Here is a 128,570-nt window from a genome sequence, read left to right on the forward strand (position 1 = left end):
ACTTCCAGGCCCTGAAGTTTGAGCAGCTTACTAAGTGACTTCATATTTAAAGTTTCCTCCTCTAGAAATCAAAGATAATAAAAGTATCTATCTCATGGGTTGTTGTGAGGATTAAATGAGATACTACAGGCTCTGGTGAGCATAGCATAGAGGCTGAGGCGCAGGGGATAGCAAGCACATACATACCAGACACTGTCGTAGGCAGCGGAAATCACCAGTGAACAACACATACAATGTCTTCGCTCTTATGGTGTTCACATTCCAGAGGGAGGAGGGATAGACAATAAATAATTAGAAAAATATCAAAAAGTCCTCAGGACTTTGCAGAGCACCAAAATAAAGAGAACGATACAGTAATTAAATGTCCACTTTAACAAGGTTGACGAGAGAGGCCTGCTCTGAGGACATGCCTTCATTAGCAGTTATTACTGCTGTTGACTATTATTCGTGAGGGTCCCCTCCAATACAATCCTCAGTGAGAAACGAACCAAACCAACCAACCAACCACAGTACCCCCTCTCCAAAAGCCTGATCTCACCCAGGAGAGCTCCTGTGGTTCCGTCTTTACTCTGAAAACCTCCATCGAATTGGCAGGAGTAGCTGAAACCTCACCTTTCCCTGGGAGAGAAAGGACTGGGCCAAACTGAGGCTCCCAGGAAGACTAGAGCAAAGGGATGCTTCACCTATAGGGTGGGGTGGGGGAGGGAACACAGAGAGAACAGAGAGTGAGGGAAAGAGAAGACACCAAAATCTTTGGCTTAGGTTTAATTTCAAATTAATCCCGGTTGGCGCTCTTAAAGCAGCACGAGCATTTTCCTGTTTGTGTCTGTGGATCTTCTGGGTTTACCAACCTTGTTCTTCACAGAAGAGAGCTCAAGGTAATTATTCCACAATTACTTAGTCTAACAGGTATCTGGTTTCTCCTGCGTTCCCAATGCCTAACGCAGCACTGATTAGAGTCTGTGAGGTGACCAGCTAGCTAAGGCTTTGGAGGTGGCTGATTTCAATTTTTCCATCCCCCCTCTGCTCACCAGAGGTATGTGGTTTGCTCACATGTCATTCAGATCTGTATCACACCAAATAAAAGGTTGCCTCCCACCCCAGTGCCCCACCCCCGCCACACACACACACACACACACACACCCCAAGTTGTAAATTCCCCTACAGCAGTGGCCCTTTTTGGTCTCTGTTTCCCTCAAAACGCAGAGTAGGACTTGGCACACTGTAGATGCTTGCTGAATGTCCACTGAATTGAAGCCACTGACTTCAGGTGGAGAGACAGTCAGATTGGAGGTGACTGTAGATTCTATCCCTTTCGGACTCAAACATTCACTGGAGATGACTGTAGATTCCATCCCTTTCGGACTCAAACATTCACTAGCTTATGCCCTTGGACAAGTCACTTTACATCTCCAGCTTCCATTTCCTAACTCGTTAAGTGTGGAAGGGGGGCAGGGAGGGTAATATAATTTACCATAATCCATCCCATAGCTTAATGTGATAATCAAAAGAAATGACATGAACAACTGGAACATCATTCAGAAATAAGGTATTATCTTAAGGGAAATGCTCTGAAAAAAACAGAATTTAGGCAGAGACTCGGGATTTGCTCTTTTCCTTGAACTCCCCCATGGCTCTGAAATGTCTGAAGTTAGGTAAAGGAGGAGGGGGGCAAACGAATTCGGGGGGGGGAGATGTTCCCGGTTATCCGGGACACTAACTAGAAACAGGAATTGAGATTTCCTTTAGCCAAGTATCTGTTTGTCTCTGTACTTTTCCTTTAGCTCTCTTCTTTCCAACATTTTTTTCCTCTTTTCCTCCTCCCTCATCTCCACCCACCACCCCCTCACCAAGATGGAATTGGCCAGCTCCACCCAGCTGGCCCCCCATGGCTCCACCCCCAACTCGGCAGGCCAAGAGTTAACAGCTGCACCTGTTGAGGTATACCTGCTGTCTCCCGCACCTGTACCCACAGCCAATCAGCGCCAGCGCTGCCGGGAACCTACCTGTCAGCAAAATCCCGACACTCAAACCTCAACATAAATCAAACACTTCCCTGGGCAGGGAATGTCTGTGTCAGGCAAGAACTAGAGACGAGCGGTCAGCAGAGCCTCGTGCCGATCCCCGGAGCCTGGGAGCAGGAAGATGTCGAATGAACTTGAGTGAGTAAACACCGGTGGATGCCTGGAGCTCGCTGAGCACCGAGGCTGGATGGGGCTTGCAGAGGGGGAAGAGCAGGGAGGCCGGGGCCAGGATTCACAGAGCAATTTGTTAGGGTAAATGAATGGGCTGACGATCTCACCTTGGCGTGTCGAGGCAAGCCCCGTCTCAAGCTAGAGCTGAGTGTTTCCCTGGGAAAATATTTTTTTTTTCTTTCTCTCCCTGCTAAGCAGTTTCGAGCCAAGTACGGAAACAAGGGACTGAAACTGTGAAGGCTTTCGGCACCACTTTCTGATACTGTGAAGGGGCCTTAGAAATCAGAGACAGCCCCAATCCCATGTAGGCTTTCTATCTTCTTGCCAAAAGGAACTTCTTTGAGGTGGTTCTAACAGCTGTCTTAGGCAGAGAGTTGGGTTTCTCTAAAAGGACTTGTTTGTTGGGTTGGAACAATCCCAAGTAGGAAGGTTATAGTATTGTGGTTAAATAGACACGCTCTGTAGTCAGCGTGACCTAGGTTCAAATCCATCTCTGACTCTCGTGGGCTGTGAGATCTTGGAGAAGTCATTCAAGCTGTCTGAGTTTCATCTTCCTCATCTAGAAAATGGGTACAAAATGCTTTCTGGGATTCTTGAGAGAGTGAAGCATGATGAAGACTATAAAATGCTTAGCATGGAATCAAGGCTAAGGATGCATTCAATAAAACGTGGTTGATTTTATTCAGAGGCAGTTCTAAGGCTGAGGAGGCTGAGATGTGGTTTTTGGTGAGGTCACCTCTACTGCCTGGCAGGATGTAGGTGCCTTCCAGCCCACATCTGGGATTTAGAATTCCCACGGGCTGATGCTGATCTTAACCACAGACTTGCTCAGGGTCCAGACCTCTGAGAAGGTGGGATGAGCATGTGTTCAGGGAGTTGGCAGAAGCCAGACTTCTAAAACACAGACTCTCCTCTTCCAGGTGAGTGGGCAGAGACAAGGGCTGAACAATCTTTTTTTTTTTTTTTCCCCTAGCTACTCCTCAACAGTTTTTTAAGAACTTGAAGTCCTGAGGGCAGAGCAGTTGGTGGGTTCTGACTGTAGAGTTCCACAACACTAGTCAGCTTGTGGGTTCCCCTGGGTTGGCCAACTATGTTCATCATAAAATCACTGAGGTCTACAGGCATCATAGTTCTCGTGAATGAGTTTTTTGGGGTTGACAATGTGTTGACAACTGGAATAAGAGCAGGGGCTCTGGCACCAATCCTGGGTCCCAATTCTACCACTTATTATCTGTGAGACTGTAGGCAAGTCTCTTCATCTGAGTCTCGATGTCCTCACCTGTAAATTGTGGCCACAGTACTACTCATTTTGTGTTGGGGAGTTTTAGAAAAGTGATTGACTTAAAGCCTGGTAAGGGTAAGCTAGTAATACCACTGTTACCGCCTATAGAAATAACCAATCAGTGAACATTACAGAACCTATTGCTTTCTAGTTTTCCATACTTTGAAAACAGAATTCTTGTGTTGTGTCTCCATCCCACTTAGGGCCTGCAGGTTAAAATCGCAGACACTGGTGCTCCTTTGGGGGTAAGTGTCATGAAGCTGGGTTACTGAAACAGAAAGGTCTCCAGATTTCTCCTCAATGATTAGGATTTGAAGTCAGATCCGCTGACAGTTCAAGCTTCTCTCTTTGGGGTGGGGTGAGGGGAACCGGTGCCTGCAGAGTAATTGCCACCATTTGAGATGATAAAGACAGAGCTTGACTGCCTGGGGGCTCAGCTGCCCTTACAGATAAGTGGGGGTGGAGGGAAAGGCATCAAGTGCTTGGCTTGCAAGTTTTGAGCTGCTGCTGAGACACTGAAACATTCCCTAAAATCGTGAAGAGGTAGGAGGACTAGATCCATCTTGAGCCCCACCGGAAGGACCAATTCTTTTTGTTTGTTTGTTTTTAAAGATTTATTTATTTATGCATACAAGAACTGGGGTACAGGCCAGAGATGGGGGAGGGGGGGTGAAAGGATTCACCAGAGACAGAGTGGGGAGCAGAACAGGCAAACAGACTGAAATACACTGCTGAGGGGAGCAGTGGGGGAGACAGGAGAGGTCTGCTGCGCCATGTGGGTTGCTCCTGGCCGGCGGGGGATCCAACTCATACTGCAGAGGCTGGCGACATCTTGACAGCGCTGTCTCTAACCCCTGCGCCGCCAGGGATGCCCCAGAAGGTCCAATTCTTGACAGGCCTTGGGCTTAGTGGGAAAAGCCGGACTTGCACATGGCCTTAAATTCTACCACGTACCAACCGCAGGATCCGGTGTGTTGGTTTCTCCTTCCTGTCCCTCAGGTCCCTCATCTGGCCAATGACCATAAACACCACCTGGCAAAGCAAACGGTGAGCTCCGTCTGTGGGCCTGCGAGGGGCTCCATGAGCAGGGGCTCCACGACAGGCCTCGCTGGAAGGCGGCCCCGCGGAGGCCCAGGCGGAGCCGTCAGAGCCCGGCTCGAGGCGGCTGGCGCGCACCGGCCTTTCATGTGGTCGGGCCCAGCGCCCGGGGAGTGTCAGCCAGCAGCTTCGGGAGCCGGCGCCCTCGACGGCCCCAGGGCCTGGGCTCGCGGGGGCGCCTGGGGTGGGGGGCGCCCGGGGGGGGGGGGGGCGCCGGAAGTCCCTGCCTGCCGCCTCCTCCCGCGGGCCGGCGCCTGGCGCCTGCGCCCCGCTCCCGCCGTCGGGGCTCCCTGGGGGGCGGCGGCCCACGAGCGCCCGGCGCAGCTGCGCCCCACCCCGCCCGAGGGGACGCGAGGGTCGGGGAGGCCGCGGGCGCGTAGTAGGTCTGGAAAGCCCGAGGAGCGCGCGGGGTGAGCGCGGCGCGCAGGACCCCACCCGCGGCCTGGCGCGGGCCTCAGGCCGTCGGGGCGCCCCCCAAACCCCCGCCGTCTGGGTCTTCTCACTCCCGGGGTCTCGGACAGACGCGGCCGGGGCGGGGAGGGCCGGGGCCGGCGCGGGGGCCCTGCCGGCCGCCCCGTCAGCGCCCCGGGAGCGCCGGGCTCCAGACTGCCCGGGGCGCTGAAAGAGTTAACCAGGAACGCCTCCCCGCTGTGGTTTTGTGGTCGAAACCATGATTGCCAGGAGCAAATTTTTGTCGTGCACAAGGTGTGTTATTAAAAGTCGGAGCTACGCTGCTGGTGAATGAAAAGTTAAAAGCCCTCATTAAGCTCGGCTGTAAACCAGGCGGCCGGGCCGAGGGGCCGAGACGGCCCTAACGGCGGCTCCCGGGGTGCGCGACGCTCCCCCGCGGCTCCTGCGGCTCCGCGGGCTGCCCGGCCCGGGGGACCCCGAGCGTGACTTCAGGGTCCGCGCAAAGAGGAGGGAGGAAAGGCCAGGGGTGACGCACAGATAACACCCCCAAGCGCTCCTGCAGTGAAAACAAAGAGACAGCCAAGCATTTATTGAGCGCTCGCTCCACAATAGACTCTGTGTGGTGCTTGATGAATGATTAGCCCCTTGGAGCCTCCCAACAATCCAGTGAGGGATGGGAGTATAAACGCCATTTTGCAGAAGAGGTGACTGTGGCATGTCGAAGATTTCGGGCAGAATTGGAATTTTGACCGGGTGTTTATTGAAGAGTCCAAAGAAGGACCGAGGCCAGGCTGCCACCCTGTCTCCTGTGTGCGCAGATGCTGAAAAAAGACGAGATATACCAGACTAACCGCGGTTCTCTCTGAGTGGAGAACCACCGTCCAGTGCTAGTCTCGGAGTACTGTTCTGTACGTTCAGTATTTTATACATTGCGTTTTACAAAACTGTGTTACTTTTGAAATGGGGAAGAGGAGGAAAGAGAATTATTTTTTTCAAAGAAAATTATTGGTTTCACCTAAAGATGGTGATGTCAAATGTCCCTGGGAACAGCATCATCATCATCATCATCATCATCATCATCATTACCACCTGGGTACTTGATGGAAATGCAAATTTTCTTGCCTCACCCCAGACCTACTGAATCAGAAACTGGGGGTGGAGCTCAGCAATATGTGTTTTAACAGGCTTTCCAGGTGATTCTCCGGGTTTAAGAACCATTGGCCTAAAAGAGCTGGCAGAGATTTGGGAGGCAGGAGGTGCCCAGATCCACCATTGACCTGCAGCGTAGTTGCTGAGTCAGCCAACTGAGAGCTTTGCTACCTGGTCACACCTGTGTTTGAGCCCAGCGCCTGATCAGGAGACTTTTGGCTGAGCTCTTTGACCTAAGTGTCAGTTTCTGCATTTATAAAATGGTGATAATACCACCCACCTTATAGGGCATGTGGGAGTGTGAAAAGGCCTGACAGATAATGTAGTTTCCTTTTCCTTCCCTCGTCTTCCTCCCTTCTTGAAACTCAGCTTTCCCATTTGTAAAATGGAGCAAATAAGATGAGAGCAACTGATCTACTGAAGGTCCTTAAGGGAAATGATCTCACCCACATTTGGTGTTATTTCTCTGGGCCTTTCTTGGAGGTCAGCAAGAACTGGGAACTTGCGGGAAGAGAAGACATGCTTTTTAAATTGTGACCCAGTACCCAGCAGAGAGCCCTGTTCCAGGGTAAGCCTCAAGTGAATGTTTGTTGAATGAATCAGTGAGTGAATGAATGAGAGGATGCAGCCCTCTGGGTTTAGAGGGGAACTTCAAATTCCTGTGAATGATAAGAGAGGAAAAAAAGGAACATTAGTCAGGAAACCAAGAGGATACTATACCGTGAAAGAAAAACTCCCATAGAGAGAAGACTTTTTCAAAGGAGAGATGGGAGTTTCTGGCATAATTAGAAAATGGCACAATTAATTTTCATGCAACTCGAAGCGTTGACTGAAGTCTGACCGCCCTCAACTTGCCCACCTGGATCTAGATGATGAAGCTGGCAGTGCTTGCCCCTCTTATCTGTGAATCTCCAAGTGCCAGGCCTCCTGTTGCTGCTAGGAAAAGATGTCCCATTTACAGGTAGGAGAAAGTGAGGCTGTGAGTTGGCAGGCATGTTGCTGGGGGCTCCCCCACAAAGTATTAGTAATAATAATAATAGTTTACGTTATGTGCTTGCACTCTGCTGATCACTCTACCTGCATTATGTCATTGCACTTTCCAACAGTAATACCAAGTTGTTGTAAAGATTAAATAAGATAATGACTAGATGTTGTGCACCAACATCTGGCACTTGGTAAGCCCTCAGTGAATAGTTTATCCTCATAATTCTGGGAAGTCAGTGCTTTCACCTATCCCCATTTTACAGGTAAGAGAACTGAGGCACAAGGCCAGTAAGTAGCAGAGTTGAAACTGGGAACCCACGTTTGTATAGCTCTGGGCCCCCCTAGAACCCTGAGTTCACACCACCTGGTTCACACTGGGGTGAGTTACTATAGCGCCATGCTTAGGTGCCACCATTTCCCTATGGACACCCTCAAATGAGACCCTCAGCATGTGACAAGGCATGTTTCACAAACCGCGCATCCAGCAAACCAAATGGGTTGCTAGCAAGCACGAGAACCCTGGGGCGCTCATGACAGGCTGAGGGAACACCTCGCATGGGGCTGGCTGAAAATGATTCCTTTGTGAGCAGTTGTGACAGGGCCTCCCTGTGCATAATTAGTGAGCGTGATTGATCACTGCTGATGAGGCTGGGTGGCTCACAACAGGGTTTGGTAAATCTTTGGGTGTATCTGGGTGTCAACACCCAGCTCAAGCAGGCCCTGGAACTCTTCCTCCTCAGGCTGGAGGGCGGTGGGGCCCACTTACTAGATCTGCCCTCTCCCTGGATGGGGCAGAGGCTGCCCCCCTAGTGGTGAGTTTTATTTTCTGCTTAAGTTTTTCTGCTTCAGTTTTTCATCTCTGAATTACTGAAGTGCTTTGAGATGGCACCGATACTGCAAGTTCTGGATAGGAAGCTAGGAGACTTGAGTCCCAACCCTGCTACTTGCTGCACGTCCTTAAGCAAGTCAGACTTCTCTCTGAGACTAGATTTCTGTGTACCCTGCATTGCTAGGATTCAACAGAAGAAAATGAAATCCAACTAATGGCTGAAACACTTTTATCTAGTTTCATTGGGAGTTTTAAGTAACTCAACCAGAAAGCAGGGAGTCTTTACAGCCCGAAAGGATTTGTTTGGATGAACCCCCACTTCACCACGCTACGCTTCCTCCATCCTGATGCCTGGAATGGTGCATGGTGGAGTCAGGAGACTTAGGAGTCTGACTGGGCTTGGAGCCGCTGGTACCACACCCCTCCGTGCTGCGTGCTATGGGCCCGGGGTGAACGCTGGGGAAGCCCCACCCAGGCTGGAGAACCTGCCCAGCAATTTGCACCTCACCACGGGCTAAGGAACAGGACACCTCAGGCAGTGAGACCTCTCACACCCCAGCTCTGCTCTCTTGATCTTTTATCCACCTCTCTCCAAATTGGAGGATAAGCAGACCGAGAGGCAGCCCTTCGAGGTTCTCATGTTGGAAGCCAGAGACCTCTGCTCTCAGCTTGATGCCAGGAGATACCAGCTGTGTGGCCTCTGGCAAGTCTGTGGTCCTCTCTTTGGCTCACTTTTTCCTGCTATCAGATGGAAGAGTCATCCCTTCCCTCCCTACCTTACAGGGGCGTTACAGGAGCAGAGGCGATGACAAATGATGAGAAGCCTGTTGAAAAATATAACACACTATGCAAATATGAGGGATTATCAAATCTCGGACTTGAGTTTCCTCCTCAGTGAGCTGGCCTTCCTTGAAACAAGGCAACGTATGCAAAGAACCTGCCTCACACCTGGCGCACAGTAGGCGGACAGACTCTGGGAGCTATCCCAGGCTCATGACTGTGATGGTACCTTTCGTTTGGAAGGTCCAACATCCTCCCCAACCATCTCCTTGCTTCCACTTCCCTTTCACCCTCTTCCAGCCAACATCCAGTCACTCCCCTGAGTTTAGGAGGATCAGAAATCCTTCTGCAAGTTTTCCTTCACAGTTTTCTTCACCTAGCTGACAGTAGCCATTCCTTTGTTTTTGTAAGGCTCACGTCGGTCTTGCTGCCACTAAAATGCTGTCTCTTTGACAGCAGGGATGGCCTTGTTTACCTGGGACAAGCCCTGGCTCATAGCAGTTACTTGATAGGTTTGTTCAAATGATGGCTCGATGACACTGAGATTTATTGTTTCTTCCCCCTTTCTTCTTCACCCCTTCTTAGAAATGAGTGGTTGGGTGGAAAGATGACTCGTCATGGAGTGAATTCCCAGGCTAGATCCCAGGAGGCCTGGCTTTGTAACCCTCATGGCCAGCACCCTGCAGGAGGGCACCTAACGTCTCTGTTGTCTGTTCCTGTGGAGTTAATAACACATCACGTATGTTGGAAGGCTCCACGAGATAATGAATGTGAAAGTCAAGGCAAGGGGTTATTACACTGTCTTTTGTTTTTGACACAGAATCTGGTTCACAGACGGGAGGCTTGGGGAAGGTGTTAATTTAAGAACCTCAGGCAAAGTCTCCCCTTTACTCTCATTTGGGGGTTCTGGGATGATGATGGCCATGATGATGGTGATGATGGCTGTTATTTACTGAATGATTACTCTCTGGCAGGCTCTAGGCTAAGCACATTTCTTACGTTAATGCACTTAATTCTCCTAACAACCCATGAGATTAACCTCGCACTAAAGTGGACAGCCCTGGTGACTCCATCCACATGACTGTGTTCTCATTTTCTTCATAGCACTTATCACTAGCTAAAATTAACTCATTTACCTACTTGTTTATGATCTGTCTTCCCCAATTAGACTGTAAGTTCCATGGGAGCAGAGCCTTATCTATCTTGTTCTTGGCTGAGGCCCAGTGCCTAGAAGAGTCCCTGACTGGTCTACAGAAGATACTCAATAGACATATTGCAGAGATGAGGAAGTAGTCTCAGAGGAGCCAAGGCCCTCACCCAAGAACAAACAGTTACCTGGGTCTGTAAGCTGTGACCCTGGTCTGTGGATTCTCTACTATGCCCTAATGGAGATCTGATGCTAAGGACCCTTCCCAGGGCCAGGTCTGCACCCTGTCCCCTCTACCCTGTCCCCCTCTCACCTTCTGATGGCCGAGAAGCTCTGTCTTAGACAGAAGCACCGAGAGAATACGTGGAGGCCCTGGGGAAGGTGACCACATTGGATGGGAGCACCTGGCCTTTCTTCTTTGTTCTAGCATTGTCACTCACGAGTAGGACCTCTTTGAACCCACTGGGGACCTTTAATTCCAATCCTGAAGAAAACAGCCAACAGTTCTTAGACATCAGGATTTGGCACATTGGGCCATGCTAGCTTTATCTGCAGTCAAGACTTTCTGGAAGCCAGGCGCTTTATTTTGGGACCTGAAGGTGGTTGTTAGCATGTGCGGGCATGAGGACCTCACACACTCAGGTTCCCAAGTCCTGGCCAGAAACTCTTCCAGTCATCTTGTTTTCTCACTTCGTTCCTCCTGCCTGTGTGAGTAGGAAATCCCTGCTGTCTTGCAGTGGAGGATTGCTTCAGTGTATTCCAGAGGAGGGGAATTTCCAGAATGGGAAAGGTATCTAGCAAGGAGACTAGCACAGGATTAAGAGCTTCATCTGGGAGTCCAAAAGCTGTGGGTTCCAGGTAGCTTCCACCCCTTACTACCTGAGTAAACCAGAGGAGGGAAATTTCACCTGTTTGAGTCTTGATTTCCCTAATAGGTAGGGAAGGTAGAAATTTCTCTAGATTACTATGCAGAGCAGGTGAGATGACACAGAAAAACATTTGTCACAGTGTGATTTAAATGTTTAAGGTCTGGGAGCAGGCCTTAATGTAGTATCAGATGTTGGGATCCCAACAAGGATGGGCTGGAGACCTGCATAGGCAAGAAAAATGGCTCCCAGGTGACCAGCAAACGTTGTCTGTTCTTTTGTTTCTGGTGTGTCTTCATCATTGTCTTCTAAAATTTAATCTTTAAATAGGGTAAAATAACTGAGAGTTCATCCACCTGATAATGGTCATTCCTCCCGAGTCAGCACATTGCGGGGCTCTAGGCCCAGGTCTGCCCCTGCCTTGCATGTCACTGTGTCTTGTGGCACTTTGTAGCTCTTCAGTGTCCACCTCCGAGCTAGATCTGAGGATGGTAATGGCTGCATGCATTAAGCCCTTAGGGGCCAGGACAGTTCTGAGCTTCTCTCTGAGTTCTGAGCGGTGCACTCAATGCTAATCCTGCAATCCTGTGGGGCTTTTGCTGGTGGTGCTAAGCACTGGGGTCCCTGTTGGTCAGAGGGTGGGAGGTGGGTTGTTCACCAGGCCTTTCCTACTTCTCTCATGCCCTGCTGGTCAGGGAGTTCCCCTTTATCTGGGGCTAGAAAGGGGTGGGGGAGCCACCCTGGGCTTGCTCTGTCTGTTCCTCTAACCCCAGGCTCAGGAGGCAGCAGGGAGGGGCTCTTGTCACCTCTCATCTTGAGGCCCTTGATTTATAGCAACAGAAACCTGGGGTGTGCCTGCCTTTCCAAGCCCCTGGTGCAGGAAGGTTTCTGTCATTTCTCTTTCCTGTGTGACAGTTCTCTCTCCCTCCCTCTATGTCCCAATGCCCTGCACCCTGGGGCCCCATGGGATGGGAGACACTGTGCCTGGATGGAGCCCCTAGGAGAGCTGTTGTCCTGGGTGTGTCCTGGTTGCTGCTCCCACTCCACACTTGAAAATGGAGGGCTGAGCTGCCTGGCATCCGGCGGGCACTTCTGGTGGCATGATCTGTGAAGGTCCTTCCCGCCCCCCAGCAGCCTGCCTCAGTACTTGAAATTCTGCCACAAAAGCACTTTTCTGCTGCAGTAAGGATTGCCCTCTTGTATTATATAGCAAAGCAGTGTGGCTTAGTGAGAAGTATGTGGCTTTGTTACTAAACCATCCTGGGTTTAAACTGGTTGTGTCATGGACTATATGGATGATCTTGGGCATTTTCTAATCCTCCATAAGTCTCAGACTTCTTTATCTGTAAAATTAAACTAATGTTTCTTACCTTGTAGTGTTGTAAGGAGCAGTTAATGAATGGAGAGTATTTACACATATCACAATAAATGGTAGCTGGTGTTGTTTCTGTGTCCCTAATACGACTGAGTGTATGAGGCTCGTGGAGAAAAGGGCGTGTTGGGGTCCCAGCAGACCAATCAGTGCCAACTCCATCCCTGGTGTTTTCCCATCCCCCTGCCCGCATCTTCTTACCTACCACTGTTCTCCATATACTCCTTGCTCTAAAATGAATACAACCAGAACTTTCCATCTCTATGCTTTTTCTCAGATCAGAGCTGGATCTGTGTCAATAATTCTCAAAGAGTGGTCCCCAGACTACCAGCACCAGTATTACCATGGAACTTACTAGAAATGCAAATTCTGGTTACCCCAGACCTATGAATCAGAAGCTGTAGGGGAGCTTTTTATCCTTTTATCCTTTGCACAGAACAACACAGATCTGTGTTTTAGTGCCTTTCAGTTTTGAAAATATTGTTCTGTATTAGAGTCTTCCTGCCTGAGCCTAAAACCCCTCTGGGTCTCTCACCAACACAGAGCTTTGGCAGCTCCCTTAATGTCTCTGATTTATAGTTTCCTCATCTATAAAATAGGAACAATAATAATAGTACCTGCCATATAAGGTTGTTTTGAGAATGAAGTGAGAGACTCCATGAAACATGCTTAGCTCAGAGCCTAAAACATGGTCAGTGCTCAATAAAAACTGGGTATGATTTTTATCATCAACATTTTTAATCTGTGCTTACCCCTCCCACTGCTCCGCTCCCCCTCAAGATGTAGTCCTGGGTGCTGAGTGTCACAGACTGAAATGTCTGCCTCCAGTAAGCCTTTCCTGATCTCTTCCCTTTGAGCCGTGTGGCTTGTCTCTCGGGCCACCTTCCTTGTACACGTCCAAGTCCTCCTCACAGTGCCCAGGATCCACCTCTGTGCCTTGCAGCATTCCACTCCAGCTTCTGGCATCTGAGCGTTGCTTGGGTGCGCCACGTAAAAGCTGGTCTGCAGTGCCTTCCCCAAGGCCAGTTTCTGCCTATGGGCTTTCTCGTCCTGGCTTTCTCTGCCCCTCACCACACCCTCTCTGTAACTCAAGATGATCTCCAACCTTCCTTGGCTTTTGTTGGCTTGAAGTGGACTTCTTCAGAAGAACTCATGCTGGCCTATCTAGAAATTGTATCTTTTGCAGCTTGTCATTGCCACTTCCCATCTTGTTAGACTAACTCCCCTTGAGCTCGTATCTACCATGGAAGCATTTTAATGAATCATCTCTGAAGCCTTGCAAGGTTGGGATTTTAGTCCTCAAGTTGTTGACAAGGAAACCGAGGCCCCAGGTCTACAATTTTTGCATTTGGTATCAGCCCAAAGCATCTAGCTTCAGAGTTCAGGTATATGTTCTACACCCCCAAGCTGCTCAATGTTGACAGAAGAAGCAGTTTCAAGTTTTCTAGGCAGGTAACTGAATTCCTGGGCACTGGCCTGAGGCTGTCTGTTCATGGACCTTCATCTGGGACAACCTTCATCTGGGATTTATAGCTTGATACTTTCTCACTTGCCTTCCAGTTTTAGGTCTGTGCGGTTGCTAAAGAACGACCCAGTCAACTTCCAGAAGTTCCCCTACACTAGTGAGGATGAGGCCTGGAAGACCTACCTGGAAAACCCCTTGACAGCTGCCACAAAGGCCATGATGAGGGTCAATGGGGATGATGACAGCGTCGCGGCGCTGAGCTTCCTCTACGATTACTACATGGTGCGTTCACCACCTCTGGGTGGGCCTTCTTTGAATACGGGTCTTCCCTTTTAGGCCTCATGGCCCAGCAGCACACCATGACCACCCCATGTAATTTCTATCTCAGGACTTTTGCACATGCTGTCATCTCTGCCTGGCAACCTCTCCTCTCTCTGGCTAAACTCTGCTCTCAGCTTTGGGTCTCAGCTTCAATGTCATCTCATTCATTCATTGGGTGGGGGATGTGGGAAGTTTTCTTGGGCCTCCCGTTTTGTGCTTCCTCTGGGCCCCATCAGCAACTACCATCATCATCCTTGACTCTATCCTTAGAAACTTGCTGTTTGCCCAGTTATTCTCCATCTGCCCCAAAGACTCAGCTCCTGGAAGGCAGGAACCATATCATGACCATAACTGAGTCCTCAGTGGCCCATACTGCTGACCACACAGTCATCAATACGTGTTGACTGAATGGCTTGGCCAAGTTCATTCCCTCACAGCAACAACCTTAACCTGCCGTGTTCTTTCTGTCCCAGTTCCTTACATCATCTCAGTTACCCTGTTATTCCCACCCACCTATTCTGGACCCCCTCTCAGAAAGATACTTTCTGCTCTTGAACCTATTCTCTTCCTTCAGGGCCATCTGAAGGCCAGCCCTCCTTGCAGCCCTCCTGCCATGTCTCCTCTGCCTCTCCTGAGAGCCTTGCTATCCTTTTTCCAGTTGCTGCCATTTCATGCACTGTGACACCTGACAAAGTATCTTGTATTTTTTCCTAATAATTTCCATGGCCTTGGCCTTGACTCTGGGAGACTCAGTTCTTGTGACAAGGAACTAGGCCCTCCCTATGTGATAGATGGGCTTTAACTGTCAGTGATCACAAATACATGATTTCCACCCACCCCTGCCTGTGCTGTGGTGAATGGATTCTAGCCTACATTCTCACTGAGGGCACGTGAAGCTCTAGGAGTCTAGGCAGCCCCGCCCGCCTGTCTGAATTGCCACATTATAGCAAATTTTCTTGCTATACCTGGACCAGATGATTATTCTAAGAGACTTTCCCATATTTGAGGATGGGGAACATGAATAGCCAACTATTGAGATAACTGGCTCTGAACTTGGAGATTTAAAGCCATCTTCTAAGTTAGCCCTCAAATTTACTGGTCAAGAAGTATTTTATCTACCCTAGTCCATTCCCAGCAGACAGATGGTATCCTGATTGCATTTGACCCCAGCCAGTAGAAAAGAAATTTGAATTGACTGCTGCAGCGTGGGGTCGTGGTGGGAGCCAGAATTCCAGGTCTGGGCTTAAACTCCAGCATGGGATTTATAGCTTGGGTTAGACCATACATTGAAATCCAGCACGATGTCCCCTGGGCTAGAGGCTATCCTCCCCAGGGCCAGAACAGTAGGGACAGGCTCTGAAGGTGACCCCTGCCATGGCTATAGTGAAATCTGTGTCCTGGTGAGATACACCACCTTGCTGTCCCCATCCTGGAACACTCTTGATTCAGGGCAGCTTGTGGGTAGGAATGATACCATGTAATGCTATAGAAGAAGCCCCAAGTTGGGAGAGTGAGCCTTCGCCCTGCCACAAAGTGGCATTGTGGCGCTGGACAAATACATCCTGAAGACAGCTACTTCCTATGTCTTACTGAATCTCTGGCACTGTGCCAGGCACCTTCCCTCTTGTATGATGAAGAGTCCAGGCGTGACTGGGTTGGAGACCTGGTTCTGAATTTATTAGCCTTAGGAGAAATTACTTAGGTGCTCTAAAATATAATATATAATGATAATCATGAAAGGTAACATTTATATAGTGCTGTCCTTGTGCTCAGTGCTGGTCTATGCACTTGCAACAGTCCCTGGGGTTGGTTTTACTCTCCTCATCCTGGCTTTACAGGTGAGGACAATGAGGTACAGAGAAATTAAGGGGCTTGCCCAAGGTCACTCAGCCAGTATATGGCGGATCTGGAAACTGAACTCAAGAAATCTGGATTCAGAATTCATATTCCTAACCACTAAGGCAGCAGAACCTCTGGGCTTCAGATTTCTTATATGTATAACGGGATAGTATTTGTAGCTCAGCAGAGTGGTTGTGAGGGTCCGATTAGAGAACTCGCAGAGGCTGTCAGTCCAGGGCCTAGTGCATAGGGGGTGCCCTGCTAAACAGTGAACACTGTTTTTATAGTTCCCTTGAAATAAGTAGTATAACCTCCACTTGACATAGGAAGGAGCTGAGTCTCAGAAAGGCACAGTCATTTACCCAAAGTCATAGAGCTCTTGTCAGCCGTTAAGCCAGGTCTGCCTGATTTCAAATTCCATGGTTCCTAACTGCTATGCTTGGGGCACTTCATCCTACTCTCTAACTTGGGGCTCAGACTAAATGATGGGTAGAGTTCCTGCCAACTTGAAAGACCGGCAGGCTTTCTCCCAGTGACCAAAGGTGCTCCCCTGTCTGGCCAGCTCTGCAGGAGGGGTTGAGGCTTCTACCAACCAAATCTACCCAGAGCTGTGCACAAATCCTTCCTTCCTCTTCCCAGGGCCCCAAGGAGAAGCGGATACTGTCCTCCAGCACCGGGGGTCGGAATGACCAAGGAAAGAGGTGAGCCCGGCCCACACCACCACCTCTGCTGCTTTGCCCTTCCCCACCTCGCTTTACTCCTCAGCCTCTTACCCCTGGGCACAGAAGGCACAGGACTTTCAGGAGCCTATGGAAGTATTTTAATGTCTTTTAGAAGAAAATGATAATCCAGCCTGTTGGTGGATAATCCAGAGGTTGGTGACATAAGAGACTAGAGACTGTGAAAGTCATGAGACCGAACACACACACACACACACACACACACACACACACACACACCTGCAGGCCATGGGTGCTGGCATTTACTGAAAACAAACTTCAAAGCCTGAGTGGTGGAAAAGCCCCAGAGGCAGCCTTTCTGTCCTGGCTCCAAAACCCTCCTCTTTGCAGCCTCAGGCAGAGGGAGGCCGGGGCTAGGGGAGGCGACACTTGGCTTCCTGGGCATCTTTCTCCTGACTCTCTTGGGTCTCTGACTGGCACTAGGGCGTCAGGGCACTGATGTTCCTTTCCTTGGGGAAAGCAGCACAGGCCATGCTCATGACCAGATGGGCCCTGGGAGGACCCCGCCCTTCTTTCTCCACTTCCTCTTTCCCTGCCGCTGCTGAGAAGCTGCTGGGCTCCTCTCTGCCTTCTGGAAAATCAGACTGCCAAGGCAGGCACTGAGACCCGTGCTGCCAGCTCAGGGCCCCGCCCCCCACGGCCAGGAACAGTGGGTGTCAGTATATGGGACCTTTCCCAAAAACCTAAAAATAAATTATATTAGCTGTACTCTCGGATACCCCTCCCTCCAACCTCCCCTCCCCGCAGACACCCCCAACCTCAGCCCACCATACACATACACACATCCCTGGGATGACTCAGTGCAGTGGGGGCATTTGCCTCTGGCTAAGAAATAAATTAGCAAGCATTCAGGTCTTTAAGTTATCAAATACCGTGAAAAATAAAGCAGCCCCGACCTGTGCCTGGTTCCATTCTGGACATCCCCTCCCCGTCTATCCCGTGACAAACTGGCCACTTCAGGGGCTCGCTTCATGCCCGCCAGAACAGCTAACACTGCACGGACTAAAGGAGCTCCGTGCGTCAGTGGGATGGGCACCCTCCATCCAGCCAGCTGCCCCTCTCCCCTCAGAGAGGAGGGGTGCACACAGACCTAGCCTTCCTCTCGCTCCCCAGGTACTACCATGGCATGGACTATGAGATGGACCTCGCCCCCCTGGAAAGTCCCACGCACCTCATGAAATTCCTGACAGAGAATGTGTCTGGAACCCCGGAGTACCCGGATGTACTCAAGAAGAATAACCTGATGAGCTTGGAGGGAGCAGCGCCTGCCCAGGGCAAGGCCGTCCCCCTCCCCCCGTGCTCCAGCAAGCTGGACGCTGGCTCCGTGGACAGCTACCTGCTGTCCCCCAGTGATGTGTATGATAACGGCTCCCTCAGCTCCTTGTTTGAGAGCATTCATGGGGTGCCACCCACACAGCGCTGGCAGCCAGACAGCACCTTCAAAGATGACCCGCAAGAGGTGAGGCCCTGCCCTCGCCCATCGCCCATCCCTGGCTGGGAGGGGATGCACGCGCAGGAGGAGAGCACAGAGAGGACAGAGGAGGCTGAGCTTGGGCTCGAGGGCGAGAGTCTGGCGCTGCGCAGCCAGGAGCTGTTGTCCCGGCGGGGCACAACCTGCATAGCCGTGCTGGGCAGCTGAGGCCCCAGCCACCTGGACGTGGCCATTTATTCTGTCTGCTTGTGTTTCCTACAGTCACTGCTCTTCCCAGATATCCTGAAAACGTCCCCAGAGCCCCCGTGTCCAGAGGACTATCCCAGCCCCACGAGGTAACTCAGCCCCTGTGGGCCCTGGGCCACCTGGATGGTGGGTGGGAGGTGGCAGACACGCGCTGTCCCCAGAGCAGGCGTCATCAACGAGTGAAAAGCGGGGAGTGAAGGCACACAGGGGCTGGGGCAGGGAGCTCAGAGCTCGGCATCCTGTAAGAAAATAGGTTCTGTCGTCCTTCATCTCCCTGGGACTTTGAGGCGCTGTGGGTCTCTCTGCTGCCCATTATTCGGCAGGACTGTGGCTCAACAAAACCATTAAATAGAAACCCTGAAAATGTGGAAATCGAGGGCCAGGGAAGTGAAGTGATTTGCTGTGTCCCACAGCAAGGCCATAGCAGAGTTTCAGGCGTCCTGCCCTGCTGCCCCCTGGGCTCTGCCTGCTTAGGAGCCCAGCCTCATTGCCCGCTCCCTCCTTCCTGCAGTGACTTTGAGTACACCCTGGGTTCCCCCAAAGCCATCCACATCAAGTCGGGCGAGTCACCCATGGCCTACCTCAACAAGGGCCAGTTCTACCCAGTCACCCTGCGGACCCCAGCAGGTGGCAAAGGCCTTGCCTTGTCCTCCAACAAAGTCAAGGTGAGTTGGTCATGGAACAGCTTGGGGTAGGAGTGGGGGAGAGGAAGGGGGAATGGTTAGGATTGCCCTGCCTGCTAGGGACTTGGGACCTCATGGAGGGGGTACAGCAACTGTCCATTGCTGGAGTGGGGGAAACTGAGGCAAAAGGGCAGGGCTCAGTTCTGGGTAAGGACCTCGGTCTCCCGAGGCTGAGGTCACACTGACTCACTGTGCTTGCAGAGTGTGGTGATGGTTGTCTTCGACAATGAGAAGGTCCCGGTAGAGCAGTTACGGTTCTGGAAGCACTGGCATTCCCGGCAGCCCACTGCCAAGCAGCGAGTCATCGATGTGGGTAAGAACCTGCCCAAGTCTCTCTCTGACTCTCTTTCTCAGTCTTACACACGCACACACACATGCACACACATGCACAAATGCACACACATACACACATCAGCAAGGCCCTTTTGCTGTGCTCCCTTTCTCCCAGCCCCCAGTAATCTCTGCAGGATGTAGTTCTGGCCTAGCCAATGCCTGGCCCCTGTCTCCAGGTCAAACACTGTGGGGTTGCAGGGATTTGCATCTATAGCTGGAAGCAGACCCCTTGTCTGCATTGCTTTGGGATAATCAGTGTCCTGGGAACCCCAGCAGTGCCAGATAAATAGACCCCTGGGATACTGACTTGCTTGTCCTCATCAGGGGGCTTGCAGCACAGTGTAAGGGCAGTTCTGCCCTGAGTGTTGTGGGCAGGTGGGGGTGGGGCAGGCCCTCTGTGCTCCCTTGTCTCAGCCCATCCTTGGGTCTCCAGCTTCTGGCTCCACTACTGTCTTCCTGGCTGAGGGCCCATGGCAGCTCCCCTCCCTGACCCTCAGTTTCTTCAAGTGTCAAATGGAACGAGGCCAGCTGTTCTGCTCTTCTGCCTGCCTAGGGAGCTGTTTCTGACTTGGAGCCGTGTATACTGGAATGATGTTACAACTGAGGACAATTCAGTGATTTATCTAAGTGGCCAGGTAGCGAGTGGTTAGGAGCTTGTGCTAGGAGTCAGATGGAGCTGGCCCCTTGAGCTCTGCCTTTTGTTAGCTGTGTGACCCTGGGCAAGTGCACAAACTTCTCTGAGCTTTATTTCCTCATTTTCCCCCTGTGTTAACTGAATATTCATGCCATTATTGTGAGGGTTAACTGATGTCTGGCCATACACTTAGTCGATGCTGTAATGCTGCCGTTTATTTCATGCTAGTAGTTCAATATTAGTTTAGAAGTTCAATATTAGTAGCAAGCACGGATACCACGATTACTGCCATTATTATTACTGCTGCTGCTTTATCTGGGAGATCTAAATCACTATCCCACTGAAAAGTATAACCTCAACTACAAAATGATGAGGGTGCTGACTAGGCTGGCAAAGTTAAGAATTCCCTCTGGGGGTTGGGCAAATGCTTCCCAGGCCGGATTTCAGTTTCCCAGTTTCCCCTGGGCTGCCCTGCAGCCAGGACACAATAACCAGTTTTCTTCCTGGTTTGAAGTGTGTTTCTTGGGGGAGAGGATGGACGTCCCTGCATAGAGTGAGGCCCAGTTCCTAAATACCCCCTTCCCAGGGTGATCCCCTTCCCAATACCTTCCCTCCTGACTCCCTGGCTGGTCTCCTGTGGTTTCAGCTGACTGCAAAGAAAACTTCAATACCGTGCAGCACATAGAGGAGGTGGCCTACAACGCACTGTCCTTTGTGTGGAATATCAACGAGGAGGCCAAGGTCAGTGCTGGAGGCATGGCTGGATGGGACTGGGCCACCTGGAAGTCCCCATCATGGGGAAAGGGTGCCTGCACCTGAGGCTGTGGCGTCTGCACCACTGAGGGCACCAATGGAGGTGGCAGGATGCTGAGTAGTGGAGAAGCTTGCGCATCATAGCCAGAAAGACTGGACCCACATCCCATCTCTGTGACCTTGGCTGAGTGCCGTGATCCCTCTGAACCTCAATTTTCTTGGCTGTGAAATTGGGGTGTAATCATAGCACCAACTGATTGAAGTGAGGATCAGGTGAGATAAGTAAAAGATAGAGTCCAGCCTGGCACGTAAGTGGTGGCTGTTATTAATCTAACCCCCCCCATCTACCTGAGAGGGAAACTGAGCCTTGTGCCAGGTCCTGCAGAAAGCAGCGAGTGACGCCAGTTTTCCTGATGGGCAGGCCCCTGCAGAGTGTGGCAGGCGAGATGCTTTGAGTCTGGCAAATGAGGGCTCAAATCTCGTTACCTCACCTCTTGAGCCCATAGGAAGGGAACAGTAATCTGCTTTCTCAGGTTGTGGTGAAGATGCCGTGAGATCATGCATATCTAAGGGATGGGCACAGTGCCAGGCCCATCGGAGAGGCCCGAGAATTGGAGCCTCTGGTGGCTTTTTTCATACGGGTGATTAAGCTATTTATAGTCTTCCCAGTCTTAGAGCTTAAGGCCAGCCTTGAACTCACCTGCTTCCGGGCCGCTGTCTCTTGGTTTTTCTGTTGCGTGAACTGGCATCGTGGAAGGGTGCTAGTCTGAGAGTCCGGGGGATCTCGGCCACCCCACCCCCGCCTTGGGCCAGGCTTGCTCCATCAGACCAGTTTGGGTCTAGCTCATCTCAGGGGCATGTCTGGCACGGACAGGCAGGGAGCTAATTCCTGTCTCCCTGCCTGATTCATGGGGTGGTCCAGGCTGGAGAAAATGGAGGTGGGGGCTCTGGAAATAGAAAGGGAGGCACAAAGGTAAGGGATTATTATTATTCAAACAGAGGCCAGAGGCTGGAGGAGGAGCTGGGGCCTCCAGTCCAGGAGGTGGGGAAAGAGTTTCGTGGGAAGGGAGCAGTGGGGGAGCGGTGGGTTTCGGTTGGGATTTTCTCACCGCCTTCTAAGCCCCCAGGCTTGGGTCTTTCTCAGGTATGAGCTGGGTGGGGGCTGCACTGGGGTTGAGCTGGCTGAGGGGGAGGTATGTCTGGCATGCACCCTCGACATCGCTCCCAGCGCAGGGGAAAGAACGGGGTCTGCTCAACCCCATATCCCAGCCCCCCTGTTGAGGCCAGGGTCTTTTCCAGTGGAAATGCCCCAAAGAACAGGGGCCGGCCTGCAGGGAGGTCTAGCCCCGGTGCCCCATGAAGGAGTCACCTGGTGGACAATGACCAGGTGAGCTTGCCAGGAGGTGATGGGCTGAGACCGGCCCCCGCTGCCTTCTGCCAGGCGGAAGCTTCGTGCTGAGACTCCAGCTGTCTTCCTCGCAACAGCCACGCACCCACAGCCCCCTCGTGCCAAGCCCACCCGGTGTTCCCCCCTCCCCCCACCTTCACAACCACACAAGGCAGGCTTTGTCTCCATCTTGCAGATTCAGAAATGGAGGCTCGGGAGGTGAAGGGGCTGATCCAAGCCACACGGCTGGGAGCCCTAGAGCCAGCTTCCCACCCCAGGTCTGGGGGCCCCGTGCAGGCTTACTCCCCCCTGCCACCCTGCCTGACTCCCTGTGGAAATGGCAGCAAGTCACATTCCTGCTCAGTGGTTCTGGGCACAAAGGGCCGGTTTCTCTCTGTGTCCCAAGGCCGGAAGGACAGTAGTCTTCGGAAGCTGAGGGGAGGGGATTTGTTTCTTTTCTACCTGCTCCCTCTGAGCTGCAGAAAAATGAGGGTGCTTTTATGCCCTAATTGACCCTTCCTAGCCTTTCTGGCACCCTTGACCCTTTGGGCTGCCCTTGACTATGCAGAGGGAGCTGCATCGCCCAGGGTGAAGGGTCTGGGCCCAAACCCCGGCTCTCCCTTCTCCCGCTCCTTGTGTTGCCTTGGGGAAGTTGCCTCACCTCTCTGAGCATCAGTCTCCCCATCTGTAAAAGAGAGGTGGGGATGTTTGCTTTCCAGGGGTGCAGTGGGGTGAAGGGCGCTTGCCTGGTATACAGTGGGCTCAGTAAACAGGCTTGTCCTGAGCCAGCAGGGCTGGCGACCTGCGCGCGTTGTTTATCTGGCTCCCATCTGTCCCCAGGTGTTCATTGGTGTCAACTGCCTCAGCACAGACTTCTCCTCCCAGAAGGGGGTGAAGGGTGTCCCCCTGAACCTGCAGATTGACACCTATGACTGTGGCTCTGGAGCCGAACGCCTGGTGCACCGAGCCGTCTGCCAGATCAAGATCTTCTGTGACAAGGTGGCTGGAGGGCCAGGGCGTCTGCTGGACCCCGGGGGAGAGGGCCACCCCCACCTCCTCCTTCCCAGAGTGTCTGTCTCTGTCCCTCGCTCTCCGAATGAGAGCGTGTCGTCTGTCTAGGGCTCTCTTCTTGCATCCCTCTCTGCATTTCTGTCTCCGTTTTGTTGACGATCTCTGTTAAGCTATGTTAAGTCTTTCCATGTCTCTCTTTTGTCACATTTCTCTTTCTTCTCGTCTATTTCTCTTTTCTCTGTCTTTTTTTTCTCTCTCCCCTTCCCCACATCTCTCTGTCTCTGTTTCTTCTTTCTCTCCTGACCCCATCCTGACCCCAGGCAGGGCAGGCAAGGCTGGGTTGGATGGGGCTGGGCCAGGCATGTCTACCCTCCCATTTCCTGGCTGGCCCATATTGATGATGCAAAGCAGCGAGCCCCCCCCACACCCCAAGGCCCTCGGTGACCCCTTTCCCCTATTCCCCCGGCAGGGAGCCGAGAGGAAGATGCGGGATGATGAAAGGAAGCAATTCCGGAGGAAGGTCAAGTGCCCCGACTCCAGCAACAGTGGTCAGTGGACTGGTCAGGACTGGCTGGGTTGGGGTGAAAGGGGGTGACCAGCGGACAGAGACTTAGGGTGTGCCTGGTGGGGCCTCAGATCTCACTGCTTTCCTTTTCCCACCAGGCATCAGGGGCTGCCTGCCTTCCGGCTTCAGGGGCAATGAGACCACCTACCTGCGGCCTGAGGCAGACCTGGAGACCCCGCCAGTGCTGTTCATCCCCAATGTGCACTTCTCCAGCCTGCAGCGCCCTGGAGGGGTGAGGCTTTGGGGCCAAGAGAGGGTCTGGGCTCTGGGTGGGGACTGCCTTAGCACAGACCAGTGGAGAGCCACCCCCTCAAACAACACAGGTCAATTTCACAGGGCCTGGTAGTTTTTTACATCAAAATGAACAAACCTGTATCGAATCCCAGAGGATTATAAGAGTGTATGCTCCAGTGATGTCAGTGGCCTGGTCTACTAAAGAGCATTGTGAGGAAGCAGAATTCATAACCAGCGAAGCGTCCCTGCAGGGAGCACATGGGCTTACACCCCAGAGTAGCTGCAGCCACAGGTCTGGGAGGTGACCACTGGACAGCACCAACACTCTCCGGTGGGCTGCTTTGAGGGTGTACCATACACGACCACCTGGATGCCTCCTCCAGCCCTGGACACTGGAAACTGTTCTCTGGGTTCATGGCGGGGGGAGGCTGACTACAGAGTCTCCCCAAAGTTCACAGTAAGAGGCAGAGCCAGAATTTAGACCAAGGCAGCCAGATTCAGAAACAAGGCCCTCTGCCAAGAGCCAACCGCCCAAGCCCGGCCATCGACTGAGCCCCCAAGACACGCGGGACACTGGGCTGTGCCCTGGGCATGTCCCTCCTTTTCCCTCACAGAACATCCCCAAGATCGAGACTATGGTCATCCCACTTTCCAGCAAGGCCACACAGCAGCAGGATTAGGAGCCCAGGGCCCGTGTGCCAGCTTGCTTCCTTGTTAACTCTGAGAGTTTCCCACCACCATTTAGGCGGAAATGTTTGTAGACACAGAGGTGCTCAGCAGGTTGACTTAGAACCAGCTCGACTGGGGAGCTGCAAGCACAGCTGCTGCTTTTGTCACCCACCCCGGGCACACACTATGTCCACTGGCCTCCTGACACTGCCCGCAAGCAGCGCTCTTGTCCCAGGGCACAGGCGCCTGCATTCACTCACTCTCCCCACATAGGAGACAACCACTGGGGATTAAGGCCCTTCTGGGGCCTTAATCTCTGACAGCTAATCTGGGGTGGGAGGGGAGGGACGGATCATGCCTGTACTTGTGAGCCTGGAGGGGGGATGCCCAGGAAGTAGAAGAGCCGAGAGACTCCACATTGTCCTCTCTGGGCCTCTGTGTGTCTCACGCATGGTCCAGATCACCCAGGGCCAGGATCTTGGGAAGGCTCCAAAATGGTGCCTCTTTCCCTCACCCACTTTGCCTCAGCTCCAACTACCTGGTTACCAGCTGCAGGGCAGCCACCCCAGCCCTCTGGGTGTGCTGGGCTCAGCGGGTCTCTCTGATCCTGCCACCGTTCCTGTAGCACCTCCTGTGTGTTCACTGAACCCCGCTCCCCTAGCCTTTTTCAAAGGATGCTGCCTTTCAACACATGACCTGAGCAGAAGGGGCTGCAAAGGCACTGAAACGGCCTTTCCCTTGCCCTCCCCACCATAGATTGTCCCAGCTGCTGAGGGATCCTCTCTTCTTCCTGCACATGAGAGCAAGTGTCTTTTCTTTGCATTACAGGCGGTGCCCTCGGCAGGACACGGCGGCTCCAACAGGTACGGAGAGAAGCAGTCAAGGGCCTCACCTGCCTGCTGCCCCCCTTTACTGCTTCATGGCCCCCCAGCCAGGGGCTGGGCCCAGAGGAAGCTGTCACGAGACTCTGTCCCCAGCCTCCCAGCCAGATTTGCTTTTTTTTCTCACTGAAACTCCCTAGGTTTTTATGGGTTTGTTTTATGTGAAAAGCTGGCGAATCTCTGGCGAGACATCTGCTTGTAAAAAGAGAAAGAAAAAGTCTCTGAGATGGTGGTGCAGATTCAGAGAGCGAGGAGAGGCAGCTGGTACCGGAGGAGTTGGGGGGATGGAGAGCCGTACCCTCTTCCCCAATACCCTCCTCTGACACCAAGGAAGCTGGGAGGGCCCCTTCAGCCTTGGACGGGCCTCCAGGCCTTCCATCTCTCAGCCTCAGCCTAGAAATCTGTCAAATGGGGAAAATGGCTTCTCCAGGAGGAGGCAGTTGTGGGAGGGTAGTATGTACATGGAATCTTTGTACGGGAGAAAGCACTTCCTGCTGATCCTTTGTTATCATTTTATTCCCTGTAATCAAGAGGAACTTTTCATAGGCGCTTTCACATGAAACTGTGTCATCTATCACCTCACAACAGACCTAGTCAGGTAGGCAGGGGCTATTACTCTATTTTTAGATGAGGGAACTGAGGCTCAGAGAAGCGAAGTGACTTGCCCAAGGTCACACAGCTGTCAGGTAGCAGAAGCAGCTTGGAACCTAAGGCTGCCTGCTCCAAGTCCCCAAGCCCTTTCAATTCCCACTGCCTCCCATCCAACCCCAATTCTTTCAAAAAAGAATGATGTTGATAATGAAGTAGTGTTCCCACTGAGGCCTACTGTGCGCCACATGCTGTTCTAAGAACAGCTTGCGTAATCTCAGGGCTTTATGCAGTATTGTTAGGATTACTTATGCTCACCCCATTGTACAGATGTGGCCACTGAGAGGCTTAGAGACTCGCCCGGCTAGGGAGGGGCAGGCTGGGATCTGAGCCCAGGCAGTCTAGCTCCAGAATCTGCTACTTTAACCATGGTGGGCTGCTTTGTGCCCACCTTCTTGGGGTCTTCTCTACCTCTCGGTTGCAGCCCAGCAGGGTTCCCCAGACTCTGAGAACCCTGGGTTCCTCACAAGCCCCTCCCTGCCATTCACAGGCTGCCCCTGAAGCGTACCTGCTCGCCCTTCACTGAGGAGTTTGAGCCTCTGCCCTCCAAACAGGCCAAGGAAGATGACCTCCAGAGAGGTAACCTCACTCCCACCCCATTTACTGCCTCAGCTCCACTCCACTGTCCCCCAAGCTGCTAGGGCTGCCCCCTCCCCATGAGGCCTTCCCCAAAGCCTCAAACATGGATCCTGGCCAGGCCACCAGGGTCACACCCACCCAGCAGGGAGGGTTCGAGGGCGGTTTACCCCTAGAGCTGGGTTGGGCCAAAAGTTAGGGTGGGGGTAGGAGTGAGGAAGGCACCGGGGTGCTCAGAGAGTCAGCCAGGGTGCTGGAGGGATTTACCTCCTTAACCTTGTTGGACATGGTGCCTTGGGACAGCTGTGAAAGATTGAGCAACTGCCCTACTTTCTCGAATGGGTGGGAAGCAGGTGGGGTTTCCAAACTGGCTTTCTAGCTTTGATAGTCTAAATCCATGACTTCCTGGGAGAGGGTCATACCCTGGTCTCTGGAGGCCATAACTAACCATCAAGCAGACACCAACCAGCAGCTAAGGTCACACGGTTCCAGCCACCTTGATAGCCAGTCCTCCTTGCACTCGCTGTTTCCAAGCGCCATGTCACTCACTCCTGCACAACTCTGTGGATCAGGTAGAGCTGCCTCCATTTTCCATGTGGGTAAAATGAGGCTCAGTGATGTTAAAGTACCTTCCTCAAGGTAACAGAGCATTCAAGCCTGCCAAGGTCAGCACAAGCTGAGCAAGTGTAGGGCCTGCAGAGCTGGCCTCAGCAAGGATTTGCCCTGTTTTGCAGAAATCAATCTATGTAGAACATATTTTTAAGATTTCCCCCACATCTTGTCTCCTTTGGCCCCACACAGTCTCCTTTAGCCTCCTCAAGCCACTAAGACCCTCCCCTTTGCTTCTTAGTTCTGTTGTATGTACGGAGGGAGACCGAGGAGGTGTTCGACGCCCTCATGTTGAAGACCCCAGACCTGAAGGGGCTGAGGAATGCGGTAAGAGACTTGTGAACCCCGCCTTGCCCTGGCCAGACCCCCTCTGTGCTCCTGCCCCTCCTCCCCTCCCCCCACTCTTCACCACACAGTTCTGATTTCCCACAGGCATAGTCTGGAAAGGAATATGCTGGAACCCTGGCTTTCTGGTGGCCCACCTGTCCCACCCCATCTGGGGGGCCTGCAGGGCCGGCTGGCGGTGGGGGGTGTGCCTCTGTGATGCTATCTCCCAGCCAGAGCCCTGGCTCCACCCTGGGAGTCGCACACACCATAAATCCTCCTTAATCTGATGGCTGCTGTCTGACAGGCCAGAGCTTTTTGTTGGCTTTGCAAACCTGTTTCTGTTTTAATGGGAATGAAACCCAAAAAGGCTAGGCCCCAGAGAATCTATTTTCTTTCCCAGGGGGCCTTGTTCCTCCAGCTTGTGGCTGGCTGGGGGTCGCTGGCCAGGGCAATGACAGTGGTGTCTGAGCAGAGAGACCTTCCCCAACCCCCCAAAACTACCAGGGAGTGGGTGAAACAGCCCTGAACAAAGCCCACAGCAGCTTTGTGGCTCAGCTGAAAACTGAGCAAACACAGCTTCCACCAGGGCCAACTGTGCTTAAAGGTTGGACCGCACAGAAAGCCCAGAAGGTTCCAAGATACCACACTGGGGAAGGGGGAAATGAGTCTAATAGTAACATTAGTTCTCTCTGATTGAAGACCCACTATGTGCCAGGCATTTTGTCAGCTTGTTGCTAGCTCATCCTATTCTAACAACCCTGAAAAGGGAGCCCTGTTGTCTCATTTCCCATGAGAAAACAGCCTCCCAGGGGTCGGGGGCCTTGCCAAGGTTACTAGAAGTGGCAGAGCTGGGATTCTGGCCCGAGCTCCGTCCACTCTGCTCTGCTCTCCTGTTCTCGTCATGTTATCATCAGCCCTGCTTGGCACCAGCTCCAGGAAGTCAGGCTCACAAAGGTCCATTAATGTCACTCGAATATAGACTCAGAATCTTTGAGCTGGACAGTACCTTAAAGGGTCAGCCCCCCAGCTGGTGCTTGAGCTCTCTTCCAGAGGCTCTTCTTGACTAGCATACTTCCAGGCACAGAGCGCTCACTACCGTAGGGCCACTGCGGCCTCTGTCTTGCTACAATTTATGGTTAGAAAGTTCTTAAGTTCTTCCTTAGATCAACTTGAGCAGCTTCCAGCTTCATTACCATTAAAATAAATAGTCTGGGAACTTTTCTTGCCTGGAGGGATCTCTATGGAGGCAGAAAATAACCGAGAAGCCAAGGCAGACCCAGAGGGCACCTCAACCTGAGGGGCAGGCAGTGGAGGTCGGAGCAGCAGCCTTGTCTCACAGTCGTCGGCGGGGCCAGCCCGGACACGGTCACCTCAGTTCACGGGCAGAGCCGCCCTGAGTGTCTGTCCACAGTATCCCCATATAGATGGAGCCCCGGCTGGCGGGGCTGGCTCCCGAACATACCTGCTGCCCCAGAGGAAACTTTGGGTGGTGTGGGGAGAAACAAGCTCCAGCAAGTCACTCACAGGCCCCTGAGCGGCAGGTCCCTCCACTGTACGCTCTGGGCTGTGCTGGAGACAGGCACCCTCGGCTCGGCCTTGGGCTGTGTGCATCTTACCTCCTGTGAGTTCATCTGCTCGTGGGTGTGATGCCCCTCGCAACAGGGCAAGGAGCACCCCCATTGCTCCATTCCTGACATAATAGCAGTGACCATTTATGGAGGTCTTAGTACATGCCAGGAGCTGTCCGGAGTGTTTTATGTGGACCTATTAATTTAATCCTTGTAGCCACCCTCTGAGGGAGACACCAGGCCTGTCTCCCGTCAGGCGCCTGGTGAATGGGAGGCCTTCGTGTTCTAATGTCTGACCACGCGGGGGCCGGGGAAATGGTGGGTGCTCTGTGGGATATTTTACCACCACGGAACAGGCTGTTTGTCTAGAGTTTTCTGGGAAGTAAATTTTTATATAATTATAACTTTTATATAAAATTTTATATAAGTTCCTATATAAAAAACAAGTTTTATATAAAACGGTATGTCCAGAAGATGGAAAGGGATGCATCAGGTGTCTGTTGGTGTTTTTCTCTGGGAAACAGGATTGTGAACGATTGTAATATTCTTCTTTGTGTTTTTCCACCATAGGGATATATATTATTTTTATAACCAGGAAATAAAAAGCCACGATCCAAAATGATTTCATCTGGTTTGGGCCAGAGATAATGAATTCCCTACCCTTCTCTTCCAGATCTCTGAGAAGTATGGGTTTCCTGAAGAGAACATTTACAAAGTCTACAAGAAATGCAAGCGCGGGTAAGTGCCCAGTAAGCCTCCCTCCGCGCTCCCCAGCTCTGGCTCTTGCCCATTGAGTTGTTGGCCCGGGGGGCTCCTGGCAGGTTTGCTGTGCAGGGCTGAGACCCGCTGCTCGGTGCTGAGTGGTATTTGGACTTGTTGGCTGGAGAGCCGCCCCCGCCAGGCCAAGGCCACCTGCAGCCCAGCTGCTGACCACTGCTGGGAGGAGAGGAGCAGACAGGTGGAGCGTCTCTTTACATGGCCTCATGGAGCCGGGGGGTGGGGGGGCAGGGCAGTCGTCACTACCATCCATCTGACCTTCACAGCCACACTGTGAACATACCATTACCTACATTTTACAAACTGGGAAACTGAGGCTCAGAGATGCTAAGCAGTGTTCAGGGGGCAGGAGTAGCTGAGGAAAGGCACAGAGGCAGAAGGGCCCAGCGGTGTTGCTCCTGCTGAGTGAGGGATGAGAAGGGGGTGGCTGGTGATAAGCCTGGAAAGGTTTTGTGAGTGAGCATGGTTCCGAGGGAACCCACGCGGGGCACTCCATGGGCCTTGTCCACCTGTAGGTATGAGGGAGTATGCTTTACCCTTTAGGGCAGGGCAGTGCCTGCTGCCTGCTGGGGGCTCCTGAGAAGTAATGCTGTCGGCCCAGTGACCTCTTGCAGGAGGAGGCCGAGGGCCACATAGTGACTGGCCTCCCGGGCTCCATTTCCCTGGTCAGAGCCAGTAAGCTGGGCCTCTGCAGCCATTCCTAACTTGGTCACTCCACCAGTCCAGCGTGAGGAGTTGTCACTGGGAAAGTCCCCCCCATCTTGGGTCCACAGCTTGGACCTGCTCCAGGCAGTCTAGCTGCAGCCCCACTGACCACCTGCCCCTGGAAGGCGGGCAGACCCCTGTCTGTCATCTGTGGCTCTTCTCTTGAGAAGACTGCAAAGTGAGGCGCGTTTCCTCCTCAGGCTGAGGCTCTGTCCTGGCCTGGCCCTACCTCCCTGCCTCCCTCCTCTTTGGTTCCCACCCAGCCTCCCTTGGGAGGGCGGGGTAAGGGGAAGGTGTCTGGCCCTGCAGCTCCTGGGAAAGGATCCTCTTGGTTTTGGTTGTATGAGTGTCTGGGGTTTTGTGTGCGTGTTTTTTTTTCTTCCAAGTTTCGGTTTCAAACTGGGACTCACACGCTGTCTTGGAGCGGAATCTACCTCATAGCAGAGGGCAGGCTCTGCTCTGCCCAGACAAGTCCAGCCCCACTTCCCCTTCATGAAAGTGCCCACACCCCCCGGCTGTAGCCCCACCTGCTGCAGGCCTCCCTACAGCTCCCACTGCCCTGGGAAATACCTTTATACACGATGCTGGGGAGATGCCTACGAGGATGGCCTGCCCCCAGCCCTCTGCCCGGGTTGCGAGTCTTTCCCTTAAGCCCCAGCTAATTATTTAAACATAATTATAACAGCTCCTATTTGTGGAGCACTTCCTACATGCTGGCGCTGGGCTCAGGAACTCCCAGCGTCATCTCACTGACCCCTTGAGTTTGGTAAGATTGTTTCTATTTCTGCAGATGAGGGAACAGTTCAGTGTAGCCCCAGGGACACAGTAACTGGCAGGAGGAATCCTGGCTTGTCTGAAGCCGGTGTGCACACCCGTTGTTTTATCTTGCCTGCTGTGTGTTCCCTAACCGCTAAGCAATGTGCAAATAAAGGCTGCAGCCAGGCCAACTGATTTGCCCAGCCCCATCACCCAGGGCATCACCCAGCAGTCCTTCAGCGGCACCCCCCGCAACACACATTCCCAACATGAAAACCTCAAGCTGAGGATTGTCAGAAATGCCTAAATGAGAGGAGTCCCCCCAAAATCTTTTGGGAGGGGAGGCCAGGCTCATTTACTGCCTCCCTCAGAGTCGGACTCGCCTCGTCTGAGAAGCAGGAAATTCTCATTAATGGCTAGTTTATTTTCACTGAAACCTCCCCAAAGTCCTCTGGACAAAGGTAGATACAATCAGCTTTACAAGCACCACTGAATGCTTGAAAGATTAACAAATACATTGTTTTTGCTGGCAGCTGGCCAGAGGTTTCATGTGAACCAGGACAGAAGACAGCTAGAAGCTGGCAAGTGACGAGAGGCCTGCATTCTGTGACAGGGCCTCCCGACCAGCCCCTGTCTCTGAGGCCCAGTGGTCACTGACCTCCGAGGGGAAGGGTCCGCGGGCTTGCCTGGGAGCCCTTGTGCGCAGGCATGGGCTCTGGCCTGAGGGAGGCCCTGCTGGCAGCAGGAGGGAGTAGGCCCTCAAGTTTGTGCACGTCAGGCACATACACAGTGCCTGGCACCTAGATTCACCCAATAAATCCCACAAGGGAAACAAACAGAAATCCCCAACGCTGACAAAGCCCTCTGCTCCCACCCCAGTCCTGGTCTCCCCTGGGCTGTTCCCAGCCTGCAGCCCCCGGACAAAGAGCCCTCTGTGAAATGAAGGAACTGCACACAGGACCTGAGGATGAGGATCCTGGAATTAGCCATTGGCAGTCAGCACCGGGGCCTCGGAGCCTGAGCCCAGGCCTCCTCCTGGATAGCAGCAGCTGCTTGGCCACGCTGCAGGCCCAGCTGGACCTAGGCCACGGGCTGGGACCTGGCACTGTCCCTTACCTTGCCCACCTGGGGGAGTGAGGGGGACGGGGCTACCGCCTTCATGAAGCCCCCTGTCCACTCCTGCCCCATTTGAAATCAAGTCACCCTCATCTCAGCTCCCAGCCCCGCATGTTGCTGTCCTTTATAGAAGCCACTTCCTCACTTGTACTTAGAGGGGATTTGTTTTTTCCTTTCTAAAAACGTGGCAGTGACAAGACACAAAGTCTGAATTCAAACCCCAGCTCTGCCGTCTGTCCACCGCGTGAGCCCAGGCGAATGACTTAGCTTTGAACCTCAGCTTTCCCAATCTATGAACTGGGTCATGTGGCTATAAGGAGTAGTTTTCCAGGCCCTACTAGATGCTAAGCTCCTGGGTGGAGGCTCTAGGATCTTCCTACGGCCCTTGCTTAGAAAGGCCTCAGCAAGTGCTAGTGGGTGTACGGGCGGACAGACAGTTAAATGGATGCGCAGAGGTGCCCACATTCATGACAAGTCCAGGTGTCCTAGCAGGAAGGGGCAGACGGAAAGCTGATACGGTCGGATCAGGCCCCATCTGTGGGCGTCAACAGGGCGGTAGCTCCCCGAGGGCTACCCTTAGGCTTTGACCTCAACCTCCGTGGAGGCCCTGTTCCTTGCAGGCCAGGCCAGGTGCTGCCGGGAAGTGTGCAGAGAAGGGAGGGCCACACCCTTCAAGTCTATCTTACCAGCCCCATGGTTCCAGCGTCACAGGGAAGGAACGGAGAGGGGCCTGTGTGGTATATGCCTCTGGCTCAGGCAGACCCACCTGAGTGATGCATCGCAGCCTCCTACTGAACCCAAACTGCACTGGTCCACCCACCACACCTGTGGACTTGCACTCGCTCCGTGTCCCGGCCCTCAGCCGGGCCTGGTGACTCGGGAGCCCTGCATGTCTGCAGGGCGACATCTCTGCTGCTTAACAGTGCCCGGGCGTGCCCGCAGAGGCCCCCTGGCATGAAGGCGAGCGTGGTGGCGAGCAGGCTTTGTTTGAGTTGTGGCTCTGCCACTTGGCTGTCGTTCCTGACCCCTGAAGTGGAACAGGGAATACCCACTTTGCAGGTTGTTAGGAGGGGCAGAGAGAAAGTTCGGGAGATGCCTGAAATGGGGCACGGGCACCCAGTAGGTAGTAACCTTGACCTTGTCACCAAGATGGTCTGAAAAAGAGGGCCTGCATGTAACTGCCACGTCTCCTCCTCTCTTCCAGAATCTTGGTCAACATGGACAACAACATCATTCAGCATTACAGCAACCACGTCGCCTTCCTGCTGGACATGGGGGAGCTTGATGGCAAGATCCAGATCACCCTAAAGGAGCTGTAGGGCCCAAGAGGCGACTCTTTCCGACCCTGGGGGCAGGCTCCAGCCGAGGGCCAGCTGGGAAGTGGCCCCATGCCACACACAACCTCTCGTCATGCCTCAGTGCTGTTACTTGAATGCCTTCCCTGAGGGAGAGGCCCTCGAGTCACAAACCCACAGATGTCAGAGCCAGGAAGGGACCTGGGAGGTGTCCCCATCTGACCCCTCATCTCATGCTTGAATCTACTCTCCAGTCTTCCCGTCGGGCCAGAGACAGTGCCTTCTTGGTTATTGTGGCCACAGACTGTTTCCTGCTCCGAAGACTCTTTTCTGCAGCATCTTCTTCCCTCGGAACAGGCGGACGCCTCCCCGCCGCTGACTTGTGTCTGCCTCCCACTCTTGATTTTCCTGTCCGCTTCAGATCAAGGATTTCTTCCCCCTGAAAACTCTTGATTTCAGTACAAATGACTTCTAAAAGACTCATGCGTGGGAACAGCCCTTCTCACAGGTGTAAATAGCGCTCACACTGGAGTAACGTGACCACCATGGCCACTCCTGTTGTATACATTTCTTATTTACAATTTCCACCTTGTTAAATATATATATAGAGGTACATATTGTATAATATGCATCAGTTTATTTTATGTGACGTTTTATTTTATACTGCTTCTGTATACATTTTTATCATTTCAAAAAATGTGTATTTCACATTTCTTGGACTATTTTTTTAGCTGTTATTCAATAATTCATTTTGTATACTCATGGTATTTAGTAATAAAATCCCACCTATGTATTTCTTCAAAGGCTGCTCTTGTTTCTTTGTGAGTTTTCTGGGAAGAGAGGGCGAGGGTGGACCAGGCACTCTGCGTCCCCGTGAGCGCTTGTGCTGGACTGGAAAAGGGTGTGGGCTGTGCCCTGGGAGGCAGAGGGGCCGCCTGCAGGGAGCAGCACCCTGATGCCTCTGGCTGCTGTGCCCCCAGGCTGCCTGCTCTCACCTGCACTGCAGGCCACTCCGAGCGCCCCCCGACTTCAATCAGCATCTCTGCTTCCCCCTGTTCAGATGTTAAGGTTTCTTATAAACTTTTATCTGAACAAAATGAAAACAGGAGAAGTTTGAAATCCATGAGCCTCTCTAAGGGCCTCCCAAGTCCCAGTGCCCCAGGCCCTGCTGGGGTCAGGGCCAGGACTGGGGTCAGGCAAGTGAGGCACTTGCCTCAGAGGCAAGAAGCACACGCACAAGATCATGACGAATACAGTATCAAAAACTGGAAGCCAGGATCAGGACTACAGGCATTTTCTTGGTCTCAGGCTCCAGCATGGCCTGCCTGGCCGCTCCTCAAACTACTGCAATGTTCTATGTCAATCACGTCTCAGTTTCTATTTTAAAATTCAGATTCTCAGGTTTCACCCCAAATCTACAGAATTTGCCTTTTAACAAGATCTCCAAGTGATTTGCATGCACATTTAAATTTGGAAAATATTTTATTAAACTACCCTAACCCTTACGAGACACCTTATAGTCCCACTGAGAACTTTAATAAAGTTACCAATGCCTCAGGTCAACTAAATCACAGCTTTGAGGGGCACAGGAGGGCTATCTCTGAGGCAGCTCCCAAGATGACCCTAACATCCAGCAGGGTTTGAGATCCACTGGGCTGGCAGCAGCCGTGGGAGGCCCATGATATCTGATCCAATCAAGACAGTGCATCCCAGCTTAGGGGCTCAACTCCAGGCATGTATTCTACAGAGCGTGGACTCAGACTGGCCTACATAGTCCTGCTCTTCTCTTGCCAGATCCCCTCTTTCCTGACCCACTTGGAGGGGCTCCCTCTGGGGTGACAGTTCACCTGCCTGCGGGGAGGAGATGCCTGTCTTGTTCTCTGACATGTGGCCACTGGCCTCTGCCTATGGCAACTCCAGGGCTGACTGCTCCCTGCTAAGGTCCCACAGGGTCAGAGGACCTAAAAATCAAGGCCTTTGAGGTCTGGTCCCATACTCAAGTACAGGGTCAAAGAAAGACTCAGCTGCAAGTGTCAACTTTGATAGAGGTTTCCAGAATATCTAGTACCTAAGTAGACAATTGATGACCTGCTAGAGTTTTCTTTAGTCCCAACAACAAAATTTTAATTAAAATTAGTTGTCAACATTTCAAATCAACGGAGTTCACATTTTAAAGATTTCCCAAATTGTTGAAAACTGCAGATCCCACCACCATCAGCTGCAGCCATGGTGAGGCTCCTTTAGACAGGAAGCAGCCCCAGCTTCCACCCTGGCCTGACCTGTCTTACTCTGTGCATTGCCTGCCCAGCCCCTGGAAGTACTTGGCCTGAGCCCCCTAAATTCTGATCTGACTGTTGACCTTAAGGAGAAGCTAAGGAAAGGAGAGGACGGAGCACCGCGAGATCCAGACTGTTGCTATTTGCACAGCACTGCCCGCTGCCTCCTGAACATCCCCAAGCAGTGGGAAGAATCTGAGGTTCTCAAAAGGCCAACTTCATGAGAAGCAAGAACTCTGCTTTATGGGCTATGTTATTCTCTCCTTCTGCCTCCTTCTGCCTCACCCCCACCCCCCGCCCCTTCTCAGAGGGAGAGCCAGTTAGCAGCCAGCTGAGATGTGAAGGCCCAGGTTGTCACGTGCAGGGAGAAAAGTCAAAGGAGAAAGCCAAGGGCCTTGTCCACGGGAGACGTCCACTTACAAAGCGAAGGACACCTGGGCTTGGGGAAGGAAGGAGGGGGTGGGTCGCTACTTCTAGTCTTTCCTGGTGCTTTGGGAATCTCTGCATGTGGCGAGAAGTGGCTGGGCAGACCTGAAACTGTTAAGGATTGTGTCAGACACATGCAGGGGGGGGGGGGGGGGCGGGGGCGGCCAGGGGGCGGGCAGGTGAGGGGCGAGAGGGTATCTACAGAGCGCAAGGCCTTCCGCCCCCGGGGCTGTGGCCCCAGCAGGGTCCGCCCATGTGCTGCGGCCTCTTCTGGAGCTGTGTGTGGAGCACCGTGGCCGCACTCTCCCTGAAGGCCAGCTCTGCGGGCTTATCTGGGGGAAGAGGGGTCCAGGGAACCTCCTCATGTATGTCACAAGTGCCACTGGGCCTTCCTGGCTCCTGGGACGTCAGGAGGAGTCTGAGGGTCCAAGCCGGGATGGACCCACCTAGGCCGCAGCCTGTGCTATCCACCTGCAGGGTCACTCTGGGCCCAGGGCCCTGGCTCAGCATCAGGCTTCTAGGCAGGGTGTCTGCCCACAGATGCCTTGTCCCCGGAGTCTACCTCCAGGAACCCTGGCGTCCAAGGGGAGGCGCGCAGAAGCCAGCCCGAGTGGGTGCCCTGGAGGTTCTTTCCTGGGAGGTTCTGTCCACGCCTTACTCTGCTCAGGAACGCGCAGTCAGCGGGGTCGGCCCATCCTCCAGGAGAGAGCAGGAGCAACGGCACATGAGGCAGCCCAGCTGTCACCCCCAGGAGGTGGCAGGGTGTACCCCATCCTCCAGCAGTCACACACGAAACACTCATTCCCGGAATGAATGTCACAGGGGCCCAGACGGGGCAGCGGGGGGCTGGGGCCTTCCCCGAGCTCGCGGGCAGTTGTTACAACACTGGGATCCATTTGTTGTCCTCGTTGTAGAGAAAGGACTGCTTGCCCAGGAATTCCGGCTTGTAGGTTGCTGTGGGAGAGAGACACATGGCGGTGAGAGGAAAAGGCCAGTCTGAGGAAAGGGCTCGTGCCCTCGGGCTGGCAAGTCTGGTGAGGCTGCTTTCTCAGCCCCTGCCTCTCATGTGGGGAGACAGAGAGGAAAGGAAATGGCCGAGGCAGCACTTGAACTCAGCTTCCTGCCTTTTAAAACTCCTTTTAACTTCTTTCTTTCTTTTTTTAAAAAGATTTATTTACTTATGCATACTGGGATAGAGGCCACAGGTGCAATGGGGTGAGAGGACTCACCAGAGACAGAGTGGGGAACAGAACAGACAGACTGACTGAAATACACTGCTGAGGGGAGCAGCAGGCGAGTCAGGAGAGGTCTGCCGTGCCATGTGGGTTGCTCCCTGGCTGGGGAATCAAGCTCGTGCCACAGTGACTACCAATAGCTTCGTAGTGCTGAGACTTAACCCCTTGTGCCACCAGGGAGGCCCCTCCTTTTAACTTCTTTAACAGAAGAAAATTTGCACAAGTTATCTGATTTTGAAAAATAATATTGAGCAAAGCAAGGTATCAACTTGATGGAATTTTGTTTTGATTTAGCGCAGAGATTTTCAGGAAAGTGGAGCCATGACAAGGGCGCACACGGTTCTCTAGGGGCCCAGTAGCCAGGACCCTGCAGGACTTTGCCACCACAACCCCCGCGGCTAGAAATACCCCTCGTGATACTGATTTGGCCGACAATGCTGGTGCAGTTCCTGGGGGTGTGGCTGAGGGCACGGGCAGCAGAGCGCCACCCACAACATCAGGAAGGCGGATGGTGTGCTTCCACCAGGAAGACCCCCCGGAATGCCCACCTCTGTGTGGGGGACTGGCCTGTGCACCACGCACGGCATGGAGAAGGCGCTTAGGAAAAACTCCTAGAGGACAGGGTGAAACGGGAGTCAGACTAACTGGGATCCCCATGTGTCCCTGCCTCCTGGACTTAACACTTGTACAGAACATTCAGCATCACAACAGTCAGACCAACCATGTTCTGCCCGATGACCACAAGGTCAAACCACTGCAGCCTGTTGACTCGACGACTACTCTATCTCCAAGGTCAACGCTATGAGAATGACTTTCTCCCTGTCTCGTCTACCTTACATTTTACTCATCCTGTGTGCTTGGACGGGCAGTGCCTCTCCTACTGCAGGGGCTCCTCTGGGAGTAGGGATCAGCAAGCACCTGGCCCAAGTCAGCTTTGCCTCCCCAGGCAGCGGCATCACCAATGCTCATTGAAAGACTGAGTTTAACTGGCAGCCACCTCGACTCTGCCGTCCTCCTGCTATGCCACTGGCCCACCAGCACACCTGTCCACCAGCACACCTGTCCACCAGCACACCTGTCCACCAGCACACCTGTAGGCAATAATGTTGCTAGCTCTGACCAGTGGCAGGGGGTGGCAAACAGCTAAGTGGCCATGCAAAGAACTATAAGTAGGTTGGGAAATACAAAGACTGCCCACCAGAGTGAACCCCTCATGCTACTGGCCACCAGGGAGCTCCCAGGGGTGACGGCCCTGCTGCTTAAGCTCACCTGCACGAAGGAAGCGGAGCTAGCTGACTTACAAGAACTGCTCCAGGGAAGAGTCCCAGCTGAGTTTGTGACAGACAAGGCATAGAGGGGAAACAGCCTGAAGCTGCCTCTGCTTCTTACTCACTGGGACCTCAGACACCTCGCTCTCCAGGCCTCTCTTGCTCCCCATCTGTAAAATGACTCAACCAGACTAGACCAGTGGTCTAAACATCTTTAAGACATGAGACTTTTCACACTCGGGCAAAAGCTATAGTCTCTTTCCCCCGAAAATAATGTCTGCACCAAGTGCGCGGCCATCTTGGAGTCAGGCCCCAGTCCATCCTTGAGCCTCTTGGACGTTCACCTTCCTGAGCAATGAATCCCTGGCCTGGATCATCTCTAAGAGCCCTTCAGCTAAAGAAAAGACAAAAGACAACCTTTTATACTCTGAAAGTGTAAGCTGAAACGTCTTCCAGATCTGCTAACCCCTGTAAACTGTTTGGCAAACAGCCTGTAAATCCATGGCATCTGATGGCCCAGGAATGCCAAACAATTCCAGATTTGGTTTTTACAATCATTTAAAAACAATCCTCTGACCTGGGCCGGGCAGGCCTGGCTGAGTTGGCGCCACTGTCCACCGTCTGGTGTTGGACACAAACGACGCGCTGGAGATGAAATGCTTGGGGGGCCCCTTGTAGTCCACGATCTCATACTGCCCAGGGCCAGGCAGCGGCAGCTTCGGGGGCAGAGGCAAGGGCTGAGCAGAGAAGGTCAGGATGGGGTTTTTCCTTCAGAAAAGACAAAATGGGAAGATGAGATGTCACTACAGTAATCTATTGGGGACATGGTGGCTTTGATGGTTGTTAGACATAGCCCAGACCTGTCCTACACCAAATCATCTGCGAGAGGATAGACGTGGCACTGGGAGGCCTGGGCAGTGCCCTGGTTCCACTGGTGAGGTGGGGGGCCTGGATTTCAGCTTCCCCATCTGTACACTGGTGATCACAACAAACCATGGGGGGGTGTTATCAGGGTTGAGTGGATTATGCACCTAAATCACTCAGAGCAGGGCCCCCTCACAAAGTGAGAGCCGAGTACATGCTGCTGTTGAGCTCATCAGGACTGGCAGACAGCACTCATCTTACGTGCCAACTCGCATCCACTGGGCATGCCTGGCTGGAGCTCAGTAAGGAAGCTTACCCGGGCTCGGTGCAAAAAGCACTGGTGATCCACTGGTGATGTCTGCCATGGTCAGAGACCTAACAAGGCATCCCAAATTCCAGGGACTTGCCACCCCACCATTAGTCTCTAGAGGACATTCTAGCACTGATGTTCCAGAATCTTACTAAATCAAGAGACCTCTGAATAACACACACCACTTACATTATAATTGTTTTCAGGTCTGTCTCCCTTCCTTCAGGAAAGGGAGTCTTTTATGTCTGGTGTTGAGGGAACAGATGAAAGATAAATGCAACCTGTACTTGAGCCCTAGCTCTGTCACTAATTCACTCCGGGCCTCGGTCTCCCCAGCTATAAAATGAGGGGGTTGGACAAAGTGACCTCGAGGTCTATTCTAGTTGTGACCAGCCATCAGGCCTTGATTCAGAGAGGTTCCCTGGGTTGCCCAGAGAATTCTAGAAGTGGGTGCATTCCCGGCTCCCACCTCACTCTGAGGCTTCCTTGAAGCCCTCTTATCTAAAGGGAAGAAATGATACTGATAGCCACAGGAACCTTACCCCATCTTGAAGCCAACCCATCTGGGGTTCCTCACCACTGGAGCTCTGTTGCCCTTGGCCAATGCTTTCCCAAGCAGAAGTGTCCTTAAACCCAGAGAGCCTCTGGGGACCTAGACACATCCAATCCAACCTCCTTATTTTGTTAGCGAAGTTGGTGCCCAGAGAAAGTGAGTTACTCAAGTCACAGAGCACGTTAGAGGTAATGCTGGCATGAAGGCCTCCCCTTGGACCCAAGTCTCTGTGCCTGGCAGTTTGGGAAAGGCCAGAAAAACTTGAAGCAAAGAGGGGAACCCAGACCTCAGAACCCCAGCTTACAGCTTTACATGGTCCAGAGCTGTCCCCTGGTGGGGCTGGGCAGCTCATGAAGGCCCACTGTGCACTGGGGCCAGAGCTTTTATGGGTCTCGTAGCTCTAGTGTAAAAGTGACACTGATCCTGCCCCATGGAAAGAAAACATTTATCAAAGGCCGGATTAAGTGTATTCGTGGCTTCCAAGGTGAGCTGTTGTCTCAAATGGCCTGGCCGGAGAATAATGAATGTCTCCAGGACCCAGCAGGTCGCTGGGGAAGGCATCCAAGACCCTCAGGACACTCCCAGACACAGGTTCACCCTGCCTCAGGGATTCCCAGGATCAGGAGGGATAAAGGGGCAATTTTTTCTCATCATTAAAGGGCAGCAGATGGCCTCGGGGGCGGAATGCAGTATCTGCTCAGCAGGGTAGCGGGTGACAGATTACAGCGTTTGGGAAGAAGCATCCCATATCTAATTGAAAATCCCAGGGAACCTTAGGTGGGTCCCTCATAATTACCCAAATTGGAGTGAGGCCAACGGGGCTTGATTCTTCGGCTCTGGCCGTGACAGGACAGCATGTCTGTGCAAAACCAGTGGCTTTAAAACTCCAGGAAGTAGCGAGGGGTTAGAAAGGTGTCACTGGGTGTTTCACCTCCTCACTGGAGGTTGGAGCACCGAGGAGGAACTATTTTGATCTCCAAGAACCCTTGTCCTGACTCACCCCATTCACTGACTCATCATTGTGACGGGTAACAAAGGCCTAGGCAAGTGAAACCTTGGCCGACACTTCACTTCTTTTCTGAAGACCCCACCCCGCAACCCCCAACTCGCAAGCTGGAAAACCCTCGGTCTTTGAGTCAGTGAGGTGCCCATACCAAGGAGACACCCTCTGATGTGTTTTTCAACTAAGGAGCCCAGAAATGCCCGTGCGAACACCCACCCTGCCCGAGCACAGTTCCCACCCTCCCCTCATGCAGCTCACCCTGGCTGGCTTGATGAGGTATGTGGGCTAATTTGCTTTATCCTTGCAAGCACATTATGAAGTGTTCTTTTTGAAAATTATTTATTTATGTATATTTTACATCACTGTTCATTTTTTCTACAATATTTGCTTTCTTTTCTCAGGTGTAGTCCCTATAGAATTTCCACCACCAATTCTCCTGTGCGCCATCACCATAGTCGCTTGTGCTCTTCCTGCCCTCGTTTTGTTTTTTTTTTAAGATTTATTTATTTATGCATACAAGAGCTGGGGTACAGGCCAGAGATGCCGGGGGGCGGGGGTGGGTAGGGGGAGGTGAGAGAATTCACCAGAGACAGAGTAGGGAACAGAACAGGCAGATTAACCGTAAAGTACACTGCTGAGGGGAGCAGCAGGTGAGTCAGGAGAGGTCTGCTGCGCCATGTGGGTTGCTCCCTGGCCGGCTGGGGATCGAACTCGTGCTGCTGAGGCTGCGTATTGCTTCACAGTGCAGTGCTTAATAACCCCTTGCGCTACCAGGGAGGCCCCTTGTTTTGATACCTCTCCCTTCCCCTCCCCTGCAGAATGTCTCTGATTTATAGTTGTCTGTTTATTTTTGTTATGTTGTGTTGTATTTTTTATCGCTGTTATTTTTTTCCCCTGATCCCTTATTTAATTCCTCCTATGAGTGAAACATCTGATATTTTTCTTTTTTCCTTCTGACTTATTTCACTGAGCATGATCCCTATATTACGAACCCAATTTTCTGGTGATGAATTTGTATTCTAGGGAACTAAGCTCACAGGGCAGGTATGTGGGATAGTGGAGGTTGCGGGGAGGCCTGTCTTGGGGCCTGTACCCACTCTGCCTCCCCAGGAGACATGACCACCCTGTCTCAGGACCCAACCTCCCAACCATCTGGGCTCCACTTTTGTGGCAGGTGACATGGGACTAACAACTCCAGGGAGAATTAATGTCCCACCAATTCTTCCTGCATCCTGAAGAAAGCAGAACCAAAATGCCATCTTTGTAAGTCAGAGCCCTACTCAAGAATGGGGAGCCGAGCAAGCACTTCCAGGCCAAGACAAATAAGAGCAGGCGGCCCGTCCTGAACACGTGTGGGGAACCTGGTACCTGGGCTGCTTGTGCTTCTGGAAATGGGTGATGATTCTCAGAGGCTCCACCACTCTCCAGGCGGCCCTGGGGACCTGAGTATGATTAGGCTCGAGACAGATATTCTCAAAGGAAGCCACATAAGGATGAGAAGGAAACAGGATGCAGACCTTCTGGGGGCCCTGACAGTCCTAGGCATACCCGTTTTATTGCGCCTCGCAGATATTGCACTTTTACTAATCAGAGCTCGCAGGGAGCAGGTGCCAGGACAGCACCATCTTCCCAACAGCACACGCTCGCTTCTTGTCTCACATTTTGGCAATGTTCACCCTGTTTCAAACTTTTTCATGATGGTGATCGATATCTGCCCTGGTGGTTTGTGATGTGGTCTTTGACGGGACTATTGTTACCTGTTTGGGGGCGCCACGCATGCTCCCATAGCAATGGCAACTTAACCATAGACGTGTGTGTCCTGCCTGCCCCCCACCAGCCATTCCCTCCTCTCCCTCTCCCTCTCCTGGGCCTCCCTATCCCCTGAGACACAACCATATTGAACTTGGGCCAATTAATAACCCTACAACGGGATCCTGTGAAGGGGAGAGTCGCATGTCAAACTGGAAATGATTAAGCTGAGTGGGGAAAGCAGGTGGAAAGCCGAGAGCGCCGATAGCCAGGCCGCGGGAGCCAGTCAGCCAAGCTGGGAGTGCGCAGGGAAAGTTCCTGAAGGAAATGGAAAGCGCTCCTCCAGAGCTCACAGGAAGATAAGAAAGCGAAACGGGCTTATTGCTGAGCTGGTTTTAGTGGCCTGGACTGAAGATCAAGCCAGCCGCAACATCCCCTCAAGCCAGAGCTGAAGCCAGAGCAAGGTCCTAACTCAATTCTGGGAGGGCCGAGAGAGATGAGGAGGCTGCAGGAGAGACGATGGAAATTAGCAGAGGCTGGTTCATGAGGTTTGAGGGAAGACGCCTCCCCCCCCAAAACACAACAGTGCCAGGTGGGGCAGCAAGTGCTGGCGGAGAAGCTGCAGCAGCTCTGAGGTCTCTGGGGGAGGGGGCCGCACTGCATGACAGGTTTTCAGTATAGATGGAGCAGCCTGATGAAGAGGCCATTGGACTTTGACAGCGAAGAAGAGGAGTCAAGGGCTGGCTTCCACTAAAGGACAGGCTGGCTTTCTTGTCAGGGGTGATTTAGTTGAAGCCAATGCTCATTTACCAAGCTGAAAGTCCAGGGCCTTTAAGAAATCAACTCTGCCTGCACTCTACAGATAGAACAACAAAACCTGACGCTGATCTGTTAACAATATGGTTTACTGGACATTTTAAGCCCACTGTTAAGGCCTGCTGCTGCTCAGGAAAAAAAGATTTTTTTGGTAAGCATCAAACATGGGGTTGCTGACACCTCCGCCAAGTACTGTCCTTTTGAATAGGTCATCGGCCACACGTGTGCCTCATAGGCACCATCCAGGGGTTGTGATGGTTCAGTTAAAGAACAAAAAAGCGTTCCAGGGCAAAAATACCCACAGCTGGCTTTCACTAGGCCAAGTGGAATCTCCAGCACCTGCCCGAGAAGTGCTTCCCGTTTATATTAATGTAACCCTTTCAGCTAGTGCCTTGAGGGGATGGCTTTCCAAGAGCTTCTGGCTTCACCATGCCCGCCACGCCGGCACTATCAGAATAAAACTTCCTTTGTAGAAATTCTTCGTTGTTCAGTCTTTGGCTTTCTGAGTGAGGAGCAAAACCACCCAGTTCAGGTCAAAAACATTTAAAAAATATCACTGCTCGTTGGCGATTCACCTGGCCACCGAGATCTCTGCTGGAAGTGTCCACGGCCTTGACGGCTGCTTCCGTGCCTGCTCTCGCAACACCCATTCACAGCCCATGGACGGGGGGTATTTGACACTCAGCTCTTACTGTCTTAGAAATAGATTTCATAAGACTATAGGCTGCCACAAGCAGTGATTCTGCTAATGGATCTGGTTTCAGTTGAATTGAAAACGTTTGGAAAGGATTTACCATTCTATCAACATTCACAGGAATTTGGAAGAAATGGATTCCAACCCTCATGGATGACTTTGAGGGGTTCAAGATGTCAGGGGAGGAAGTCACTGCAGATGTGGTGGGAACAGCAAGAGAACTAGAATTAGAATGGAGCTTGCAGGGATGAAGAGTCGCTTCTTATGCATAAACAAAGGAAGTGTTTCCTGGAGATGGACTCCACTCCTGGTGAGGATGCTGTGAGCATTGAAATGACAACAAAACCAAGGATTCAGAATATCACATAAACGGTGTTGATAAGGCAGCAGCAGGATTTGAGAGGATTAACTCCAATTTTGAAAGAAGTTCTACTGTGGGTGAAATGCTATGAAATGGCATTGCATGCTGCAAAGAAACCTTCACGAAAGGAAGTTAATCTACCCAGCAAACTTCATTGTTGCCTTCATTTAAGAAATGGCCAGTCACCCCACCTGCAACCACCCCCTGATCAGTCTACAACCCTCAACATCGAGGTAAGGCCCTCCACCGGCAATAAGAATAGGACTTGCTGAAGGCTCAGGTGATGGATAGCATGTTTTAGCAATAAAATATTTTTAATTAAGGTATGTACTTTTTTTTTTTTTAAACATAATGTGATTGCATGCTTAGACCACAGTGTAGTAAAAACATAACTTTTATATGGAAACCAAAAAATCTGTGTGACACTTTATAACGATAGTCACATTAATGCAGGTCTGGCACCAAACCCTCAATATGGCCAAAGTGTCCCCACTTGTGGGTTCCCGTCCCGCCTCCCTCCAGGGGCCCAGGAAAAAAAAAACAGAACTCAAATGTGAGAGACTGGCGTTTGGATGGTTCCCTCCATATTGCAAATACTTAGCTGCATCTTTGCTTTATATAATTTATCATTCAACATAGATGGATGCTTTTTCAGAATAATCCTGAGTACATTTCCATTTTATCTTCTTGCTTTTAAAATGAAACTTAAGGGCCTCCCTGGTGGCGCAGCGGTTGAGCGCTGGGTTGCGAAGCTGCCCGCAGCCTCTGCAGAGCCGGTTTGATCCCCGGCTGCTCCCCGGCCTCCGGAGGAGGGTCCCACAAGGCACGCAGACCTCTCCTGCCGCCCCGCTGCTCCCCTCAGCAGTGTACCTCGGTCCTTCTGCCTGCTCTGCTCCCTGCTCTGGCTCTGGTGAATTCTCTCACCCTCCCGCGCTTCTGACTGTACCCAGTGCTTGTACAAATAAATAAATAAACAAATAAATAAAAATAAATCTTTAAAATAAAACTTAAGATTTTTCAGCTTCATTCTTTCCAGGTCAATTTTTAAATATATTTTTTGGACCTCCTCTGGGGGTCCATTCTATTGGTTTCCATGTTCACTGCCCCCTTCTGGTCTCTTCAGTAACCTTGGATGTGTGTATAGGCCATGGAAAGACCTCCCCAAGTTTTTTGGTTTCCATATAAAAGCTATGTTTTCACATGGAGATATGAAGGCCACAAAAGCAATAAGGAGCAGCCGCAGACCAGAGAGCCAGGTAAGACATGACCTGCCCCGGGGACAGTCACTGCCCAGGCTGAGTCCAAGTTTAAGAGACACTGGGTTTAGCAGCTCCCTTTCCCGTGGACCTTCTCAAAGAGCTCAATAAGCTCCCGGGGAGGAGGGTTTGTACACAGCGCTTCCAGGCTTATCCTCTGTGGTTCACAAACATCACAGAGAACCAGTGAACCCCAACATCACCAGACACACTGCACCAAGGGTCCAGCTGGAGAAACTGCCCATGGGAATGTGTGTGGCCACATAGCCTGGGCCCAGACACCCTGCATTACTGCAGCATGCTCCCCTGCCTTGCTCCAGAGCCGTTCCCAGGGGAGCCTTGCTGAAGGCTCACCTGGGCACCACTCAGCCTCCGGCACAGAGCCAGGAACCTGCAGAGCCTGTTGACTGACAGATACAAATGCCATCAAATGAGAATATTTCAAACCACTTATCCAAATTGGAAAGAAAGACAAATGATGCTTGTGTGGGGAAAGCAGGTACATGCTGGGTGTTCTCCACTCTTTGTTCCCTATTTCTGTGAAGAAGCTGCTAGACTTGGGCTGGGGGCTTTAGTCACACCAAAGAATGGCTATAACTTACACCCTGTCCACCCACAGGGCATAGCATAGCAGCAGCCATCACAGTGCACAGCAGCAGCTGTCTTGACCTCTCTCATCTAATCCTCACAGAATTCTTATGAGAGGAAATTGGGAGGTTTTGGTTTGTTTTTTTTTTTTAATTTTTGCGTGGAAGAGCTGGGATGTAGGCCAGAGGTGTGGGGGGTCAGAGGGATTCACCAAAGACAGAGTGGGGAGCAGAACAGGTAGATTTTACTGAAATACACTGCTGAGGGGAGCAGTGGGCGAGACAGGAGAGGTCTGCTGTGCCATGTGGGTAGCTGCCTGGCTGGGGATCAAACTCAGGCAGTGGCAGTGATAGTGCTGAGACTTAACCCCTAGGCCACCAGGGAAATCCTGAGAAGAAATTTTTATCTCCACTGAATAATTTTGAAACTGAGGCTCAGAGAGGAGAGGTCTCTGCTTGGGTCTCTGCTTGGGCCTGCTAACTCCAGAGCCCATCGCCTACCTGTCTACCTGGCAGAGATGGGAAAAGATTGTGTTCAGGGAAGCCCTAAGCACTCTGGAGGCAGTGAGGCCCTGATGTTTGGAGGCAGCCTGTTTCTGGAGATGTCACTGCCCCAGTTCCGAGCCCTGGAGTCTGTGAAGGGTCAGGCTGTAGAACCCAGCAGCTGCAGGGCGGAAGGGACTAACCCAGAGAACTCCCTTGAGGCCCAAATCCCTTTCCAGAGCCCGAGTTCTATTCAGCATATTCATATCTGGCTCTTCTCCCTATAACCCAGTCACCTGCCCGAATTCTCTGGAGGGACCCAGGTGTCCGTACGCTCATCCCAGCTTTGCTGGCCAGCCCTCCTGACCTGGATGGGGTGAGGGCTTTAAAACAGACAGGTGGTGTGACCTGAATTGCAGTTAGCTCCAGAACCATCTGAGGAATAGAACCATTGTACTTTTTTGAGCCTCTTAGATGAAAATGGTAACAAAATTATTGAAAACGGTAACAAATCCATCTTCACTTTTTAAATTTGTGTGTATTAAGTCACTATTTGTACCTACTATATGTCAAACATACTTTTTAAATCTGAATGCAACACAGTGAAGAATGAATTGTCCTTACTTTACAGATGAGGACATGGAAGCTCAGAGAGGTTAGTAAACTGCCCAAGGTCACACAGCATGAAAAGCCCAAATCTAGTACATTTGACCCACTCCCAAGTCTAGGCCTTTAACCTATTGTACAAAACTATGAGCATTCCAATTATTATGTATATCCTGCCACCCCAGGGGCGATCATATATTATAAAAATACAATAATGTTGGAATCAGGAGAGGACAGCATCATGGGGGATGTGGAAAGATCCAGCCATCCTGAATCTGACTCCCTATGGCACCTCAAATGACCTATGTGGACTTAAGCACATCTCTCTTCTCCCCGGAGCCTTTCTTCTTCCTCTATGAAGTAAGAATAAGAATTCTTACAACAGGCTTATTAAGATAATTAAATAAGATGTTAAATTCCTGGAACACAGTAGTTGCTCAATAAATATTACACATTCAACAAGTATTTATTGTGCACCCACTATGTGTCAACAAGGGCCCCTGGAGAACAACTTGATACTGTGTCCTGCCAGAACCACATCCCAGAACCACCTTTCGAAAGAATCATCAAAATAATCAGAACTCACGGGAAAAGACTCTTTCTTTGAATTTTCACATGATGGGTTGGGTTGTAATAACCAGGTCCCGGGCCTGTTGATGTCAGTTTTGATCCACGGTCAGTTTTTGACTTAAAACAAGACATTAATATCTTTGGTGACTTCTTCACAAGGGAGTCATTGATGTTATAGTGCCCTAGGCAAAAAGAAATTTTTAAAATGGAATAAGGAACTTATCTCAAAAAATTACAAAGCAGTACCTTACACCTAAGAATATACTTAATGACTACACAGTGATGGTCCAAGATGGTCAGAGAGAAGGGCTGCCTGAAATAACTCCAAACACTAATTACCATGTAGGGCACACCCGCTGTGGGCATCACATACTAAGCTACACAATCCCTATGGCAACTCAGCAAGATGGCTGTGACTCTCTCCACTGTAAACACAGGAGAATGAGATTCACAGATAGTAAACAATTTGCCAAAACATTTTCATCTAGCCAGGGACTAACCTGCCTTCCTTCTCTTCAAAGATTATTCATTAGTCCAACAATTGGGTGGTTATGACAGTTGAATAACATTTTGATTCCTGGTTCATGGTAGTTGTTTAGTAAATAGACAATCAATAAATATTATTGAGCACTTACTATGTAGACCCAGGATCACCAGTCTCCAAAGCCTGGGCTTTCCCACCAAGCCCTGTCTCAAAAAATTAACAGTCCTGGTGATGATACATACAACTGCTTTGAAAGTGAAGGTGAGTAGAAAAAGTAAAATACAGCTTACAAGCCTATGCATGCTATAATGACATCTTTGTACAGATGGATATTGCTGAATAAAAGAGTATAAACTGGTGGCAGTTATATTGTGGGTAAGAAAGATATTTCATATTTTCTAAACATTGGAAAGTTTATTTTGTTTCAAATAAAATTTATTTTTCCAATGCAAAAGTGCTAAAAACAACAATGTGGAAAGTATCAGCAGTGTGATATTGAAAGGATCAATCCAGTGAAGGCAAAGGTGAGGGGAAACAGTTGCATCGTAGAAGCAGGAAGGTAAACTATCCCTGTGCTGAAGGCAATCTGGTCACAAATATCAAAAGCCTGAAATATTTTATATACTTTTAGCAATTTCCCTTTAAGCAAGTACAATAAGGAAATAATCTTGACTGTATGCACTACAAGCAAGTTAACTGTAATTCTTTGTATTAACAACCACTTTAAAACAACCTAAATTTCCAGGAAGAAGGCAGACTTTTTTTCCTTAACTTACAGAACTGCCATGCAATGGAATACTATACATCCATTAAAAAGGATTGCTCCAAAGATTTCTAATAACATGAAATGATGTTCCTAATACATGCTCGGGTTTCCAAAAAAAAAAAAACCAAACTGATGTTTAGTAAACAGCATTTATAGTATTGATCTCTATCATATTATTTTTCCCTTTCATATATATTTATATGTATATGTATTTATATTTATGTATATTTATATATATTCCCCCCACCCCCACCAAGGAAAACATTATAGCGATTCTTGATTATAAAATGCTGACAGGCAGAAACAGCGCAGAGAGAACTGAGGCTAAATTTCTGGTGAACTGACTTCCAGGCTTTTCCTGAATATAATTGTTCTGTTTCATGGTGTCAAGCAGTGTGGATTTAATTCTGTAACCCACATTTTCAAGTGAGACTTTAACAAGGGTGCTTCCCTATGTTCTATTTTTCTTTTTAAGGAAAAAGTAGAGCAGACAACATTGGTGATGTGCTTGCTAAGGCTAAACTCTGAAAATCCAACCAGCAAATGTGCGAAGCTCAGAATTGAAGGTAGGCAGGACCCCACCCTCAGCCTCAGTGGCACAGCAGGGGTGCCAATCACAGCTCCACATCTGTTTTCCTGGGGGTGAGTGAGCAAAAAAGCAGGGTTATTTCTGAGAGGTCCAAGCAGATTATTTCTTGCAGAGAAGCAGATTCTCTAGGCTTTGACCCCTGGCAATCTGAGGGATGGGGAGTGAAGGGGAGCATGGGGAAGGCTGAAGGCTTGGAGTCTGATGGGTTTAAATTCAAATCCAGCTGAGGCCCCCTGGGGGAGTCACCTGCTTTCTATGTATTGTCCTTTTTCACCTGTACTGTGGGGATAAAATAATAGCATACTTTCTGAGCACATGGTTGTATTCTATGGGGTTTTGAAAGCATTCAGTGAGATAAGAATAGAAAATCGATGGCACACAGTAGGAGCTTAACTAATACTAGCTTCTCCCTTCTGCTCTGTGTAACAAGGAGCTGGGGTCCCTCGGGAGGGCATGAGTGCAAGTATTGGGCTTGAGGTGCCCACAGCCCACGGCACCCTGGCGGGGCCTCTGGCCAAACCTCAGGGATCCCAGCTTTGTTCTCCTGTATAAACAAACAAGTGGGGTTTTGACCAGGGATGATGCAAGGCAGGGGAGCTTCAGTGGGGCTTAGCCTCCTAATTAGGGCTGGTTTTGTTATTCAGCTTCAGACTGATCTTCTCAACTTTAATCTGGATTTGCTGAAATGTGACATGCGCAGCAATTTAATCCACACCCCCATCTAAGAGGCGTGATCACAGAAGCAAACCCGCCCTGCTCCTCCTCTGAGCTCTGGGGGCCACAGCTTCCTGGGGGTCTTCAGGACCCCCGTGGGCAGGTCCACTGTAATGTACAAGGAGTGCTGTGGAGCACAAAGCCTCTCCAGCCCTCTCCAGACTCTTTTCCCTGCAGGGGTCGGGAGGAGGTCTGGGGCATGTCTCCAGCCCAGCAGGCAGGCTCCTGGAGGTTTCAGAAGGTACCATGTGACAAAGGGGGTGACAGCGCCCTCAGCAGACACCTGGGCGGCAGGTCTGCCAGTGACTAGCCGTGTGATGCTAATCAAGTCCCTGGGACTCTCTGAGTCTCCATTTCCTCATCTGAAGGACACATTGAGTGTGACCCTCGGGGGACATGTGTCCTCTATCAGGTGTCTGGATGGGGACTCAGCTGCAGGCAGTGGGGGCAGGAATACTGCAGCTGAGTGCAGAAGGATCCCCAAAGCCTAAGGCCCCAATGAGACTCAGTCTGAAGGATGGGGTGCCCTGCAGATCCCGTGGGTGCTCTGCCGCCCAGTCCGTCATTGGTGCTGGCGGCCACTTACCTGGTGGAGGTCCTGTGTCAGTAAGAATGAAAGGTCCCCTCTGGGTCTTTGATATGAACCCTGCTCGGGCACAGACATTGTTACTCTGTTTGCAGCAAGAGTCAGAGGCCTGGGGGAGAAAATAAGCAGGTGGGGGCTGTGCCTTCCTTTCTTTGTCACTGTGTCCACACAAGGAACACATTTACATAAAAAAATCAAATTCAAACCTGTCCTCAGAAAATGAACTGACACTAAAATCGGAGGAATTCATACCTCCTATGCCCTCACCCCAGCTAGTGAGTTTGCAATATGCTGGGGATCCCACGCAGTGGAGAGAACAGTGTCCCCCAAAAGACCCAGGGGTGTGTGATCCCACATGTGTTGCTTGCTCTTCTGAATTTGAATTTTCTCCTCCGTGAGAGCCTGATGTGGTGTTGGGGGTAGGGACGGGGGCCTGGCAACACAAGAATTGCCTCTAGGAAGGTATGGGATGTTATATGTGCACATTATTTTTTTCCTACAATTTTTATTCCTCTCAGGATGCAGCCTACATAGTTCCACTTGGATTTCTAGCGGTTGAAAATCCTCCTGTAACCTCAGGATTTGGAGATAGAAAAAAAAATCATGTAATTTAAGATCACGATTAGATTTATAAGCACACTCTTGTCTCAAATTGTCTGGACTGACCAGAAATTAAGAATTTTGGTTAATCCAAAAAACATGCACTTGAGAGTGTCAGTACGCGGAGAACTCTAAAAATAATATAAGAAGAAAAAAAAAACCCCTGAGATCATTCTTATGTGACACATGAATCATAAATATTTTAAATGTCAATTTGCAGTCTCCTGTATTTTAGATAAAAGATGCAATAAAAATTGTGCCAGTGATCGCTGGGAATATTTACTGAATGGGTGAAACTATTTGCTGGGGCCAAGATGATCTGGTTTTCTGTGATACTCCTTTGTCAAAAAAAATGTTCCTGAAGAAATGCAGAAGGCATTTTGATTCTGTGTTTACAAAGGCAGAGGAATTTAGCTTTTACCAGGGTCCTCGGGCCAGACTGCTGCAGAGAAGGCAAACAAAAGATCAGGTGGAGCGGGCTAATTACTGCGTGGAGGGAGAGGAAGTAATAACCCGGTAGCAAGGAAAAGGATTCCAGCAGAGCAGCGGAGGACCTTGGCTAGCAAAGGCACACAAAGACCCTGACAGACCTCAATGCAGAGTGGCTAACAGGATTATCTCGCTCCTACCCCTCTCCCTTTGATTCGACCATTGTTCTCCAGCTCTGAAAACAGCCTTCTGTAGACAAAACAGTACTTCAGCTTTATTCCTCGCCCAGACAGAAGGCGACTGAAAAAAGGAGCATTTTTTGTCTATGCTGAGTGTGTGGAGGTTTCACCAGTAGATTCTCGAGACAGTCAGCACCATGGGCCAGTTCAAAAAGAATGAAGCAGAGACCTCTCCTGTCTTGCCCACTACTCCCCTTAGCAGTGTGTTTCAATAAATCTGTATTTTCTGTTAAAAAAAAAAAAAAAAAAAGAATGAAGCAGATTGATGGTATGGGGGTGGGCAGGGAGAATCCAACATACAGAGTGGACAAGGCAAGTGTCTTGTGGACAGCGTGAGCCTCAAAACAGGAGGAGGAACTGAGGGAGGAAGGAAATATGAAAAGGAATTGCACATGGATTTGATGGTGGCTGGCTTTGGGGCACGTTGTAAGGCACTTTCACATTCTAGTTTGTGGGTTTCTGTAATGCTTGCTTTTGTGACGAGCATGTATTATTTTCAGAGTGACATTAAAACAACGATGAACAAAGGACATGCAACCTGAAATCCATCTCTTGACAGAAGGACTGGGTTCTGGCTTGAGAAATGGTCATTTCTAGATTAATAACCATATGTGCCTGGGAAGTCTTTCCTATGACGTCACAGCACTTGTTACCTGCCTGCAGCATCTCGGGACCTCAGTTGGCTCTGAAGGTATGAAGCTGGGGAAGGAGCACACAGCGGGGTGGGGACACAGACACTTACCCTCTGCTATAGCCAGGGAGACAGAAGGGGCACCGGCACCAGATAGCCCCTGCCAGTGTCTCCTGAGTGGCCTGGTCCACTATCAGGGATGGCAAAGGCAGAGTGGCCAAGTGCCTCACTTGTACCAGGTCTCAATCTCTCTCCTATTAGGTAAACCTCCTAACTGGCTTTCTAGAATCTGCTGTCATTGCAGCTCATCCTCCAAACAGCAGCTGAAGGAACTTTTATTAAAAAGTGTATCTGATGAAATCACCCACAGGTCAAGAGCATACCAATACACAGGGAACAAACTGCCTCCTGGGACCCTTAGAGTCCAGATCCATGCCTATCTGTCTCCTCTGCGTTCAGGCCACTCTAGCTACCTTGTTGTAGTTCCCTCTGGGCTAAACTGTAAGTTGCCCCAGGACCTTTGCACTTGCTGTTCCCCCGACTCTTGCTCTATTTTCAATTCTTGGGTATCAGCCTTGGAGCCTTGATCGCTGGGAATATTTACTGAATGGGTGAAACTATTTGCTGGGGCCAAGATGATCGGATATTCTGTGATACTCCTTTGTCAAAAAAATGGACCCAATCTAAAGTACAGTGGAACTGCCACCCCTCACCCACCCACATAGTCTCTCAGGCTCCAAATGTTTGTCTCCTCAAAGTTGACCCTAGTTTGTAATTATTTTCTTTATCTGTGTACTAATTCTTGTCTGAGTTTCCCAGTGGAGTCTAAGCTGAATAACAGTCTGGCACAGAGGAGCCGCAGGGCCAGTGAAGGGAGCCCAGCAGGGTGGGAACACAGTGACTGACCATGCTCCAGCTTTATACTATAGCCTTCTGCCCACTGATGTGCAAGTGGCCCCTTCAAGCTGGGAACTTTGGGCAAGTCCCTTCACCTCTCTGAGCTTCAGCTTCTTCTGTAAATGGAGAATAAGATATTCGTGGACTCCAGTGAACATTAAATAAGGTGAATACATAACTCTTAGAACAGCACATAAACCATGAAAAATGCCTCTCCACCATCATGGTCATTACTATTATTTTCAGACTTGGATTACTCCCAAGGAAGACTAGAGCTGTGCTGTCAATTCAATAGCCACTAGCTACATGTGGCTATTAAGCTCTGGACACATGGGTGGTCCCATTTCAGACATGCTGCAAGTATAAAATATATACTACATTTCATAGACTTAGAATGATGAAAAGAATGTAAAGTATCGTACTCATTTTTATACTGAAAATATTTTTACTACACTGGGTCATACAGAATCTTATTAAAATTCATTTCACCTGTTCCTTTTCACTTTTAAAAATGGCCACTAGAAAAATTTAAGTAATATATGTGACTGTCATCATATTTCTGTTGGACAGTACTGGCTTAGCAGGTACTTATATTGCTTTGAGCAAATTCTAATTGATTGACTCAATCCCAGAAGGTGGCTAGGATTTTTGTAGTCAGAAAAATATTATTTCTGACTATTATAAAAGAAAGCAGAAATTAAAGATGAAGTATTTTAAGGCCAAACCATTTTTAAATGTGGCGTAACAATATTAATACCATACATACAATTCATGCCGTATGCATTTCAAAGTGCTTTCACATTCATTGTTTCATTTGCTTCTTATAATAACCCTGTAGGACAAGTATAATTAATTCCATTTCACCACTGAGGCTCAAAAGGTAATGTGACTCCCCCAGAGACAATTCATCTACATGTATGATGAACTCTCTGTGTGCCAGGTGCTGTACTAGGGATTCAGCATACATTATTTAACATTTGCATTAACACTAGGAAATAGACACATATCCCCATTTTACAGATCAATAAACTGAGTCCTCAAAGTTAAGGGACCTGCCCAAAGCCACACAGACAGAAAACAGCACAACTGAGATTTGAACTAAATCTTCCTGAACGCAGGTCCTACCTATTAATTATACTCATTTTACCCATTTTTACCTCAGTGACTAAAAAGTGATTGTAGTTGACAAGGCACTACTGTTAAAAGAAAAAAATATATTTTCTGCTATGGAAAGATAGTTTATTTTCCCTATAAGAACCTAAAATAAAAACAGTGTCTACAGATATGGTGGTAAAGAATACACTCATTTGTTAGAGATGAGAAAACTGTCCCAGGAAGGTTATATGATAGGCGTGCTTAAAATATTGATATTTTCCAGGGTAGCTGTCTTCCCATGGCTCCATACTAGCCTCCAGGTTGCCCACAGTTTTTTCTGGGTTCTGTAATTCTCTATAAGAGTTTTGCACAGTCTCGTGTATCCATCGGATAGTCAGAAAAATGCTAGCTGGTTTACCAGTTGCATTAAAATGCTATTTCCCAACGCTCCCTCCCCCGCAACCATTTCTTTTATTTTAATTCAACTACTGGCTCAATATATATTTAGTAAGCATATGTGATGTTCTTACATTATAATGGTTTGGTGCAGGAGTTTCAAATTTGAGACCTTTTGCAAAACTTGGCAACTGGAACATACTGGAACAGGAATTACTGAAGTCTCTCTTCGAAACCAGATGCGACGGGATAGTGTATGCATTGGCTGCAGGATATTTAGAAATGATGGTGTCTAATCGGGCACGCTGTGAAGGGAAAACCAAAGGAATCAGCATTGTCACATACTCTTGTGACTCTGAGGGGCAGGTGTTCAAAAAGATGATACCCAGTGCCAGGTCTACAAGCTTTTTATAAGAGATGAAACTCCAGCAGGTAACAATGATGATAAACTGACCTCAGACTTTGAGGACTTGCTCTGGGGAAAAGCAAGTTCAGACCTGTAATAACTTCTGTAAACTAACTCAAATTATTCATCTTGTGTTTGGAACTTGGCAAAAATAATTTTGCCATAAATGCATTCCACCCAATCCCATTTCAGGCTACTTGCACTTGACTCATCAGCTATTGGGTAATTTATATGATGGGAAACTTTAGACTGTTTTTCCTTCAATGTAGGCTTTTCTTCTGAGTAAAACCTCTTGCTTCTAAGGTTAAATAACCTGAATCACCTAAATAACAAGTTTGCTTCGAATGTCTTAAAGGTACAAAGCCCCACAGGACGTACTATCCACCCATGTCTCCTAACGCTGCTGAATTACTGATTTCATAAAACTCTACATCAATCTGTAGAGTTTTTGCTGTTTTAACCATCAATCCAACTCCTTGCAAGAAGCCATGGCAAACTATTTTCAGTTAAAAAAACAAAAGCAAACAGAATCAATATTTGCAAAATGATTTGGGACAAAAGCCATAGAAACTAGGCGATAACATCACTTTACCCTAGGATAGCATGGCAAGCATTGGCATCTGATAAAGCAAAAATATTCTTAATATTTTAGGGTGGTTAAAAGCTTGAGAACATTGTCATCCTTAGCTTGATAAGGGTCAATAATGACACAAGCACAGAAAGTGGGGGAGGTTATGGGAAGGCATTAGCTGCCCTCACCCCCACTTCACTCTGTGCTTGGGGGGTTCTCCACACCTGCTTGTGGAACACTAACGGCATATGAGTGCGCACCCCCAGAAGCAAGAGTGTTCTCTGGAGTCCCTGCTGTTTAGAGTCTCACCTGGGCTAAGGATAAATCGATTTTCCAGAAGTCAAGTCACCCCAGCCTGGTACTTGACCAACCTCCAATTTTTGCAAATGGGGAGTTAATGCCAAAGTTGGTTTGTTCCTTGAGTGTTCAACTCAAGATTATCCCCACCTTGATTATCCCCACCTTACAGGTGAGGAAACACAAGTTTCTGAGGAGTAATTGGTGGAACCAAACTACTCTGTGATGTGGATCAGAGATCCCATTCAAAAGAGGAATGGCCTACAGGGTAATAATAAGAGGTGTTTTCATTTACAAGATGAGCAGCTAATAAATGACTTGGGAGGTTTTTTTGTTCAAGAAGAATCACTGTTCTCTTCCGCCTGGGCACACCTTTGCAGTCTCTCTCTCTTCTCTCTCCCCTCCCTTCCCTCTCCTCTCCTCTTCTCTCTCTGTCTCTCTGCCTCTCTCTCTCTGTCTCTCAACTTCCGTAGAGGAAGCACGGCAAGCTCAAACCTTCCTCAGTGGTGCCATTTGTCTGTCCTGAGTCACACCCAGCAGAGCGGGCAAGCCCGTTTACTGCAGCACCATTTCTCAAAGTGTCTTCTAGTTCTCCAAGGTTGTCTTGGGGGTGGGACAGAAGCAGGCAGAGTTGTCGCCTCAAATAAATTAAAGAAGTCTCAAATGCCACGTTCCATGTGTAAGACTGCTAATACGCATTAGCATAGTCAATGCTCTGAGAAGTTCCACATTCAAGAAACCCTGTCTGGCTTTATTTAACCAGTCTTTCCCAGACTTACTCCATCACAAAATCTTTTTGGTCTAAATGCCTATTAACATACTTTTTCGGGGGAAATTCTTTAAAAAAAAAAAAAAAAAAACCCATCTGAGGCAACGTTCCAAAACATGGTAATGGAATTAGTCCCAGAGGGCAGCTCAAGTAACACACCCTCCCCACCCTTCCCCACCCTTGACTTTCTTTTAATGGCCAGACCTGTGGCCTCCAACCTGGCCACAAGCTGGCATTTTTGAACCCCATCCAGCACATGCGTGCTTTTCCTGAGCCACCCCTGGTGCCACGCAAATATAGAAAGAGCATGAACGTCTCCTGCCACATGCCACAATGAACTTCCTAGTCAGTCCTATGAATAATTCGGAGCAAAGATTTAGAATACATTAATGAAGCTCTTCATATTACTTGGACTTAGAGAGATGACAGGTTCTCTCAAGGGCTGGGTGTAGTTTTTCCAACAGTCACCAGGAAGTTTCTAAAATTTATAGATCCTCAGAGGTTTGATCAGCTGCACCCACACCACTTCTGGTCATGCCGGTGTCAGTGAAGCAGGCCTTGCTCTGATCGGGACTGTGTTTCATTCCCTCAAAGTCCTGGCATCTGGAAGTATAAGAGATGCTAACTGTGAAGGTCCTAAAGAGGGGTGGCAGTTTCCACCTCATATCCAGGTCAGGAAGCAACCAGGTGAGACGTGGGGGATGTCTCCAGGCAGGCCTCTGTCAACTCCTCACAGCCACTGCCCAAGAGCACAAGAACTTAAGTGCTTATAATCATAAATATGACTTCCCAGCCCCTCAAAGATGGGGAGACAGCCTGAGCAACATCACGTCTGCCTTCTTTTGGGCTTGGTCTGAATTTTTAAGAGAACCAAAAGGCTTGATGTGACTCTGTCACCCCCAGGCCTCCCCTCATGGCCGCTCCCCGCAGGCCACCCAACCTCATCACACGTAAAACCTCATGAGGAATTGATCGTGTGCTCTGATTCAGACCCTTTTGGCACCAGGCAGGGATGGGCAGTGCCACTCTTTGGCAAAGACGTTCTCAGAGAGAAAACCTAGGTGTTGTAGGAAGTATTGTTTGTGACTCAGGTGGTAACAATCATAATATTTACCATGTTTATAATGCTCTGCAGTTTCAAAGAGTATTTCACTCATTGCAACGTTAATTTCCCCAGCGCCTCCAGGGAGTCTCCACTTTTATGAGGCAACTAGGACACAGAGGGTGACGTGCTTGAGGTCACATCGAGAATCCGCAGCTGAGTCAGGATTAGGCCTTAAGTCTTGGCTCCGGTGCCGCCACATGGTGACACGGCATTTCTTTGCCAATTGCTTCTGAGCCTCTTTCCTTGCGAGGTTTAGGGCAGAAAAATAGGTAGAGGTGTGGTTGTTTTGTGAAATCACTGAGGGCATGTGCAACCTCCAATTTTTGCAAATGGGGAGTTAATGCCAAAGTTGGTTTGTTCCTTGAGTGTTCAACTCTGCCCAACTCAAAGAATTCCTGTATGTGACTGTATTCGGTGTGTCTTAAATGGTCCGTGTGTGTGAAATCTAAATCAATCCCACTGTCAGGTACCATCATACTTCTGCGCAACAGGTTATTATAACTTTAAAGGGACAAGATGGCACACGTGTTCTGTGAACCGAGTCCGGCTTTGCTTTCTTTTTCACTTTCCTGCCTCTGCTGGATTTTCCTCTGTTTGACTCTTTCCCCTCACTGAAGCTATTTTTCTTGCCAATTTATAAATATTCAAATAAAGACAATCCTTGCCCAAGTCTGGCCATTGGCACTTCCGACAGCTGCCTGACTGTGAGGGGTCACCTGGAGGTAAAGATCCACATCTTCCAAACAAGAGAAATGGAGAGGAGAGAAGATCACTAATTTCAGACCCACTGAAACTGGGCCCAACAGATTTCTCAGTGGTTTGAATAACCCTAATGTGAACTATCACATTAGGGTGAGAGCAGGAAGAGCAACCTCTTTTCCTGATAGGCTTAAAAGTCTCAGGAAAACATTGGCTCATCTACTCCATGATGATAAAATTGGTTTTGGACGATCAGGTTCTGAATATTCTCTGAGCTTCTTGTCCCGTTCTGGAGATGCGTAGTGGTAGAAAAAAAATTACATAAAGACCCAGGATTCCATTTACTGGCATGGAATTTGAGGAGGCGGTTACTTTCTTAATTGGAACCACAGGTCTTTGGAAGAGAAAGAACCAGATGTCCAGTACAAGGTTATGCAATGAAGGAAGTGAGTTACCGATCAGTTAATGCTCTTACTTAAGACAAGGGGTTCTTACCATAGAGGGGAAAGTGCATGTCCCTTTCTTAGACAGTGAGACACTGTTGGACACTGGAGATTGGTGGATGACATTGTAGAACCCAGGACCTGGGACATCATCCTGGAAGGGAAGAGAACGAGGCATCACCAATACATTAGATTCCATTGTGTTTTGCTGCCATGGACACTAAGCCTCAGTGTAACTCTCCAGGACAGATACCACCTCCAGTCTACCTGCACCACCTCCAGCCTGCCTGTACCACCTCCAATCTGCCTGCACCAACTCCAGCCTGCTTATATCACGTCCAATCTACCTGCACCACCTCCAGCCTGCCTATACCACCTCCAGTCTACCTGCACCACCTCCAGCCTGCCTGTACCACCTCCAGCCTGCCCAGTTACTATCTCAGTGACCAAGTGCAGAGGCTGGAATTCTAACCTGGGTCTGGGCCCCCCAAGTCCTTGCTCTTTCTATTCTGCCCTACTGCATTCCAGAAGAATGCTGTAATTTGTTATGTTTTCATGACTGTAGAGAAATGAGCATAAAATGGGCTGCTAAGTATGGCTGATGCGCCAGTCTATGCATATTTATGGGTTAAGCCGAACCCTCAGTGAGGGAAGGTGACCGATTTCACATTAACCGCACCCCACCTGACTCAGCTTCCTCCTCAGCCTTTCAGAAGAGAGATCAGGGAGTGTTTCTGTTTATAGAGCAAAATGAAACAAAAACAACCTTCATTCCAAACAAGACTATTTCTTACTCTCAGACAAAGCGAGGCCGACTCATGGGGCTCAGGTGCTAAATGATGCGGGTCTATGAGCATGAGCGAGGACTAAACAGAAGCCTGGGTTCTAAGCTCATTTCTGCTGTCACAGTTAATTGTGCTTTCATCTCATTTCCCATGCTATTTACTGGGGGGAAGTAAATGTTGACAGAGGTTGGCCAAGCAAGTGGCATGAAATGCTAAGGATGCGCCTGTCTCAAGAGCTTTCTGGGCAACTGCTGGTACCAGCAACTTTTCCTTTCTTTTCTTTTTTTAAAGATCTATTTATTTATGCATACATCAACTGGGGTACAGGCCAGTGATGCAGGGAGTGACAGGATTCACCACATACAGATTGGGGAGCCGGCAGATCTACTGAAATACACTGCTGAGGGGAGCAGGAGAGGTCCGCTGAGCCATGTGGGTCAGCTCCCTGACCGGGGATCAAACTTGTGCTGCAGTGACTGTCTGTAGCTTCATAGTGCTGACGCTCCACCCCTTGCACTACCAGAGGGCACTCCCCTGCCCCGTCCCCCTCCCAGCAGCTTTTCAAAGATAGTTTCAGCTAATTCTCCCAAAGGGGGAGACACTGAAGCATGTGGAGATCAATCTGCCCAAGGGCCCCCTTGCTATAAGAGCTAGTACCTGAGTTCAGAGCTAAGTTCATGGTGTCCACGAGCATTTTGCAGAGGGGCATATTGTCAGGCCCTTTTCAGGGACAGTGAGGCCCAGAGACACTGGAGCCATAACTAGTGAACGGTGAGGCCAGATATACCCCCAGCAGCCTGAGCTCTCTAGAGAGCATCCCCCAGGCCCCAGGCCCTTGCTGCCCTCACCATCCTTACGCCCTCCCTGGGGGCAGAAAGAAAGCTGAAGGCACATCAGGACATTCAAGGATGGCCTGAGCAGTGTGTGATTATGGTTTACTATAAGGAATGGAATCATCAAGGCTATGAATAGGTTCTTCTGAGCTGAGTTTTAAAAGCAGTGACTGCTTTGAGCCTTGTTCTGCAGCAGGTGGGGGTGGGTGCGCTGGCTCCCCATGTAGGTGATGATGATCTCCAGTGGGTCGAGGGGGCACTGACTGCAGGGAGAGTGAGGCAGGTGTGAGGGGTGCAGCAGAACCAGGTGCACCAGCACCTCAGGATGAGTTCAGAAAAGCCCTGGCCATGGGTGCAGGTTCAAGAGCCTCTGGGGAAACAAGTAAGAGGCATTTCTAGGGGGCTGATGGCAAGGCCAGGATATATTTACTGAGAGGTCCCTGTGAGCCAGGCACTGTTCTGAGTTCCTGACATGCACTAAGCCATGTCATTTTATTTATTTTTTAAAGGTTTATTTTATTTATTTATGTATACAATAACTGGGGTCTATGCCAGAGGTGCAAGGGGTGGGGGCGTGAGAGGATTCGCCAGAGACAGAGTGGGGAGCAGAACAGGCAGATCCACTGAAATACACTGCTGAGGGGAGCAGCGGGGGGGTCAGGAAAGGTCTACTACACCATGTGGGTAGCTCCCTGGCCAGGGATCGAACTCATGCCGCAGTGGCTGGTGATAGATAGCTTGATAATGCTGAGACTTTAACCCCTGTGCCATCAGGGAGGCCCTGTAATTCCCATTTTAAAGACAGCAGACAGGCCCTAAGCGATAAGGTCACATAACCGGTAAGAGTGAGAGCCAGAACTTGAACCCAGAAAAGTCATCCCTTACTACTAAACCAAAATATCTCTCTAAAGAGACTGTGTAAAACAGACCCCACTGAGTTATGAGTCGGGTATTGCGATCAACTAAGAAACCCTGTGCAAGTTACCTCTCTAGACCTCATTTTTAAATGGAAGATTGGTACCAAATACTCTGAGTGCCTTTAAGCTTCCAGATTGCCTAAATTGAGGGAAAGCTGAAGCAGGATATATAAGAGTGATTCTTCCAGGACAAGTATCTCTAGCCCTAGCTTATCACCACACTCTCAACACTACCATCAATTCCCAAGAACTTTCTGGACACTGATGTGTGTAAAGACACACACAGGCTGCCAGGCGAAATACAGACCTGCAAGTCTGCTCCATCTAACCCGGTCCCATTAAATCTGAATTTCAGAGAAATCACAAACAACTATTTGAGTATAGGTATATCCCACTCAATATTTGGGATATACTTACACTCTAATAGCTGTGCCTTGTTGTTGTTGTTTTCTTAATCACCCTGGGCCTCACTCCTGCCTCTGCCAACCTGCAAAGAGGCTGGGGGAGGGGGGCAGTGAGACCTGTGGTTTCAAACTGCGCTCCCCACTACCATGACTAACTCAGAGAAGGGGTCAGAACTGGCAGCGGCTGCTAACAGCAGCTCCCTTGCTCTTTACCTGCTCCACCCCGGTGACAGAAGCAGAAAGGGCCCCTCAGCCGGCCAGGCGCTTGGATGTCTCCGAAGCCCTTCTCCCTCCCTGGACAGATTCTGGGACTTGCTCCTCACAAAGCTGCCTCCCTCATTTCCTCTTTGCCCTCCACCTTCTCCCCAAAGCCCCCCACTCTATTTACTTGAGTCTGGTGTCAGTGTTCCCCCCAGTTGAAAAGGGAGGCAGTGAGGGCATTTCAAGCAAGAAAACATGGCTTTTTTTCTCAGGACGGAGGAGGAAGACAGAAACCAGAGGTTCCCGGGAGCCCTAAGGAGCACCCAGGAAAACCAGAGAGATGCTATTGAAGAGGTTGTTTCTTAGTCTCCCAGCTGGAGCGCAGGCATGGGCAGAGCAAAGGCAGCTGAGACAGTGTCCGCCTGAGCAGGTGAGATGGGGGATGAGACCTCTGTGCGTCGCTGGCCTGGCTGGCTTGGAAACATGGGCGCACAGAGAAGTCAGGCCTGCGTTTCAAAGTCCTCCTCAAAACCGGTGCCACGGGCCTCTTTCTCAGAGCTCGCCTCTCTCTTAGATCTGGGATCACATTAGCAGCCCTTGATGTCTCCCGAGTGGAATATGAGCAAAAATTCTATTTCCCCAGCACATACTGTTACCCTCTGGGGCCAGGGCCCAGGCTGAGGCCCGAGAACACAGGCTCAGCTCGTCACAGCTCTGAGTGTAGGTGATGGGTCGGGGCAGACCAGCACGACGGAGCAGGGGGGGTGAGATGGGTTCCTGCGAGGCTTGCCTTGGGGCTAATGTGCAGTCCACTTTTGAGGGGCTTGGGGTTGGGAAGGGACGACAGTGACAGCTGCCTGAGGAGTCCTGGGCGGGTGAAGATGAGACAGGCAACTGCGGAAAATCGTGTCCAGCAGAAAGCAGTTAAGGGCATGAGAAGGGCTGTGGGGCTCAGAGGAGGGGGTGCTCACTTCCACCCCGGGAAGGCCTGGGGACCAGGAGCTGCTGCCTGCGTTTGTCGCCACAACCTGACTACGCAAGTTCCCTGGCCTCTCCGTGTCACAGGTCTTTATCCGGAGAGTAGGGATAATGATGGGACTTAGCTTGCAGGGTTATTATGGGGATTAAGTGAGTTATTGCAGGCAAAGCCCTTCAAGGGGTGCCCAGCATGCCGTCAGTGCCAGCGACACATCCTGCAGACCCTTAGAAGGGGAGCTGTCGACTGACTCCAAAGTCTTCCAGAGCCCCCAGAGCAGGTTCAGGTACGCAGCAGGGGGCACACTTGGGGTAATTATCCCCTTGAACATCGTGGTTTCTGCAAATGGAACTTCCTTTCATTTAAATACCCTGACATATAAAATATTCCCAGTACAATGCCTTATCAAGTTAATAAGAGAGTGGTATTAATTTTGTGCGATTTCATCACAAATTAAAGACCAGCCTGCGTACCAGTGGCAGGCAGATGGGCTGTCAGGCTGGGCATGGCATGGACGTGTGGCTTTCCGTTGTGCCAGCTCACGCTTTCCAAGCCAGCAGGGGCCAACCAGGTCCAGGACCATAGACCAGAACCCTGGCAAGGGCCTACCTATTAAAACACCCTTATTTTTAAGAGGAGGAAACGGAGACCCAAAGGCAATGAACGAGTTCTGTAGTGTCACACAGCTTGGGGGACAGTGGCCACAATCGGGGTGAAATGGGGACACGGAAGGTGGGGGAGACAGCGTTCATCTGCTACTGGGCTGTGCTCTGTCCTGGGTCAGGCGTGTCTCGTCACGTCCCCGGAGTCACCAGCATGTCTGTAAATAATTGTAAAATGTTCATCTCTAGCAGCCAGAACTGCCAGTCCAGACAGTGCGTTCTGTGACAGGCCTCTGGAGCCCAGTAGTCAGCTTCTTACGAGCCAAGCCCTGAATCCCCCACAAAGTCAGACTGACAAGGGGTAGCAATTCTCTGTGAAGATGTGCTAAGTGGGTCACAGACCCAAGGTTAGAACACAACCAGGTTATGAGATCAGGCTCAGGGTGTGGACAACTCGTGTTTTAAGAAGGGAGGCGAGGCTGGAGTTTTTAAATGTTTTTAATTTGTATTGCCTCACTAAATTATTGGGTGATGTTAAGTAAGATCTTTAACTTCTCAATGCCCATCTCCCTCAGGAAAAAAATGAGAATAATAAGCATGAAATAACAATTCTTTCCAATTTTATAGCTTGAGGAAACCTCAAAAATGGTATAACCAACTGTTAAATTTCATCTGAGGGAACGGAAGCCCTGAATAGGGACGAAAGACCCACAGCTACGAACAAAGCAGGACACTGGGAGCCTGATTTACCTGTCCCGGGCCCTGTCCGCAAAATCCATACTTATTTACAATGCTCCCCACTACTTGGATGAACGTTTTCATGTCGTCAGAGCGATACCACCCATTTGAGAAGCGTGAGTCATATGGGCTGCCTATAGTGTTGGCTGGTGGCCACTTTGGTTCTTTCACCAGAAAAAAGTTCTGAAAAACAAGAGTTGACAGTGCTAACTTTAAAAGCCAGCCCATTCGGGTTCTGGAACTGGATCAGGCAGAATGGAACCCACACATGAGCTGACCTCCTGCTCCACCTTGGCTTGGTCAGTTTGGCCGAAGCCCTTCCAGGAACTCAGCGACTTTCACAGATGAGCTGTGTAGCTTTGTAGGCCACAAAGGGAGGCGTGGTGCAGTGTATGGAAGGAGCGTGAGGCTTTGGCGTGAGCTCCAGCTGGGTCTGAGGGCTAATTCTTGCAATGCTGAGTCAGCAAATATTTATATAGGGCCTCTTAAGCCCAAACCCTGTGCTGTAGGCCGTGGGTGGGTCATTTCACTTCCCTAAGCCTCGGTTTCCTCTTCTGTGGAATTAAGATAATAAGCCCTTCCCTTCAGCATTGTTCTGAGGATTAGATGGGGTCTAATAGTGATTTCACACACCGTAGAGGTCAGTCAGTGATGGCTGCTATTAATTTTATTGGCATCTGAGATGCCAATACCCTAGAGATGGACAATATGGTATCACTAAATTGACAAGTGAGAGATCAGACAGAAAAGAAACAGTTAAAATTAGAGAAAGAAGAGAGAAAACTCCTGAGCAAACAGCTTATTTATCATCGTTGGGGGCAAAACTACAAGTAATTAAAGAACAAGTTAGCATGAGTGCGTTTGCACGCCCACTGTCTGTCTTGTTTGTTTTCTTAGAAACCTAAAATGTCAGAGTGGAAGGAACCAAAGGTCAGCTTTCTTGTTTACCAAGGAGGAAACAGGAGGAGGGTCCAAGCACTTGCCTGGGACTCTTCACCCTCCGCACCTCACCTGCATCAGTGCATGGGGCTCCTCACGGCTCCCCACCACCCTTGCCAAACATTTTAGAATGCAGCAAAGGTGGCCGAGATAATAACTCCTCCAGAAGAACGTTATTCTGAAGGTCTTGGTGAAATGAATGAGGGCATGAAGATTTTAAAGATGCCTCTCAGGACATGCGTGAGTTGCTTCAGCCCCCTGCTGGTGGGAAGGGGAAGGACCGATCCCTGGACCTTTAGCTGGTGAAATCCCAAAAGTTAGGGTCACAGGTAGAACTTTGCAGATCAGAGAGGAAAAGAGACACAGGAATATTTGAAGAAGTATAGGTGAGGATGGGGGAAATATGAGGACAGTAATAACACATTGATAAAGGAGGTTTAAGGGGGGACTCATCACAAAGGTAATTTTTAATTTATTATACTTTTTTATTTTTCCTCTTAGGGCATTTGAAAAAAGGCTTGTTTATGTTATGAGTGCAGCTGGGGGCAGAAGAGAAAAGGGTTTTTAGCTTTTACAAGATACACCTGAGATTTTTGAATGTTTTATTTTCATAATAACTTTTAAAGTACATTTTTCCCTTAAATGTTTAGATTCAGTGTGGCACCGTAACTCTGGACATGGCTGTTTTACCCTGGAGCTTCAAAGCTCCCACCTATAATCCAGAGCAAGCTCTGGCTCCTGGGGCGACAGTGCCCTCTACTGGGTACAAGGGAAATTATACCAGGCAGAGAGTTCAGACTGAGAGAATCTCTAAGACAATCTTTACCTTTTTATAATAAAATCTCTTGGCTTGACTATTAAATCCTTTTTTTTCTGATCCTGGAATCTCCAAATTCTGACACTTAAAAGGAATGGAGGACTGTGTTGGATAGGCTGCAGTAAAACCTAAACAACAAAAGTTTAAATTAGCATGAAGAACTGACAGAGCTGTATTTTAAAATTTTAGTTTTTTTTAAAGATTTATTTATTTATGCATACAAAAACTGGGGTACAGGCCAGAGGTGGGGGGTGGGAGGATTCACAAGAGACAGAGTGGGGAGCAGAACAGTTGACTGAAATACACTGCTGAGGGGAGCAGCTGGCAAGGCAGGAGAGGTCTGCTGCGCCATGTGAGTAGCCCTTGGCCCCAGAACTCGTGCTGCAGTGGCTGCAGATAGCTTCGAAGATAGGCTGCATCTTAACCCCTTGTCCCATCAGGGAGACCCCTTAAAATTTTAGTTTAAATGGAATAGAAGAGAAACTTGCTTCTTGATGAGGAGATAAAATGGAAACCAGATTTTTAAACAAGTATTCTCCTTCTAGATAATGTATTGGTGGTTTTTTCCTCCTCCTCAGCTCTTAAATCAACGAGAGGATCACATTTCTAAAACATATTTTCCCAGGGAAGAGGAAAGGGAAGGTGTTCTAACCAAGCAGGGAGGGGACATAAAAATTATTCTGGAGCAGCCTGGAAAAGGAGGCAGGCACCAGGGCACAGAGCACAGCGCCATGAAGCTCCAGAGAGAGGGAGCCGCAGCTTGCTCTTACTTTGCTCACTTTTGTGCAAACCAAGTGTAAGTTCAGGTTTTGGCTTTGAGCAGACATGGGGCTAAAGAGAAGAAGGTTATCATTTATAGAAAATCAAGTTAAAATTGTATATGTCTGAGCTGTAATGTATAAATGATCTCTAGCCCCCTCCCCACACATGGGCGAATGTGCACAATTGTCAAGACTCCACAGCGGCGTCCATCGTACATCTGCACATGGGGTGATCACACACTCTGCTCTAGAATCTACTCCATTTTTCAATGCTTACTTGCTGACAGCTGCCCCACATCTGGGCAGCTGATGAGGTCAGATGCTCCCTCCTTTGGTGCTAGCGAGCAATGCAAACTGTGCCACCCCTGCCCTCACTCCAGCCCCAGCTCCTAATCACAATAAAAACTCAAGTCTATCTCCTTCCCCAGATGAGAAAGCGCACCCTGCTCTCCCCAGAAAAACTCATTCTGTGAGTAATAAACCCTTTCATTTCTCTTGATGTGTGGGTGGCATCATCCGTCTCAACATCCAAGCCACACTGGGGGTGGGAAGTCCATCCTAACTCAGTCACAATAATGAAATAAGAGGGAGAGAGCAATCTAGCCTAATTTTCCTGGGTTGAGGATGAAGCAAGTAAAAGAAGTGAAATGTAATTTTGGTTAGAAAACATTTGGAGATTTCAGTATATGGTATATTGATAATTTTCCTCCCTTTCCTGTCCCCCATTTAATTAGATGGATGGCTCTTGTAAAAATTGTTTTAAGGGAACTTAAAGAGCAAATCAGAAAGCAGAAGTAGACTCAAGGCTTCCTAGCTTGTTTCTAAATGCCTACATCTGGTGGAACGGAGAGTTCTACCAGAGGTGGTGAAGCAGCAGAGGTGGTGAAAAAGGGATCAGGGATGGGGGGGTGGTAATAGTTTTTAAAAAGGTAAAAGGCTAAGGATATTCTCCTTGGCTAAAGAGGAGGCTGACTTCTGGCTGTGGTGGAATGGGATTTATCAAAGCAATCTCTTGATGAGAACCACCCCAAAATTAGGATTTTAAAATACTCTGAATAATTAACTTTCATTTCCCACCAAAATGGAACTGGATTTGCTCTCCTAGATGGAAAAAAATGTTTAAAATGGACAAATTATATGAAACAATTATTTTCAAGACATTGGACAGGAAACGACAAAGGATAGGAATCCTTGGTGGCAGGAAACAAATGAGATCAGCAATAAGATTGCCCCTAGCTTCCTACCAAGAGAAATTTCCAGGCCACAGCACAGGAAGGAGGAATCCAGTGGAGGCCCACTTGTCTTCTTGAGTGGAGGAAATGGATCTGGGAGTCCAGAAAAGCCAAATGACTGTAATTCACAGAGCAGATAAAGAGAAGAGAGGGCCATTATGCAGTGAGAGCTCTGAACCCAAACTGGGTTTCCCAAGATAGGTTCCTGAGTTTTGATCAACACATGCATGTAAGAAAACTCCCCAAGGCTGGGGAAAGAATCACCTGGAAGAACTTGGGTAATCCCTGGATCTGTCACTGGGCAGGAAATAGCTCCATCCCTGTGAAAGACAACGTAGAGAATGCAGAATGCTTTTGCTTCAGACATGGGGCAAAATGTTGCTCTAGACTAAATGTTGCTCTGGTTCCAGTTAACAAAGCTTAAAAGCAAGACTTGAGAAGATCAAGCTGTTTCCAAGTAATTTAACTGCATCTCAGAACAAAGCACAAGAATTTATAGCACTGTAACAGGACTACAGCACCCAACAGGTAAAAGCATCTGGCATTCAATACAAAAATTAATAGGCACGCAAAGAAGGGGGAAACATGTAATTCATAATGTGGAAAAAATAAGTATTAAAAACCAACTCAGAAATTATGTAGATGATAGAAGTATAAAAACACTTAACCACTAGCTATTAATATCAGAAAAGGCAGATTTATGAACAAAAACATGATCTGCAATAAAGTCATTTCATAATGACAAAGGGGGCAAAATTCCTCAAGAGAAAATAATACTCCTAGAGGCTGATATGGCTAATAACAAGAAACTCAAAATATAGGAAGGAAAACCTGATCGAACTGCAAGAAGATATAGAACATCCACAATTGTGGTCAGATTACAAAAGCCCTCCCTCAATAATTTAAACAAGTAGATAGAAGACTGGTAAAGATAAGCAAGATTTGAACAGTATTATTACCTAACTTGACCTGTTTAATTTACAGCACACTCTACCTCTCAATTCCATACAACTTATCCTAGAAGATTAAAGTGGAAGATATTTTCTAAATCCTTCTGAGACCAGTATACTTGATACCAAAACCAGACAATATTATTACAAGGGCATCAGGCAGGGCAGACCAGATTCCCTTATAATCATCATCTCATTACAGATCATAACTCTCACCAACATCCATGCAGAAATTCTTTTTAAAGATCTGTAAATTGAATCCAACAATATATTAAAGAGATAATAATATATCACACCCAAGTGGGGTTTATCCCAGTAAAGCAAAGATAGGTTAAAATCAGAAAAGCTATGTAACTTACCATGCTGAAAACTGAAAAAGAAAAGCCATGTGATCCTCTCAACAGATAAGAGTGATAGCATGTGTACTCTTTCTGGTCTAGCTCCTTCAACATAATTATTCTGAGATTCATCCATGTTGTTCAAGTTTCAATACTTCTTTGCTCATTCTTGCCAAGTAGGTATAGAGATTGACAATTGTTTATATATTGCTGCTGGAAATTTGAATTGTAACCAGTTTGGGGGTATTTGGGGAGTCTTTGAATGCACAGTTTTCACTTCTATGGGTGTCACCTGCTTAGCTTTGTAATAAGTTATAACCTCTTCCAAAGCTGGTTTTTTTTTTTTTTTTTTCACATCTCCATTGTGAGTGTGTAAGAGCCCCCATTGCTTCATATCCCCATCAACAATAAGCATTTTTTTTTTTTAATTTCAGCCATTCCCTTAGATGTGTCACAGTATCTCACCGTGGTATTAATTTACATGTCCCTAATGATATTTTTTAAGATTTACTTTTATTTGTTTATGTATTTAAGAACTGGGGTGTAGGCCAGAGGTGCGGGGGTGGGGGTAGGTGAGAGGAGTCACCAGAGACAGAGTGGGGAGCAGAACAGGCAGATCTTCTGAAATACACTGCTGAGGGGAGCAGCAAATGAGACAGGAGAGGTCTGCTGTGCCATGTGGGTCAGCTCCCTGGCTTGGGATCAAACTCATGCCATATTGGCTGGCGATAGCTTGACAGTGCTGAGACTTAACCCCTGCACCACCAGGGAGGCCCTACACATCCCTGTGATTAATGATGAGGAGTAGCTCTTCATATGCTATTTCCCACCCATATTTCTTTTTCTAGGTAAAGTGTTTGGTAGCTAAATCATTTCATAAAATCTACTATCGCTTTATGATTTAAAAAAATCCTAGCAAACTAGAAATAGAAGCAAATTTCCTTAATCTGATAAAGGTATCTATGACAAAGGCCTATGGCAAACACGAAACTGAACAGTAAAATATTAAGTTTTCTACCAAGATAGAGAACAAAACTTGGATGATTGCTATCACAGTTCTATGCAACCTTGTACAGAAAGACATTTTAACCAGTACAAAAGTCATCAGAAAGGATGGAAATAAAGAGGCAATTGTTCACAGTTGACAAGGGTGTATATGAAGAAATTTCCAAAGATCTATGGACAATTTCATAGAAGTAATAATTGAATTTAGCAAGATGCATATACAAAAATCAGTTAGCTTTATTTCTATGTCAGCAAGAAACTAAAATGAAAATATTGCTATTTACAGCAGCATAAAAATCAAATGCCTACACTAGATATAAAGAAGATATGTAGAGTTTTCTATATGTAGAAAACTATGAAACATTGAGAAAATTTAAGAAGACTGAAATGAAAGAAAGGTTACACAGAAACTGAAGATATCATTAAAAATAATAATTGATTTCTAGAATCAACACAATCTAAATCAAATGATAATAGGGAATTTATTTAGGTCATTAATAAGCTGATTCTAAAATTTATATGAAAATACAATGGGGCCAAGAATTGCCAACATAAAGTACAAAGCGGAAGGACTTTTGCTACTAAATTTAGAAAATGTAAGTCAGAATCTAGGTGGGATGTTGCCCAACTCGTGAGTTGTTTGATAAAGCCAATTAGATCTCTAAATTTGTGAACTTTCTTTTTCTTAGTTTGGTAGTGGGTCCAAAACAACCTTTCAGCTGCAACTGGGGACAGGCAGAACCACAGCCTGGGGGGGTCCCACAACCTGGTGGGGTTTGCTTGCCTTCTCCCTAAGGCCAGGGGTAAGTTTTCTTTTGGTTGAATCTCAGTTTTTAGTTTCAAGCTCCCGAACTTTTCTGTCCAGGACTTAGTGGGTCATTCCCTAAGTTCCCAATTCGATGTTAAATGTCCCATCCCTTTCCCCCAGATTCTGCGTGAGAACTGTGGGTGGCAGCTGCAGTTCTTAGTTTGCTGGTACTGTTGAGGTGGGTGCACGTGAGCTAAAGGTTACTGCTTAAAGAAGATCTTGGAAATGAAAGAGTTTACCTAGCATTTTGAAACTAGCGTGGCTCTAAGAAAAACCAATAGTCCAGCTAAAAGAAATGGGATCCTTTATGTCTGAAGAGTTGAGCAACCTCTCACTTCTCTGCTTGTGATACTCCCTCGGGTATTTATTTACCTTATCCTTTCCTTCCCAAGCCCAAACCCAGGGCTCTCCCAAGGACGGCTGTTTCCTTCCTGCTTTTGTTGTTCTGTGTCCTCAGAGCTTTGCCTGGGGGCTCCAACGTAAGAGGAGAATCCATCTGTAGCTAAGGTCCATTGCCAGGTCATAGGGCATATGTCTTTCTTTAGGCTACCTTAGGGATTGATGTTAGAGCTCCTAAGAATAATATCTTTTTTTTTTTTTGTAGTATGATTATTTTATTTTTATTTTTTAAAGATTTGCTTATGGATACAAGAACTGGGGTATAGGCCAGAGGTGCAGGGTGAAAGAGGGTTCACCAGAGACAGAGTAGGGAGCACAATGGGCAGATCTACTGAAATACGTTGCTGAGGGGAGTAGCGGGTGAGACAGGAGAGGTCTGCCGTGCCTTGTGGGTTAGCATCCTGGCCTGGGATTGAACTCAGTTGCGGATAGCTTCATAGTGCTGATGCTTAACCCCTTGCACCACCAGGGAGGCCCCCATATCTTTTGTACCTTCTCTGGGAAAAACCCTCTTGGGTTCAAGGGGCCATTTAATAACATTAGAAATATTTATTCCAGCTATCAATAAAGTAGAAATCATTTGAAAACTGGGCTAATGAACATTCTTAAACTGTTAGGTCTTAGGTGATCTGTTTGTTTCTGTTTGTATGCTGTGTGTGTCATCCGTGTACGTTTTGTATGTATATGATGATTTTTACCTCCAGGTGCTATTTTCAGAAGTGAAATTTTGATTAGCTTAAGATTTAAGCACTTAAATAAATTAATTTTTAAAAAGCCCTTAAATTTTTTTAAAAAATGAAGTGAATTTTTTAAGTTAGGATAATTACTGATGAAAGAAAGTTAACATCTGATAAAATAGGGATGTTTTTTGATTTGATAGACATGCAAGTTTATTTTGGGTTTATTGATCAAATGCACTCATGTTATCTCCATTACAAAAGCTGTCAATAAGGAAAAAATAGCTTAAGATTTCAATAGATATAAATGGGACATAGTTTTTAGGTTAAACTCGTCAGCAATAATTGTGTTTATTGTCTTGAAAATAGTTTTGAAAGCTTTTTTTTTACTTCAGAAAAGAAAGTCATGGACTAGGGGAAGATATTTACTTTACCTATAGCCAACACATGGACTCATTTCTAGAATGGTTTAAAGAACTCCTATAAATAAGAAAATAAAAACCCAAGAGGAAAAAAAAATGGGCAAAGAATTAACAATCACTTCTCCAAAGAGAATATTCTAAAGATCAGACAACTTGTGAAAACATGTTCCATCTCAATGATCAGCGGGCTATGCTCTATTTCTTGGTCTAAGAAGTGATTTCATAGATGGCGTTTTCTTTGTGAACATTTACTGGCTGTGCAAACACGATTTGCACAATTTTCTCAATATATATTTGTCTCAACAAAAAAGTACTAAAGAGAAACAGTGCATAAAGTCAAAGGGTGGAAGGAAGAAAGAGAGGTTAGTCTCTGAGTTTGAGAGTAGCAGGATGGTAGGAACCCCCCGGTGAGGTGAAGTGAGTGAGGCTCTTGGAATGGGGTATCCAGCCTCAGCAATGATGCCCAAGCCTCAGAAACGGTCCAGGATCATCACCTACAACACTAACAAGACCAAAGGGAGTTTGTGGGCTGGGACAGTGGAAATCTCACTTTGTTGGATGGTTGATCAGTGTTCTGAGTCCTTCGCACCTCCCCCACCAGCTTCTCCTACCCCACTCATCACATTATCTTTTCATGCTGAGAAAGATCTAACACTTGAAACAAGGAGGATGTAGTATTTGTGCCAATAATGGCTGGAATTAAACTTTCCAATAACCCAGCAGAATGGAGGCTGTGTTAAGTTTTAGGAAATAAAGATTTATTTTTCACTCATCTAAATTTGCAGACTGACATTTTTACCAGGTACTTAAAATAACAAGTCTAGTTTTGTTTTTTTTTTTTTGTTGAACAGACTTCCTTCTCTTTCACTCCCCCGCCCCTATCCTTTTTTCTTAGAGCTCTTCCCAATCATATTAGAAGCAGCGAGGAACCACCAAAGCAATTTATCTGATAGGCTTTAGGGATGACTTTGCGGGTATAACAGAAGATTTACTCTCTCCCCCTAAAATTTACTCTTATGTACTAAAATAAACATAAGTCACATGCTCGCTCCTCCCTCCAAAGACATGCTATTAAATTCACTAGACCTTTCTGTATCTTGCTGACATGTCTGGAATGTTTCTTGCCAGGGTGTTGGTCTTTCTGTGCAGAGTTGTTTATCTTGCGAAGTTCTGTGATATGTTTCATTTGTTTGATGAAAAACTCTACTACATGTTCTTCTAGGCACCTGAAACAGAAAAACACAGCATTTGTAAAAATTATGCACATTTTTGTTAATTGTATTAATTGGGTTCTGTTCTTTCTGCAGGATAAATAAGAAATTTTAGAAGTAGAGGCTGAGATTTACCAAGCTCTTTAACCCCAAGTCCCATGTCCATTTGTAACAGGGTGGTCCCCAGGAAAGGGGGAGGTTCCCTGCCCCACCCAAGGGAGGGTGGAGCTGAGCAGGAATAGGAGAAGCTGAAGAAGAGACTGAGGAAGGAAGAAGGATGGAGCCAGGAGACCTGGAGGAGGCGCGTGGAGCCTAGAGACACGTGAAGAAACTGCGCTTGTCTTTTGGTCGTGGACTGGGTGACACAGATGTGGGTGAGACCCGTGGGGAGGTGACCATGGCAGCTTTTATCTTGATGTTGATTTTGCTCTTTTCCTTCCGGGCTTGTCCGGTTGTTTGTGACCCTTTGCTGTGGGTCCCCACTGGAAGATGCTTTAGACTTTTAGCAGGCTTTGGGGCCTTGTTCTGGGCCGATCCCATATGGATGGACTTTTACCCACGAGGGGATGGGTAACTTTGGGTGCTTCATTTAGAAACTAGACTCTTTGCCTTACCTGTATTGTTTCCTAGTTTAATTAAAGTTCCTTCCCATTAAAGTCACCTATGTTTTGTGTTGATGCGGCGGATGGCAGAACCCATTTAGAATAGGCAGGTTTGCGGGGCTTGGGCTACCCCTTTCCCTGTCCTATAACAGATTTGGCGTCCAACGTGATTTAGGACAGAGCCATCCGTGGTTAGTCAGCCCCATGGGGAAATTGGGCTTCCCTATGGCACTGGCTACCATAAGCGCAAATGTGATTTTTGGTTTCTCCGGTGTGTTTGTTTCATATGTCGATTTGCTGTTGAAAAACTGGCTTGGGCTTTGTGAAGATCTGTGTGTCTGTATGTAATTTGTTTGTAGTGACTTGCTAAGACATTTGGTTTTGTGGAAATTGTTCTGTGCCAGTTTTACTCAAAAGATTAGGCAGTACATTGGACCATGTGGCCAGATCAAAGATGGCGTCTGAGGCCACTTGGAACTTTTTTTCTTTCTTTTTGTAATCTCTGCTGTCTCATTAGCATTTCTAAAGGCAATAATGGTTCTTCAGTGGTATGTTGCTTTGTCTTTGGCTACTTCCTGCTCTCTGCCTGATGGATTTTGCAAGCCAATTGTGGAGCAGAGGTGTTTTAATTAGCAAATGTATGCCTGGGTGTTAAGGAAAGAGTAGCCTTAAGCAGTAACTGGTAATCGCTGGTATCCTTGATGGATTCTTGGAGATAACTTGAATTTTTGCAAAGTCTGGATCAGAAAAATTAACAAGATTTTGTCTGAGTCTGATAGGATTTGCTGCTGTGAATTTTGTCTACACAATTTGTTTTGGGCATGTTTGCCATTTTGAATCCTGAATTTGTTCAATTGCTGGTGTAAGACAAGATTCTAAGTTTCTGCTTCCTACTGAGGAAGGTCTGTTATGGAAAGCACTCTTTAGGGTGCATCATGTAACTATACCAGGTTTTCATACCTGTGTTGTTGTTGTCCCTCCCTAGTGTGGGGGAGGTGTAATCTGTGCTTAGATGTTTAATCTGCTCTTTCAGCTTCTATCCCAGAGTGGCTAACAGAAGTAAGGAGATGACTCCTTTTAATTGAAAGTTAATTACTGATATTTTGCTTTTGCTTTTTCAGGTTCTATTCCAGGAAACCCAAGGATTGCCTGCTTGGTGGCTAACAAGAGATGACTCCTTTTGCTTGAAAGTTAACTGTTACTTTTATTCTTTCAGTTGCTGTACAGAATACCCCAGGATTGACTTCTAATAAAAAGTCTTCAACACTGAAAACCCTAAGGTGATAAACAAGGTCATGTAACTCTTGTGATTAATAAAACTTTTCCTTCCTATTTCCAAAGTCTTAGGTTTGCAGGATGACAACTGGAAATTTTTCTGCCAGCAACACTCCACATTTTTTTTGGACTTTGATATTTTTTTTCTGAGCCTATGAAGTAAAACTGCAGTTACATAACATATTCTACGTGGCATAACTAAAAAAAAACTGTCTTTGTCTATACGTTGTATGTCTGTATGTCCTTGTGTCTAACTGTCTTGACCTCCAGTGATCGACAAATTGGTATACATGGTGCCCATAGACGTTGAAAAAAAAAAAAAAAGTCTCCGGTTATGAGAAAAACAAAAAGTTATGGTTTGATTGTCAACATTGTGCTACTGAACTAAGCCGGTGCCTTCATAGAGATTGAATATTGTTGTTTCTGTTAATTTTCTGATATTTATGGCAAAGCTTCCCAAAAATCTAAATTCAAGTACAAATTTGGTAGCCTGTCATTTTACTGATGCAAGGAAATTTTGTGGAACCTCAGTAGAGCTCCTGAGACACTCCACAAAGTTTCTCCCTTTCCTCCTGGAAAGGCATTAGATGAATTTGTTCTGTTTGGCTTTTACCTAATGAAGTAAAACTGGAAGGGAAGCATTGTCACTTGGGAAAATGGTAAAAACTTTGGTATGTACAATATGTTAACAGTAGTATCGGGTATGTATGTAAATTGTCAGCGGTGATTGTCACCTTGTAATATTGTATAATTCAATTGTTTCACATCTACAGAAATTGTTTCTGGAAATATAGGGAGAAAAGGTCTCAACAGATTCCTATTGATGGAACTGTTGAGAGTAAAACTTTCTTACAAAGGACTCAATAGACCTGGAAATACACCTGACATTTACTAAGGTTTCTTTGACATAATATTGAAAATTTTTTTATGCATTCTGTCCTGAATCCAGGAAGTTTTTGTTTTGTTTTGTTTTGAGTAACAAGGATCTGCAGCAAGGTTGTAATTTTTTTCCAGCAAAGCTAACTTGTCACATTTTCTCTCCCCTTGATACCAACACGGCATACAAATAGTGGTAGTAATTTTTGCTACTTATCTTAGAGTCTGTTTTTGCATAACTTCCATAGGGATTTTGTCTGTTTTAACAAAAAAATTGGACGTGAGTTTGATTGTGTGGCTTTGTGTGGAGTTCTTCCAGAAAGTTGAAAAAGAGCTGAACCAAGAAGAAGAGAACCTGTTTGCCTTGTTTGTAGGGTTCCAGAGACCTCCAAAGAAGGTGAGGAAGCTTGCCTCCATTGGCAGGACTGGACAACCCGGCCAACGAAAATGCCCTGGTACCCTCGAGAAGAGGAAAGCCCAGGTGGAGTCTGATGAGACCAACTTTATACCTGAAGCCTACATCGACTGGATGCCACTGGTTCGCTCTGATCCTGTGTGGAGTATTTCAACAAAGCCGGCTAAAAATTGCTGTTAGTTATTTTCTGCCCTGTGATTTTATGCAAAAATAGGAAAAATGGTTTAAAAGTAGATTTAGTTTGCAAACTTTTGCTATGCTGTTAAAGTTTGGAATCAAGGTTGAGAGAATTCGTTTTTGCATAAGTTGAACCATTTTAACATTTTTTCCCTGTGAATTTGATATATTTGTTATCTTGTTTTAGCCAATGCTCCAAATTTTTTTTTCTTTTGGCTGGTATAATGGACTATTTTTCAGAATGGAAAACTGTCATACTGGATATTCATAGACAATGCTGCTGACTAATTGTTGCTTCTCTTACACACATTGTAACCCTAAAAAAAAGACTGTCTCCTAAGACTACACCCTGAGATTTGTGCCACCATAGATATGGTGGAATAAAAATTAAAAGGGGGGATTGTAACAGGGTGGTCCCCAGGAAAGGGGGAGGTTCCCTGCCCCACCCAAGGGAGGGTGGAGCTGAGCAGGAATAGGAGAAGCTGAAGAAGAGACTGAGGAAGGAAGAAGGATGGAGCCAGGAGACCTGGAGGAGGCGCGTGGAGCCTAGAGACACGTGAAGAAACTGTGCTTGTCTTTTGGTCGTGGACTGGGTGACACAGATATGGGTGAGACCCGTGGGGAGGTGACCATGGCAGCTTTTATCTTGATGTTGATTTTGCTCTTTTCCTTCCGGGCTTGTCCGGTTGTTTGTGACCCTTTGCTGTGGGTCCCCACTGGAAGATGCTTTAGACTTTTAGCAGGCTTTGGGGCCTTGTTCTGGGCCGATCCCATATGGATGGACTTTTACCCACGAGGGGATGGGTAACTTTGGGTGCTTCATTTAGAAACTAGACTCTTTGCCTTACCTGTATTGTTTCCTAGTTTAATTAAAGTTCCTTCCCATTAAAGTCACCTATGTTTTGTGTTGATGCGGCGGATGGCAGAACCCATTTAGAATAGGCAGGTTTGCGGGGCTTGGGCTACCCCTCTCCTTGTCCTATAACACATTCTACTGCTTATAGTAGGAGCTCTGTAAATGTTTACTGTTAATGTTGCTTGACTTGAATTTTATAAGTTTATCTTTATTGAAGTAACTTACATACAATATCATTGAATTCCAAGTGTACGATTCTAAATTCTGGCAAATGTTTATAATTGTGTTAAATATCACAATTGGGGGCCTCCCTGGTGGCACAAGGGGTTATGTCTCAGCACTATGAAGCTATTGACTCTATGAGTTCGATCTCCAGCCAGCCAGGGAGCTAACCCACATGGCACAGCAGACCTCTGTTGTCTTGCCTGCTGCTCCCCTCAGCAGCAGTAGATATGAGTGTATTTCAGTAGATCTGCCTGTTCTGCTCCCCACTCTCTCTGGTGAATCCTCTCACCGACCCCTACCCCGCATTTCTGGCTTACACCCCAGTTCTTGTATGCAAAAATAAATAAATCTTTTTTTTTTTTAAAAAAGAAATCAACTATAAGAGGAAAAAATGGAAAATCCATAAATATATGGAGATTAAACAACATGATACTGAACAACCAGTGGATCACTAAAGTAGTCAAAATGTATCTGGAGATGAATGAGATGAATCAGCAGCCCAGAACTATATATGGGTAGCTGATTTATGAAAAAGGAGCCAAGAACATAAACTGGAGAAAGAAAAGTCTCTTCAATAAATGGTACTGTGAAAACTGGATGGACACATGCGAAGAATGAAACGAGACCGCTCTTACATCACACACTGAAAACAACTCAAGGTGTATTAAATACTTGAATATATGACTTGAAGCCATAATATACTCAGAAGAAAACATGGGTAAAAAGTTCTTTTACATCAGTCTTAGTAATGTCTTTGTTGACTGTCTCCAAAGCAACAAGAAAAGAATATAAACAAATGGGGCTACATCAAGCCAAAAAGCTTCTGCACAGTGAAAGAAACTATAGTTAAAATGAAAAAGGCAGCCTGCTGAGTGGTAGAAGATATTTGCAAACCACATATCAGACAAGGGGTTACTATCCAAAACATAAATAACTCAATAATGAGAAAAATAAATACAAGATGATAAAAAAAGTGGACAGAATTTTACCAAAGAAGATACACAGATAGCCAGCAGACACGTGGAAAGATGTTCTCTATTATTTAAGGAAATGCAAATCAAACCCACAAGATTTCACTTTATACCAGTTAGAATGACTGTTACCATAAGGTCAAGAAATAACAAATGTTGGTGAGGATGTGGAGAAAAAGGAACCCTCATCCCCTGTTGGTGAGAATGTAAAATGGTGCTGTTGCTACGGAAAACAGTAAGGAGGGCCCTCCGAATTTTAAAAATAAATCCACCATATGATCCAGTAATGCCGTTTCTGGGGATTTACCCAAAGAACATGAAAACACTAACTGAAAAAGACATAGGCATCCTGTGTTCACTGCAGCACTCACTGCTCAGGATAGCCAAGGTGTGGAAACAACCCAGTGCCGGATGGTGGATGAGTGAATTTAGATCTTTCCTGATAAAGGATTTATTTCTGGAGACACAGGCCAGATGGACTCCTGGAACATGGCCTGGTGATCAGGTAGAAGAGGGTCTTGCTGCTACACTTGTCACTGAGGGTCCTCAGCTCGCTATGTAGCTCTTGCTTAGGACCGAGGTGCAAGGTCTGGGACAGGCAGGGCTGGGCCTCCTGGCAGAACTGCTTGAACACAGACTTGCCTGCCCCATCTTACTTGAGTAGCCTTCATCCGATGTGGCATCTGCAGGCGCCATGGTCAGCTGCGAGCTGATGGCCTCCAAGCTTGAACTCCCCAACAGCATCATGTCCTTAGGGGCGGGGAGGCGGGTTCTGTGCTCTCAGGGACTGGTGCTGCCGGTGTGACTGGGCTCAATCTGGTAGGGGGGTGAGGAGGGTGCCAGCGAGAAGAGGGGGCAGATTCCCTGCACCACCATACTGGGTCTCCACTCCCCACGCACTGTACCAGGGAAGTTCCACAGTGAGGTCTGGGCTGCCATGACAACACGGCCTCACCCCCGCATGGTGCCGTGACCAACCTGCTCCCCAAAGCCACAGACTACCCTGAAAAGATTGTTTAAAACAACCTACAATCCCACCACCTAAAGACAACACCACTAATATGCTTCCCAGGTTGGTGACCATGAGGCCAGGGAGAGAGCAGGTGCTGCTCAGGTGTGAACAGCACAGGTGTGCTCAGGGTGCACTTGCGTGCACAACTGTTCATAACAAGAGGTCATGGCCTAAATCTAAAAGAGGCCAGTGAAGATATTCCACCTTCCTGTCCCAGTCCCATGTATATGTTTAAGCAATTCCCAGGTGAGGGTCAGGGCCGCCATCAAGAGTATTTAGGTCTGGGGTCAAGGCTATGCCCTAAGCTTAATAGCTATGATTCTGGATGAGTCACTCAACCTTTGAAACCCTTTTCCTCTTCCATAAACCAAGAGTGATAACAGTCCCTTCCTCTCAAAGATTAAATATGATGATCTACACAAAGCAGTTAATGTTGCCTGACCTAACGTAGGATTTTATTAACATTGGGTGTTAACACGGGCTCAGGGATAATATATTAACAGCTCAAAATAATGGCTGTTGTTTATTGAGCCCTTACAGCCCAAAATGCCTTGAGTAGACTATTTCATGCAATCTTTATCATAGTCCAGGGAGGTATAATCCCCCTTTTACAATGAGAAAACAGAAGTGTAAAGTTAAGGGTTAAGAGCTTTTTCTGCTGTTGGCAGAAATGGGTGCGTTCATGACACCTGGGAAGGTGGTGCTGGTCCTTACTCCAGATCCTCCTTCCCCCGGCCCCCTCCTCTCGCCCTAATTCCATCCCTTGCAATCAGTTCAGAACAAGTCTCCCTCCTCTTCCACATTGGTGATATTCAAAATACAAGTTGTCTGAGGCATACAGCAGGGCAGGGAAGAGCACAAGGGATCAAGGTGATGGATCCTGGGTGCTGTGGTCATGGAGAACTACAGGGGGCGCACTGGAGAGGAGAAATCAAATACTATCCCCAAATTAACAAAGATGTAAGAAAGTAAATACATAAAACATTTTTTTAAATGCAAGTCCTAGCCCATGGGGTTTTGCTTATTTTGCACGTGTGTGCTGGGTGACACTAGTAAATGTATTTTGTGCCATGGGTCACAGTGAAAAAGTTTCAAAGGCACTGCCTGTCCTTCAAGTATTGGAAGGCAGCTGTCATAGCCCCCACCTAAAGATTAATCTTCCTCAGCCTTGAATACCCCCGGAGAGCAGGGGTCCCTCCCCTCACTATATGGGACACCATCCTCTGGCCCAGTCACCAGATTCATCTGGGGCTCTGCTCAAACCTCCTTAGGATACCTTCCTTGGCCACTCACTATTGTTTATGATCTTCCCTAATAGAATGGTCATCACCGAACCCTCCACTGTTTCCTGGCACATAATAAATGTTCTCTAAATGTCTGTAGAATGAATGAATACTAGAGGTATACACATTTGAGCTCTTGTATATAGATATATAGATAGAGATATACAGCTCTTTCCTTCAGGAACTACTTCTGTAAGGTTTTATCCCTGTGACCACGACTAAGGTATGTTTTTCATTCTACCCTCCCTATCTTAAAAATCTTTGTTACAGTATTATCACATTTTATACATTTATACATGTATTATTGTATATACCATGTATACTGTTAAACTTATATGGAATTTTATGAGATTTTTATTTACACAAGTTTCTTATGAACTCAGTTAAAATGCTACCTTGCATCTGGGAAGGATTTTACATTTTTCAAAACACTCTCAGGTAAATGGGCCAGTTTATATTTCATAAGCTGAGAACGCCTATCAGAGGCCTGGGAGGAACTTGAGCAGCCGGCTAGTAACCATGAGATTCCAACCCCACCCTTTCGTTTCACAGACGAGTAAATTGAGGCCACAGAAGGCGGGCCTCCTTGCTGAGGGCCACCCAAGGAGCTTGAGTGGACCTGGGGTCGGAACTCCGTCATCCACCACTGCCCGCGCACCTGGGCCTCCAAACGTTTGCACAATCCCAGAAGCCAAGGCAGGAAGCCCCACGCCGGCGCCCCTCCGCGGAGCTCCAAGGGACGGCACGCGGGCATCACCAGCTCAGGTGAGACTATAGGACACACCTCCAGGGATCCCTGGGCCACTCACTCAGCACCCGAATTCCCCACGCACCTGGCAGAACGCGGGGTCTCCGAGGGTGTCCCATGGGGCTAGCACGGTCCTCCCTCCCAAGACTCACTTTCCCCCTTCCGCTGCCTCCTACCTCGTGGGGTCTCCCTGGGCTGAACCGGGTCCTCCTGCCTCCCCGTCGCTATAGCAACCACAAGACCTAACATTCTAGAGTCTCCCTTCTGTTCGGCTGAGTAATTTTAGCCAATGGTGTCCTTTGTTTCTTTCTTGTGAAAAGATGGTGACCAATCATTTAGAGGCTTTCAAAACCCACCGGGAACCTGCCAGAACGTTAGGATTCGGGTTAACTCTATCAGGACCGGTGAGAAAACTTACAGGTTAGCCCTCAAAAATCTTGCGACAGACCTTAGAATTTTGCTCACCCAGACATCCTACTTCAAGGCATAAACCTAAGGGAACTAACATTCTCCAAACCCTGTTTAGAATAGAAGAAGAAGAAGAAAAAACACCAGATTGTTAGGGGCAACCGGGCAAGATGACCCCCTCTTTACAAACTCCAGCGCAGTCACCGTGACTGGGCGCGCTGCTGCTGCGCCCCCTCCAACGCCTCCGCTTCCAATAAATTCCAAACACCTTATTAGAAGCTGGGGACCGTGGGGTCGCCCCTCCTGTCCCCCACCCCCCAGAAAAGCCTCGCGCCGGCCGCGCAGCCCGCGGGCAGCTCCTCCAAGAGGCCACCCTCGCGCTGCGCTGGCCCAGCCGCGGGGCCGAGCGCGCCCTGGCTCTGCTCCCGCAGTTGGCACCGCTCGGGCGTGACCTGGGCCGCGCGCCCTGGCTCTCGGGGTTGACAGCTCGGGGTGCCGCGAGGTTCTGCAATGAAGAGCGTGTAGATGGCGGGGCGCGGTCCGCGCACGTGTGCCCTGCGGACACCTGCGTCCCGCTCGCGGCGCCCCGGAGCACCTGGAGCCTCGCTGGACGCTGGGTGGCCGGTGCGCCCAACAGGTGTCACCGAGGCCAGGCAGGGATGTAACCCCGCGTGGCCAGGAAGGCGTCTGGAGGGGCCGGGTCTAGAAGGAGGTGTAGGGTGTGAATACACGGTGAGACCCTGGGCTGGGGGAGCAGCGGGAGCCCAGCCCAGGTGGGGGTGGCTGAGGATAAGAAATGAGGACCCTGGCAGGGGCCCATCCCTCGCACAGGTGGAGGTGATCGGTCGCCCGAGCGCTCCAGGACAGCCGAAGAGGGGGATGGGGGTGGCTCCTACGTCCTTCCTGTGGCCACTAGAGGGGACTCCCTCAGGTGTACGCGAAGCCCCGGCGGGGCGGCGGCTCCCCGAGTTTCTCCCCCTGCGCTTCAAGCAAGCTTTGCTGCGCAGCAAACCTGCCCGGGGGATGTCCCGCCCACCCCCTTCTCGCAGCCACTCTGTCGCTTCAGAGCCGCGCCAGCTTCTGACTGGCAGCAGGCCCCGGCCAATCACGTCGCGATGTTTGAAAGCAAAACACTGCAGCACCCTCTCGGGTCCGAGCTGGGCAGGAATTGCAGGAGGCTGTGCTGCCCGGCTGGCTGCCCGGAGAGCCAGGTCGTTTCTCAAAAACCTCTGAGAGGTGGGCCTTGGAGGAGACGCCGCTGGTAAGTAGTGATTAAGATGGGGCTCAGGGGTGGAGGACTTGAATTCTGGAAAAGCTGATGCGTTTGGAGTCAGCTGTGGTCCCCTGGTGTAAATGTCCTTTTCCATCTTGGCGTCACCAGCCTTGTCATTTAGGGTCTCGATACCTCGGACTGTTTTCTTGCATTTTTGCAAGGAGAGTGAGAAGAGAGCGGGCGTGGGTTTGCCTCAATAAAGGTGATGCCAGGCTTATCAAATCAGGAAGTGAAATGGAGTAAGTTTGCCATGATGTGTTTCTTTCCTCCTCGACTGGGCTTCCAGGCAATAGCAGATGGTGGATTAGCAGGTGGGATGGGGCGGAGAGGCAGCCTTCATCTGGCCTGGCTGCTGGAAGTTGTAGTTTCCAGCTCAATGGGAGGCAACTGAAGAGCTAACTCTTTAGTGTCCCAGAGCCTAGGAAAGAGAAAGCAGTTTGCCCGTAACTGGCACTCACCAGCCAGACACTGAATCGTCAGGTGGTGGAAAAGGGGTATGTGTGTTTGTTTTTTCAGTGAGAGCTAAATTCGAATAGCTGGCCCCTATCTCAACAGTCATGAGCTATGGTTCGCTTGTGTGTAAAACCTGCTCTGTGGGTTGGTAAAATAATTCATTGAGAAAAGGGGTGGAGGGCAGAGAGGAAGGAAGCAAATACCTCATGAATTATCTTCCCTAGAGCCCGTGACTCTGCTCTGTGGGGCAGCTGACAGTGCAGAGTTGCCTGCTTGCCTCTTGGGCATATGTTACTTGTCAGAAAGTGCTTTGAAGTCAGGCAAAGATTCATCAGCGCTCCCCTGCCCCCAGAATGTGTGCCTTATAAGGGAGGACAACTTGCAAAAAGTTTCTCCAAGTCTTTTAGTGCAAACTCCTAGCCGGCTAAGGGGGAAGCCTTCTATCTTTGCAGGCCATGCCTCAGAGGCCTGGGGGTTCCTGTGGTTGAGAGGAAGCAGCTTTTTAAAAGTGCATTAAATGACAGCAAAACCACCACCATAACAAAAACAAAGAGAGAACCCACCTCAATGAAAATGCCAGTTTAAATGAGGTTAGGAGGCCACGATTCCCATCATCCCTTTGGCATGTCCCCAAGGCCTATTTGCTTTCTCTGACATCCTGTGGGTGGGGCTGGGTAGAGCTGTTCAATCTCAGGGGTTGTCGCCTGAGTAAGCTATTCTGTTCTTGACTGTGAAGCAGCCACAGTGCACCAGGTGCTTAACATGCCTGCGTTCAGCCAGTAGTAGGTATTTATGGAGGTCATGATGCCAGGCTTGGGGCTGGATCTTGGGCAGGAGGCCCAATTATTATTTTTAATATAAGAAGCCCTTGAAGAAACCCTTAGCACCTGTGGTGTTTCACCTATGCCTCCCAGAACACAAAGGGCGTCCTTTCCCTGCTCTGTTTGGAAGGAGATTCAAGAGGCACTGAAAATATTGGTCCAATGAAGTTAACAGGAGTTGTTGTCATTGTTGTTTTACTCGAGGCTACATTATTATCCCCTCTTCCCGGATGAGTCCCCCAGAAACACATAATCTAGACACTTAGGTCTTCTACCTCGTTAGCAGGCCATCTCCATGGAGATAACTTTTCTTCTAAGCTAGAACCCCAATGGTTCCCATTTCTGCCTCAGTAGGGTTTTTTTTGGCTTTGCTTTGTTTTTTAGGTCTGGAGAAGTAGACATAGCAAGTATTCTACTTCTTATGTAGAGGAGTCTATGGAAAAGGTACAATTCATAATAGGATATGTGGAAGGAAAAAGATTTTTAAGGCCAGGCGGGAGGTTTAAGGTATATGAGCCATATCTTTATTAAGGGGGCCAGGATCATGTTATAATATTTTAAATGGCTGCACTTCTCATGGCAATTAGTGTTTTGCCCTAATAGCATTTGCATAACAGACAACGAAGCTGGTCTTGATGATTCATTGTATATGCATTTTTAATGTTCTTCTCCACCACTCTACAGCACCAAAGAACCAGAAATCACACCCCAGTCGCTTGGGAGAGAACAGTTTGGCACGTCTCTGAGTGAAGATGAGAGAAAGGCCATAAGTCAGCCAAAAGAGCCTAGAAATTCCCCTTTGGCCAAGAAAGCCATGGCTGGCGGAAGGAGGTGAACACCACAAGACAAGATGGCTTCCAGTTCCAGTCCCGCTTAGCGCGGCCCAGCTACCAAGCCAGGCCAGGCGGGATGCGCCACTAGACCACCATGGACGGAGCGAACAGCCCAGGCTTGCAGCTGCAGCAGCTCCTGCCCACAAGCAGTCCTGACCCTGTGAGCGAGGGCTCCTTCTCCTATAAGGCAAGAACTTTTTTTGGTTTTGAAATTTTGCATTTTTTTTTTAATAAGAATGTAACAGTACAGCATTGGCTAACATTGATGTCCAGGGACTGCACACCTACTGCTGGTAGAAATAGGCAGGCCCTCCACACATCTGGGACAGTATATAATCAGAGAAAGTCTGCTCATTAACTAGTATAAAAATATAGAGGTGGAGAAGTATTTTTAAAGGAATGCATTCCCACATAGAAGATTTGATATATATATTTTTAATTCACCTCTTCCCTTACTCGGAGACAACCTTTGTTCATATTCCTGTGTATTTCCTTCCTGCTTTTTTCTGGCATTACAAATTCAGGATCAGAATTATGTTAAGTTTCCTATTTTGGTGGTTTCAGTTAACCTTGTTTGTGAAATGTTTCTCCATGTCACAGTGATTGAAAGTATCCTTTCGACTGATGGCGTAATAATCTGTTGAGATGCTGTATCAAGATTTGCTGAACAGGGCCCCTATTGTTGGAAGTTGAGGTTGTTTCTCATCTGTGGTGACAGTAAGCAATCTGTGTGCTCTTTGCTGTCTCTAGTAATTGGCTCTCTCTGGACAAGACTCTCTCTCTCTAGTCAATAAGGCCACAAATGTCAGAGCATCAGGGACAGAGAAAATTAGAACGTAGAGTGAATACAATAGGCCTAGGGGTGAATAGAAGCCAAATAGACAAATGCAGACTCTAAGAAAACACAGAACACTCTGCCTGGTGCGAGTTCTAATAAGAAATTTCATTTCCATCACAAATTTAATTCAGTTACTTATTATAGAAATATCTTCATGCCAGAGCAAGGATTAATAAGTTATGGTGACTCTACCAAAAAGCTGAAGAATTGAGATGGGGGACAGGTTTAGGAGCTAATGGAAGTGCCAAGTGGGGCAAAAGGAAGAGAGCATAGGGTTCAGATCCCTTCTCTGCTCCTTCCTTGGTAAGTGACCGTGGACATCCATGTGCCTTAACCCTTCAAAGCTTCTGTTAGGAAGAAAATGGTAGCAGTGATTCCTCCCTCCATCCCTCATCCCCCCATGCTGTGTGGATCAATGGAAACAACCTGTGCTAGTGCCAGGCATGTAGCAGGTGCTTGACTCAGAAATGCCTCATGGCGACAAAGAGGAAGTGATCAAAGTGCAGTGAGCAGAGGAGGTGCAATTAATTCCATCTGGGGTTAGGAGAAAGAGTTTCTAAAGGGAAGCTGTCTCCTTCTTCCTTGTTTTGTTTCCTAAGGCTATTTTGTTTGTAAGGAATAGTATCTTTTCTAAGAAACTGAGGCCAAAGGGGGCAGGGAGTTACTCTATGTCTACAAGGAAGCTTGTAGAACTCAGGGGCAGGAGAGCAGTGTGGCTGGCACCATGCTAAACTCTTGCCCCCAACTTTAAAAGAGGGAAGATCTGATTGGTCCAGCTTGGATCAGGTGTCTGCCTTGGTCCAACCAACGGTAGTCAGGAGGGTGGAGTTCCCCAGCACACTTGGTTTCTGGGGCCCCATCATGATGGGCAGCTCTCAGAGAAAAGTGGTTTGTCGACTGAGCGGGCTGCCCAAAGTTATCTCTTACCTTCAGGCAAAACATTAAGAGATCCCAAGTCCAATTGGGTGGGTGGGATGAAGTTAAGAGTGAGCAGATTGCCTTGAGTTGCAGCCCTGCCCTCTGCCCTACCCAACAGGAAATGGAGTCTATTGTTGGAGGAAGGGGCCTGGGAAACAGATCAGTCAACAGGCTGAGTTGCCCAGGAGGCAGCTGACGTTAGGAGATTATAGAATTATAATAATCCACACTGGAGGCTTTGCCTCAGCCAGAAGACTCAGGCCCGGATTTCTTCTATTTAGCAAATAGGTGTTTCAGTTGAGCGCCTGCCTGTCCATGCTTGTGCTGTATGGGATGGGAGCTATAGAGATAAGATACATCTTCCCTTGAAGGAGGTGGGGAAAGCCAGTCCCACGAGTCTCTACACTTTAGCACAGAATGTGGCCCAAAAGCAGAGAACAGTGCTTAGAACAGGCTTATTGGAGTTGGAGAGACCTAACATCAAATCCCAGCTCTGTCACTTTCTAGCATTATGTAACTCCTGGGCAGGTCAGTTTTAAATCCATCCTACAGGATGGCCATGAGGCTGACCTGAATTTCCAGATGAGGAAACTGAAGCTGCTGGCATCACCCTCTGTCTGTGCCTGTGGAAATCTTACTCAACCTTCTATCTCCAGCTCAGGTATCACCTTTTCCATGAAGCCTTTGTTAGATTTCCTGGCATAAAAATGTCATTCTTTATCTATCTTCAAAGGTCAACTCACAATTATTACCATAATCTTAACAATAATAGTAGCAGCTACACTTGTTGAGTGTGTACACAGGGACTGTGCCAATCCTCACAAAAGCCCCCAAAGGGCAGGTACCATTATTCCATTTTACAAATGAATGAACAGGCTCAGAGAGGGTTACTTAACTTATCCAAGGCCACACAGTCAACAAGTGGTAAGACTGGGATTCCATTCAAGTCTGCCTACTGCCAGAAGCACTTGGTTTTATCCTCTACTCTTTGCTGCCTACCTGTGCCAGGCACTCCACAAGGTCCCTTCTTTCCCTGACACTGGTTATTAAGTATTGAAATGGCAGTGTGTCACCTGAGAGGAGGTGCCTTACCTGAGAGAAGGTAAGCATCAGGAAGCTTACCAGGTTACAGGTGTAATACAGCCTGGTTAGCCAGATTGCTGCCTCCCTTGTATTTGAATGTGAGTAACCTTCAGAGCCAACCAGGATGCAGTTTATCCTGAACTTCGGGTTTTAAGCCTCAGGGATAGTGAGGGGAGCGAGGCCATTTAAACAGCAAGAGATGGCTGGTCTTATCACCTTGGTATTTAAACAGTGGCTGTTGTCAGCAGATGTAAAGCCAACTTCACCATGAGATCTGGGCTGAGGTTTCACTCAGAGACCCACATCCAAGCAAGCCTTCCTGCCTCTGTGACTTTTGTCTGATTTTCTAGAAATCAGAAATTACAAGAGTTCAATTCTTGGGTCAGAGGATATCAGTGCCAGAAGGGTCCTTCGAGCTGCTGCTAAGAATTGTAATAATAAAAATGAAAATTATAAAAATAATAGCAACAAGATTGTTCTAGTATTTATTGCATACCTCTTGATGTTTCAGCGAGTGCCTTATTTCCCACAACCTGACAATCCCATGAGAGTTTATAATCAGTCTGAGTGGAGGCTCAGTGGTTCCAGGTAATTCTCCTGAGGTCACCCCACAGTGAGGGGCAGAGCAGAAGCCCAGCACAGGAAGCTGAGCAGAGAGAGGTGTGACCTCTCCCTTTACTCTTTGGGGTTGTTGAAGTCAGGGCTAGAGGCAGCGGAGGCCAGAATCCTGCCACCTGTACCTAGTTTTGCCCTCACCCCACTTTCCTTAACTTTCTACTCAGAGACAGTCCTCTGAGCACAGTGACCAGAGCCGGGTTTCTGCCTTACCTCCTCATTCATCATGTCCTTTCAATCTCAAATGGCTGGATTTGGACCATCTGCATTCTTTTTTTTTTTTTTAAAGATTTATTTATTTATGCATACAAGAAATGGGGTGCAGGCCAGAGGCGTGGGGGAGTAAGAGGATTCACCAGAGTGGGGAATAGAACAGGCAGAATGACCGAAACACACTGCTGAGGGGAGCAGTGGGTGAGTCAGGAGAGGTCTTCTGTGCCATGTGGGTAGCTTCCTGGCTGGGGATTGAACTCCCACTGCATTGGCTGCAGATAGCTTCATAGGTTGCATCTTAACCCTTTGCGCCACCAGGGAGGACCGTCTGCATTCTAACTGTAGGGCTTCTGAGAAGTGGGAGGCCTCACTCCTTCCTCACCCATAAAATATTGGGGACCAAAGTATTGGGGAGACCAGTGTTCAGGTCTGACTCTGACACTTGCTCACTCTCACTTTTGCCTTGTTGCAGACCTTCCAGGTAACTGAGCTCCTCCACCTGGGCAGGTCTGGGAGAAGTGTTTGTCTTTAAAATGAGGGGCAGCGGGCCTCCGCTGGTGGCGCAGCGGTTGTGCACTGGGTTGCGAGGCTCTGCAGTGCCGGTTCTATCCCTGGCAAGGGTCCCACATGGTGCGCAGACCTCTCCTGCCGCCCGCTGCTCCCCTCTGCAGTGTACTTTGGTCCTGCTGCCTGTTCTGTTCCCTGCTCTGGCTCTGGTGAATTCTCTCACCCTCCCGCGCTTCTAACTGTACCCAGTGCTTGTATAAATTAATTAATTAATTTTAAAAAAATGAGGGGCAGCCCTCAAAGGATTCAAATTGAGACACTGTTGGGAATCTGATGAGGTGTTACCTCAGAAGAATCAGCCCGGTTGACACTGGGGTGAAGGAATTCAGGAACCAAAGGTGTTGCAGGTGGAGATGCTGGCCTGACTGACGCCATGATTCTCACAACTGCCCATCTGTGAACATGCTTGTTTAGTTTCACCTTTTCCTAAAGAACAAAGCCACCAACAGGCCAATCCCCAGCCTGGGTTAATGATCCATGTATACTTATATGTGTACTCACGAATGCGACACTTTACAGAAATTAGATGAACACAACTGAGGTGGATTCTCAGCAGGAAGAGGAGCGTGGTGGGTTGAAAAAGCTCCCAGCAGTGTCAGAGGTGAAAGCTGGGGGGCACTGCCCTTTGCTTCCTCCCGTGCCAGCAGTCCCAGATACCACCCCCATGTTACAGTTTTCCAGCTCTGAGGTTTGGAGAAAGTCCTTCCGTCAGGGGCTAGCTGTCTCCTCAGCGCTGGGTCACCCTCTCTGGGCACTTGAGGGTGGCCTGTAGGTGCATGTGCAAACTCTGTAACCCCTGGGCCAAAGCAGCTTCTTTGCTTGACTTTAAATGCTCATCAAGTTGCGCCAGTCACCACTTCACAAGGGGGCATAATTAGTGTTGAGGAAGCCCTTTGAGAGCCTGGATGAAAGGGCGCTCGCTTTATTGTGCTGTTACTAACCGTGTCTGTCTGTAGCCAGTTATTACGCTTAGAGATAATATGCTTGTGGAAATGGCTTGAAAAGAACCCCCACCCCCACCCCACTCCGCAGCCTGTGTCATTAGTGGGAATGCAGCACTCACAAGGTGGGGTTCTTTTCCTCCTAATTTATTTTGCCACCTTTGAAGGACACCTCACAGTCTGGGGGAGTCATGCTCAGCAGGAGACTAGGAGTCAGGCCTGACCTCAGATCCTCCCATACTCCCCTGGGGTGAGTTATTTCACTGCTTTGCACTTCATTTGTTCATCTATAAACTCCTCCCAACAACTCACAGCACTTCCCACTTCCTAGGGTTGTTTGTGGCCTAAAGGGAGTGGGGATAGAAAGGGCCAGCATGACCCCTGGTGTCCCACATATACATGGTCCGTGAATCAGCCTTTGTCCTCACAGAAACTTCAGTGCACCCTTGTGCGGTGCACACTTCAATTCTCGGGGTCCCTCCTCCTGAATATTGACTGTTGTATTGGCCGTCTTGCTTGTTTCCCTTCTTCATCCTCTTTTCTTCCCCTTGGTGAGCTGTCACACATGTTCTCAGGCAGCCCGTGGGTTTAGCTGTCATCACAGAACAGCCAGGTGTCTCTGGGTAAAAATAACGGAGCTGCATTATTGAAAGGGTGCCGGCCCTTTCTAGCCCCACTCCCTTTAGGCCACAAACAACCCTAGGAAGTGGGAACTGCTGTGAGTTGTTGGGAGGAATTTATAGATGAACAAATGAAGTGCAAAGCAGTGAAATAACTCGCCCCAGGGGAGGACGGGAGGATCTGAGGCCAGGTTGAGCCATAGGAAATTGCTGTTTTATAGGTTAAAAGTGGCCCAATATTGGCAGTTTCATATGGTTCACCCTGATACTGAGTGCTCTCTCCGCATTACCTGGGGAACGTCCCGCAGCAGTCCTGAGAGAAGGGTGCTGCCACCCCTAGCGAGCAGCGGAGAAAGGAATCCAGGTCTAGCAGGGCAAGTGAGGCCAGGCCACCTGGCCTTGACCCCGCAGCTGGGCCACCCCACGTGCCCTCTGAACAGCCCCAGTCAGGCCTCAGGCTTCTTTCCCTACAGCTCTGGAGCCCGTTCCTGCTCCCCTTTGCTGCTGTGAGGGTGATAAGGCAGCTTTGAGGTGTTGCAGCAGGAACAGAGAGTCCTTGTCTCCTCCCTGCCCGAGGCAGTTCCTCTAGAATCGCTGTAGGTTAACGGTTTTTAGCAGTTACTCTCTGGCACAGGGAAACTGAGTTTCTGGGGCTCAGCAGCCACCTGGCCTCAAGGATCTTTACCTCTCTGACGGAAGAAGCCCATCATGAAAGGACACATGTATGATTCCATTAGTATGAAATGCCAGAGCTGGCCAATCCTTGGACAGGAAGGGGAAAAGGAGGGTGGCCGTTAATGGGTTTGGGGCTTCTTTTTGGCAGGATGGAAATGTTCTGGGCTTAGATATGGGTTGTGCAATATTGATAAAAACTGGACATTTTGAATAATACGTGGCAACTCTGGAAATGATATCCCCCTCCTTTGTTTGTTGTTGCTGCTTGTTGTGATTTGTTATTCTTTGCTTGTCTAGTGATTTTTCTAACTTCTTTTTGTAAAGTCCACTTTCCTTGTTGTGCATGGCCCACTGAAGTCTGTGTCTGTTAGCTTGGTGGTCAGCTTGTGTTCTGACGGTTTCTTTAAACACCTAGAACCAACAGAAAAAAACAATAGCAAAAAAAAACCTCTCCAAGTGTCTGCAGAGTGGCTCTGTGTTGAGGCCTCCAGTGCTCAGTCAGCCACTTATAATCTGCTTTAGCCTTTACTTTCTGCTTGTGCCCAGGCTGAACGCTGGCCAGAGGTGAAGACTTAGCACCTTCTCAGGCTTTTTTGGAGTGTGCATTCCATCCTGGGTATGTGCATGGCCTTTTCTATTCCCTGGTATACACAGGAGCTTTTTTTATTTTTAAATATTTATTTATGCATGCATGCAAGAACTGGGGTACAGGTGATGAGAGGATTCACCAGAGACAGAGTGGGGAACAGAACAGGCAGACTGACTGAAATACACTGCTGAGGGGAGCAGCAGGCAAGAATGGAGAGGTCTGCTGCACCATGTGGGTAGCTCCCTGGCTGGGAAATCAAACTCGTGCTGCAGAGGCTGCGGATAGCTTCACAGTGCTATGCTTAACTCCTTGTGCCACCAGGGAGGTCCCCATACACAGGAGCTTTTAAAAGCCCTTTTTCTCCCACCTATATCCCTGGTTTTTTTTCCCAAGTGCTGCAGCCAATACTCATGTCTTGAAATGCTTTCATGAATAGCATCTCAGAGGCTGCTCCCAGCCCTGGTACCCCACTAGGCCAGGCCAAAACAAAGGCAAGCCCTTGTGGCAATCCTTCAGTGAGCTGCCAGACAGATCAGAATGCACAACCACAATATTTAAAAAGTAAGGTCCATATTGCTTACTGTGTCCTTAGGATTGCCACAGAGCTGGGGTACAGGACAGTAGGCTACTAACAGCAGTGCTCTCTGGCTGTAAAAACTGCTTCCTTCTTCATCAAGCCTTCCCCTGGTTATGAATTTTTTACTGGACTCCAGAGTCCTATAAAAATTGATTCTAACCATTTTTGCCAACTTGCTAGCCATTTTTCTGGAGGGATGATGACTCTCTGGCATTCTCAAGCTCACCATTTTCAAGGGCATCATTCCTAGTGTTATGAATATATCCAAAGCCACTAAGTGTTGTACAGTTTAAACATGGTAAAGTTTATGATTTGTGAATTTTATCTCAATGTGAAAAGGTAATGATGAGTTAAATATATTCTGGGTTCATAGAGTGTCCTTAAAGAAGTTTTAGAATCAGGCATGAAAACAGGGACATTATAATACCTTAACTGAGCAAAAAAAAGGAGGCGGGAAGAAAAGGGAATCAATCCAGCAATGGAGTGATATACACTCAAGTCAGATGGGAGATCAAAGTCCCCCATTAATAAATCTGGAATAGAGTCAAAGCTTCAGCCTCAGTCAACAATTGTAGGCAGAGGGTGGCACTTTCTGGAAGTGCCCCTTCCAGGTTTGTGTTTTGTAAATCAGCAAGGCAGCCGGATTCAGCTTGGGTAGTAAAATGTCAACAGAGGATCTGGGGTGTGGCTTTGTGATGAACATTTCAAAACACATCTTGGAGCCCCCTGACTTGGACCCTGCTCATGTCTGCACCTCTGAACTTTCCTTACAGGAAAACTTGATTGGCGCCCTCTTGGCGATTTTCGGGCACCTTGTGGTCAGCATTGCACTTAACCTCCAGGTAAGTTTCATCACCAAAAAACCAGAAAGTTCCATCACCAGTGCTGGGGGAGAGCTGGAGGCAGGTGAGCTGGGGTGACTGGCACAGGTCCTGCTGCCTCCACGCTAGGGCTTGATACCCACTTGCTCCCTGGACTAGGACAGTACCTGTGGGTTGTTCCAGAATCTTGATTCTTTGCCCCCATTCAGCCCCCACCCCAGGTCCTTATCTACTCTCCCTGGGCTATTGCAGTGACCTCATAACTGGTCTCCCTGCCTCTGGTCTCATCTCTACTGTGTCTTGCACAAGCTGCCCCTTTTGTACAGTTCAACCCTGGTGTCAGTTCCATTGCTGACAAGTCCCTGGGGTGCCCTTGGAGCAGCTCCCACAGATGCCCTGCCCAAATTCTCCATCCTGTCTGATTTGGCAAACAGCTGTAGTTTGGAGCAAGCTGAGGAGCTTCTCCTAAGGGCACAGGGGAACTGGTTCTACTGGCACAGACGTGCAGCTGTAGCCTGGGGTGAGTGCCCCTGGAGACAGCCTTCAACTAGTGGACAAGGAGCCCGTGGATTAGTACCCCAAGTCCTGGGAGTGGATGGTTGGTTCTGAGTAAGTCCACAGTGTTTCTCAGAGGATCCCCAGTTGTTCAAGGCCCCCACTCCCCGGGTAATGCACTCTGTGGGGTCTCCCCACCTTCTCACTCCCTTACTGCTTTCTAGAATCACAGATCAACTCCCTGCTCCCAAGTCCTTGTCTCAGGGTCTGTTTCTGCAGAGAGGGTAACCCCCACGGGGGTCCCGCCAACTCCCTCCACCACTGCTACCCAGCTTCCAGCTGTGGTGGGCTGTTCCCCTCCCCGACCAGGCACAGGCACTCACGTGCACTGGTGCACCTGCCAGCGACCCACTTGGCTCTGTGTACATATGTGAGCACATGGCTCTGTGTTTCTGAAGCCACGTGGTCTCTTAGCTACTTGTCTGGTTCATTTTCTTCTCTCCAGAGACTATCATCTCTAGTACCCTGCAGCCCCCACCATGATCCTCCCCAAATGCCAGCCTGGCCCCCACTAAATCAGCCTGACTTTATGGCTTTCCTTAATCACTGTTCCATTTCCAGAATATGGGCCATGCTTGGGCCAAGTAGTCACCCAGCAAGGACAGGGCTCACTGGTAGCTGATACTTCTACAGAAGGGCATGAAGCCAAGTGGGCACCCCAAACATAGGGACTTCTGGGCATTGCAGTTAAAGGGAGCCCACCCCAAAGCCAGGCCAAAGCGGGAATCCTTTGACCATGCTCTACCCCATGCCTTGCCTGTGATATGTGCTAGGAATGCATGTTTCTAGGCCACGCCTTTCAGCACAAGGCCCAGATGTGTAGTTTTGCAAAGCTTCCCAGGGAAATTTTAAAGCTCCCCAGTCATTTTGAGAATGATTGTCTTAGAATAGCAATCTAGTGTTTTGATTGCTGCTGCTTTGCTTTTCCCTGAGTAAGGACTCCTGGAAGAGCCCACAGATCTTCCCAAGTTGATTATAAAAGTGAGGGGTAGATTTAGGATACATGCCTCACAGCATTGCCCCCCAAACATCTGAGCATCTGGCATTCTTTCTTGGATTTCTAGAAATACTGCCACATCCGCCTGGCAGGCTCCAAGGACCCCCGGGCCTATTTCAAGACCAAGACGTGGTGGCTGGGCCTGTTCCTGATACTGCTAGGCGAGCTTGGCGTGTTCGCCTCTTATGCTTTTGCTCCACTCTCGTTGATCGTGCCCCTCAGTGCTGTCTCCGTGATAGGTAAGAGGGGGTTCCCCCCACTGTGCCCTGGGACAGCCCCCCTCCTGCATGACCTCAGTGTCAGAAAGTACAAGAAACTTTTGACTTTAATAATAATTATTGGCACTTACATACCTGGCCCTGCTTTAAGCTCTAACAGATATCAAGTCTTCTAGTCCTCTGGGTGGCCTTTTTAAGGGGGATACTATTATTATCCTCATTTTACAGAAGAGGAAACTGAGGCACAGAGCAGTGATGTTAACACAGCTAGTAAGCAGCAGGGTTGGGATATGAACTGGGCTGTCTGGTTCAGAATCTGTTTAAGTTCAGAAAGCTTATAAGAATTGGTTTTTATTTCTGCTGCAGGAGAAAATTTAACTTTAGCCCATTCAGCCTAACACTGTCAAAATAAATAAGCTCTAATAGACTTCAGATCCCTTACTCCTCTGAGAAATGCACATTCACCTAATTCTCCAATCTTCTTGCATTGACAGATACCATTTTAAAAACATGAACTTTCTCACCTGCCATTTTTCTATGGTTTCTAAAATTACCCAGCCAGTGTTTCAGAACATTTGAACCAATGAAAGGAGCCTCTAATGCCCATGAGGTCACAGGTAAAATAGGACCAGAGAAAAAAAATCTTCTTAAATAAAAGATGTTGGTAGATTAATGAACAATAGCTTTTTGTACATAGGAGCAGGGACACTGAACTTGCTTTGAAATATTTCCTTCCATCATCCTGGCAAGCAGAATACTGCCTGGGAGCACTTTTCTGCTCTTAAAGGGGAACGCCATCTTTTGAGTTTTACTTCTCCTAGAATTAAGAAGGCTCCTTCCAGATCAGGGATGGCATATGTGAGGCTTCTTCATCCCCCTCCTGTACCCAACGCAGGCATCATTAATTAGTTAATTAATGTCATTAAAAATTGTAGCCTCCCTGAGAGCTATTTTTTAATCAGTGGTTCCCAAACCTGAGGCCTCAGAATTGTCAGCACGTCAGGCAGACGTACTACCAGTTACCAGGAGTTGGCAAAGGAGTGGAAACCTATCTGCTTTCCCTGGCCCTAGGATAAAAGCCTCTTTTTCTTGACCAGCAGCCTGTAGGGTGAGGGAGGTCCTCGAGCATGCTGGGTTCTTTCCTATACAGTATCCTTTTCTTTCTTTGCTTCTTTTTTAATGTAGAGTGAGTGCCTTTGGTTGACTCAAGTAGATAGCCAAGTCCTAACTTTTCCCTGTTGTTTGACATCTGGCCCACTTTCCACATTGACGTTATTGCCAACCTCTCCAGGTATTTGGATTTGTGTCCGTTGCTAATATGTCCAAAGGGCTCTCAGAACTTTTATTCCTAACAAGGATGAGTGACTAATGCTTTATAGGAGTCTTTAAATATCAGTAAGAATTTTTCAAAAATCCAATACATAAAAGTGAAAGGCTGAATTATAATGAGAGTCTACCACTAGAAAATAAGGAACTCTTAGAGCTCCATAAGTCACCAGTGAGAAATAATATTAAAAATAAATATTAGGGCCTCCCTAGTGGCACAAGGGGTTAAGACACAACCTATGAAGCTATCTGCAGCCACTGCAGCACGAGTTCAATTCCCCCCACCGGCCAGAGAACAACCCACATGGTGCAGCAGACCTCTCCTGACTCTCCCACTGCTCCCCTCAGCAGTGTATTTCAGTCAGTCTGCCTATTCTGTTCCCTACTCTGTCTCTGGTGAATCCTCTCTCCCTCCCCCCCCCCCCCCCCACACACATCTGGACTCTACCCCAGTTCTTGTATGCATAAATAAATAAATCTTTTCAAAAAATAAATAAATATTAAAATGTAACAACCACTGGATTCTGGGTACCTACTATTTATCTTCCACAGTACTAGGTGCAACAATAACTCAATCATTGAACATTTACTGTGTAATAAATTACTTAAATGTATTATCTCATTTATTTGCCCTTATAATTCAGTTAAGCGGGTCTTTTCAGTGGGTGGTGATAAGCCAACTCTCAGAGAGAAAGAGTAAGAAGAAAATGAAGAGAAAAAGGAGAAGGGCAGGAGAGAAAGTGGAGGGGGGCAGGAAAGTGGGAACGGAGAAAAGGAAGAGCTGATTTGCTGTGTTTCTGACTTCTGTGCTGTGAACATTGCCACTGTGGCTGACTTCAAGGCAACAATGAATATTTAACAATCGGCAAGTTGGGGTAAGGTGGAGCCAGCACACTACTTCACAGACTAGGAAACCAAATCTCAGGTGGAATGGATTACCCAAGGACACAGCCAGGGGTGGCAGGCACTGAAATAGCAATCCAGGTCTGCCCACGGGAACGCCAGCCTTCAGGGCAGTCACGAGGAAGTCTGCGTACATCTGCAAACACAGACGAGTCAGGGAGAGCAGAGAATTGGGAAAATGTCAGAGGCGGACGTGGCCCTGGATGGAGGCCTGCGACAGTCCTGGTTGCCAGTCTGGCCTTCTCTTACCAGCTGTGTGGTCTTGAGCCCTTCATCTCTCTCAGCCTGATTGTCCCTATTCTTCAAATAATACCACCCACCTCAAAGGATGGATGTGCCAGAAATAACTTGTCTATATTGCCTGTCTCACAGCAAGTTATCCCAGATGGGGTAACAGGAGCCAGAAGGGACTGAGTGAGAGGCCAGGAAGTGCCAAGCTCCGTTGCCACTGAGCCAGCCCCGAGGGTGTAGGCGTGAGAACGCCCTTGTACCTACTGCGGCCTCAAAATTCTCTTAACTCTATTTTTTTTTATAGCTAGCGCCATCATAGGAATCATATTCATCAAAGAAAAATGGAAACCTAAAGACTTTCTGAGTAAGTTCAACTGATTTTAGCCCCTACCTAAGGTTCCATTAAATTCAGCAAATGGTCACTCAGTGTTAGACCAGTGCCGGACCCCATAGGCACAGAGAGGAATAAGCTCTTTCTGCTCCTGCTCGAAGGAAACTTGGGGCAATAGGCTGGTAGATCTTTTTTTTAATTACAGCAAAATTGACATGTAACATTATTTCTATTGTAGGTATACAACTTAATGATTCACCATTTGTACCCATTATAAATGATCACAATAGGACTATTTTTTCTTCACTATTTTCAAATATGTGTGCTACTAAGAAAATAGAAATAGAAAATAGAAAAATAGAAAATAGAAAAATTTTCAGATACACAGACTGTTGTGTTGTCTGGTAGGAATGTAAATTGGCACAAGGCCTTTGCTGTATTATTGATTATAATCCCCATACTGTCCATTTCATCTCCTTGATTTATGTATTTTGTAACTGGAAGTTTCTACCTTAGGAGCCACTTTACCTATTTCACCCACCCCCCACCCCCAATCCTCCACCCCTGTAGTAACTATCAGTCTGTCTCTATGATTTAGTTCTGTTTTTTAGATTTCATATATCAATGAAATTATACAGTATTTTTCTCTCTGTGTCTGACTCATTTCACTCAGCATGATACCTTCAAAGTCCAGCCATATTATCATGAATGGCACGATTTTGTTCTTTTTCACGGCTGGGAAGTAGTCCATTGTGTAAATAGTTGTGCACTGTTTAATGATGGGGATACTTCTTTAGATGATTCTGTCACTGGTGAACATCACAGAATGTAATGATACTCTGTATGGCCTACTACCCACCTAATGTATATGGGACCACTTAGGCCTAGTTCTGTTGGGACCACCATTACATATGCAGTCTGTGTATTGTACATATATATTAATTTTTATATACAATTTCATTTTATGTATGTACAAATATGCATATATATGCATATATGTATATCACACCTTTGTCAATTCAGCTTCCCTGCATGGAGGAGACTTTTCACCAACCCTGTGGAGTTCATGGGGTGTGACAGGACCCTGGGAAAGAGTCAGGAGACTGTCCTATACCCAGTCTCTAACAAGCCAGGCACTTAGAGTTCCCTCAGATGTGGCTTAGTCAGTTGGGAAGGGGTAATTTAAGCATATTTAACACTAAGGAAAATAATCTACACTTTAAAGTTTAAAAAACAACTAATAATAGTAAGTCGTAATCTGTTGCCCCCAAGCACATGCTGGTCTGGGGCTCACCCCCACAGTGAACCCTGGACCCTCACAGTGAGCCCCAGGACCACCCCTCTCCCCACAGGGCGCTATGTCTCGTCCTTTGTTGGCTGTGGCTTGGCCGTCGTGGGCACCTACTTGCTGGTGACATTTGCACCCAACAGTCACGAGAAGATGACGGGAGAGAATATCACCAGGCACCTTGTGAGCTGGCCTTTTCTCTTATACATGGTAAGAGAAGCAACTGGTCCTTCCACAGGCATGGACTGGAGGAGGCGGAGTCCTAGAAACCAAAAACCTGAGCCCCATTGGGGTGGGGGGAGGTGACTCAGTGTGTGTGTCACGGCACTGAAGCCTGAGGAGGTGACAGCGCTCGTGGGCAGGGGTGTCCTGAGTCATGTCTCAGCCTCCAGACCTAGTGCAGCAGCTGTGTGTTTGAGAAGTGTTTGTAGGTGTGCAAATCAACAGTAGACAGGCGGGGAGACCAGGAACCCCACCTGGGAGAAGGCTCTGAGAGCTGGGGTTGTGGTGGAGTTTTATTTCATCTTCGTCCTTCTGTATCTTTCTACACTGGGCATTTAAAACTTTTGTGGCAAGAAAGAAAGTTGAAATGCGAAACAAATATCCAATGTTATTTATTTATTTTGCCGCGTGTCACACAGCTGCTAGAAGCTGGCAGAAATGCTGGAAACTTGTCTCCTGAGCTCCTGGCCAGAGCTCAGCTCTCTGCCCCAGGTACAGCCCCTGACAGAACTGCTATGCACCAATGAAAGAGGCCATCTGAAGCACTTAATGAAGCTACTGGTAGATGCCTGCTCTGTGCCCAGCACGATGCCAGACACCTTTTTATGCATCATCTCAGAGTCGCTCACCAACCCTCTAAAGTGTTTTTCTCTCCTTATGTCCACTGACTCCATGCCCTGGTGGGCATGGAGAAGCATCCCCCGACAGAGCCAAAGACCCACCTCTTCAGGAAAGTTTCCCCCAAAACAGGCCTTTTCCTGGGGGAGCTCTGGGCTCTAACCTGTTCTGTGCTGTATGGCCGTGGCCTAGTCACTTAATCGGAAGCTCTGCCTCCTTCTCTGTGATTGGCCAGTCAGTGGGCCTGTGCTGTGGTTAGAAGAGACAGGAGATGGTGTGGAAGTGGCCAGGGCTTAGCTGCTGTGGGCTGAGAGACTGGTCTGGTTGGTCTTCTTCACGGTGATCTTGAGGCAGTGCTGCCAGCTGGAGAGATCTGGCCAAATCAAAGTCAGTAAATATTTAGGAGCTGCCTGCTGTGTGTTGGACACTGTGGATATTAAAGATAAGGAGACATGATCTAGAAGGCACTGTCTACCAGGAGGCACCAGGGTGGACTCAGCCAGCCAGCAACAGCACAAGGTGTTGTTCCAGTATCCATCCTCGTGAAGCTGGGCGTCCTGATTGCACGCAGGATGCTTGGAAATGTTAATGAGTAACTCTGCATCTGCTGGGTGGAGTAGTCTGCAGCCATTAGAGATAATTATGACAACTACATAAAACATGAAGATTGTTTATGGTAACTGAAAATGGCCCAATACGAAATTACACGTTGATCTGGTGACAAGTAGATCAAATGTGTATTCACTGCAACAAAGACAGGAAGGAACAGGAAAGGGAAAACAGCTGTGTTTTGTGGGCTCTAATTATAAGGAATTTTTTAAATGTTTCTTTTTGAAATGCCCATTAATGTCTCTGCATTAGTTTTTATAATAAATAAGCTTTCGTCAGGGGGTGGGGGAGGCAAATGAAGCTGAACCATCATCAGGGTTTCCTGCTTTCCTTTTGTTGGAGCTACCGCTGGTTCAGTCTTAGGGAAGTGTTTCCAAATGCTTGGGACTGTAAGAAGGAGAAAGGACACGTTGCCACGAGGGGAGGTGGGGAAAGCCTCAGACATGCCACCGTCTCTAATAGTGAGATTCTTCTGGAGCAGCTTCTTCATGCCAGGTGCTGGGCCCCTACCCTGAGGCCGTGTAGCCCAGTGGAACATGCATGCTTCCTGCAGCCAGACTGACCAGGTTCAAATCCAGCCTCTGCCTTTTACTAGCCAGGGATTGTGACAGCCCCTGCTTCATAGACTCCTTGTACTGATTTTATGGGTTTAATGTAGCTACAGTGTTTAGAATAGTACTGCGCATGGCCCTACAATGTAAGAGTTATTACCCCATTTTCCAGAGGAGGTAACTGAGGTTTAGAGAAGTAAGTCATTTGCCCAAGGTCACACAACTAGTTTAAAAGCAGATCCAAGTTCAAAGCTGGGCCTTCTGATTCCAAATATCCTCATCTTTCTACTCTGCCATCCACATATATTGGAGGTTTGATTAAGGGGCAAGAGACATGTGCACTGTGTACTTAACAAAGAGCTCTCCTCGATGAACAAGTGCCTCCCTCTTTGACTGACCCCTAGTTTTAATGGGGTTGCGCATGGAGCAGGGAAGTGCATGACAGCATCTCAGCCTCATGGCTCTTGGTCGGCCAAGATCGGGTGCCTACGAGGCCAGCATGTCACCCTCAAAGCCCTACCAGGAGGTGAGCTCCTTCTCCAGGGACCAGAGAGATTCACTCTGCAACCCCTTCTTTTTCTCAGGATATCTGTTAGTAGTTCCGGAATTCCCTTTTGGCGCTGAAGGTCTGTAGCTGATGGAACCAGCAGCATAAACTCTGGCAGGGTCTCCTGGTCTTGCCTTTCTCTCTGGTCCCCACTGACCTCCCTGCTACTGCTTTCTTTAGCTTGTGGAGATTGTCCTGTTCTGCTTGCTGCTGTACTTCTACAAAGAGAAGAACGCCAACAACATCATTGTGATTCTTCTCTTGGTGGCCCTGCTGGGTAAGTGGGGTCCTAGTGGCTGAGTCCCTGCATCCTGGAGACAGTTCCCAACTTGTGTATCTCATGGCCATTCTTGCTCAAGTACTAAGCGTCTCCAAGTGCCAGGAATGGTGTTGGTGGTGCTGGGAACTGGCTCCTACAGTACATGAGACCAATCCCACCCTCTAAAAGGAGCAATCTGTAGTCAACAAGGAGACAAATTCGTAGATATATACATTTGGGCAGTGATAATTACAATGAAAGAAGGCGGAGTAAGTGGGGGGTGGGTTAAGGGGTTACTTCAGAGAAGTCAGAGATGAACAGGTTCAATAATCAAGTCCTTAAGGATCCATGTAAAACCTATCAATTAATTCTGAACTCAAAGGCAAATGAAGCCGAACCATTATTCACTTCCTGCTTTCATTTTACTGGAGGACTGGCTTCTCCTTCCCTCCCGCCCTCTTCAGGGGATGGGTGCCCTGAGGACGGGGCTCCTTCCCACAGCAAGCCCACCCTCCACAGACAGGCAATAAACCACACAGACGTGTCACCATAGGAAAGACTTCCATTACTTTGAATTTTCTTAAAAACAACTTTATTGAGATATAATTTACATATCGGGTAATTCACCTGTCTAAATGGTGCAATTTAGTAGATTCGGGTGCATTCCAAGGTTTGCAGCTATCATCAGAATCAAAATGAGAACGGTTTCATCACCCCAAAAAGAAACCCTGTGCCCATTAGCTGTCACCCTCACCCTCCCTCTTCCCAGCCCTTGGCCATCCACAACTCGCTTCCTGCCTCTTTGGACTAGCTTTCTGGGCACGTGATATAGATGCAGTCAGACAGCGTGTGGCCTCGTGCCTAGTTCTCTATCCAGCGTCACATCTGAGAGTGTCGTCCGCATTGTGCCATGGGTCAGTCGTCCATTCCTTGGGGATTTTGTTTTCAAAGTGGGTTGGAAGGTCACCATCCCAAAAGGCTCTGTCCTGCTGAGTAGGAAGGCCCGAGGGTTCTGAGGCACACTGGCCAACCCCCCTCTGTTGTAACAAGGACAGCTGGATGACAGTGCTCATCTGACTGGCCTGAGTGCAGAGGGGCCCAGACGCCATGCGTGTGACGGGCTATTGGCAGATGGCGAGATGAGCAGACGCTGAGAAAACAGGCAAGCAGAGCGTCTCCACCAGAACAAGGGGCTCCCTTTGTACCTTGCTTGGACCATACCTGTTTTGCAAGGTGGACTGACAATTGAGATTGAAAAGTCATTTCTGTGCTACTGGATAAAGCAGTGGGCTCCATCAAGAGGTGAGGAAGACAGTCCATGGGGCCTGCAGGAAGAAGATGCTAGAATTCGTTTCTTTTTATCTCCACCTTTGAACTATTTCCTATACATGGCTTGTAATACACCTGCTATCTCAGCACAGTGCAGTGTGACTACAATGCTAAGATAGACAAGCCTGTGTATATGTTGGCAAAGTTGGCCTGTCCTCACAGTCACATGTATCCCGAAGCATCTGGAGGCCTTTGATCTAAGGAAATATTTTAGAAATATGGGTGAGTGAGGATATTTATACACCTTCTCCCAAGACGACCTTGAGAATGACTCTCCAAAGAAGTTCATCTACCCATTTCTGGTCATTGTGCCCTCCCACAATTCTGGGGGTTCAGGTAACTGAATTCATTGCTTTTTATGGTAAGTTTAGAAGCAGCATTTGGAGATACCTGTGGGGGCTGCTGTCCACCCTTCTTTGACGCAGTAGCACGAGGATGGCCAGCCCCTAGGATGGGCAGGAGACTCAGCATCGTCTCACCCTGTGCCCACCGGTCAGCTGCCATCTTTTTAACCAAGACCTTTGGGCATATAAACAGACTCCCTCCTGGCCCCCCCGAGATCCCAGCACCCTTTCTCTCTCCAGGCTCCATGACGGTGGTGACCGTGAAGGCTGTGGCTGGGATGCTGGTCTTGTCCATACAGGGGAACCTGCAGTTGGACTGCCCCATCTTCTACGTGATGCTCGTGTGCATGGTGGCCACCGCCATCTACCAGGCCGCGTGAGTTGCAAATCGCTTTCCTACTGGACCTGGCCATACAGGTCACTTCCATTTCCTCAGTCTGATCACATTTGTGTTTGAAGCTGTAGGGAAGGCAGAACATTCCAGCACTGCCTCTCACCAGGGCTTGGCATCCACAGTGGAGACTGAGGGCTGGCCCTGAGTGGTCACACACAAAGCAGGGGTTTTGTACACCCGAAACATGGAGCCTGGAGTGGAGAGTCCCCCTCTGCCTCAGATTGTGAGAAAGGTGTGATCAGGGGCCCTCACATCCCACCTGCATCCCGGCCAACATCTGCCTCGGGAACGTCAAAGCTGTGCCCTCCCCACAAGCCACCCAGGTGGAAAACAAAACAAGTTATCACTTCTTGTCCTCAAGAAATCTCCCCAAATCTTCCCAAATAGAAGAGCAAAGTTCTTTCTTTAAGAAAGAGAATTAAATTAAAAAAAATGACAATACCCGGGTGGGGCCTGGGCCTCGTTGATGTCTGAGACCCAGTGCCGGTCAGCAAGGGCTGGAAGGACGCATGACAATCCTGCATGATGCATGAGGCTGATCCACCCTGGGCAGGGCGGGCCCTGGACTCTGGCCTGGGCTCACCAACCCCCAGCCGTGGCCTCTTGAGTGACAGCTGCAGAGGGGGTGCTGGGTTTAAGTGGGCCCTGCTCTCTGCTTTCACTTGAACTTGAGTTCATCCATGGGAGGCACACGTATATCCTCATTTTGCAAATAAGGAATTGTGGCTAAGCAGCCAGGAAGTGGGGAGCAGCAGGCTTCCCAGCCACGTCCCTCACCCCTTTGCTCTGCAGTCTCCCATTCCGCATCCCTCCCTAAGAAGCACACAGCTGGGCGCAGTGCCCAGAGTGCTGGCCAGTCGGCCAGTTGTATCAGCTTCTTTTATCACTGTGACTACTACTCCTAACCCTAGTCATCATCACTGAGCCCCTCAGGGGGCTACTCCAGGGTCACAAAGAGGAAGCAGACCCCCCACCTGCCTGGCAAGGGGCCCCTCAGTCAACACAGTGAGCACTGGGAGCTGGGGTGCCAGGCCCCTTGAGGCCCCCCCGAGGTGCTCACAGCCCTGGTGTGGGGACAGCCTGGAGGGCTCACAGCCCTCCTGGGGGCACAGCCCCCGGGGAACCCGCGATTGTACAAGGCTGGGCGCCAACTGGGATACTGCACAGAGAACAGCAAAAAATATGTCCCCAAGCCATGGCAGTGTTTATCCTAGTGATCGGGAAGGACTATAAGTTTCTTTTCCCTTTATTTATTGTAGTGATTACATTTTTTTAAATTAAGAAGATGTAATGATACAACATTAGGCAGAATGTGATAGGGCTGTCAGAGCTCCTTGGAGTGTGTAAGAGACCACGGTGTCTCTTCTTGGTGGGGTGGGGACTCGGGGCACAGGGTTGAGGAGAAGGGCACTTGGGGTCACAGGAAGCATGTGGTCGAGGCATGAGACTGGGGAGTCATGCCCCCTTGGGCAGTGGCGTGGGCCTCAGGCTCTTTGTCTCGGGGAAGAATGGGAGCAAAGCTTGGGCCTCAGACCTGGAGATACCCGCGATGGCATCTTTGTAACCCCCAGAGGCATGCCCTCATGCGTCCTCTTCATGTTTTACACCGAAGTCGACTGTCCTCAGCTTTCCCACAGCCCGCTGACCAGAGTGCCTTTGTATTGAAGGTTTTTAAGTCAAGCCTCACAGATGTACGACGCCTCTCTGATTGCCAGCGTGGGCTACATCCTGTCCACAACTATCGCTATCACAGCAGGTAAGGGGGGCACTGCTGGGGTCGTCTTCTTCCTTCACAGGGGGTTTCTGCCCCGTGTGGGTGGGCCGGTCCCGCCTATGGCAGAAGGCCTGGCCAGCTCACTTGTCTGTCTGCCAGCGCTGAAAATGGTTTCATGGAGAAAGTTCAGGATTTAGAACCAGAGACACATGGGTTTAGAGCTGTGTGACTCTGAGCATCTCACTTAACCTCTCTGAACCTCAGTTCCACATTCCTGAAATGGAATTAATAACTTACCTTCTAGAATGGAACATGCACAATCCATACACTCCCTACTTTGTACAGCTTCTGCGAGGTTCTTTCACAGTTTTCAAGTCACTGTTGGCCGAGTGACCACAGAGGTCTCCTGTGTGATTTTCAGCGATGATGAGTCTGTGAATCATCTGCAACACAGATGGTTATTTCTCCATCTTGAGAAATGGGGAGTGGAGTAGAGTGCTGTAAAAACTGGTGACTGGGTCTGTTTCATTGGAGGAAGGTAGCTGTGGGGTACATGGGGACTCCGTTCTTTTTGTGTGTCTCACCTCCAAATAAAAACTTAAGAAAATAGGTGGAGGTAAGAAGGGGGGAAGTCTGCTCCCCAGAATGGCTATTATTCCATTCTTCTAGTATTTTAGTAGACACCGTTTGTGGAATTTTTAATCACTTTGGTCCCGAGCAGGGCAGAGAGTTAGGCAGGGTGGTGAGTGGGTGACAGGAAACAGCTCACCTGTGCACATATGCTGTGCCCCTGCAGGCGCCATCTTCTACCTGGACTTCATCGGGGAGGACGCGCTGCACATCTGCATGTTTGCGCTGGGGTGAGTTCCGCCTGCCCTGGACCTCACAGTGCTGGACCAGCGCCCCAGGAGGTGGCCCTCTCCCCTTTAGAGCCCAGTCACTTGGGATCCTGAAGGCACCAGGCAGCTGCTGGGACTTTGGGGCTTCATTTCCTTCCCCTTTTCTCTTGGGCTTTGATCTCCTTGTCGTTTCTAAAATATCACATTTTGACACATGAAGAGTCTCTCAACCTACCTTAGATTTATTAAAAAAAAAAATGCATCGTGAAGCTGCATGAGGCACCAATATTTGACAAAATAACAACAGGAATGATAATATTCCACATGGACAAGAGGAGGAGGAGAAAAGTCTTGGCCACACTGTGAGAAGTTGTTTAATGGGGAGAATAATTTGGCCATGTCTATAAAAAGTTTAAATGAGCATGCTTTTGAATGCAGCATTCCATTTCCAACCGCTTATCTTAGGGAAAAATACCTGAAATGGGACATGGCGACACATGTATGCAACTGTTTATTAATTTTAATGTTATTTGAATAAGTTAGCAATTGAAGCCACCTAAATGCCCAGGGGTAGAACACAGGTTAAATAAATTAGGGACTATCCTTGTCATAAAGTACCTTTCTGCCACCTGGAAAATCTGAGGCCATTGTGAAGGTGCTGCCATAGAACCACAGGTGGATACAGTGCATGGGAAAGGTTAACACTTTTTTATATGTGACCTACTCTATGATCCAGTAATTCTACGACCCATCTGGATTAATACCCAAAAGAAATGAGTGCATGTATTGACAAAATGGCTTGTATGTGATATAGGTATGTTCATAACAGGCCCAAATGGTCTGTAGGGGAGTGGAAAACATATTCAGGGCCTCCCTGGTGGCTCAAGGGGTTAAGTCTCAGCACTATCAAGCTATCAGCAGCCACTGCAGCACGAGTTTGATCCCCAGCCAGGGCACTAACCCACGTGGTGCAGCAGGCCTCTCCTGATTCACCTGCTGCTCCCCTCAGCAGTACATTTCTTTAGATCCTTCTGTTCTGCTCCCCACTCTGTCTCTGGTGAATCCTCTTAACCCTCCCACACCTCTGGCCTACACCCCTGCTCTTGTACGCATAGATAAATAAATCTTTTTAAAATTTGTAATATATTCAGACAGAGTATTGTACATGCAATTAAAAATAATGAGCTGTCGATACGGGGGAAGGGATGAAAGTGTCTTTCCCCATCCACCTGGGTGGTGATTGCATGAGCGTGCATGGAGAAAATCCAGTCGAGCTCTGTATTTACGGCTTGTGCGCTTACTGCATGTGGGGGTGTGCCTCAGTGCTCAGGAAGCCTGCCTGTTTATTGAAGGTCTGGGGGAAAGAGAGAAAAAGACCTGCTTGGGGAGTGCAACTGGGAGAGCACAGTGACTTTCTAATTTTTACTTTCTCTGTTTCTGCATTGATTGAATTTAGGCCATAAAGAATTTTTTTAATTAAAAAAATTAAACAATTCTGAGATACAGGCTAAGTGGGAATAAAGCCCCATAAGAGTTTTGCCCAGGAGAGTGGAATTAATTCTGATTAAGGTGTGTGCAGAGCAGGCGTGTGGGCTGCAGGGGCTGTCATCACTGTCTAGTACCTTCTTCCCGCTGACCGCAAGTCCAGCAGCCCGCTCCCCTCTGTCCTGCAACCTCTCTTTTTACCCTTTTCTCATTACCTGAAAGTGTCCCTCTCATCCTCTCTCTGGCCTGACTGCTCTTCTTCTCTTATTCATTCCTCAGGTGCCTCATCGCATTCTTGGGCGTCTTCTTAATCACACGTAACAGGAAGAAGTCCATTCCATTTGAGCCCTATATTTCCATGGATGCCATGCCAGGTAATGTCAAACCCCACGTTTCCAGCTGGCCAGCCCATCCCTATAGAATGACGACAACATCCCGTTGAAAGAGAGACCGCGGCCACTGGTTCTGGTACTGGGAGGGCGTGCTGTGCCGTCATGGTGTGACTGTCTGTTTCTTTCTTTTTTAATCTCGGTGTGCAAAAGAGGAGGCAGTGGCTGAGGCACCTCGCTTGGTTTGAGCACATCTTGCTGGCTCCCATGTCTATTTCGGGATCTTTCAGACAATCCTGATTCACACTGGATGTAATTATGATCTGCAACACCAGGCTTCATGCCTGCAAAAGGAAAAATCCATCCCTCTAGTTGGCAAGGAATGATCAGAGAGGGCAAGGAAAATACAAAGAAGGAAATTCAAGTCTATAACCTCATTCCTTAGATTGCACGAGGGATCGTTCTGGAAATCCTAGTTTTCCAGAGACCTAAGAATTCATACTGAGAAGCTCAAGATCAGATACCTTTAAGCCTTCATAATAATAAATGTATGAATCGGCTGAATTCTGCACAAAAGGGTATGATGGGGCTTGTGGACAACTGGTGAGTACATACCTAGCCCCGGGGAGATCCAAATGGGAAAACTTAAGGCATGGGGCCAGCCTTACCTTGGTTTGCTGAGTTAAATTCTCTAGGTTTCTGGTGACTACTTTAACTCATCATATATGATGGAACTCTCTCAAAACATACCCCCACACCTCATTAAGACAGTCTCATTAACAAAATGTAATCACGTCAGTGACATCGAGTATAGCTTTTATAAAGTATTCTGTGATGCAGATGTGTCCCCAGGGCTGACTGAAGCGCCCCTACTTTTGATGGCCCCAGGGTTGATATGTCTCCTTTTATATTATTTCCTCATCTCTCGCTTATTCAGCTGTTGTCTGTCATTCTTGCTGTTACCAGCCTGCCTGCGTATAGCAGCTCCTTGTCAGTCATTTGACCCAACTTGTGCAAACTGTGTATAAAGTTAAAATAAATAAACTCTTAGTTGGGGACTTAAGGGTTCTCCCTAGGAGTAAAGTGCATGAGCTTTAGTGCATGGACCTTTTAAACATCTAATCTGGCTGCTGAGATGCCTTTTTTGCTTACTTCCTTGTTTCTCGGCTGTGTTCCGGATAGATGAGGGCGCTGGATAGCTGAATCCCAGATAGGTGAGGTGTCAACTCTGTGTGTGCAAGTATGTGTCCGTACCTGTGTGTTTGTGTGTTTTTAAAACTGTGTATGTGTATATATCTGTATAAAGACTTGTATATGCATATATACAGGTGTGTTTCCTGGTGGGAAATAGAAGGTAATCTAAGGTAACCTTAGAAATCAACATTGTGATGTTTGTGGATGTGGCTCTCGGCTTCCTCTGTGTCCTTGGGTCTGGTGGGATGTCAGATGTTGAAGGAAGGAGACCTTGCCCAATGGCTGGGGCACGTCAGGACACTTCTGAGCAGACGTGCGTTCTGTGCTGTGAATAGCTTGGCCTTGGAGTTCAGGTGACCTGGATTCAAATCCCAGCTCTGTTGCCAGCCCACTGTGTGACCTTGGCCATGTGCCTGGACCTCTGGCACTTGCTTGTGAATGTCCTTTCAGGGTCACGGGACCCTTCGCACTGTGTCTGGGATGTGGTAGATGCCTGGCTTAGTTTGGTTTCACTTTCTCTTTGAAAACTGGAAACTTTCAAACACTTCTCTGACCTGATGGCAGATAGCACATAAAGAATAAAACTATTTAACAGTTGTTTTTCTAGCTCTATGGTCTCCTGTCAGCATCAGAACCTTGCTTTCAGTTTACCTAGACTGTTATCTTCACAACAGACTGGTGGCTGCTGTTCAAGAGGCCTTCAAATTCCAAAACTTCACTGCATGTCACAATTTGGAGAGACATTTTTTCCTCTTCTTTTTTTTTTAGTGAAGATTTTAGTATTTGTGTATTTTTAGTATTTTAAATAATTCATTCAAGTGGTGCCTCTGGTTGTGAAAACCAAATTCCCTTAATACAATTGCTTTTCTTCAAGAACAGGTCACCTTTTTTTGAAACCAGCCAGGAAAAGGTATGACACATGGACATTGCAGGAAAGGTTAAGTGTATGAAATCCTATGTCATTTAACTCAATTCTCATTTTGAAACCTCACTTAGAGTTGTTATTCTATTAGTGCAGTAGTTCATTAAAATCCATGTACCTGTTACTTAGGTTTTTTGGAAATAAGTCAGTTTACTATAAAGACTTCCCAACGTCCAAGTACTACTGATGACTGGCACTTGAATGACCTTGAGTAAATCTTGAGATATGTAATCTTAGTAAATAATTTTATATTCAGTGGCCTGTTTCCATATCTTTAATGAAATATTATAAGGCTGTGTAAACTTGTATGTGTCCTGAGAGTGGTTTTACAAGTAAAAATTGCTAGGTAGACATAATTTCAGTTTAAGAAATTAATCTTCAATTTTTGGAGCACTAAACAAAAAGTTAATACTTAAGGTTTTTGTTTAACTTAAGGTTTTACGTTTGGACAAAATTTTTATTCTACTTCTCACATGCAACTTAGTCTACTAAGTACTGACAAAGGTGGCTGAGAAATGTTTGGTCTCGTTCAAAAACTTAATAGTTTTTTAGATCTTTAAATAAGTCAAATATAATGGTAAATATAGTATTTTGAATTTCTTATTTATTTTTTAAATTTCTTTGCATTTTAAAAGGACAGGTTTAGTAAGAGAAAGGGGAAAAAGAGACACCTGCATTGACACAGATGGGCAGGGAGCTGCCACAATTTGGAGAGGCTTACAGGAATCCCAGCACCCTGAAGACTTTTCAAAAATGAGAAAAGAGTAAAGCAGTGCTGGTAGCTGGCAGCTACCTGGCACTGACAGCTGGGCCGTGGCATTTCTGGCTAAATGCAAACCATTGCACAGAACATCAGCATCAGACAGGGGCCCTCTCTGGCCCTGGTGGATCAAGACGCCCGCAGGTCCACTCAGTGACCAGGCACAACATCACCAATAGCCATATCTCAGCACAACCTGCTGCCCCTTTCCCAGGCTGGCACGAGTGATTGCTGTTTCTTCATCAGTCGCAGCTTTAGCCTCAATCTAGTCTTCTCTCCTGGATAAAAATTAGAAGAGTCCCAATTGCAGAATTATCCCCGCTTCCTGCCAGCATCTAATCTAAAGCCAAGCCCTGCTTTAAACCATCCCTGATATCACCTACTACAAACCCAAATCCTCTCATTCCTGACACCCTCTTACTGAGGCACCCACAGTGCTCCATGGTTCATGTCTCCCTCATTCTAATGGGTCAATAAACCCAAGCTAATTAGACTGTAAGTGTGTTGCTGGTGGTCCTTTGCTGAAAAGCATTGACAAAAGCCAGAAGCTAAACCCTTTTCATCTTACAAAAGGTGATGATTCCAGAAAGAACCCAGCTCCAAAGTCACCCTGTACGTTGGCCTGGCAAGCCAGCTCTCTTCCTCGAGGAACAGGCACCCCCTCAGATCCTCAAGCTCTCCTCAAAAATCCAAACCATAGACTTGAAACTATACCCTTCAAATGACCCTCAGCTAAGGCTTTATGTAAGGTGGAAGCAAAGGGCCTTCCACAGACTGGGTCTTCCTGGGCCATTTGCAGAATGGATCAGAGCACAGGCTTTGGTGTCAGATTTCAGCTCTGCCTGGCATTCGCTGTGTGGCCTTGGGAAAATTACTTCACCACTCTGAATCTCTGTTTTCTTGTCCAGAAAATGAGCAGAGTAGCAGATCTCTGTCATAGGACTTTAGGGAATTAAGTGCAGGTATAGAGGGAGGCCACGCAGCATTCCTGCTATGAGTGTGGGCTTCAGAGTTTTCACCTATGGAGTTGGGTCCCTTGCACTTACAGCTTTGTGATCCCAAGCAAGTTACTTAACCTTCAACTGCCTCCTTTCCTTTATCAGTAGTTGTGAGGATCAAATGAGATAAAACTGTATAACTTTAGAACAGCGTCTACTGCCACCAACTAAACAGCTCGCATTAGCTGTTATCAGTATCTCTGTTGTTGTTACTAATATGACTTAACACACAACTGTTGTTTTCATGGTTTCATGGCAGATACTTTACATTCAGTTTCTTATAACTCAGCCTAGAGGTAAGAGAGTTTGAAGGGTCTTAATTCCCATCCTGGAAAGAGCTGGCTTCAGAGGAGACCAGGTCCCACCTGACTAGGGAGTTGTAAATGAGATGAAAGCAATTAATGATTAAAGTCTTTGCTCTCAACTGTAAGTAGAAATCCATCACCAATGTGCCCAGAAGTAATAAGCAAAAATCACGCTACTATTTCTGGCAGATCAGGGAAGTTAGGGTTAAAGGTCAACACTCTCCCTCCGAGCATCACGGTGCATTGTCACCATCCCGAGTCCATGACACAAATGGATCCTCTCTCCACAGTAGTACATGAAGTTTTCCGGATCCCGACGTAAAGTAGCAGAAAAGGGTTGGCATCTACCACGTTCACAGTGCAGTGCTGGTCCCGCTCTACCTGCCACCTAAACAGACATCCCACCTCATTCTAGACCCACCGAGGCTTGTCTCCACAGGGGCTGGTCTGTGTGCATATTTCCTGACGTTTCATCCCTTGTTGCTTAGCAACTGTCATTTTTCTCGTGTATATTTATGGCTGTTCTTTTTTCAATCTAAAGCATTCAGGAAATTGACAATGCACATGATTAGCTTCCAAGCACTATAATTAGTTGGCGGTGGGCTAGAGGAAGACGCAGCCTTCTGCAGCCCCCTTACCCCCATAATGACTGGGGAAATGGATTTCATTGCAGGTATGCAAAACATGCATGACAAGGGGATGACAGTCCAGCCTGACCTCAAAGCTTCTTTTTCCTACGGGGCCCTAGAAAATAACGACAGCGTCTCTGAGATCTACGCTCCTGCCACACTGCCCGTCATGCAAGAAGAGCACAGCTCCCGAGGTACCCCCGGGGTTCCCTACCGAGTCCTGGAGCACACCAAGAAGGAGTGAGCCCCCAGAAGGAGACGCACTTCCCCTCCATTTATAACTGCTCACGCTGTGCTGAGAGTGTTTCAACCTTAATTCTCAAACTTGCCTTTCAAGTCTTATTTTTTTAAACCAAGAACTCTATGGACAGAGATCTTGAAAGCCTTTGTCTCTGGCAAAGGATGCCTCGTTTTGGTCATGGAAATTTCACTGATGAGGGTGGGGGTGGGGGTGAATGCAGTATTCCAGATGAACAGTAGGGAACTCAGCTGCTGCCTGGCACAGGCCAGCCAGGTTTGGAAAGCCTTTATCATCCTGGATGATGGTGACTGAGCTTCCCTAGTCAGTGGCCAAAGGTCGCCATATTTTTCAGCATTAAAGCCAGGCAAAGATTCTGCTTTTACTTTGCAAATCCAATGAAAGGCTAGAGACCTTAAATCTAATCTTGCTCCACCTCCCGGGCTGGGCTGATCTCTGTCCATCTCACTCATGATTCCATATTTGTAGTACCTTCCATGTCGTCTTCGTGTGGCAGGGGGAGCGAGCCCGTGTGGAACATTCTGCCTGCAGGAAAGGCACAGCTGCCTCCCGTTGTGCCCTTCCAGTGAAGTGTGTTCAATGCCTTTGTGTTGGATAGATGAAAATTGACTTGCTTTTGGTTCTGTGAACTACTTGATTGCTTCCCCCCAGACACCCTAACAAGGGGATTGGGAGGTTATGAGTTGAAGGGGAGAGGGTGGGATAAGGACAGCAGTAGGGGTGGTGTTGCATTAGCCCATAAAGGAAGAAAAATCCCTTTTCTTCTTAGAAATTACAAAATGCAATTGCTTTACTTATAAACGGATAAACAGAAAATTGGCTGTTTTTTCCAGCCCTGGGAAGATTGGGGGTGTTCATCTTGCATCCGTCCTCTCCTTTATAGAGAGACAGACTCAAGCTTGAGCTCTTGGTTAATGCCCTGGGAGTCCATCGAGACCCTGGTCCTCGTGCCCACGCACAGGCATCTGGGAGAAGCGAGCATCCTCAGAAGTGGGGCTGCTGCTTGCTGTCTGGCTGTGTGCGTGCTTATCTTCCCTTAGACTGACAGGATACTTTGAGAATAGCAGATAATGGTTTGCAAACTTTAATGTGAATAAGGTTAAGGAGATTGTCTATAAATGCAGAGTCCTACATCCTAACCACAGATACGGGGATGGAGCCCCAGAGGCTGCAGTCTTACTGGCAGCACAGGTGATTCTGATACAGGTAATGCAGTAATCACACACCTTGAAAGCCTAATAATAAAAAGAGATGATCTGTTAAAACCCCCAGGGCCTCACACACCACTGCTAGAAAGTTGGAATTACCATTCCTCGTTTCCTCTCTAGGGTTCATTTGGCAGGTTGAATAATCCCCTTAGGATCTGTGGCATTTCTCCATCCAGTGATTACTACTTAGAACTATACTTACTGCTTCCCTAGGCAGCCTTTAACTAATAGGCAAGATAACAGTGTTAATAAACCAGTGTTGATAGATCATTAACCTTTATGTATCGTGCTTAATATTGATCTCGTACCCTGACTTCCAAAACTGACGTCTGTTTCCTGTGATATCCACTTCTGTGCTGTGTCTTACGTGCCTGGGAAGGCAACAGACCGTGCCATTTTCCCCTTTAGGGTAGGTATCAACTCGATTCAGCAATGTTTATGAGGTGGTTACTGTGGGTTAAGTATTTGCATGGCAAGGGCTACAAGGAATGAAACATAGTTCCTGCCCTCCTGGTTACAGGAGGAAACTGTGGCAGGGTCAGCCCTGAGAGATGCCAAGTGCAGTAACAGACCACAGAACAGGGTCTGTGGGTCCCCGCTGAAGGTCAGGGTCCCTGCTGAAGGTCAGGCCCTGAGCCTGGAACAGGGTATTCAGAACTGGACATGATTTTGGTCCGGTTCATTGATAGGTAGCAAATCTAGCTAAGTTTTGAACAGAGCATAAAAAATAGGGCGATGAGCACCCAGGCGGAGGGGACAGAGGCACAGAGATAGGGTCAGGCAGGGAGACTGGCAAAGAAAGAGCCAGGAAGGATGATGGGAAATGAGGAAATAAGCCTGGAAAGATAAGCAGTAGAAGCTGGATTAATGAGAGCCTTGAATGCCAGGCCAAAGAGTTTAAAGTGTATCCTAGAGAACATGGGAGCCATTGATCATGACGAAGAGAATGGCAGTATCCACACTGACTGGAAAGAAGGCTTTATGCAGGGTGGAAAAGAACTGAGGAATAATAAAAGTCACTTTTCAAGGTCAAGCTGCAAGCCTGCAAGAACAAACACAAAAGGAGTGTTACATTTTGGTACATTGTAATCTGAGCTCCACTGAAGATCATGGATTCTATGCCACCCCAAAGCCACTGGGGAAAGCCCCTCCACCTTCAGGTTTGGGGCAGTGGCATCCTACAAAGCTGAGTACAGGAGGCTGAGCAGAAAGTTGCATGTGGTTTCGAGTGGAGGCCAGGACTAGGTCACCTGGGTCCTTGGGAAGAACAGTCTTGGTGTCTAGAATTCTGACTCTGTCTCGGGCTAATGCTCCAGTCTTTGTCCCCAGTGTAGGGTGGTTTGCTGGTGACAGATGAGCAGCACTTGCTGTTAGGGGAGAAAGACATCACCTTTTCACACAACCTAATGATGTTTATCCCCAGACCTCTTGGGTGCTCCAGGCCACATTAAATATCATACCTCCATCGCCTTCCTAGCAGCCAGTACCTAAGTCAAGATGACCAAATGTGAGTTTGAACTTTTCAGTTCTTCTCCCGCCTTCTCTCCCCACCCCACCCTGTGCACCTCCTCTGATGGGCCGGGGTGCTGAGTCCCGAAATGAGACATCAGAAACAGTTGTTTGCAGACTGTCCCTGCGGAATTTGATGAGAGCTCAGCCCCTGCTCTCTAGTCCCCAAACCCCTCCTGTGAAGCTGCAGGTCAGAGATCATATTAGCTTCAGGTCCCACCGGTGTTTTGCGGTGTAGAACTGGATGCTGGGTAGGAAAGGGGGCTGGCATCTCCATTGCTTTTCTGGTGGACACCAGCCAGCTTGATGGTGCTGTGAGGAGGTGAGGTGTCCATCAGGCTAGGCTGCGGGTCCTCCACCCCGCACCTTGTCAATTCCATGTCTGTCCAACACTGGCTTAAGGCAAAAAAAAAAAATTCACCGTGTGTTCAATGAAGCCACCTTAGAACATACTCTCTGTGGATACTTATATTTTGTTAACTTTGTGACTGGTATGGCATGTCTTATTTTTCAAAAACTGTGTGTGCTAGGTGCAAATAACATTATGAAGTGGTATTTAATTAAAAAATATATCTGTGTGATACCTGTTGTGTTTGAGTCTTATGTCTGGCTAATATTTTCTAGAGTTATCTAAAACCGTGCTGTCCAGTAGAACTGTCAGTGATGATGGTCCTTGTATGCCTCTCAATACAAGGACCGCTATCCACATGTGGCTCTTGCGCACTTTAAAAGTGGCTGGTGTGATCTAGAACTGGCTGTTTAGTCTTCCTTGAATTTAAATATCCACGCACAGCTCGTGGCTGCTGTGGTGACAGTGGCCCTAGAGATGCCTGTGATTGCAGGTAAGGGTAAATTAAGCTTTCCTTTCCTTGCAGTGGTCGAGAGCATAGATTCTGTGGCCAGCCGCTTAGGTTTGATTCCAGGCCCCACCTCTTGTTAACTGTGTGGCACTGGGCAAGTTACTTAAACTCTGCCTCATCTCTGAGGAGACAACAGGAGTAACAACTGTCTGCCTAAAGGTTTATTACAAGGATCAGGTAAGTTAATAGGTGTCCCAGTAACACATTATATTGTATTGAAGCAGTGGTTTTCCTCTAGTTACATTTTCAATTTACATTTCTATTTACATTTTCAATTATATGATGAACACTTGGGTTTTTTCTTAATGAAATAATTCTAAGCATTCATGTCTCTCTTCATTCTAAGTTTCCAGCCTACAGAGGCAGGTGTGGTACAGTGCCTAAAGTTCTGTTTATATACACTCACAGTTCCACTGTGTGCTCTGCCATTGCTCTGGGGTTTCCCTCTCTGACTTTCTCATCTTGTCTTGACCCTGCCTTGACTTCTCTCTAGAGGCCCCTCTGAAGCCGGCACCAGGGTGGTCGGCTGCCCCCTGCTGGTCACCTCCCCCTGATGCACACTCCCCTCGCCCTCCCTGTCCTGGAGAGAAAACAGTCCTTACCAAAGGCCTCTCCCTCAGAAGCTTGGGCAGGCTTTCAGCAGCAACCCTGCAAATGGCTTCTTTTTAGCCCACAGGCCCAAACCTCAGGAGCCTTTCACATGCGGGCTCCTCACCTGGCTCCAGGTAGGCCGTCTTCATACTCTGGGACCAGCCCCATATCCTCTTTCTCCTCTACCAGGCACCTGAGAACCCAGACCTGACTGATAAACAGGGGACAGAAAGAACAAGTGTGTGTATGTATGTGTATGTGTGTATATGTATGTGTGTATATGTATGTGTGTATATGCATATGGCTATAACCAGACAGTGCTCACCAGAACCTGATCACCTGGCACCAGGATCTCAGATTTCAGCCTCCAGAACTGAGAATGCCTTTCTCAACAACAGATGCCTGTTGTTGAGAAAGCCACCCAGTTTATGGTGTTCTATGATTGCAGCCCGATTAAGATAGTAAGCCATTAAGAACTTTCCTCTCAGCTCCCAGTACCTGCCCTTCAGCAGCTGGCTTTGGGGTGCAGGGCTGGAACTCTGCAAACCACCTTTCTGCTTTGCAGGTTGCTCCTAGGTGGGGGCTGTGAGATGAGACTCCCCTTGGCTCCTTGTGTCTGTGAGGCTGCAGGAAGAAGGGACATGCTCCTTCTTGTCCATTTCCTGCCCTGTGCACGTCACCCCAGCCTGCCTTCTGCACGCTGGGCCAGCAGTGCTGAATCTCCCTTTGCAGTTCTTTCCAGCTCCTGCACCACCAGCTTCATGGCATCCCTCCTCAGGGGTCTGCATTCCCTCAGGGAGCCAGCAGTCCCTCCTCAGAGTGCTGGGGTTCAAGCCCATAGGACCCCAGCTCTCATCTTTTTGAAACAGCCATATTGGCATAATACATAAGCCACGCAATTCACTCCTTTAAATTGTACAATACAATAGTTTTAAGCATATTCACGGATGTGTGCAACCTTCGCCACAGTCAATTTTAGAACATTTTCATCACCTCGAAAGGAAACTCTGAAAAGAAAATAACAAGTGTTTTGAGGACACAGGACCCTGGTACGCTGCTTGTGGGAATGGAAAATGAGGCAGACTATGAAAAACAGTGTGGTGATTTCTCAAAAAAAATAAAAATAGAATTACCAGGTGATCCAGAAATGCCACTTCTGGGATTCATGCAAAAGAACTGAAAGTAGGGTCTTGAACAGTTCATAGACCTAAGTTCATAGCAGCGTTATTCACAATCGCCAAAAGCAACCCAAGTGTCCACCAACAGATGAATGGGTGTGGCATATACAGACCGTGGAATAGTATTCAGCCTCATGGCAAAGGAAATGCTGACATATGCTCAATATGCAGGAAACCTGAGGACGTTATGAGCCCGACACAGAAGGACAAATATTGAATGATTCCATATATGTGAGCTACTTCGCGTGACCCAATTCATAGAAACAGAAATTTAAAATTTTTTTTAGAACAACACACATTTATTTTCTTATTTCTGAAAGTAAAGAAGTCCTAAAAATCAAAGGTCTCAACAGCACTGATTTCCTTCAGGAGAATCTGTTCTCTTGGCTTCTCCAGACAGCAGCCCTTGCCACAGATACCTTCATGCATCTTCAACACCATCAGCATAGCGTGTTCAGGTCTCTCTGCCTCGAGACAGAATATCTTTACATTGGTTGCTAGGGGCTTTCGAGAAGGACGATGAGGAGTTATTGCTTAATAGGTACAGAGTTTCAGTTTAGGGGGAAAGTTCTGAGGTGATAGTGATGGTTGCACACGAAGTGCAAATGTGCTTATTGTCATTTAAACCATACACTTGATGGGCCTCCCTGGCGGCCCAAGAGGTTAAGTCTCAGCGCTGTGAAGCTATCTGCAGTCACTGCAGTGGGAGTTGGATCCCCTGCAGGCCAGGCAGCTACCCACATGGTGCAGCAGACCTCTCCTGTCTGGCCTGTTGCTCCCCTCAACAGTGTATCTCAATCTGCCTGTTCTGTTCCCCACTCTGTCTCTAGTGAGTCCTCTTACTCCCCTCCTGCCCCCCACCACTCCTCTGGTCTACACCCCAGCTCTTATATGCATAAACAACTAAATTGTTAAACAAACAAAAAAAAAACACTTAAAAATGGTAGATTTGTGTTATGTATATTTTACCACAATTAAAAAAAAACAAACTCCATACTCCTTGGCTCTCACCTCGCCATACTCCCTATAGCTCCTGTCCCCACCTCTCAGCTCCTGGCAACCAGGCAACCATGGACTTAGCTTCTGTTTCTGTAGATTTCCCTAGTTTGGACTCTCATATGAACAGAATTGAGGCTGAAGACCTGAAATTACGGTATCAGAATCATACCCTAGGGGAGCAACATGAATGGCTTCTCTCAGTTACCATCACGTTTTCACCCTAGTTGTAGCATGTAGCAATGTCTCCTTCGCCTTTTGTGCCTGCATAGCTCCTTACTGCCTACATTTCAATAACTGCACCTTCTCCCCTTGGTTCCTTCGGTCCTAGGAATGGTCGCTGCTTCCTGCAGTTGCTCTCTTGAGCCCTTCAGTTACCTAGTTCATCACTTTAAATCTAGGTAGCAGTTCTTTTTTTTTTAAAGATTTATTTATTTATGCACACTAGAAGTGGGGTACAGGCCAGAGGTGTGGAGGGTGAGAGGATTCACCAGAGACAGAATGGGAAGCAGAACAGGCAGACTGACTGAAACACACTGTGGAGGGGAGCAGCAGACAAGTCAGGAGAGGTCTGCTGTGCCATGTGGGTAGCTCCCTGGCCAGCAGGGATCAAACTGTCCCTGCAGTGGCTGCGAATAGCCGCATGGGCTGAGTCTTAACCCCTCGTGTCACCAGGGAGGCCCCAGGTAGCAATTCTTTATAATAAATTCTTTCAGATCAAATCACTGGTGTGATTCTTTATCTTCTGATCCAACCAAAATAATTTGAATCCCTGGGATGTTCATGTAGCTGGCCATTTTGAATGTTCTTTTTTCCTTCTGAGTGCTCTGTGACCCTCCCCCGCCACCCATCCGCAGCTCTAATTAATCAGGAAATAATATCCTAACAAATTCAAGGATTGCCACTTTGATGGAGGAGCTTCTTCCAGTGTGCAGTGGACCCGCTGTTCTGGAGCCAATCTGCCATTAACTCAGAGCCTCTGAGTCTGCGGCAAATGAAAGCGATTCTCTTATTTAGAGCAACGCAGCGAGATGAAATCATAGGCAGCGCCCGCCCTTCAGCACACACTGACTGATGTATTTTCATGCCCAAGCCTCAAAATGATACAGGAAGGGGTTTTTAAGACAGGTTACTGTTTATTAAAAATGTAAAGTTCTTGTGTGTGTTTTTATTAGGATATTAGAATTTTCCGGGAACTTTCAAAGACCAGTTCATCACCTGTATCTCACAACTGTCTGTGAGGGAGGTGCCAGGGTTGTTTTCACTTAGCTGAAGAGGAACCAGGTTTAAAGCATGTAAGGTTTGCTCAGGGTTAAACAGCTGCTAGTAATCCAACCAGGATATGAGCCTGCAGGTTTTTGAAGACTTTTAAATAAAACATCTCAGCCTGAAAATGTCTCTCTTGTACATTGCTGAAGGTTGAGGGTTGTGGGAAGAAAGATATGGGAAAGTAGATTAATGGCTGGCAAGGGTTTGGAGAGAATTGGGAGTAAGTACTAATAGGCCTGGGGATTCTTTCTGGGGTCATGAAAATGTCCTGGAATGAGGTGATCAGCACACACCTTTGTGAATATACTAAACATCACTGAATTGTACCTAATAGGGTGAATTTAGGTGAATTTTATCTCAATAAAGACATTATTAAAAAAACCAAAAAAAAAAAAAAAAGAAAGATATGGGAAGGAAGGAGTAAACATTGGTAAAACGTTTCTGAATAGTATTTGGAAATACGTGGACCCTCACATTCCCCTCCAGATAACAAAACTACAACAATCAAAATTGTTTCTATTCACAACCAGATCAATGAACAGAAGAAATAACCCAGAAATATATTTGCATAGATATGTGTGCAGATACACTGTGGTTTTGAATATATACAGAACAGTGGATAAAATGCATTCTTTAAAAATTAAAGCTGGAACCATTGAAAAAAGAATTTAAGTTAGAGCCTTACGTCCAATTTTCACGCTAAAAAATTCCAACTGAACAAAGGTAGTAAATGTAAAAAATAGGAATCATCCAAGAAATGAAGGTCACTGTTAGTTTGTATCAGTGGGGTAGGGGTAGGAGGACGCAAGGGGAGAAATCACAAAATAAAAGATTAATACATTTACCTATAATAAAATGTTTTAAATGTCGTATATCAGAGAAAATATTCAAAAGGGAAACCCCAAACTGAGAAAAGTTTCAATAAATAAGATCACAAGGTTACTCTCTATTAATACAATGTATAAGGTGTTCTGACAATCAATGAAACAGTGTTAATAGCAGAAGCATAAACAAAGAACTTGAGTAGTTTTCAAAAGAATTACACTTGAAAAAATGTTCATCCCATCCAGTAATCAAGATGCCATGTTTTTTTGTTTTGTTCTGTTTTGGTTTTTTGCCTGCAATCAGGAGACACTTTTAAAATTAAATACAGGGGCCTCCCGGGTGGCGCAAGGGGTTAAGATGCAATCTAGAAAGCTGTCCACAGCCTGTGCAGCACGAGTTTGATCCCCGGCCTTGCCAGGGAGCAACCCACAAGGTGCAGCAGACCTCTCCTGACTTGCCCGCTGCTCCCCTCAGCAGTGTCCTTCAGTCAATCTGCCTGTTCTGCTCCCCACTCTGTCTCTGGTGGATCCTCTCACGCCCCCACACACACCTCTGGACTGTACCCCAGCTCTTGTATGCATAAATAAATAAATATTAAAAAATATATAAAAATGAATTAAATACAAAACCCAATATTATTGAAGTTGTGGTAAACATCCGTTGAGGATGTGGGAGTCTATGTTTGTGCAACCTTTCTGATAGGCATTTTGTCAGTTTCTAGTAAGAGCTTTAAAATGTTCATTCCTCTTTGCTTCGTAACCACTTCTGGGCATCTACGCTAAGAAAATAATCATAAACACATCTATCTATCTATCTAAAGGTATTCATTGTGTAGTTACTATAGAAAATTCTAAAGAAATCTTGATTCCAGCAATGAATGTTTAGCTAGATAATGGAATACACATGATGTAATATCGTATAGCCATTACAAAACCCATTTTAAAACACAAGAAAATGCTAACAATATAATGGTAAGTAAAGTAAATGGGAGACCCAAAATGAATGATTCCAATGATATGCCTAATCTTACCGGGAAAATTAAATAGACCAAATTATTGAATAGTGGCTATCATAGACCACAATGCAATAGTAATTTAAAATTTCTTATTTATCCTTTGTTTTCAAATTATCCACAAAGGCCTAGTCCTGATTCGATCACGAGAAAATTAAAAATATCAAAAATCTTCATCCCTACCAATGCTGAATGTGGTGCTGGTAGGGAGTGTCCCTCGCCTGTGAGATCCAGATCATGTTGGGACTCTCTTCTTTGGGAAATTACTGATTTTCCAGGAGCAGGAGACACATGAGAGTGTTACCAGGGAGACAGGTTAATTTAAGGCTCTTCAGGAAACGGTACCATCTGAGAGGCAAGTCCCATAGGAGATCTAGAGTGTGTGGTAGATGGTGAGTAAAAATCTAGTACATCCAGAGGCACATCAATGAGCCTTTGAGAGAGAAACAGATAGAAACAGACACACAGACACAGACAGACAGACAGACAGAGGTCAACCGGCTGGCAGGTCTATCTTTAGCCTTTCTTGCTCACATCATGCTCTCTCCTGAAGTACTGTCTCTCACATTCCCCCCTTCCTCTCTTCCTTTGTTCACCACAATTGAGTACTTACTCTGCACCAGAATCAGTTAGTGTTAGAGGAGCTGCAGCTATATCACTGAAGAAATTCGTCCCTGCCTCCATGGAACTGATAGCTTTGGTTGGGGACTTAGACATTAAACCGATAATTGCATAATTATTCTCAATTACAATTATAATAGCTGCTATGACAATTACTAACAGGAGCTTTGGGATCATTCACAGCCTCTATCAGGTTTAGTTACAACAGATACTTAACAATACAGAAGGCTATTTCTTTCCCAAGTAGAGGCAGTCTGGATATAGGCAACCCAGGATGTGTATGGCATCTCTGAGGTCACAAGGGATCCAGCCTCCTCATATTTTTTTTTTTTAAAAGATTTATTTATTTATTTATACAAGCACTGGGAACAGTCAGAAGTGTGGGAGGATGAGAGAATTCACCAGGGCCAGAGCGGGGAGCAGAGCAGGCAGAAGGACCGAAGTACACTGCTGAGGGGAGCAGCGGGTGGCAGGGGAGGTCTGCGCGCCATGTGGGACCCTCCTCCTGTGGCCTGGGAGCAGCCGGGGATCGAACCGGCGCTGCAGAGGCTACGGGCAGCTTCGTAAGCCAGCGCTCAACCGCTGCACCACCGGGGAGGCCCCTCCTCATCTTTTTGATCCACCATCCCAGCATGTGACTTCCATCTTCAAGACTTACGGCCTGGTCCAAAATGGCTGTTGGATCTCCAGCCATTACATCCATATTGCAGGATAGAGGACTACAGACATCAAATAGTACCTTCTTCAGCTAAGTCAGTCCTTTTGCGCATATCTTTGTGGGCAAAATTTAAGCTATACCTAGCTGCAAGGGAGGCTGTTTTAAATAAAACTTTACTTGTAAACTGATTATAGACCAACAGTTTACTAAGCACTATAATGTATCTAGCCCTTTATAAAACAACCCTGCAACGTAGTTGTCATCAATGCCATTAACAGATGAGAAAAACTAGGTTCAGTGAGTTTAAGGAACTTGCTTAAAGATCACACAACCAGTTACTGGTGTCCCCTAATGTCCATGAGCTTTCCACTGTATCTTGCTGCCTTCCACCAGTAACTAAAAATTAAAGTGGAAAGAAAGTTCCTCAGAATTATCATTGTCTATGTTTAAAGGAAAAGGTCAGTCTTTTTCCTATTTAAAATGCATTGATGCTATGCAGTAAATTAAAAGAACTGAATTAGGTCTGTATAGAAGCAGGGACTTGGTCTGTTTTGTTCACTATTATATTTCCAATGCCTAGAACAGTACCTGGAATATAACTCACATCCAATAAATATGAATGTTCCTTGACTGTTCCTCTAATCAGTTCCTCTCCTTCAGATATGTATCACCATAGGTAAGTTTGGCCTTTTCTTGAACTTCATATAAATGGGCTCATATCTATAACTCTAGTGTCTTCTATTGTTCATTATTTTAAAGATATTTACCTTGTTATGTTTATCATTTTTTTTTCCTTTTTTGCTATAGCTATGGTATCTTACTATTTGAATATACCATAGTTTGTTTCTCCATTATTCTTTTGATGGACATTTGAAATATTTCCAGTTTGGGGATATTATGAATAAAGATATTAAGAGCATTCTTCTACAAGCCTTTTGTGGTCATTTACTTTTCTAGAAGTGGGGTTTCTGCGTCATAGGGCAGGTGTATGTGAAACTTGATAAGCTGGCAAATAGTTTCCAAACATGATTGTATCTTTTCTCATTCTACTAGCAACATGTAAGTGTGAAAATGAGATTTTTACTACTCCTATTACTTTCAGAGCACAAATTGAATAAGGTCTTTGCAAAGTACTGATTTTTAAATCTCAAATAAGAATAACAAAATCTGAAATGAAATCACCTCTCTGGAAATTCTCATGAGAGACAAGAGATGAGCTTCTTAGGATGCACAGCTTTATCTGACAGGCACAACTTGAGTTTTCCAGGACAGCAAAATGCTTATCAACCCTGGCACAAGTGTCAATGGATCCAGCCACCAGGGATCAATTTCTTTCTCTCTTTTTCCCAATGCCTGTAACTCAAACCTCACAATGATGAGTGGAGAAGAGGAAGGGAGTATTAGAAATGTGAAACTCTAAGTTCATTCATAACAAGCATTTATTACACATTATGTGCCAGCACCTTGTTTTTCAGTTGCATGCAAGCTAGTTGATGGATACAAGATGGCAACTCTCCCTCCACCCATCAGG

The 128,570-nt window shown here is 47.9% G+C and overlaps 3 protein-coding genes across 7 annotated transcripts; 2 read left to right on the plus strand and 1 right to left on the minus strand.

Moving 5' to 3' along the window:
- The first annotated feature begins 2,079 nt into the window (after window positions 1–2,079).
- On the plus strand, window positions 2,080–33,895 carry GRHL3 (grainyhead like transcription factor 3). Its single transcript, XM_037499131.2, has 16 exons — window positions 2,080–2,162; window positions 13,674–13,860; window positions 16,378–16,439; window positions 17,592–17,937; window positions 18,172–18,245; window positions 18,668–18,821; window positions 19,041–19,152; window positions 20,453–20,547; window positions 22,787–22,945; window positions 23,427–23,505; window positions 23,621–23,754; window positions 25,254–25,288; window positions 26,445–26,533; window positions 27,381–27,466; window positions 29,708–29,772; window positions 33,593–33,895. Exons 1-16 carry the CDS (start codon window positions 2,146–2,148, stop codon window positions 33,705–33,707), a joined length of 1,809 nt encoding a protein of 602 aa, XP_037355028.1. The 5' UTR covers window positions 2,080–2,145; the 3' UTR covers window positions 33,708–33,895.
- Window positions 33,896–36,542: 2,647 nt separating this feature from the next.
- Window positions 36,543–84,147, minus strand: STPG1 (sperm tail PG-rich repeat containing 1). Of its 4 annotated transcripts, none has more exons than XM_054690904.1 (10): window positions 84,088–84,147; window positions 75,347–75,486; window positions 67,678–67,796; window positions 65,979–66,095; window positions 60,509–60,610; window positions 56,301–56,471; window positions 51,880–51,988; window positions 48,757–48,922; window positions 39,466–39,656; window positions 36,544–37,339 (listed from the first exon to the last, which is right to left on the minus strand). In XM_054690904.1, the coding sequence occupies exons 2-10, from the start codon at window positions 75,444–75,446 to the stop codon at window positions 37,263–37,265; spliced, it is 1,152 nt and encodes a 383-aa protein (XP_054546879.1). In that variant the 5' UTR covers window positions 75,447–75,486; window positions 84,088–84,147; the 3' UTR covers window positions 36,544–37,262. The 4 variants fall into 4 exon arrangements, with proteins under 4 accessions (XP_037354279.1, XP_054546879.1, XP_054546880.1 ...); XM_054690905.1 differs by lacking the exon at window positions 84,088–84,147 and adding an exon at window positions 83,997–84,081; XM_037498380.2 differs by lacking the exon at window positions 65,979–66,095 and having other exon boundaries at window positions 36,545–37,339.
- Window positions 84,148–84,255: 108 nt separating this feature from the next.
- NIPAL3 (NIPA like domain containing 3) lies at window positions 84,256–119,603 on the plus strand. 2 transcript variants are annotated; one of them, XM_054690903.1, is made up of 12 exons: window positions 84,256–84,331; window positions 87,551–87,886; window positions 96,109–96,177; window positions 97,776–97,947; window positions 100,691–100,750; window positions 102,070–102,215; window positions 104,733–104,829; window positions 106,725–106,860; window positions 108,546–108,634; window positions 109,389–109,452; window positions 111,196–111,290; window positions 116,098–119,603. In XM_054690903.1, the coding sequence occupies exons 2-12, from the start codon at window positions 87,794–87,796 to the stop codon at window positions 116,295–116,297; spliced, it is 1,221 nt and encodes a 406-aa protein (XP_054546878.1). In that variant the 5' UTR covers window positions 84,256–84,331; window positions 87,551–87,793; the 3' UTR covers window positions 116,298–119,603. The 2 variants fall into 2 exon arrangements, with proteins under 2 accessions (XP_054546878.1, XP_037354282.1); XM_037498385.2 differs by lacking the exon at window positions 84,256–84,331 and adding an exon at window positions 85,428–85,580.
- Window positions 119,604–128,570: the final 8,967 nt, after the last annotated feature.

The sequence above is a fragment of the Talpa occidentalis genome, unplaced genomic scaffold, assembly GCF_014898055.3.
Source record: "Talpa occidentalis isolate TD23 unplaced genomic scaffold, MPIMG_talOcc4v2.1 talOcc4.9, whole genome shotgun sequence".
NCBI lineage: Eukaryota > Metazoa > Chordata > Mammalia > Eulipotyphla > Talpidae > Talpa > Talpa occidentalis.

Excerpts from the sequence above, each read along its gene's own strand:
- NIPAL3 (XM_054690903.1), top strand. The coding sequence starts at position 87,794 with ATGGACGGAGCGAACAGCCCAGGCTTGCAGCTGCAGCAGCTCCTGCCC. Across the intron at positions 100,751-102,069 it reads GAAACCTAAAGACTTTCTGA|GGCGCTATGTCTCGTCCTTT; the intron begins GTAAGTTCAACT and ends CTCTCCCCACAG. Across the intron at positions 106,861-108,545 it reads ACCGCCATCTACCAGGCCGC|GTTTTTAAGTCAAGCCTCAC; the intron begins GTGAGTTGCAAA and ends TTTGTATTGAAG.
- STPG1 (XM_054690904.1), bottom strand. The coding sequence starts at position 75,446 with ATGAAACATATCACAGAACTTCGCAAGATAAACAACTCTGCACAGAAA. Across the intron at positions 51,989-56,300 it reads CTGCACCAAACCATTATAAT|GCCTCTGACTCTTGCTGCAA; the intron begins GTAAGAACATCA and ends TTTCTCCCCCAG. Across the intron at positions 48,923-51,879 it reads TGACACAGGACCTCCACCAG|GGCACTATAACATCAATGAC; the intron begins GTAAGTGGCCGC and ends CTTTTTGCCTAG.
- GRHL3 (XM_037499131.2), top strand. Across the intron at positions 18,822-19,040 it reads TGTCCTCCAACAAAGTCAAG|AGTGTGGTGATGGTTGTCTT; the intron begins GTGAGTTGGTCA and ends CTGTGCTTGCAG. Across the intron at positions 29,773-33,592 it reads TACAAGAAATGCAAGCGCGG|AATCTTGGTCAACATGGACA; the intron begins GTAAGTGCCCAG and ends CCTCTCTTCCAG.